This window comes from Callionymus lyra, chromosome 2 (genome assembly GCF_982586985.1).
Source record: "Callionymus lyra chromosome 2, fCalLyr1.hap1.1, whole genome shotgun sequence".
Lineage (NCBI taxonomy): Eukaryota > Metazoa > Chordata > Actinopteri > Syngnathiformes > Callionymidae > Callionymus > Callionymus lyra.
The window spans coordinates 8,320,616-8,449,798 of record NC_141819.1 but is presented as its reverse complement, the minus strand read 5'-3'; the positions used below and the strand labels follow the sequence as shown (position 1 = coordinate 8,449,798).

General features: G+C 37.4%; 8 protein-coding genes across 16 annotated transcripts; 5 read left to right on the top strand and 3 right to left on the bottom strand.

Moving 5' to 3' along the window:
- Nucleotides 1-7,915: 7,915 nt before the first annotated feature.
- On the top strand, nucleotides 7,916-21,549 carry LOC148085242 (NLR family CARD domain-containing protein 3-like). 2 transcript variants are annotated; one of them, XM_087783386.1, is made up of 13 exons: nucleotides 7,916-8,039; nucleotides 9,901-9,991; nucleotides 10,060-10,194; nucleotides 10,886-11,020; nucleotides 11,486-11,555; nucleotides 11,705-11,897; nucleotides 12,015-13,800; nucleotides 15,773-15,946; nucleotides 16,558-16,731; nucleotides 19,448-19,621; nucleotides 19,684-19,857; nucleotides 20,155-20,200; nucleotides 20,799-21,549. In XM_087783386.1, exons 1-12 carry the CDS (start codon nucleotides 8,000-8,002, stop codon nucleotides 20,195-20,197), a joined length of 3,189 nt encoding a protein of 1,062 aa, XP_087639512.1. In that variant the 5' UTR covers nucleotides 7,916-7,999; the 3' UTR covers nucleotides 20,198-20,200; nucleotides 20,799-21,549. The 2 variants fall into 2 exon arrangements, with proteins under 2 accessions (XP_087639512.1, XP_087639513.1); XM_087783387.1 differs by lacking the exons at nucleotides 7,916-8,039; nucleotides 10,060-10,194 and having other exon boundaries at nucleotides 9,913-9,991.
- A 6,658-nt stretch (nucleotides 21,550-28,207) lies between these two features.
- On the top strand, nucleotides 28,208-45,927 carry LOC148085241 (epidermal growth factor receptor kinase substrate 8-like protein 1). Of its 5 annotated transcripts, XM_087783392.1 has the most exons (19): nucleotides 28,208-28,277; nucleotides 30,532-30,629; nucleotides 30,695-30,853; nucleotides 32,685-32,834; nucleotides 32,914-32,990; nucleotides 35,569-35,675; nucleotides 37,147-37,193; nucleotides 37,286-37,415; nucleotides 38,560-38,648; nucleotides 38,720-38,794; nucleotides 40,396-40,544; nucleotides 40,597-40,741; nucleotides 40,809-40,855; nucleotides 40,944-41,046; nucleotides 42,094-42,222; nucleotides 42,286-42,424; nucleotides 42,487-42,652; nucleotides 45,507-45,639; nucleotides 45,705-45,927. In XM_087783392.1, exons 2-19 carry the CDS (start codon nucleotides 30,600-30,602, stop codon nucleotides 45,789-45,791), a joined length of 1,962 nt encoding a protein of 653 aa, XP_087639518.1. In that variant the 5' UTR covers nucleotides 28,208-28,277; nucleotides 30,532-30,599; the 3' UTR covers nucleotides 45,792-45,927. The 5 variants fall into 5 exon arrangements, with proteins under 5 accessions (XP_087639518.1, XP_087639515.1, XP_087639516.1 ...); XM_087783389.1 differs by having other exon boundaries at nucleotides 42,094-42,424; XM_087783390.1 differs by having other exon boundaries at nucleotides 28,212-28,277; nucleotides 30,577-30,629; nucleotides 42,094-42,424.
- Nucleotides 45,928-45,972: 45 nt separating this feature from the next.
- On the bottom strand, nucleotides 45,973-51,321 carry luc7l (LUC7-like (S. cerevisiae)). The gene is made up of 10 exons (XM_087783396.1): nucleotides 51,113-51,321; nucleotides 48,431-48,525; nucleotides 48,251-48,349; nucleotides 48,068-48,178; nucleotides 47,844-47,987; nucleotides 47,560-47,736; nucleotides 46,837-46,925; nucleotides 46,739-46,765; nucleotides 46,514-46,672; nucleotides 45,973-46,446 (listed from the first exon to the last, which is right to left on the bottom strand). The coding sequence occupies exons 1-10, from the start codon at nucleotides 51,171-51,173 to the stop codon at nucleotides 46,323-46,325; spliced, it is 1,086 nt and encodes a 361-aa protein (XP_087639522.1). The 5' UTR covers nucleotides 51,174-51,321; the 3' UTR covers nucleotides 45,973-46,322.
- A 1,516-nt stretch (nucleotides 51,322-52,837) lies between these two features.
- Nucleotides 52,838-63,819, top strand: fam234a (family with sequence similarity 234 member A). 2 transcript variants are annotated; one of them, XM_087783395.1, is made up of 12 exons: nucleotides 52,838-52,978; nucleotides 53,542-53,835; nucleotides 53,899-54,012; nucleotides 54,228-54,410; nucleotides 56,932-57,056; nucleotides 57,118-57,247; nucleotides 58,721-58,847; nucleotides 58,918-59,061; nucleotides 60,492-60,573; nucleotides 60,630-60,782; nucleotides 60,857-60,959; nucleotides 63,143-63,819. In XM_087783395.1, the coding sequence occupies exons 2-12, from the start codon at nucleotides 53,568-53,570 to the stop codon at nucleotides 63,340-63,342; spliced, it is 1,629 nt and encodes a 542-aa protein (XP_087639521.1). In that variant the 5' UTR covers nucleotides 52,838-52,978; nucleotides 53,542-53,567; the 3' UTR covers nucleotides 63,343-63,819. The 2 variants fall into 2 exon arrangements, with proteins under 2 accessions (XP_087639521.1, XP_087639520.1); XM_087783394.1 differs by lacking the exon at nucleotides 52,838-52,978 and adding an exon at nucleotides 53,003-53,091.
- A 2,025-nt stretch (nucleotides 63,820-65,844) lies between these two features.
- Nucleotides 65,845-68,555, top strand: cox6b1 (cytochrome c oxidase subunit 6B1). The gene is made up of 4 exons (XM_087783397.1): nucleotides 65,845-65,977; nucleotides 67,213-67,330; nucleotides 68,266-68,366; nucleotides 68,432-68,555. Exons 2-4 carry the CDS (start codon nucleotides 67,225-67,227, stop codon nucleotides 68,483-68,485), a joined length of 261 nt encoding a protein of 86 aa, XP_087639523.1. The 5' UTR covers nucleotides 65,845-65,977; nucleotides 67,213-67,224; the 3' UTR covers nucleotides 68,486-68,555.
- Nucleotides 68,556-68,645: 90 nt separating this feature from the next.
- On the bottom strand, nucleotides 68,646-100,780 carry katnip (katanin interacting protein). 2 transcript variants are annotated; one of them, XM_087783384.1, is made up of 25 exons: nucleotides 100,686-100,780; nucleotides 100,135-100,229; nucleotides 96,985-97,052; nucleotides 96,806-96,917; nucleotides 96,543-96,720; nucleotides 96,380-96,472; nucleotides 92,733-92,869; nucleotides 92,551-92,654; nucleotides 91,435-91,498; nucleotides 91,158-91,367; nucleotides 90,961-91,098; nucleotides 87,270-88,071; nucleotides 85,083-85,841; nucleotides 84,820-85,022; nucleotides 84,670-84,739; nucleotides 77,786-77,963; nucleotides 76,824-76,989; nucleotides 76,589-76,758; nucleotides 76,452-76,510; nucleotides 76,108-76,218; nucleotides 73,275-73,414; nucleotides 73,114-73,215; nucleotides 72,893-73,053; nucleotides 70,137-70,222; nucleotides 68,646-70,051 (listed from the first exon to the last, which is right to left on the bottom strand). In XM_087783384.1, exons 2-25 carry the CDS (start codon nucleotides 100,174-100,176, stop codon nucleotides 69,993-69,995), a joined length of 4,212 nt encoding a protein of 1,403 aa, XP_087639510.1. In that variant the 5' UTR covers nucleotides 100,177-100,229; nucleotides 100,686-100,780; the 3' UTR covers nucleotides 68,646-69,992. The 2 variants fall into 2 exon arrangements, with proteins under 2 accessions (XP_087639510.1, XP_087639511.1); XM_087783385.1 differs by having other exon boundaries at nucleotides 70,137-70,219.
- Nucleotides 100,781-103,118: 2,338 nt separating this feature from the next.
- Nucleotides 103,119-113,546, bottom strand: dcun1d3 (defective in cullin neddylation 1 domain containing 3). The gene is made up of 4 exons (XM_087783378.1): nucleotides 112,962-113,546; nucleotides 111,681-111,764; nucleotides 108,795-109,349; nucleotides 103,119-104,949 (listed from the first exon to the last, which is right to left on the bottom strand). The coding sequence occupies exons 3-4, from the start codon at nucleotides 109,232-109,234 to the stop codon at nucleotides 104,403-104,405; spliced, it is 987 nt and encodes a 328-aa protein (XP_087639504.1). The 5' UTR covers nucleotides 109,235-109,349; nucleotides 111,681-111,764; nucleotides 112,962-113,546; the 3' UTR covers nucleotides 103,119-104,402.
- A 1,691-nt stretch (nucleotides 113,547-115,237) lies between these two features.
- On the top strand, nucleotides 115,238-117,148 carry lyrm1 (LYR motif containing 1). 2 transcript variants are annotated; one of them, XM_087782289.1, is made up of 5 exons: nucleotides 115,238-115,302; nucleotides 115,568-115,734; nucleotides 115,795-115,855; nucleotides 116,783-116,814; nucleotides 116,890-117,148. In XM_087782289.1, exons 2-5 carry the CDS (start codon nucleotides 115,576-115,578, stop codon nucleotides 117,001-117,003), a joined length of 366 nt encoding a protein of 121 aa, XP_087638415.1. In that variant the 5' UTR covers nucleotides 115,238-115,302; nucleotides 115,568-115,575; the 3' UTR covers nucleotides 117,004-117,148. The 2 variants fall into 2 exon arrangements, with proteins under 2 accessions (XP_087638415.1, XP_087638413.1); XM_087782287.1 differs by having other exon boundaries at nucleotides 115,256-115,302; nucleotides 115,531-115,734.
- Nucleotides 117,149-129,183: the final 12,035 nt, after the last annotated feature.

Genomic DNA, 129,183 nt, shown 5'->3' with positions numbered 1-129,183 from the left:
TTCCTTCAGTAAAATGTATTTCCTTGAATCACAAACCTATGGACAAAACACATAAAAGGTTTTTATGAATTTTCAAAATCAAGTGAAGCCTAAAACTTTTCATAGTTTTGAAGAAATTAATACAGCTTATATACACAAACCAAAGGCTACTTAAAAACACTTTAATAATGAATCTTCATGAACTGGATTTCTTGAAAGGACCTGTGACCATATCATACAATCATTTGTTTTCCATTCGTCTGGAAGCACAAAACAATACGTGGAAAACAACCTGGAATAGACGGTGACACTCGTAGCAACTTTCTTTTTGTTAAGATAAATGTGAGGACTGGAAATAACTTCTGTTTGCTCTTTGTGTTCATCAGAATAATGTACATGTGAGATTTAAGTCAAACATCTTCCTCATAACCCTCGGTGGGTACGAAACAATCCAAACAGTGAAGGGATACAACAGTTTCTCATCTCAGAAAAGGCAATTTAAGAGCCTCTTACTCAGTAAAGGACAATAATCAGGACAACAAGAAGTGACTTTAGTAAATGAGATTGATTCAAAGTAGTGTTTCATAGTTAATTAAAAAGACCATCCTTCCTCTCAGCCGGTCAAAGCGGCAGGCCGTCAACAATGAGTCTGGTTCCGCTCGAGGTTTCTGCTTCTAAAAGGAAGTTTTTCCTCGCCATAGCTCACTGTACAGTGTTTCGCTTCTTGCTCTTTGTTGAATTGCTGGGATCTATTTTTCCTTAATCAACTAAAGTCTTATTTCAACTGTATAGTGTCTTGAGGTAACTTTTTTATGATAAGACACTTTAAATAAAATTGAATTGAATTGAATTGAATTGAATTAATTATTATCCACATGAATGTAATAGTTTCCTTTGGACTAAGACTCAAAGGTGGTGCTCCTTTTCTTCAGGTAATTTTACCTAGAGGCAATTTTAAAGTTAAATCTACCAGAAATGTGTTTTTCTGAAAATAAAAGTTTGTATAAGGGTTATAAACCATTTAATTTTAAACAATTTCCCAAAGGAGACCTACTGAGGGATCAATAAAGTTCTACCTAACCTATAATCTACTACAGAAGATTGGACAGAGATGTTTGGCCATGATTTCACTGTATGTATATATCTGTTCAACATCAATCCGTAGTATGCCTTCTGCATCTCTACCAAGAGTGAATTTCTTTTCAATGGAGTAAGTTATCTATACTGAAGTTACACCTAACTCAACTAATGTCACGACCAGGCATTTGCAGTGGTTTGCATTTTGGACAAAGGAGGCAGAAGAATTGTTGTCTGGACTGTGCAACCACTCTTGAGGCTTCCCCGTTACTGCAGTCAAAGTCAAAAAGTACATAATACCAAGTATCAAATGACTTTGGCTATTTTTATTTTAAATAAAACCTTCTTTCCATTTTTTTTTCCAGACAAAGCAGCCGGAATTGAACACACCAACCGTTGCTGTAAGTCAAATAATAATGTGACTCTCTGCTCATAAACTAGTCAGATTTCTGAACATGATGTGTTCTTTGTAGATCCCCTGGAAAAGAGACAGCAGTTGCTCAATACTGGAGGTATAATTTTTTGGGCGTTGACTTGATACAATGCTATATTGTGTGTTTCAATAAAATGAAATATGGTTAAGTACTGTATATTATACAGCTGCTCAGCAGGATCCTTGCAGATATTTGGAGAGAGGTGGTTCTGCTTGAAGGAGACATCGCATTCATGACATTGTTGCTGTGCCTTTAGAGACATCATACAAAGAGATGTGTTCAGAAGACATATTTTCAGTGGCTAGACAGTATTTAATAACAAGAGGAATACAACAATGTAAATGATCACTAGAATGATAAATTGTAGAGAAAAAGGAGCATAAAAACAAGCCAAACCCATGTGTTTCCCATGCATTAATCATAGGAAGATGCTAAATTGATTTGAATGCATTGATTTGAACATGGAAAGACTTCTCGGTCAACTACAGAAAGAAATTATTTTCCATGTATACAATTGACTACTGAAGTGGATGTGGGAGACAATTCAAAAACTCTCTTCCAGGTATGTAAATGTGTACTTTAATAGAAACTACAGACTGAATAAAAAACATTTAATTATTTAAACTATTTTTAAGTGGATCAGACTTGTCTTGGCTGAATTTTTTACTTTTGTGTTTTATTTCTCAAAGGATATGTTGGGACAGGGAAACGTGGGTACAAGAATCAAAACCCACAAACGTGACAAAAAATAAGTACATGGCTAAAATTCAAATTATATGAAATTGATTCTGTCCCATGTTCCTATCCCACCAGGAATGAAGGTTTTTCCTCTTACTTTAATCTTACAGATTAAATAAAAATGTTCTTTGTTCCACAAATGTTGTCTCATGTATTACAAAATGTAGTAACAACTATCAAGGCCTACATGGAGAGCGTCATGATCAGGTAACAGGGATTGTGTACAGTAGTATATAATGATATATAAGTATATAGGATACAATAAACGATTTATTTAGACTTTGTGACGATACGTTTTGTTTTCACTGTGTCGGGGTACAAGGTCTCCTGAGATTAATGAATTCACATACTTTTACGCTTGTTCAATTCAACTCTTAGAAAAAGTATTCTCTGAGGCTATAATCTCAGTGATCCAAAAAGAAGGAAAAGACAAAGAAATTTGTGGAAGTGATAGACCGATATCTGCACTAAATGTAGATTATTAAATATATACATCCATTATTTAAAAAAATAATGTCAACTCTGATTAAAACAAACCAAACTGGCTTCATTTGTCAGGTAGGTGAATGGAGAAACCCAGGCGCAGAGGTAAATTGCAAAGACTTGATTTTGTTCCGTGGGGAAGGCAAAGGCGTAGTCCAACAGTCCAGTATTCGGCAACAAAAGGCAATAGCAAGGGTAAGGCAAACTCGGTGTCAAGGGGCAGAAACAGGTCGAATACAAAAACAGGCAGGAATGAGTCTTGGTAGGGAAAAGGGTAAGAGACAAGGTACGAATACTTAGCGGCAGGATACAGGAACTAGAAAATGGTGACAACAAGACAAAGACGTAACAGAGAGTGGGGGCTTAAGAAGACAGGGGAGCAATCAGCAGCAGCTGGGGGCGGGACTAACGAGACACGGCTGGGAACAATTACTACTCAGACATGGGGGAAGTAAGACTAGCACAGACACAGAAGGGAGCTGATTTCACAATAAAACCGGAAACACAAGGAGGAACATGTAGACTCATGACAGTGATGTGTCAATGAAGCTTCATGAAACAGAGTCCACTAGATGTCACTCTCCTCTCTATCAATTCAAGATTCCTAAATACTACCTCAGTTTTAAGTATTTTCGTATTCTTCTCAGTATGTCCAGACTCTAACTAGATAAGAAATAATGCAAAGGAAAAAAATAAACAGTCGAAATATTTTTTTTAATCGAAAAAAAATGCATTACAAAAGAAAAAAATACATTAATGTTGTATCAGAGGATTATTGACAAATAAAATGTGTAATTAAGGGGATAATATACATTTAAAAAAATCATCAAGGTTTAAATGACAAGGTGGGAAAATGTGCAGGATAAAAAACATATTTATTAGATCGCATTTAAAATATATTTTTCAAAGAATCATATTGTTTACATACATATTAATTTAACAAATGATGTGTTGATGAAGCTTCATGAAACAGTATACTTTTTTAAAAGGACAGTCAGGCCCTCAGCTTAAAAATGATGTGAGGTTTCAATAGAAAAACTTTACTCAGGAAATTTCATGAAGCTTCAGCAACACATCACTAGCTTTATTTTTAAAGCTGATGAAAACATATTTATAGTTACAAATAATATTTTTAATATCGTCTCAATGAAAAAGGTGTGAGTTACTACTTTATAACGGTTAATAAGTGGCCAATTTGCTACTAAATCATATATGAAAAAATCCTATTAATAATTAATAGTAGTGATGTGTCGATGAAGCTTCATGAAACAGTGTCATTATTTCCTGAGTCCACTAGATGTCACTCTTTGCTCTATAATCTATTGCTTTGAAAAAGTTATTCTATTTGAAACTCACATAATTTTTAACTGAGGCCGCCCCCTACTGGATAAAATGACACTGTTTCATGAAGCTTCATCGACACATCACCACTAGAAGGTATTGATTTTTCAAATTAAACTTTCAACTGCAGGCGTTTATTAAAGCGACAGTACATCTGTTTCAAAATATTGTTTCTGGTGACCCCTTGTGTCACAAACGTGTTACTGCAATGCCATAAAAACCTCAATTGCCAGACAACCGCTTTCACATTTGTTTATAAAAGCAAATGTTCATTTTCTGGTTTGTTTATTCAGGTAAATTGAAAAAGAATTCCCTCACTACTTCATGTTAAAACTCTACTACACGATTCATGAAACGTTATATAATGTTGCCTCGATAAGACGATAAGTAGAAAGGGAGAAAAACAAGATTTAAAATCAAGCTTAGTAAAAAGCAGACACTAGTTTAAAAGTCATATTTCCTTAACTGGAATTGGTGAAAAGTGTGATGTTATTGTTCTCTTGAGGACACATAAACCAGAGCTAGAGAAGATCTTTATGTGACAGTAGTAGAAGTAGAAAGAAGACACAATCCAAGATTCCTGAATTCCACCTCAGTACATATTCTACACAAGTATTTCTCCAATCTCTGTCGTTTTCTGATTCCTGTGGGAGTAGAGGGCGAGGAGGGTGAAAGTAATAGTTTTAATCAATGGGTGGTCCGGGGGGCGGAGTCACTGGTCGACACACCTCTTTACCTGTGATCTCTTTTTACTGAGAGTGAGACGCTGAGGAGTGACATACCTGTTGCTACGCTGAGACTCAAAACATAACTGAACGATTAGTCAACACTGGTGAGTACTTTCGGCATTTTACACACCACTACTCCGCCTCGACAGTAACTTCATTACACCACGTGTAGCCCGAGATAATATTAGACGAACACTCCAAATAGTCAACTCTACACAAAACTATAAAAAGTTCATTTGGAAGGGAAAATAGCCGAGAATAAAATACACAACAATCCAATTACCCGAATAAATAGGTGTGATGGGGCTTGTAATCCATGCGTTTGTTTCTTCTCGTCTGGACTATTGTAACAGTTTGTTTTCATGTCTTAACAAGAAGGATCTGTCTCGCCTGCAGTTGATTCAGAACTCTGCAGCGAGAATTCTAACCCGCTCAAGTAGAAGAACTCACATTTCTCCGATCCTTAAAACTCTTCACTGGCTTCCAGTTTCTTTCAGGATCAACTTTAAAATTCTGGTTCTTACTTTCAGAGCTATTCATGGTCAGGCTCCTCCTTACATCACTGATCTGATCCAGCCTTACACCCCAGCTCGGGCTCTGAGGTCTGTGGATCAGAATCTACTTATGGTTCCTCGCACACGGTTCAGGACCAGAGGAGAGAAATCTTTTCAGGCTGTTGCTCCTAAGCTTTGGAACGATCTTCCTCTCTCTTTGCGCTTGATGGATCTACTGACTCCTTTAAGAAACATCTTAAGACGTTTCTATTTGTTCAGGCTTTTCCTTGATTTTCTGGAACTCCTTTGTTGTTCTCAGTATTATCTTGTTCTTTAAAGTGTATATACTTTTTTGAGTATTGTTTTGTTTGTTTAAGCGCTTTGTGACCCTGGTCTGGAAAAGCACTATATAAATAAATATTACTTACTTACTTACTTACTTCCCAATCTCAAGGACTAACAAATAAATATATACTGGGAGAATGTAAATAAAACAATTGGAACCATTCTTGGCTATTCTGTGCCAAACACTTAAAAAAAACAATGTACCTGGGAAATATAAACGATTGTGTTATGTCATGTAATGAGTATCTAATGCGAATAATGTTGGTTGCATGTAAAAAAGCCATAACGAGAAACTGGTGCAAAGCATAAGCTCCTGATTTGCAGCAATGGATGAACATTATGAGGGAAATACGACTCATGGAGATTTGACCTTAAAACTCGGCGATTGAAAAAATTGGACTTCATTTGACACTATCACTCCTAAATGACTTTTGGACTTTGAAGGATGGACATTTGAAACCTGTATGTTTTATTTTGTCTAGTTTATTTATTTGTCTGTTTGTTTGTTTTATCTCTCTCCTTTCAGTGGTGTTTGGAGATTTAAAATCTGTAAAGTGTGGAGAAACTTAATAAAAAGGAAAATATAAAAAAAAATAAAAGTAAGAAAACTGACCCTTGCGGTACACCACAGGAGACACTGGCTGTAGAACTTGAGGTGTATCCCATGGCGACCGCAAAGGTTCTGTTTAATAGGGAGGAAGAAAACCACCTCAGTGCAGTTTCTCTGATGCCAACCCAAGAGTTAAGACGATCTATTAAAATATTGTGGTCAACAGTGTCGAAGTTTGCAGTAAAATCTAAAATAATGAAAATCACGCTTTCTCCTTTATCAGCAGCTAAAAACAAGTCATTATTGACTTTTAAAAGTGCAGTCTCTGTACTGTGACCGGATCTTAAACCTGATCGAAATCTTTCAAATAAATTACATGAAGACATATAATAACAATAGAGATTTATCTAAAATTAGTAAAAAGTGATGGGTCCAGGCTGGGTTTCTTCAAAAGTGCTTGGACCACAGCATGTTTAAAAGAACTGGGGAAAACGCCTTCTACAAGAGAGCTGATAGAAATGTGTAAAAATGTGTTAAAAACATCCTTTGAAAATTTCGTGGGAATGACATCAAGAGCACATGAGGTGGTTTTCATCTTGGATAAAGTCTTTGCCAAAACCGGGAGGTTCAGGATTAAAGCTGTTAAAAAGCAGAAGTAAAATGCTCTGTGAAGGAGGATGTTGAGTGAGGGTTAAAAACATGTGAGCGAGTGAGTCGGAGGAGTTCGGGGGATGGAGTAACCAGGTCCATTGTAAATAGAACAGCTTTATGGTCCGACACTCAGATATCCTTCAGTGAAACTTTGGATGGGTTGAGGCCAGTGTGTATAAAACCATGTTTGTTGGTTTATCGATAATCTGTGATAAATTAAAAGAGTCGATTGTGTCAATAAAATGGATGAGTCCTGAGTCTTGAGCAGGGTCTGACTCTGACCTTGAAGCGCCGAAGAGACGACGGTGTTTGACGTGTCCATGACTAGCATGTAGCCGGGAGTCGTGATGTCCAAATAAAACAGTTTTAAGTAAGAACCAATTAAAACTGCAATAAGAACAGTCAAAAGTGACGAGAAAGGTGGATATAAAACCAGTAAAATCGGTGTTGACACGCTGACATGCTGCTGACACGACGACGTGCTGATATGCATATGTGTGTAATGGATACAAGAGTGTTTGTTCTGTGTGCAGTCATTTGCAAAAAGTGTGAAGCTGACATTGTGCTTATAGTTGTGTTCATCTGGGCTGGAGTTTTGCTCCTCGAGTATCAGGTTTTTATAATTGTTGATGACTTTTGATTTTAGTGTTTATGCAATACAAAAAACTGTAACATAGTTACTATGGGTGCAACTCCCTTTACAAGTGGTCCAGCAGACTTCAGCTTTCCTGACTCCAAAAACTTGCCTTGTTGGAGGAAAGTGAGGCCTTTTACAGACGAGGCCTACTGCCCCCTGCTGTGTGGAGAGCACATATTTTTTTTCTCGTTGTACTAGTTGCAATGACAATAAATGACTAAACGGAAAGAATCATTTGTAGAACAATGGTTATGAAGATAAAGGGGTTCATGTTGTTTTTGGACAAAGAAACTAGAGATGCTCAGAAATTATATATTTTTTTACTTTTAAATCCCTGCAGGAGAGAAATGAAAGCACGTACAGTCAATAACATCTTAAAAATGAACCAGAACACAAGGCTTGGTAACAGTCTAACAAGAAAGACCGGTTTCATGAGTCACAAGCTTTTATTCCAGTCTAACCCTTGATACCAGCGTCAGAAGGAGTTGATCAGTGTCTTGTTCCATCAGTTCTGGTTAGAAGAAGCTGAATTCTGCTCCAACATGGACCAGAGACCACAGAGGAGAAGAAAGCTGCAGACAGGTCAGTGACTCTCTGACTCTCACACAAGTCAGCAGTTGATGAAATGAAATGAATCACAACGAGACGATCCATGTTGATGTTTTTAAACAACTGCAGCTAAATCTACAAATGATGACGCAGAAAATCTGAATCTGAAGACATTCAAACATCTGACATCTGTGTTTGTGTGTCATGTGTCCTGTGTGTGTTTGTATACTGTACCTGTGAGTATTGTTTTGTGTCTACATTTGTGTCTGTGCTTTACTGTGTGTGTGTGTGTGCGTGTGTGTGGGTTTGTTTGTGTACGTGTGTGCTTGGGTGTTTTTGTGCGCGTGCATATTTGTTGAACTTCCTGATGACGCAGTTGTGAAGAATCTAGTCTTTTTAACAACTGTGACTAACTTGTCTATAAATATTCTTTATCAGCAAATAAAATACCATTATCGTGTGTCTGTGCTGTTGTAGTGACTGTGAGTGTGATCATGTGAGTGTGTATTGTTAATATAGACCAGAAGTACCTTATAGTCGGTCACAAGCTACCGGTCGAGCCGTGACATAATAATTATGAAATAAGAAAAAGAAGAGAATCATTTGGTGCAATAACCATTCATGTGACATGAACAGCAGCCAATCAGAGCTCTCTTCTCTTTCAGTGTGAGCGCAGCAAATTATATATTCATCAAGAATAATAATGGCGTGAAACTTGACTTCCTGACAGGTTTGAAGGTGTCTTATGTACATATTTACTGCTCAGATCCATGTTTATCAGAGACACATTAATATCAATATTGATTGAAACTAAACACATGTTTGTAGATACATGAGTGGATAATAAATTATTTTCAAACTTAAAAATATGTTTCTCATTCACTAAACTAATAACCTTTATTTATTAAGACAACATGATGTATATGGAGTTGTTTTCCAGGCATTTCACACAATTAAAAAAAAACGATTAGGAATTATAAGATTGTTTTTATAATGCAACAAACAAAATGGGATCCTTCAAGTCTTCTCTACGAGAGTCACAGACGTTCTTGTGAAACAACATCATGTCAGTTATATCAAAGTGAAGCTGCAGAATGAAAGCAGCTAAAGCCGGTTTTCTTCATGTGATCACGTGACGGAGCTATATCCTTAAAAACACACTTAAATAAATACACCATCACATAATAACTTCATGCAAAGAAAAAACGTTCATTTTAAAAACATAGTAAGAATAAGTGCATGTGTTGAGCAGGTGAGCCACAAATTCTAATGAAGCTCAGAGACGATCTGACTATCATCATCATCATCATCATCACTACAGTGCTTTAAGTTACTGATTTACAACAAGCAAGCAGTTTAATAGCCTGTAATGACACGTCTGTAGGGGGCGCACTGAAAAAAAACACAAGAAAGGAGAAGACTGGAGCTCCAAGCAGCCTATTGTTCTCCTTCAATAACTGCAGGCAGGTGGAGCTGATGAGATGGTCTGGTCCTTCAGGTGAGGTTGAAGAAATGGGCTGGACTTTCTTTAGGAAGATTTGTTCTAATGGCTCAAAAACAAGGACCAGAAAGCCTGAGATCTCAGTGTGGACAGAGATTTTACCGAGCAGAAAAGCTGCTAATGCTGGATAGTGGACGCCTCGTTTCATAGTTCCATCTGTGTCTGTGGATAGAAGATACCTCTGCTGAGGAGCAGATCTGTCTGACCTGACACTCGTTTAAAAAACATGCTCCATCTAACCCTGCCTGTAGAGGGCGCAGAAAGTGTGAAGTAAAATCTGTTTTCCTCTAATGAAAACAGGACATTATGAAAGGATTGATTATAGTTTTTACACTATGAGTCGAGAACAACTTTTGATGTTGACAAGAATCTCACGAGTGTGTTTGTGTGAAGGTGAAGACTCTGCTGAGACTCATGGTGAGGACAGAGACTCCTTTAAATACCCTCAGTGTGAGGAGCACGATGAACAGACCAGCACTCAGAGGTGAGACAAGGACCTCCAAGATTGTCCTCCATGTCTTCATTCTCACTCATTCTACTTCTTTGTTCAAGATCAAAGCAGCAGCAAGAACCTGCTGGACCTGGACCAAGATCTGGACCAGAACCCTGCTGCGTGTCTCTGAAGAGTGATGCATCGATGGGGATACCCATCAACTTCAGAGGAAGTGAAGAGTCTCCAGGTGTGAGGTGAGAGTGAACACGTGTGAGTCTACCAAGGTTGCCGACTGAGCCCCGTCATTAAAGTGTTTGTAAACAAGTCACCCAACAGGTAATGTTCATATATAAGGCGCACTGTCGTTTTTAAAAAAGTGAATGGATGGCAAGTTTGCTGCTGTAGCAACAATACAATAAATTAATAACAGTTATAAACATCAACACCGAGGCTCAATCCCTGAACTCCTGCTTTAAAGCTGTTGGTTCTAGTCATGATCCATTCAGGCTAGTGACGCCACTGGAGCATGAACTTGAAAAAATATCCGGGGCTTCTTAAACACAGACATTTCTTTCACGCTTCGTCACTGCTACCGTAATGTTCTGTCATTACGCGCACTACAAATCTAGCGTCTGATGGTTTGCCTCGGATAGTTTTTTGTTTTTTTTTAAGATTTCTTTATTGAATTTTCAAAGTAAAGAAAAACACACCACAAATAAAGAAGGAAAAGAAAAACAAAAGATACAAATAAAACAACAAAAGCTCAGACTAAAGTTCAGTTGACATTTCTCTTCTTTCAAGGAAGTCAAATAAACTCAAAATTTAATAAATATGTCCAGCTTGTTCTTTCTAAAAAAACATGTTCTTTCGTAAAAAATCAATCCCTTGATCCATTTTGAGCACCTCAGTGTCTTCATTCTCACTCATTCTACTTCTGTGTTCAAGATCAAAGCAGCAGCAAGAACCTGCTGGACCTGGACCAAGATCTGGACCAGAACCCAGCTGTGTGTCTCTGAAGAGTGATGCATCAATGGGGATACCCATCAACTTCAGAGGAAGTGAAGAGTCTCCAGGTGTGAGGTGAGAGTGAACAAGTGTGAGTCTACCAGGTTCATACTGACACATTAAACCAGAGAACTTTACTTCACTCTCAACACCAGCAGGGGGAGATAAAGACACAATTAAAAACCTCAAACGTTGCTTTCACAGTTGTAGTGCAGAGGTGGACATGTGCAGCAGTGTGAGGACATCTAGTGGTTCAGCTGGTGAATACCAGGATAGAAACAGATGAGAGTTGACCAGAGTTGTGTTTTCATCAAGATCCAGCAGGAGGAACCAGAATATTCTGGACTGTCTTTCAATAATAAGACCAAGAATACTCATTTTTATAAAATTATATTTAAAATAAACATCTTAGCTTGACAAAATTTAAGTTCTAATGGAGATGTATGTGGGTTTTATAAGGAACCTTCTAGTTTACTTATGATCAGAACCTTCAGCACGACAAGAGTTTATTTACAGTTTGATTTCATCTCTTCTTCTCAGAGTCGACCATCAGAACTCAGAGCTTCTCATTGGTCAGCAACATCCCTCACAACTGGAAATCAAACGACTGGTATGTTCATGAGTCAGAGTAGGTCCTCATCCTAGAGGTTCCTTCTGTTCATCATCATTCAGCTGAATCCAAGTTAAAGCTTATGGTCTTTTTGGTTCTTGAGATGATCCACTATCACTCTGACTTTCTTCCCTGTGATTCTGTTCCAGTCACTGGAGAGAAACTTCTACAACTATATGCAGAAGGAGCTGAAGAGAGTCTGGAGGTTTGTGAGTCCAGAGACTCCACAGACTGAGGAGGAAGATGAGAAGTGGAGAAGCATCAGAGAAGAATTCCTGAAGATCACAGTTCATCTCCTGAAGGACATGGAGGAGGAGGATCTGGCAGAGCGTCTGTGGAGCAGTAAGAACATGTGAACACACATGATGAAGATGAAGAACACTTGCATCAGATCTGAAGATTTTACTCCAATTTCACCTTCTACAATCTTCTGACTCGTGTGACTTATGTCTCATTCAGGAAGTCTTGCTTCAGAGTGTGGAGGACGACTGAAGAGGAGCCTGCAGAAGAAGTTCCACAGTGTGTCTGAGGGGGTCGCTAAAGCAGGAAACTATGCTCCTCTGAATGAGATCTTCACTGAGCTCTACATCACTGAGGGGGGCACAGACCAGGTCAACCAGGAGCACGAGGTCCGACAGATCGAAGCAGCCACCAGGAACCAGACCAGACCAGAAACCACCATCAGACAAGAAGACCTCTTTAAAGCCTCACCTGAACGACCAATCAGAACACTGCTGACGAAGGGCGTGGCTGGCATTGGGAAGACCCTCCTGACACAGAAGGTCACTCTAGACTGGGCTGAAGACAAAGCCCACCAGAACTTCCACTTCATATTTCCTTTCACCTTCAGAGAGCTGAACCTGCTGAAAGAGAAGAAGTTGAGTTTGATGGAACTTGTTCATCTTTTCTTTCCTGAAACCAGAGAATCCAGACTCAGCAGCTTTGAAGGACTCCAGGTTCTGTTCATCTTTGATGGTCTGGACGAGTGTCGACTCCCTCTGGACTTCCTCAACAGTCGGCGCCTGATAGAAGCTACAGAGTCCACCTCAGTAGACGTCCTGCTGACAAACCTCATCAGGGGGGATCTTCTTCCCTCAGCTCGTCTCTGGATCACCACACGACCTGCAGCAGCCAATCAGATCCCTCCTGAGTGTGTGGACATGGTGACAGAGGTCAGAGGGTTCAATGACCTCCAGAAGGAGGAGTACTTCAGGAAGAGGTTCAGAGATGAGGAGCAGACCAGCAGCATCATGTCTCACATCAGGAGGTCACGAAGCATCTACATCATGTGTCACATCCCGATCTTCTGCTGGATCACTGCCACAGTTCTGGACATGTTGAAGAGCACAGAGACAGGACAGCTTCCCAACACCCTGACTGAGATGTACATCTACTTCCTGGTGGTTCAGCTCAAAGTCAAGATGCTGAAGTATGGTGGAGGATCTGGGACTGACAAAGTTTGGGATCCTGAGAGCAGGAAGATGGTGGAGTCTCTGGGAAAACTGGCTTTTGAGCATCTGCAGAGAGGAAACTTGATCTTCTATAAGTCAGACCTCACAGAGTGTGACATCGACATCTCAGCAGCTTCAGTTTACTCAGGAATGTTCACTCAGATCTTCAGACAGGAGAGAGGACTGTACCAGGTCAAGGTGTTCTGCTTCATCCACCTGAGTGTTCAGGAGTTTCTGGCTGCTCTTCACGTCCACCAGACCTTCATCAACTCCGGAGTCAACCTGCTGGAATCAAAACCAACATCTTTACTAAGAATCCTTAGTAGAAAAAGTCAAACAGAATGGTTCTACCAGACAGCAATAAATGAAACTCTAAAAAGTCCAAATGGACATCTGGACTTGTTCCTGCGCTTCCTTCTGGGTCTTTCTCTGCAGACCAGCCAGAGTCTCCTTCCAGGTTTGTTGACACAGACAGGAAGTAGCTCCTGGACCAATCACAACACAGCAGAGCTCATCAAGAAGAAGATAAGTGAGGATGTGTCTCCAGAGAGAATCATCAACCTGTTCCACTGTCTGAATGAAGTGAAGGACACTTCTCTGGTGGAGGAGGTCCAACAGCAGATGAGATCAGGAGGTCTCTCTGATCGAATGTCTTCTTCTCAGTGGTCGGCCCTGGCCTTCATCTTACTGTCCTCAGAGGAACATCTGGACGAGTTTGACTTGAAGAAATACTCTGCTTCAGAAAAGGTTCTTGAGAGGCTTCTGCCGGTGGTTCAAGCTGCAAACAAAGTTCTGTAAGTTGTTCAAACATTTCTGATGATATGAACTAAACATGAATGTTTGATTTACTCTTTGATGATTGTTGTGTTTGTCATCGTGTTTAACAAATTGATCCTAATTTAGAAAAACCTTCCTCAAATATTCATACAAAATCTGATGGTGATTTTATGATGTATTTAGTTCATTCTTGTCAAATAGAGAATTGAAAAGTAAAGATGTTACGTAGTTTATAAAAAATATAATCTTAATAAATCATTGTAATGATAAACAAACAAGCGTCAACTTTAAATGAAAATGAATAATAATCAAAAGAACATATTTCAAAGTTGAATGTGGTCAGAATGTGGGACTATCACAGCACTAACAACTGCTTCTGTCTCAATGTTTTCTTCGCTTGTTCCCTGAGTGAACTTTTGTGTTTGTTTATCTTCAACTGAAGGACATGAAACACACAAACTTTGCTGAGTTCATCATTCTGCAGCTGTTGACCAATGAAATACTTGAAGACAGAAAGTCAACCACTGACTTATTCTGTAACATTTGCTATTGGTTCATCCTTCTTGGTCAGGGCCCTCTCATCCCTGATGCATTCAATTGATGTGAGACAGAGGATCAGTGATGAAAACATAGATTCTGAAAGACTCAGAGAAACACAACACAAATACATGTAAACATGTTTAAAGACTAAGAAGAGTTTTGATTCATGTTTTATGATCAGGAAAAAGGATGTCAGGTCAGCCTGGAATTGAACCCTCAACCTGTTGCCCACTGGTTCAGAAGACATTAGTAGAAACATGTGGCCTCATTAATTATACTGCGTATACACAAATGAATGTGTACAAAACATTTATTTATAGTAAATAAACTTAAGTTAGCATGTGTGACCTTCACAGCAGCTCTGAGCCTGATTTCTACAAAATCTTCATCTTAAATTGACATGAAGTTTCTTGAATGAAACAAAACCACGAAGGTTACATCAATAAAAATGCAGCTTTATTTAACTTTACTGTTACATACAAAAGGTCAACTCTTGCCTTTTTCCCAGGAAATGTTTCTATAAAAATAAACAATAAAATCAAAGAGGTTTGTTTTCATAGTCCTCTTTGTCCGACTGCATGTATTTAATTTAAAATATTCATGTCAGGTATTACTTTAAGCTTCTTTTAAAGCTAAATATGTTCATAATTGTCACTCACTTCCTGTTGGAGCAGTTGAACCTATTTTCAGCTCATGAACTGAATATTGAAAAACATTTGCTTTGTTTTTTATGCAAGTAGATCAGTGTCATCAGAGAATTGAAGGATTGAATTTAACATTTAATTTTATTCAAATGTTGTATTTTTAACCATAGAAATATTTTCTGAATCATTTAATTAAATCATTTGAATATATATTATATATTGGATTTTAAACACTTTCACATTTGTATATTAAATTAAAAAAGCCACTTGTCAAAATATTGAATCTTGAATTTTTTTCATTTTATTTATTACTAAAATAACAATATTAAACTATATGTGTGTAAAAAGTTTTACTCCATTAAAAAATATATTATTATTTTTCAATAAAAATGAATTCAACCTTTAATATACAAATTATTTAATTATTTAATAATCAATTATTCAAAAAAGTAATTCAGCATTTGAAAGGTTGATACCATTCAATATTGTGATGACACTGATATACTTCCATAGTTTCTCTTCATCTGGTCCATCAACATCAAATCAACCATAACATGAACACATTCAATCAAACACTTGTTGATGTTCAAAAGTCCAGCATGAATCAATGACGTGTCAATAGTTGGTATCAAAGGTTTGAAAGAAACTTTGACTGAACTTTATTAGAGAGAAAGCAGACAACAAACCACAACTGAAGATCTTATCAATGTAAATAGTTTAGTTTGTCTTTAAATAAACTCTTTCAATTCTTGACAAATAGAAAAATGAAAAAGTCACTTGTTGATGAAACTCGTCTCTTTCACAGGCTGAGCAGTTGTGAACTGTCAGAGAGAAGTTGTTCACTTCTGTCCTCAGTCCTCAGCTCTCCGTCCTCTAGTCTGACTCTACTGGACCTGAGTAACAACAAGCTGCAGGATCCAGGAGTGGAGCTGCTGTCTGCTGGACTGAAGAGTCCACACTGTCACCTGGAGACTCTCAGGTCAGAACATCATCTTCTCTCATCATGTCTGGTCCACAGTTCATCTGGTTTCTTGTCTCTCAGGAGAAATGAAGATAGAAATAAATGTCATGTTTCTAATATCTGGAGAGAAACTAGACGAGTGTCGTCTCAGCTCTTGTTTCCTGGTTGATGAAGCAACTGAGCCAGATTTCCTTGTTCGCAGACGATGTGTTGATAAATGTCACTTCCTGTTTATTATTTATTTTCAGCTCATGAACTGAATGTTGAAAAACACTTTATTTTATTTTATTTGATTAATCAAGATCAAGTTGATCACATGAAAACATTCACTGAAATTCTTGTTCATGTTCCAACAATTCAGCATAAATCAATGATGTCTCACTAGTTTGTAGGAAAGTCTGTTTTTCTAAAGTAAATATTTAACAACAAACCACAACCTCAACATTGTTGTTACTCCTTCTTCATGTTTGTGTTTCTGTCGTCATGTTCAACATTTCACCCTCATTTATACCAACCTGATAAATATTCAAACAAACATGTGACCATGATCTTGTGAAAGTAAATAGTTGATTGTTTTTAAATAAAGAATTAAAAAAGTCACTTGTTGATGAAACTCGTCTCTTTCACAGGCTGAGATGGTGTGAACTGTCAGAGAGAAGTTGTTCACTTCTGTCCTCAGTCCTCAGCTCTCCGTCCTCTAGTCTGACTCTACTGGACCTGAGTATCAACGAGCTGCAGGATCCAGGAGTGGAGCTGCTGTCTGCTGGACTGAAGAGTCCACACTGTCACCTGGAGACTCTCAGGTCAGAACATCATCTTTTCTACATCATCAAAGCTCAAATTTAAATTCAGAGGTGGAAACACGAGTCAAAGTCTTTTTTTTCCACCGTTGTTGTCTCTGTTCTTCTCTTATGGTTCATCTGTTGTTCATGAGTTCTACGACTATTTTAACAGTCGACTGGTCACCAAATATTCAACCATTAAGTCGACTAATCCCATCATTCTTACATTTTTCTTCAATTTATCATGAAGTTTTAATGAAACAAAACTACTTTACTTACTTTAAGCTTCTTTTGAATCTAAATATGTTGATAAATGTACATTGAAGCCAATAAGTTTTGTTTGTCATGTATTTTAATGAGACTCCAATTCATTCAGCAACAGTCCAAACCAACAGAGTCAAAACAACCATCAACTGTGACTTAAAACATAAACAAAAAAACAGCAGATCTTTGTTCACTTGATAAGTATTTTGTACATGTCAGTATTATTAAAGGAATCATAAATACATTTGTCTTGTGACAGAGAAAACACTGTAGTGACTTTGACTAACTGAACCACATTAACAAGTCTTTTCAAAGTCAATTGTTTACAATAAATTACTGTTTTTACTTGAATTTAATGTTGCAACTGTGTGAATAAAATCATTATTAAATAAAGATAAATAATACAATTACAAAAAACTTAATTTCACTGACACTCACGTATAGAAAGTATAGTTTTGTAAAAGCATCAGTTAACAGTCAAATCATATATTGAAGATCATTTTAAAGACGTGGTTAAAGTCATCATGTGTGGTGGATGTAAAGAGATCAATGAAAGTTGATATCATTTGCTGTAAGATTGACTTCAAATGTGAAGAAGATATTTCTGTTTGATTATTGATTCTTTCAGGTAGTAGATCCAGAAATGAACATTTTATTTTGTAACATTTAGGAAATCCATGTGTGGTGAGTTGTTTGTTTTTGTACAGTGTAGGCTGCCCTCATCGTGTACTGACACTATTGTTAACTCGTCATCTTCATCAGCCGCTGGTTACGACTTCTGCACCCTCATTTAGAGGATTAGCGCCCCCACAAACAGGACAGGAGAGATGAAGTATTGACGTGACAACCAAGTGTGTTGTAAGAAAATATCAATATTTGTGCTCAGGTTATATACGGGTGTGAAAACCAACATCTTGGTAAGAAATGTCTTTCTCCAATGATTTGTGAGGCTCATCTACAACTACTTCACTTCACACTGAACACATGTGTCTCCATTCCTTGTTGAATCCATTGTGCTGATGGTATCTGTGATCATTCTCCTGACATGTGACTGTTACAACAATCAGTCTCATCAAGTTGATCATGGGTTTCAACATTTTCAAGGTCAAACATTAAGAGAGAAAAGTGTAGATTTCCTACTTTGAATATGACGTGTTGATAAATGTCACTTCCTGTTGGAGCAGTTGAATCTATTTTCAGCTCATGAACTGAATATTGAAAAACATGTTTTTAACCATAGAATTATTTTTTGAATAATTTAATTCAATAATTTAAATATTGAAAGGTTGGTTTTGTTTTCATTGAATAATGGAAACATTTTTTAGACATAGTTTAATATATATATATTATATATTCGATTTTAAACACGTTTAAAAAATAAATTTAAAATGATACTTGTTAAAAATATTGAATCTCGATTTTTTAAATTTATAATTCCATACCAACATTTTTATAATGTCTGTGTTTTGAAGAGGTAAAAAATATTTATATTTTAACGTTGTAGATTTGAAGAGGTAAAAAAAAAAAAAAAAATTTTAATGTTAATAATATGTAAAAAAAATTATAATAAATAAAAATACAACTTTAAAATATTATTTTATTTTTATTTTCTTTTACCTCTTCAAAACTCCAACATTAAGAAGAGGTAAAAATATTTATATTTTAATGTTGTTGTTTTGAAGAGGTACAAAATATTTATATTTTACAACTTTTTCGAGCCTACAAAAAACATTTTACACATTTGGGCAACAATTTTTTAATGTTATAGTTTTGAAGAGGTACAAAAAAACTACAACATTAAAATATAAATATTTTTACCTCTTCAAATCTACAACATTAAAATATAAATATTTTTTACCTCTTCAAAACTACAACATTAAAATATAAATATTTTGTACCTCTTCAAAACTCCAGGGTAAAAATTTATATTGGATTTTAAACACTTTGACATTTTTATAATGAATTTAAAAGGATACTTGTTAGTAACAATATTAAACTATATGTGTGGAAAAAAACCTTTACTCAATTAAAAAATATTGTTTTTATTATTCAATTAAATTAATAAAACCTTTAATATACAAATCATTTAATTAATTAAAATTCAATTATTCAAAAAAGTAATTCAACATTTGAAAGGTTGAAACCATTCAATATTGTGATGACACTGATATACTTCCATAGTTTCTCTTCATCTGGTCCATCAACATCAAATCAACCATAACATGAACACATTCAATCAAACACTTGTTGATGTTCAAAAGTCCAGCATGAATCAATGACGTGTCAATAGTTGGTATCAAAGGTTTGAAAGAAACTTTGACTGAACTATATTAGAGAGGAAGCAGACAACAAACCACAACTGAAGATCTTATCAATGGAAATAGTTGAGTTTGTCTTTAAATAAACTCTTTCAATTCTTGTCAAATAGAAAATTGAAAAAGTCACTTGTTGATGAAACTCGTCTCTTTCACAGGCTGAGCTGGTGTGGACTGTCAGAGAGAAGTTGTTCACTTCTGTCCTCAGTCCTCAGCTCTCCGTCCTCTAGTCTGACTGAACTGGACCTGAGTGACAACAAGCTGCAGGATCCAGGAGTGGAGCTGCTGTCTGCTGGACTGAAGAGTCCACACTGTCACCTGGAGACTCTCTGGTCAGAACATCATCTTCTCTTGGTTCTGATAAGTTTCTAAAAGTGTTTCTCCTTCATTTCAGTCTGTCAAAGTGTCGCATCTCAGAGAGAGGTTGTTCTTCTCTGGCCTCAGCTCTGACATTGAACCCATCCTACCTGAGAGACCTGGACCTGAGCGGGAATCATCCAGGAGGACCAGGACTGGAGCTGCTGTCTGCTGGACTGAAGAGTCCAGACTGGAGACTGGAGACTCTCAGGTATGAACAGAGCAGCAGAACTCACTGACTGAACTCCAAAGATCTTCAGACTGAACATTTGATGCTCAGACTCTTCATCTGAACCGAGCACATGAATCCAAACTCTGAGTTCCTCCATGTTCTCCTGCTGGACACCAGTGGAAGCATGAAGGAGACAGTTGAGACTGAGCAGCCTGTTTATAGATCCATCTTTGTTGTCATCAACAGTCATGACTGAGTCGTCCACTGAGAATGAAACAATATTCATGAAACATCTGAATCAAATTAATCTGATCTTCTGACTCTTTCTTCATCCAGGCTGGATAACTGTGGACCACATATGTTAGACCTTCATCGATGAATGGTAAGTTTGATTCCATTGATTGACTTCAACATCAAAGCTCTTCTGCTGACACAGCAGTTGAAGGTCTTTGTGGACATGGACTTGATGAAGAAGATTCCAGAACAAACGTGCAGATGTTAAAGACTCACAGTTACAGTATCAAGTGAAGCTCTGATTCCAAATCTTCAAGTTCTTCAGCTCAAAACTCTTCAGGAGCTTCAACATCAACATTGTTTCAGTTTGACTGTCAGTGGAGAACAAAGAAATATTTCTGTCAAATATTTGAAATCAGACGTGAGTTTGATCATCAACTCACAATGTTGAGTCACTTTAAACATCATTTCACACATGAATCACTTCATATTGAATCATGTGTTCACTTGAACATCTTCATCACAACTAGACTAGACTCATGTTAGCTACATGCTAGTTTAGCTGCTGACTTCATCTTCAAATCTGACATCCAAGATTATTCTGGGATGTTTCAGTCACATGGGTCTTCTCTCAAGTTCTCAGAAGAATGTTGACAGAACATTGACTCGTCTCAGTTTGGATCAGTATATGATCGTCAAGACAACGTTCTTCCACCATCATCACCTCATGTCTCTTCTTCTCTCAGTCTTCACTCTCACTGGACTCACACACAGCAGCGCCTCCTACTGTCCAACGACAACAGGAACTTGATGGAGGATCAGGATTATCTGGATCATCCTGACAGATTTGAAAAGCTGCGTCTGGAGGTGGAGAGGAAGTGAGACTATCAGAGTGACCTGGTCTGGAAAAGCGCTATACAAATAAAAATTACTTACTTACTTACTTAATCTCAGAAGAAAATGAAGAAAATATGTTGTTAAGTAAAATGTTGCCTAACATACCTCCTGGATTTGTTTCACGTTTGTTTCTATGTTTGTGACTTTTATGATCGTTCTCTAGTTAAACCCCTTTTACTCTGAAAGTAAGTGGTTTAATGGTTATTTTTTCAAACTGTACTTCTCAACAGTAGCTAAACACGATCGTGACAGATTGGCTTCATCTCATCTGTCGCCTAGAAATGATGTCATCAGAGGAACAGAGCGAGAGAAACATGAATTAAAAACAACAAATTCAATCCTCTAGTCAAACAGCTTCAAAACATACAGTTCTTTGCACAAGCTTCTCAAAATCACACTATATTATATTTTATAAACGGGTCATTATTGTTATAAGTGAATCTACACTTTGACAAATGTATCGTGAAATAATCTTGATCCAATTTAGAGAGTTTTTCTTTTATTAACTGCAAATGAAAGTGTGTTGTTAAAGTAACAGTTGAATGTATTCAACATTATTTAATCATGTCATTTTAGGTAAAATAAAACTATTACAACAGTTCTGGAATCATGTGATGTTTTAAGTCTTTTGTTGTCTTTTTATGTCACACGTCTGAAGTAATAATTCACGCAAAATTCTAACTAATGTTCTACTCGCCCTCATGTCGCCTGTTGGGATTATTTTGAGAGTGATCTGTTCTTTTTAGAGTCATAGACAAAAATGTTTGTTCATTTTAATGTAGCGACTGGAGCTCAGTTGTCTTCGTCTTCATCTTCTTCCAAAAAGACACTTGAAAACTTCCAAATACCTGCATACTGCTTGTCTGTAACTCTTGGATTGAAGACTCCACATGAGAAGAATTATTCATAAAAACGCTTAAATGAATCTATATTTTAAATCTGTTTGTAGTGGAAGATCTCAGTCTCTCAGTGTAAATCTTGCACTTGTTCACTGACTCTTTCAATGTGTTTGATGAGGAAACAGTAGCTGGAGCTGAGCCTGAGAACATCAATAAATATATTTAATATTTAAACATTTAATAATAAACACTTGGATTAAACCTCATTTAATTTTTAAACGGGGGCGCCACCTACTGAGCATTAAAAATGATGACACTGTTAGTGAAGCTTCATCTAACCATCACTAGTTTTGGATGACCAGCATGTCAGAGTAGGAAGAACACGCCGTACAACAGTGGTGCTTATTGAAGCCTCTAATATATAACAGGATTGAAAATAATTTGTTTTCCGTTTTTACGGATCCATTATTACAAACAACAGGTATTTACTTCCTGTGATGTGTTCAAGAGTTGGATTGTAAAACATTGTAATGACTGTAATCTACAGTTGCACCACTAGATAGAGCCATTGTTAATAAATAAACACACGAGTCACTATCATCACCTGTCGTGGTTCACTCCATCCCTGCAGCGAGGAAAACTTATCTTAGTCCTTGCAGAATTATTGACAGGGCAGTGAATTATCTTAAATAACCACTAGAGGGAGCAATGTTCTCTCAGATTACAATTAGCAGCATTTTAGTCTTTCTTTATCCTTTAACAGACACATCGTCCTTTGTGTTGACATCAGGGGTGTCACACCCTGAAGATGACATGTGTTGGTGAATCATATAATACTTATATAATACTTTATTATTTGTTTACTTTGAGCACTTTATATAGCCCTGATGTTTTATTTTTTTTCATTATTTAGAAGAAACAACAGCAACATTCTTTCCTGCTGGAGGAAACTGAAGGCAACACTTGGGACTCAAATACAGCAGAATGTGGTTATTAAAGTGATTCACACGACACAACAATAATCATTAAATGTTTTTGTTTTTTTATCAAAGTCGCTTGATAATCTTGACAAAATTGCAATTGCAGAGGTGTGTGTGTAAGTAACATAGTGGGGGGGGCAGCACAGAACATATACAATGGACAGGCCAAGCACACAACATGATTCCTTCCTGAGACATTGGTGTGTGTACAGTAACGATGGTCAAGATGATGTGAAGGCGTTTTGGCATTAAGTGTATCACAGGGTGTGAGGTTGCTCTGGATCCTGCATGTTTCTAACACAGGGGACGATGCGTGAGGACAAATATCACATATGGGACCTTCACGATCCCCCGTCCAGAGGGACCACTACAATCTAGTTTTCCCCACCACGACATGACACGGACCCACATAGAGGCTTTTGAGAATCACTTGTATTAAATACAGTGTGTATGTACACCACTCTTCACATTGATCAATCTCACGAAGCTGCTACAGGAACGTCCGAGCCTGAGATGTGATCCACCTCAACACTTCCAGACTCCGTCTCTGTCTGCTACATGGCCAGAAAGCTATGCCCCGACTGGAGTGCTACTTGTTCATACCTACTGTACGTCAAAACAAAAGGGTGGGAACTGAAAAAAGGGGGGGAACCGTGAACGCCACATTCTGAACAGCCAGTGATTAGTTTAAGTGTCCAGTGTATTTAGTCGGACACAAAAACTTCCTTCAGTAAAATGTATTTCATTGAATCACAAACCTATGAACAAAACACATAAAAGGTTTTTTCTTTTCAAAATCAAGTGAAGCCTAAAACTTTTCATAGTTTTGAAGAAATTAATACAGCTTATATACACAAAGCAAAGGCTACTTAAAAACACTTTAATAATGAATCTTCATGAACTGGATTTCTTGAAAAGACCTGTGACCATATCATACAATCATTTGTTTTCCATTCGTCTGGAAGCACAAAACAATACGTGGACAACAACCTGGAATAGACGGTGACACTCGTAGCGACTTTCTTTTTGTTAAGATAAATGTGAGGACTGGAAATAACTTCTGTTTGCTCTTTGTGTTCATCAGAATAATGTACATGTGAGATTTAAGTCAAACATCTTCCTCATAACCCTCGGTGGGTACGAAACAATCCAAACAGTGAAGGGATACAACAGTTTCTCATCTCAGAAAAGGCAATTTAAGAGCCTCTTACTCAGTAAAGGACAATAATCAGGACAACAAGAAGTGACTTTAGTAAATGAGATTGATTCAAAGTAGTGTTTCATAGTTAATTAATAAGTCCATCCTTCCTCTCAGCCGGTCAAAGCGGCAGGCCGTCAACAATGAGTCTGGTTCCGCTCGAGGTTTCTGCTTCTAAAAGGAAGTTTTTCCTCGCCATTGCTCACTGTACAGTGTTTCGCTTCTTGCTCTTTGTTGAATTGCTGGGATCTATTTTTCCTTAATCAACTAAAGTCTTATTTCAACTGTATAGTGTCTTGAGATAACTGTGTTATGATAAGACACTTTAAATACAATTGAATTGAATTGAATTAAATTAATTATTATCCACATAACTGTAATAGTTTCCTTTGGACTAAGACTCAAAGGTGGTGCTCCTTTTCTTCAGGTAATTTTACCTAGAGGCAATTTTAAAGTTAAATCTACCAGAAATGTGTTTTTCTGAAAATAAAAGTTTGTATAAGGGTTATAAACCATTTAATTTTAAACAATTTCCCAAAGGAGACCTACTGAGGGATCAATAAAGTTCTACCTAACCTATAATCTACTACAGAAGATTGGACAGAGATGTTTGGCCATGATTTCACTGTATGTATATATCTGTTCAACATCAATCCGTAGTATGCCTTCTGCATCTCTACCAAGAGTGAATTTCTTTTCAATGGAGTAAGTTATCTATACTGAAGTTACACCTAACTCAACTAATGTCACGACCAGGCATTTGCAGTGGTTTGCATTTTGGACAAAGGAGGCAGAAGAATTGTTGTCTGGAACTGTGCAACCACTCTTGAGGCTTCCCCGCTACTGCAGTCAAAGTCAAAAAGTACATAATACCAAGTATCAAATGACTTTGGCTATTTTTATTTTAAATAAAACCTTCTTTCCATTTTTTTTTCCAGACAAAGCAGCCGGAATTGAACATACCAACCGTTGCTGTAAGTCAAATAATAATGTGACTCTCTGCTCATAAACTAGTCAGATTTCTGAACATGTGTTCTTTGTAGATCCCCTGGAAAAGAGACAGCAGTTGCTCAATACTGGAGGTATAATTTTTTGGGCGTTGACTTGATACAATGCTATATTGTGTGGTTCAATAAAATGAAATATGGTTAAGTACTGTATATTATACAGCTGCTCAGCAGGATCCTTGCAGATATTTGGAGAGAGGTGGTTCTGCTTGAAGGAGACATCGCATTCATGACATTGTTGCTGTGCCTTTAGAGACATCATACAAAGAGATGTGTTCAGAAGACATATTTTCAGTGGCTAGACAGTATTTAATAACAAGAGGAATACAATAATGTAAAACAATTCAAAAACTCTCTTCCAGGTATGTAATTGTGTACTGTAATAGAAACTACAGACTGAATAAAAAACATTGAATTATTTAAACTATTTTTAAGTGGATCAGACTTGTCTTGGCTGAATTTTTTACTTTTGTGTTTTATTTCTCAAAGGATATGCTGGGACAGGGAAACGTGGGTACAAGAATCAAAACCCACAAACGTGACAAAAAATAAGTACATGGCTAAAATTCAAATTATATGAAATTGATTCTGTCCCATGTTCCTATCCCACCAGGAATGAAGGTTTTTCCTCTTACTTTAATCTTACAGATTAAATAAAAATGTTCTTTGTTCCACAAATGTTGTCTCATGTATTACAAAATGTAGTAACAACTATCAAGGCCTACATGGAGAGCGACATAATCAGGTAACAGGGATTGTGTACAGTAGTATATAATGATATATATATATATAAGTATACAGGATACAATAAACAATTTATTTAGACTTTGTGACGATACGTTTTGTTTTCACTGTGTCGGGGTACAAGGTCTCCTGAGATTAATGCATTCACATACTTTTACGCTTGTTTAATTCAACTCTTAGAAAAAGTATTCTCTGAGGCTATAATCTCAGTGATCCAAAAAGAAGGAAAAGACAAAGAAATTTGTGGAAATGATAGACCGATATCTGCACTAAATGTAGATTATTAAATATATACATCCATTATTTAAAAAAATAATGTCAACTCTGATTAAAACTAACCAAACTGGCTTCATTTGTCAGGTAGGTGAATGGAGAAACCCAGGCGCAGAGGTAAATTGCAAAGACTTGATTTTATTCCGTGGGGAAGGCAAAGGCGTAGTCCAGCAGTCCAGTATTCGGCAACAAAAGGCAATAGCAAGGGTAAGGCAAACTCGGTGTCAAGGGGCAGAAACAGGTCGAATACAAAAACAGGCAGGAATGAGTCTTGGTAGGGAAAAGGGTAAGAGACAAGGTACGAATACTTAGCGGCAGGATACAGGAACTAGAAAATGGTGACAACAAGAAAAAGACGTAACAGAGAGTGGGGGCTTAAGAAGACAGGGGAGCAATCAGCAGCAGCTGGGAACAATTACTACTCAGACATGGGGGAAGTAAGACTAGCACAGACACAGAAGGGAGCTGATTTCACAATAAAACCGGAAACACAAGGAGGAACATGTAGACTCATGACAGTGATGTGTCGATGAAGCTTCATGAAACAGAGTCCACTAGATGTCACTCTCCTCTCTATCAATTCAAGATTCCTAAATACTACCTCTGTTTTAAGTCTTTTCGAATTCTTCTCAGTATGTCCAGACTAACTAGATAAGAAATAATGCAAAGGAAAAAAATAAACAGTCGAAATATTTATTTTTTAATCGAAAAAAAAATGCAGTACAAAAGAAAAAAATACATTAATGTTGTATCAGAGCATTATGGACAAATAAAATGTGTAATTAAGGGGATAATATACATTTAAAAAATCATCAAGGTTTAAATGACAAGGTGGGAAAATGTGCAGGATAAAAAACATTCTTATTAGATCGACTTTAAAATATAATTTTCAAAGAATCATATTGTTTACATACATATTGATTTAACAAATGATGTGTTGATGAAGCTTCATGAAACAGTGTACTTTTTTAAAAGGACAGTCAGGCCCTCAGCTTAAAAATGATGTGAGGTTTCAATAGAAAAACTTTACTCAGGAAATTTCATGAAGCTTCAGCAACACATCACTAGTTTTATTTTTAAAGCTGTTGAAAACATATTTATAATTACAAATAATATTTTTAATATCGTCTCAATGAAAAAGGTGTGAGTTACTATTTTATAACGTTAATAAGTAGCCAATTTGCTACTAAATCATATATGAAAAAATCCTATTAATAATTAATAGTAGTGTTGTGTCGATGAAGCTTCATGAAACAGTGTCATTATTTCCTGAGTCCACTAGATGTCACTCTTTGCTCTATAATCTTGCTTTGAAAAGTTATTCTATTTAAACCTCACATCATTTTTAACTGAGGCCGCCCCCTACTGGATAAAATGACACTGTTTCATGAAGCTTCATCTACACATCACCACTAAAAGCTATTGATTTTTCAAATTAAACTTTCAACTGCAGGCGTTTATTAAAGCGACAGTACGTCTGTTTCAAAATATTGTTTCTGGTGACCCCTTGTGTCACAAACGTGTTACTGCAATGCCATAAAAACCTCCATTGCCAGACAACCGCTTTCACATTTGTTTATAAAAGCAAGATAAATGTTCATTTTCTGGTTCGTTTTTTCGGGTAAATTGAATAAAGTCTCTCAGTACTTAATGGAAAAACTCAGTGTGTGGATTGAACAGTTGATTCTACTCCATGAGTCATGAAAGAAACGTTATATAATGTTGCCTCGATAAGAAGATAAATAGAAAGGGAGAAAAACAAGATTAAAATCAAGCTGAGTAAACAGCAGACACTAGTTTAAAAGTCATATTTACTTATTGGAATTGGTGAAAAGTGTGATGTTATTGTTTTCTTGAGGACACATAAACCAGAGCTAAAGAAGATCTTTATGTGACAGTAGTAGAAGTAGAAAGAAGACATTTTAACAAGGTGTTACTATTGCAACTTAAAGGCAGATATGTCCAAAAAATAAACAGTTTAATATTGATTAACCAAAGAAAATCATGTTCATATCAATCCAAGATTCCTGAATTCCAACTAAGTACGTATTCTACACAAGTATTTCTTCAATCTCTGACGTTTTCTGATTCCTGGTAGTACGTGGGAGTAGAGAGCTAGGAGGGTGAAAGTAATAGTTTTCATCAATGGGTGGTCCGGGGGGCGGAGTCACTGGTCGACACACCTCTTTACCTGTGATCTCTTATTACTGAGAGTGAGACGCTGAGGAGTGACATACCTGTTGCTACACTGAGACTCAAAACATAACTGAAGGATTAGTCAACACTGGTGAGTACTTTCAGCATTTTACACACCATTACTCCGCCTCGACAGCAATGGTGAACAAATATTTATACATATACACGCTCTACGAAAGTGTACTTTTGATGTTCAGTATATCTGCTTGTAGTTCCTCTTTACATGACTCTTGTTGTTGTAAGTATTTCTGCAAATATTTTAAGTGCGACAAATTGTTATAGAAGTAGTCGTAGGGAGCTGAGTAATAGTAGTATTAGTAGTAGTAGTTATTGTGGGTTTTATTTCTACAGGAAGTGTAGTCTTTCTACACAATAGCAGCAAAAGTTACATTAGTAGTGATCATACTTGTAGAATAGATATTTACTAGTAGCATGGTTGTGATAGCAGCAAAGTATTTATACACGTACTAGTGTTAGTATCAGCAGTATTTATAGAAGAAGAAGGAATAATATTGACGTTAGATTCGTAGCTCAGAAACATTGATATGGAATATGCAAGTATTGGAAGGATTTTAAAAGTAGAGTTCAAAGTACCGGCAAACTACAAATCAAACTGAAACAGTATCAGAAGTTAAATAAGTGATAAACACAGCAGAACACAAAGTAATACTTTGTCTGTAGTTCGTAGACGTGTCTTCCCAGCCGTGTTTATTTCTAAAGAAAGTATTCGGTGGAGCGTCCCATTGATACTACGATACTGATACCAGTGATTCCAAGTATTGACGGTCGTCCCGGAGCTCAGAGGCTGAATAACTGTACTGTTGTCAGACTGGTTTGGCGGCAACTGAATCACTGCCGGGTGAGAGTTGCACTTGAGCAAGACTCGAGAATGACAACAGACACTGAGCGACAACATAGTATCTTCTTCTCGTCGATCCATTACTTTTCCTGTCTGTCAGGCGTGAAAGAGACGAGCGACTCACTGAGTAATATACCATTTTTTAAAAGATTATATTTCAGTTTATGTTTGCTTTTATGTACACATATTAACTAGTGATCGGTGAAGCTTCATGAAACAGTGTCATATTCTTCAGAGGACAGTAGGGGGCGCCCTCAGCTTAAAAATGATGAGGATTCAATAGAATATCTTTTCAAAGCAATAGATTATAGAGCAAAGAGGATATTTTTTCATAGATTATTTAGTAGCAAATTAACCGTTATAAAGTTGTAACTCACACCATTTCATTGAGACGATATTCTACCTTTAATATCATGTAAAAAGACCTTAATATATATATTTTTTTAAATATAACACAACTATTTAATAGAATAACATCCTAGTTACTCAAAAATATTATTTGTAATTGTAAATATGTTTTCATCAGCTTTAAAAAAAATGTTTTACAGTCTTTTTCTACTGGGGTAAAACACTAATGTACAAGTATTAAACACAGCTTAATCACTATACATATCCACATACTTAGATTTGAGTAATTAATATGCTATTAATACTAGTATGTTTTTGCTTTTAAAAGAGACAGTGTTATTAATAGTGAACTACTTAATAATGGGTGAAAAGAGAGAAGCTAGTTTTCAATAAAGTTCAACTTTAATTGCGTCTTTATTTGCTGTTAATAACCAGTAATTAAGGTTTTGAACATCTTGAACTGCTTAACCGCCATCTTATCTCAGGGTCAAGGTGACCCAAAGCCCCCAAAAACAAACATGTTTGTGGTATCCCTTGTGTTATATCAGGGTCAAGGTGACCCGAAAACAACTCCCTGGCTTCCGTAAAAACAGTTGCAGTGGTGGAGCTCGTTCACCTTGACCTAGAGACAACGCAAAGGATACCACAAACATGTTTGTTTTCGGGGCCTTTGGGTCACTTGTGTTGTCTCTTGGTCAAGGTGATCCGAAGGCCCAAAAACAAATGTGTTTGTGGTATCCCTTGTGTTGTCTCTGGGTCAAGGTGAACGACCTCCCTGGCTTCCTTAAGCCCATATGCAGTGGAAGAGGTCGTTCATCTTGACTGAGAGACAACACAAGGGATACCACAAACACATTTGTTTTTCGGGTCTTTGAGATAACACTATTTAATAGTAAATATGTATCTAAAGTGTTATATTTTTTTAATCTGGAGAAGTGTGAATAATAAAAGCTTAATTTGAAAGTAAAAAAAAAATGAAATTATTATATAAAAAAGTTGTTTGTGTTTCACTGACACAAAGATCAACTTCCAAGAGTTTCAACACTTGTTATCTCTTAGAATCTTTTCATTTCTGCTGCCGTTGTGACTGTATATCATGAGTCATGTTCTCAACACACCCTTGATATTCCACCTCCAGATCAAACATCGGCTCATTGTTTCCTTCATGCCCGTGTTGTTCCAGCAGATAAAAGCCGTGGACGAAGGATGACCAACCCCTCGCAGTATCTGGTCAATGTAAGTGTATCGTTCGGCAGCCAAACGACTGAACCTAACCCGATGTTTTCCCGTCGTTCCTGCAGCACCTGCTGACCTTCTCCCTCCAGGACGGCGAGGTCCAGAGCGTGGAGGAGGCCCAGGCTCGCCTCTCCTACCTGGCCAACACCAAGAAGCTGTGGATCCAGCAGATGATCCTGGACGTGGGTTCGGACGCCGTTCTCCTGCGAGACGTTCAGAGCCAGGTGAAGGAAGAATAGATGTTTATTTGTCTATATCAGTAAGATCTAATCAAACACACAAGTGAACAATAACAAGTGGAATCAAAAGAAGTTTGAACAGAAAATCTAACAGTTTTGAGTGAAACGATTTCAGCTGATTAGACAAGATACTGATTGAGATTAAAAACATTTATTTTATTTTTTTCACCCTTTTCTATTTCACTTCATACTACGGTTAATGTTCTGTTTATGTTAGTTTATTATTGATATTAAAATATTATGTTTTTATCCAGTCTTTTGATCATTTATGTGATCATTATTTATGTCATTATGATTTATGTCATATTATTATGAGCATTTTTTTTTAGTGTGACACATCCCTAGAATATGGTACAATAAAACGCATAAGTAAGTAAGTAATATTTGTAGTAAAACTATGCAATTTCAAAATATAAAACAAGTTTTCTTGCAACCAATATCGATGAGTCGATGAAGCTTCATGAAGCATGTCGTATTTTTCAGAGGACAGTAGGGGGCGCCCTCAGCTTAAAAATGATGTGACGTTTCAATAGAAAGTAATAGATTATAGAGCGAAGAGTGACATCTAGTGGACTCAGGAAATAATGACACTGTTTCATGAAGCTTCATCGACACATCACTAGAGAGTTTAAACAACCATTTAAGATTTAACTGTCTATTTCTGGCTCTCTATGCATGATGGGTAATTTATGGTTTCAAAGATAGGAAGAATGTTTTCTCTTAAAGTTGTACAAGACACTTTAATCACAGAAAATATGCAAGTAATAGGTGAAAACTAATTAAGATAAAATATGATATGATTGTATACAGATTCGAAGGCGTTATACACATACATTGTTCAGTAAGTTTAGTTTGAACTCACATGTGATGTTTTTTCAAGTAGAAAAACTAAATTTTATATATGATAAGATACGTATCATGATACAGGGTCAACAATACAGTATATATTGATATTGTAGTAACAAGGATATATTTGTAGTATTGTCCAGTACTTGACTCTGGTGTTGTAGTATTTACAGACCACATGACTCTTGACGAAGTCGTAAACGGATTTGATTTGTTTTAAAACCAAAATATGTCGAAATATCAGCTTTAAAAGCTGCTGGAGTCACTGTATCCTCTCGTCCTCAGTCATATCAGGATCTTGCAGGATTTCTTTGTTCCTTTAGCTGTGAAGGACGTAATGACTGCTGCCATCTAGTGGCCTGGAAGTTTAATTGCAACACAATAAAATGAACTTTATTGAACTGAAAAATCAAGAAAGAACTATGGTAAAAGTAAATTATGATTTGTCCTTTTTTTTTCATTTTAAAGGAATTTTAATACTGTATCAGTAAAAGAAAAAAACTTAGGCATATATCGCCAAATTAATATTAATATTATATTTGATGCAAAAATAAACCTTAAAAAAAATTAATTAATTACTAATGATAACAATAGTTATTTTTGGAATAGTGGAATAAAATGTTTTACATGCTAAATACACGACTCAACCATACGCACTCATGACCACGTGATTCTTCACTACGGTGGCCTCAGGAGGACACGAGGCGAGTCCCACAACCCCAATTAAAATGTATTGCTAATGGAGGTAAAGAAACGCTTTACCAGCATGTAATTGACAAGTCAGCAAAAATAACTGCAAACATGAACATATATGAGGACGTATACCTTTATTTTCTTCTCTAAAAAGTAAAAGTTGAGTTATATATGTAGGCTAACAGTTGCTAAAGCTACTTTTGCAGTATGAAACTGCCAGCTTTCTACCCTGTGTATGTGATGTGCTATATTTTCATCTAAACCCTTGTGGTCTCAGGATGAACTGGAGAGGTACCCCCTCAAATCCATCTTCCGCTGCGAGTCCATCACCAGCGAGAAACACTTCCCTTCCCTCCTTCTGCTCGTCTGCCAGGCGGCCAATCAGAGCAAGCCGGATATTCACTTCTTCGGCTGTGAGACGGTGAAGGTGACTTGACTCCTCCTCGACTCGTGGGCTTTGAACTGTCAGGTTTAACTGCTGCTGACGCTTCCTCTGATACTCGCAGGCTCAACACGTCTGTGACGTCATCGCGAGGACGGTTTCGAGTTCCAGGACCGGCAGACAGATTCCTGATCCTCTGAGGTGAGAAGGAATGATAAGAACTTTAGAGAGACAATTGAGAGTTTCCGGTATTACATACTTTAGAATAAGTGTTTAGATATCAGCGAAAGTTTAAGAGAGAACTGGTGGAGAACTGGGTCACTTATATATGGGTTAAGGTTAGGGTTTTGGTTTTAGGGTTTTGGTTTTAGAGTTTTGGTTTTAGGGTTTTGATTTTAGGGTTTTGGTTTTAGGGTTTTGGTTTTAGGGTTTTGGTTTTAGGGTTTTGGTTTTAGGGTTTTGGTTTTAGGGTTTTGGTTTTAGGGTTTTGGTTTTAGGGTTTTGGTTTTAGGGTTTTGGTTTTAGGGTTTTGGTTTTAGGGTTAGGGTTATGGGTTTGATTTTAGCGTTAGGGTTAGGGTTAGGGTTAGGGTTAGGGTTTCTGTTTTAGGGTTAGGGTTTCGGTTTTAGGGTTAGGGTTTCGGTTTTAGGGTTAGGGTTAGGGTTATGGTTTCAATTTTAGGGTTAGGGTTAGGGTTTCGGTTTTAGGGTAAGGGTTAGGGTTATGGTTTCAATTTTAGGGTTAGGGTTAGGGTTTCGGTTTTAGGGTAAGGGTTAGGGTTATGGTTAAGGTTTCGATTTTAGGGTTAGGGATAGGGATAGGGATAGGGATAGGGTTAGGGGTTAGGGTTAGGGTTAGGGTTAGGGTTAGGGGTTAGGGTTAGGGTTAGGGTTAGGGTTAGGGTTAGGGTTAGGTATGAACAATGGTTCTTCAAATTGGAAATTCAGGGGACACCCTGGAGAGGACGCCAGTCTGTCGCAGGGCACATAAAGACAGACAACCATTCACACACACACTCATAACTACTGACAATTCCCCCAAAGTTATCATACAACCTCTTTATGTTTTTGGATTGTGGGAGGAAACCGGAGTGCCCGGAGTAAACCTTCACTTTAAATACTCCATTTATGTAATATAACATGATCTACACGTAAAACCCAAAATATATATTTATTAAATAACAAGTTTAATCTTGATTAATTCTTTGTTTTTCAAAAAAAAGTGAAATAATTTTCTGAAAATGTACATTAAATACGAGAGAATCAGATCTTTGGATCTCCGCCGGCGAGAGGTGACGTCGACTCTATGGTTGAATCACGGCAGCCGTGGAGTCAACAGACACCTGAGTGACGGAGACACAAGTCAGTGTAAACAGCTGAGAGCGACGGACCAGTTCCTCCGGTTCCCGCATAACTTGCGAAGGCGCGACAGAGATAACAAGAGCATTGTGACGGAAGCAACGCTCAGAGCCGGGATGTTGTACTCCAGCTCAGGGTTTGAAATACTTCGGTGAAGGACAGATTAATGTGGTAAGACGACAGTTTTTTGTTTGGTTTTTATATAGTTGTTGATAGCAGCCGGTCGCACATTAACTGGAAAAAAAAGGGTTTTGTTTGTTTTCTTTGAAAGAAATTTGGATGTGTCACCTTAAGGTTGACAAGTGTTTGTTGAGCTCTTATAGCGACAGGTGTGCGTTTATTTCAACATCTTTTAAACTGAATTCTTGTTACCATTGAACTCAATGATTTGCCCTTGACTTCTAACTGAAAAACCTGTTAAAAAATACATTTACAAGTGGTTTGTTTCACAGAATCAAATGTGTAGTTTCATGTATTTTTTATGATTGTGATTTTAAACGTAGTGTTCGTCGATGTGTCATCATTACGTTTTATTTATGGATCAGTCATTGAAAGGGAGGCGCCTCCAGTCAGTGGTCGGCAGACATTTTCCTTCTACTATAATAACTTTATTATTTCCTTACGACTCTTGTACTTGCTCTGATTTGTTCCCGTGAATCCATTTGTTTGTTTACTTTGTGTAATAATAACAATTGTTCATTTTAATTATAAGAGCGCCTTTGAAAACACCACACAGGTGAATTTAAAACAGTAAGACAGGAGTTTTAAAGGTTAAGAAAAGTGTTTTAAAGGGAAAATCTACAAAACATTTACAAAAACTATTAAACAAGAATTAAACCAGTTTTAAAAAAGGTGCTTTTTTTATGTGAAGGAAACACTTAATGGACTATTTCGCTCTAATATTTTGTTATACAATTATCAGATTTAACATTTATTGGCAGTGATGTGTCGATGAAGCTTCATGAAACAGTGTCATATTCTTCAGAGGACAGTAGGGGGCGCCTCATCTTAAAAATGATGTGAGGTTTCAATAGAACTTTTCAAAGCAATAGATTATAGAGCAAAGAGTGACATCTAGTGGACTCATGAAATAATAACACTGTTTCATGAAGCTTCATTGACACATCACTAATTATTGGTGTTTTAAAGCAGACACAACTTTTTAACTTGATTTTTTTTTTCCTCTTTAATCAATTATTTGACATTTGAAATTATCATTTAACTTTCAATCTCTGTCATTGTATGATCTGTTCTGTTGTAAACGTCTGTATTTCTGGACTTTGACCCACATGCGTGTCACGTGAGAATCTGGAAGTCAAATGACAGCTTGCAAATGTGTTCAACTCAACACCAGTCGGTGTTTCCAACACGTCCTCGTTCGTCTCGAGGAAGTTAAAGAAGAAAAATCTTCTCGTTCTCAGGCTCCCTCAGGCGGAGATGATGGATCCGTACGATATCCCCAGTCCGCCGATTCCACACGCCCCCAATCCTCCGCCGGTCAACCCACCGCCGTACCCCGGACTCAGAGGTGAGAACAACTGTCTCTGAATTTTTTGATGTTATTTAAAATTATTGTCACTTTAAATGACGCCCACAGCATTTTTCTTCTTCTATTTTGGTCTCTAAACCATACATCATGGCAACTTCTACTACTGTCACATAAAGCTCTGGTTTCCTCACATTTTTCACTAATTCCAGTAAGAAAATATGACTTTTAAACTAGTGTTTGGATTATATTATCGTCCTCTGCTGTTTACTCAGCTTGATTTTAAAAACTTGTTTTTCTACGTTTCTATTTATCGTCTTATCGAGGCAACATTATATAACGTTTCTTTCATGACTCATGGAGTAGAATTAACTGTTTAATCAACAGACAAGAGTTTTAACATAAAGTACTTAGAGTAATTTTTTCAATTTACCCGAATAAATGAACCAGAAAATAAACATTTATCCTGCTTTATTAAACAAATGTTCAAGCCGTTGTCCGGCAACGGAGGTTTTTATGGCATTGCAGTAACATGTTTGTGACACAAGGGGTCACCAGAAACAATACTTTGAAACAGACGTACTGTCACTTTAATAAAGCCTGCAGTTAAAATTTTAAAATCAATACCTTCTAGTAGTGATGTGTCGATGAAGCTTCATGAAACAGTGTCATATTCTTCCGCGAACAGTAGGGGGCGCCCTCAGCTTAAGAATGATGTGAGGTTTTAATAGAATAACTTTTCATATCAATAGATTAAAGAGCAAAGAGTGACATCTAGTGGACTCATGAGATAATGACACTGTTTCATGAAGCTTCATCGACACATTACTACCTTCTGGTATATGTTGCCTTCACTAAAAGTTGCTCTAATCCTCAACAAATTTGTGAACAACTTGTCGACGTTTAACTAGCGCCACACAGTGGATGAACTCAGTCATAACCACGTAATCGACATCACATTACAGACAAATTGGTAACGACACAGGTTTGAAGTGGAGCTAATGTGTCGACAAACAACTACACACACATTCAAACAGTTAAATCTTCATTAAAGCAAGTTTAAAATGACACTTTGATGATATTATCGCAAACACAGGTCATTCTGTTGGGATAAGAATGAATAAAACAGTCGAGGTTAAAATGGTTTTGGTTTCGGTGGCTTCGGCGTCTTGTTTTCACGTTGTGTTGAATGTGATTAATACCATGAATTTTCTCCTGAGAAAATAGTCAGAGTATCAACAAAATGTTTTTGATCTCGAGTGACCTGGAGATAGATTTTAGTTTTTTGAAAAGCATCAAAGAGGAGAAAAGGGATTTAAAGGTGGAAGGGGATGGAATTTAAATCTGTGTGAAGCATAGAGATTTCTTTGTGCGTACATGTGTGCTTAAGAAGGAGGGAGCAGGGGTGTGTGTGTTTGTGTGTGTGTGTGTGTGCAGGGAATCTAAACAGTGCAAACCAAAAGGCAATGAGTGAAAATGACTGACCCGAACCCTCTCGTCTCTCTCCAAACAGCCAATGGAGGACCGGACATTTCCTTCCTGCGAGCCGAGAGAGAAGTGGTGAGTTTTCAAACCTCGGGGTTCGACCGAGAATCCGAACCTCGTCCTCACGACCAAACTGTTTGTGTTGTTGTGTTTCCCGCGGGCCTCAGGGCATCCTCAACCACTGCTTCGACGACATCGAGAGCTTCATGTCCAAACTGCAGCAGACGGCCGAGGCGGCCACCGTGCTGAGCCAGAGGAAGAAGAAGAAGAAGAAGAGCAAGAAGCAGGCGGCCGAGGGTGAATATGATCGTGTGTCGATGGAAGCCAATGGTTCTTTACATCTGCTCACTTAGAAACTGTTTAGTCAGTTTATAATTCAATATATTAGGTTAAAACTCTGGAGAATTTAGATTATTTAGTCATTACAACAGTTAATAATCAATAATAATAATAATAATAGTACTTAGTTTTCTGCTTCAACTTATTTCACTGATTGTTTTTACCGGTTTAAAATGAACACACATTTAAAGTTCAAACCGAACTCTCCTGACGTGTAGTCAAGACTTCCTCTCCACCTTATTACTTTATAAAGTTGCTCTGAAATCTGGGCGAACGAGAGGTTACGAGAGTCCATTATGACATAATAATCACTTTATTTAATAATAATAATATTTATTTTTATCCCCACAACTGAGCCACAATTAAAATAATTCAACAATTCAATTAATAGTGTTGTGTCGATGAAGCTTCATGAAACAGTGTCATATTCTTCAGAGGACAGTAGGGGGCGCCCTCATGCTTAAAATGATGTGAGGTTTCAATAGAATAGCTTTTCAAAGCAAAAGATTATAGAGCAAAGAGTGACATCTAGTGAACTCAGGAGGTAATGACACTGTTTCATGAAGCTTCATCGACACATCAATACGTTTTACTTTTGTGTTAATAAATGAATTTTGTTTTTTTAAATAGAAACTTCAAACAGTTTCTGGACCATCTTTCTGTGTTAATATAACATGTAACAACTAGTGACGTGTCGATGAAGCTTCATGAAACAGTGTACAGAATACAATTCAATTTGATGCAAAATATATCCTATCACATAAACATCCTAATGAGCCATTTACCTCTAATCTCTGTCAAGTTTTCATAAGTTCTGCTCTTGTAAATCTTAACATTCAACTAGTGATGTGTCGATGAAGCTTCATGAAACAGTGTCATATTCTTCAGAGGACAGTAGGGGGCGCCCTCATGCTTAAAATGATGTGAGGTTTCAATAGAATAGCTTTTCAAAGCAAAAGATTATAGAGCAAAGAGTGACATCTAGTGAACTCAGGAGGTAATGACACTGTTTCATGAAGCTTCATCGACACATCAACAACAATTAATCCCATAATTTATAACTCAACACAATCAAAATCTTGATGTTGTTTCCTATCAACAGACGATCTTCTATCAGCGAAGGCTCGTCCTCCGCCAGAGGAGGAGTTCGTCGACATCTTCCAGAAGTTCAAGTATTGCTTCAGCCTGCTGGTCAGTACCGATCCGTGTGGGATGAACTCGCTCTTCTCTCTGCCAGTGTTTAACCGTTTCGTTCCTCGCAGGCTCGCTTGAAGTCGACCATTTCCAACCCGTCATCGGAGGAGCTCGTTCACCACGTTTTCAAACCCCTGCACATGGTGAGTTCTGGGTCCAAGCCTCCTCCACCGATCACGGTTAAAAAAAATGTACGCTTACGTTGCGATGTCAACGATTGGTCGGCTGGGCGGCAAAGCATTATAGGAGCTGTTCAAGTCAACTAGTCCGAGAGGGTTGTTAAATTGAATTTATTGCTATAATCTGCAACTATGATCCCACTGGGGAAACATCTGTATTTAAAAAAAAGTCAGATAGTGCAGGAGTAAAAAAAAAGCCGCAGTTAATTAAGTGTCCACTAGGGACTGGCGGCAGAAACAACAAATCCAGCCAAAATAAAGAGTTTTACAACATTAAAAGACATAATTACAGCCTCGATCAAACAACGACAACCGATTGCGTTTGATTTTAAAAACCGTGTCAGTAACAGACGTCCATGTGTTGCACTGAGTCAAGACTCCTCCGTCCCCCTGCAGGGTTTGTTTACTCTCAACTCTTTGTTGCTGAGATCAGCTTTGTTTGAACTGAACTGATCACTAAACATAAATATTGGCTCAAGAGCATGAAAGGCAGAAAAACGTGAGAGAGTTTTTCTTTCCAGCAGAAAGTCTCTGGAGATTGAATTATTTAAAGAAAATGATTTTTTAAATGTTAAACGAACTTATCCATCGACAGATTCAAATATTTTTCTAAACTAAAGCACCAGGCCTTGTCTGCACTCCTTAACAGCAAAAAATCGATTTCAAGTTTTGGAGTCAATTTCAGACCAGGTGGCCCTAAAACTCTTAAAATGTCTTGAAAGGTTGAGTGTCCCTTGGATCATGAGGCAAAACTCTAAACTAATATATTTATTATTTTAGGAAAACACCTAGCAAAGTTATGGAGTCCATTTCAGGGCAGGTGGCATCAAAAGTCTTAAAAATAAGTCTTAAAAGTCCTAAAAAAAAGTCTTTAAACGTTTTAAGAAGTCTTAGAAATTATTTTTTTAAAGGCTTGAGAAGTCTTAAAAGTCTTATAAAGTATTAAAAAGTCTTAAAAAAAAGTCTTAGAAAGTTGAGAAATGAGGGGAAATAAAACCTTGTCTCACCTAAAAAGAACGAAAATATTTTTGAGTGACTCTGTGACACTTTTCACTTTTCACCCTGGTGATCAAAATCTTTGTTTTTGATCTTGGAACTAAATCGCATTTTTTGCGTATCCTAACATTTTACCATATATTGAGAAGACTTTGCGACTCACCGGGCCACACTTTTTCCATTTAAAGACTTTAAATTTTTGGGCAAATTCTTGATTTTAAGAACTTTTGCATTTGATGTTTTGGCGCCAAATTTGGGCCAAAATGGCCGTAAATGAAAACAATCGTTGCGGCACAAACCGGCCTCTAATCCGTGGGAAATTTTGCGTTGATACTCTTTACACAATTTCTTAACTATTTTATTTTAAATACTTTGCCTTTTTTGGTCCAAAATGGCCACAAAAGTTACGTTTCTAAACGGTGATTCTTGGTGCAACTTTGTGCCACTTTCACGACCTTGAATGATCATGACCTGCTTGATGGACGTTGTTTTTTTTGGTATAAATAGAAACTTCCGCAGCTGAGAAACGTGTCATAGATCAAGAGTAGTTGATATACATATTTGCACAGATGGTCAACACCACGAGTGGACCTGCTCTGGGAGCCTCCGTCTCCAGTCCCGCCATGACCTCCTCGGCCGTGACGCTGCTGCAGGACAACCTGACTGACGCCGAGAGACAACTGTGGACGTCTCTGGGGCCCAACTGGACACAGCCTCGGTCAGTACTATCGATCCCTGCTTGAGTTCCGGGGTCTCACGGTTCACTGCAGCTCTCAGGTCCGAGGCCCCGTGGCCCCGTACACGCCCGTGTTCCTGGACGGATGGAAGCCGGAAGCCCTGAGGGCGGACGGGCAGGTTTGGGAGGATCCGGTCGAGTCACAGCACAAACATGAGGCTCTGCAACTAAAGCGCGAGGTGAGAATACCTGACGTCGGCTGATCCTGGATCAGGTTACATGAAGATTGTTTTTGATGGATTCCAGCAGGAGCAGCAGATGGTTTTACCTCCAGACATTCACCTAGAAGACATGTGAGTCCCTCCAAGAGTTTCCTCTGTCGTGGAACGTTTGTGACGTTTGTGTGTGACCTCGTTTGACCTGTGACCTGCGTCCTCACAGAGACGAACACAGTCCAGAGCCGGACCGACTCTACAGCTGCAGCTACGACTTCATCGCCAGGAACAGCAGCGAGTTGTCGGTTCAGCAGGGAGACACACTGGAGGTGAGACTCGTGTTGAGGCGGAGAAACATTTACAACTGGAATCAAACTATTTACAACTATATTCAAACAATTTTCAACTATAATCAAACAATTTTCAACTTAAATCAAACTATTTTAAACTAAAATTTAACAATTTTCAACTATAATCAAACAATTTTCAACTTAAATCAAACAATATTCAACTATAATCAAACAATTTCAACTATAATCAAACATTTTTCAACTATAATCAAACATTTTTCAACTATAATCAAACGTTTTCAACTGGAATCAAACAATATTCAACTTAAATCAAAACAATATTCAACTTAAATCAGTCAATTTTCAACTATAATCAAACAATATTCAACTTAAAACAAACAATTTTCAACTTTAATCAAACTATTTTCAACTATAATCAAACAATATTCAACTTAAATCAGTGGATTTTCAACACTTTTCAACTATAATCAAACATTTTTCAACTATAATCAAACAATTTTCAATTATAATCAAAACAAATTCAACTTAAATCAAACAATTTTCAACTTAAATCAATCAATATTCAACTTAAATCAAACAATATTCAACTTAAATCAAACAATATTCAACTTAAATCAAACAATATTCAACTTAAATCAGTCAATTTTCAACTATAATCAAACAATATTCAACTTAAAACAAACAATTTTCAACTTTAATCAAACTATTTTCAACTATAATCAAACAATATTCAACTTAAATCAGTGAATTTTCAACACTTTTCAACTATAATCAAACATTTTTCAACTGTAATCAAACAATTTTCAATTATAATCAAAACAAATTCAACTTAAATCAAACAATTTTCAACTTAAATCAATCAATATTCAACTTAAATCAAATAATTTTCAAACTATAATCAAACAATTTTCAACTTAAATCCAAACAATTTTCAACTTAAATCAATCAATATTCAACTTAAATCAAACAATTTTCAACTTAAATCAATCAATATTCAACTTAAATCAAACAATTTTCAACTTAAATCAAACATTTTCAACTATAATCAAACAATTCTCCTCTCAGGTGATCGAATCTTCCAAGCGCTGGTGGAAATGTCGTAACCGCTTCGACCAGGTGGGCTTCGTTCCCTTCAACATCCTGGAACCGTTGGCTCACAGCGACAGCCCCGGCACCAACAGTCTCCCCCCGAGCGTGAGACGCGACCACGACAGCTGTCACTCAAGCACGATCCCACTGACTCGTCTCCTCCCACAGGTTCCCGTCGCTCCTCCTCTGAACAAGACGCTCTCCCTGGTTCCACCCAGTCCTCCGGCGCTGCCCTTGGCTCCTTCGCCTCAACGCCCTCGCAGCTTCCCGGCCTACAACCTCAACGCCCCCGCCGCCGACGACACAGGTACCAGAGGTCAAGAGGTCAGGGTTTAGGGATGTCGTGGATTGACCTTGAGTCTGTGGCAGCCATGATGGTGAACGACGAGCTGCTGCAGAGACTCACCAACGGAAGAGCGAATCTCAACAAACCTCTGGTGATCCCGAGGTCCTCAGAGACCAGCGTCCCTCTGGACTATCACTCGCCGCCGGAGGAGGTCGCGGAGTGGCTGCGGGGGAAGGGTTTCAACGACCGGTGAGAGGATCTATCTGGGTTGAAATTAATATTTACAATATTCTTGTTCAAATGAAAAACGAATTCATTTTTTAAACCAATATTTTAAATTGCAATATGAATATTATTCTTTTAAACCAATGTTTTTTTTATATATATATTTTATTACTATTATTTTTAAATGCAATATTACTTTTTAAACTAATATTTTCATTTTTAATTTCATTATTATCTTTTCAACTAGCACTTACATTATAAATTATTTTTAACATTTTTAAATTTAAATTCCAACATTATTTTTATTTATTATTCATTTATTATTATTATGTTTTTTATGATTTATTTCCAATATTCTTCTTTCTTTTTTTACAATATTTTAATATTCAATTTCAATATTATTATTTTCTAACTAATATATTAATATTCAATTTCAATATTATTCTTATTATTTACCAATATTTTAATTTATATTTTTTAATGTTCTTTTTTCTTTTATTTTTTCCAATATATATAGTTGTTTTTTTAACCAGTATTTTAATATTTAATTTTAATATTAATCTTATTTTACCGATATTTTAATATTCAATTTCAATATTATTTTCTTTACCAATATTTTAGTTTATATTTTCAATGTTCTTTTTTTAATTTCCAATATATATAAATATTTTTTAACCAATATTTTAAAATTCAATTTCAATATTATTATTTTCTAAACAATACGTTAATATTAAATTTCAATATTATTATTTTACCTACAGTATATTTTAATACTTATGTCCTTTTTTGTTTTATTTTTTCCAATATATACAGATTTTTTTCTTTACCACTATTTTAATATTTAATTTTAATAGTAATCTTATTTTAACAATATTTTAATATTCAATTTCAATATTATTCTTATAATTTTTTTTACCAAAATTTTTATTTATATTTGCACCGTTCTTTTTTTCAAGCTTTTATTTCCACTATTATATTTCTAACCAAAGCTTCAGTTCCAACACTGTTGTGTGTCTGTAACAAGTGTTGTGTGTCTGTAACACCTGTTGTGTGTCTGTAACAACTGTTGTGTGTCTGTAACTGTAGTGTGTCTGTAACAGCTGTTGTTTGTCTGTAACAACGGTTGTGTGTCTGTAACTGTAGTGTGTCTGTAACAGCTGTTGTTTGTCTGTAACAACGGTTGTGTGTCTGTAACTGTAGTGTGTCTGTAACAGCTGTTGTTTGTCTGTAACAACGGTTGTGTGTCTGTAACAGCTGTTGTGTGTCTGTAACAACGGTTGTGTGTCTGTAACTGTAGTGTGTCTGTAACAGCTGTTGTGTGTCTGTAACAACTGTTGTGTGTCTGTAACAACGGTTGTGTGTCTGTAACTGTAGTGTGTCTGTAACAGCTGTTTTGTGTCTGTAACAAGTGTTGTGTGTAACAAGTGTTGTGTGTCTGTAACAAGTGTTGTGTGTCTGTAACAAGTGTTGTCTGTAACAAGTGTTGTGTGTCTGTAACAAGTGTTGTCTGTAACAAGTGTTGTGTGTCTGTAACAAGTGTTGTGTGTAACAAGTGTTGTGTGTCTGTAACAAGTGTTGTCTGTAACAAGTGTTGTGTGTCTGTAACAAGTGTTGTCTGTAACAAGTGTTGTGTGTAACAAGTGTTGTGTGTCTGTAACAAGTGTTGTGTGTAACAAGTGTTGTGTGTCTGTAACAAGTGTTGTGTGTCTGTAACAAGTGTTGTGTGTCTGTAACAAGTGTTGTGTGTAACAAGTGTGTGTGTCTGTAACAAGTGTGTGTGTCTGTAACAAGTGTTGTGTTTAACAAGTGTGTGTGTCTGTAACAAGTGTTGTGTGTAACAAGTGTGTGTGTCTGTAACAAGTGTTGTGTTTAACAAGTGTGTGTGTCTGTAACAAGTGTTGTGTGTAAAAAGTGTGTGTGTCTGTAACAAGTGTTGTGTGTAACAAGTGTGTGTGTCTGTAACAAGTGTTGTGTGTAACAAGTGTGTGTGTCTGTAACAAGTGTTGTGTTTAACAAGTGCGTGTGTCTGTAACAAGTGTTGTGTGTAACAAGTGTTGTGTGTCTGTAACAAGTGTTGTGTGTAACAAGTGTGTGTGTCTGTAACAAGTGTTGTGTGTAACAAGTGTGTGTGTCTGTAACAAGTGTTGTGTGTAACAAGTGTGTGTGTCTGTAACAAGTGTTGTGTTTAACAAGTGTGTGTGTCTGTAACAAGTGTTGTGTGTAACAAGTGTGTGTGTCTGTAACAAGTGTTGTGTTTAACAAGTGTGTGTGTCTGTAACAAGTGTGTGTGTCTGTAACAAGTGTTGTGTTTAACAAGTGTGTGTGTCTGTAACAAGTGTTGTGTGTAACAAGTGTGTGTGTCTGTAACAAGTGTTGTGTGTAACAAGTGTGTGTGTCTGTAACAAGTGTTGTGTGTAACAAGTGTGTGTGTGTGTAACAAGTGTTGTGTGTAACAAGTGTGTGTGTCTGTAACAAGTGTTGTGTGTAACAAGTGTGTGTGTAACAAGTGTTGTGTGTAACAAGTGTTGTGTGTAACAAGTGTGTGTGTAACAAGTGTGTGTGTGTAACAAGTGTGTGTGTCTGTAACAAGTGTTGTGTGTAACAAGTGTGTGTGTCTGTAACAAGTGTGTGTGTGTAACAAGTGTTGTGTGTAACAAGTGTGTGTGTCTGTAACAAGTGTTGTGTGTAACAAGTGTGTGTGTCTGTAACAAGTGTTGTGTGTAACAAGTGTGTGTGTGTGTAACAAGTGTTGTGTGTAACAAGTGTGTGTGTCTGTAACAAGTGTTGTGTGTAACAAGTGTGTGTGTGTGTAACAAGTGTTGTGTGTAACAAGTGTTGTGTGTAACAAGTGTTGTGTGTAACAAGTGTGTGTGTGCAGCACGGTGTCGTGCCTCGGCGTGCTGACAGGAGCTCAGCTCTTCTCGCTCAACAAGGACGAGCTGCGCGAGGTCATCAGAGACGAAGGCGCTCGAGTCTACAGTCAGCTCACCGTGCAGCGAGCGCTGCTGGAGGTAAAGTCTCGTCGGGAGCCAGGGTCAGAGACGTGACATCATAATAACCACGGTTCCACCCTCAGGACGCTCGCAGGGCCACGGAGCTGGAGGCCGTGATGGAGAAGCAGAAGATGAAGGTGGACCTGAAGCTGGAGAGCAGCACGTTATGAGACCCCAGACCAGAAGGATCTTCTCAAGAAACATATTTATCAGCGAGTGTGTGTCGAGCGTTTGTCCGCGTCTGAGACAGAACTTTATTAATATATTCAAACAGTCGTTTCATCAACTAATAAACATTTGACTACATGACCTTGAACTCGTCATTTGGTTTCAAATCAAGACAAACACATGTTCAACTCTACATTTATTTAAAACCATTGATCAGTTTGTTCTTCTGGATCCAACTGTTGCTGCACATGCTGCTGCTGCTGCTGCTGCTTCAAATCAGGAGAAACATCTTAAAGTAAGAAACTAAACCATCAGCTGATCCGAGCCACGGAAACACATTCAGTATCAAAGGAACCAAAACCAGCAGCTGACGGTACAAAAAACGGTCGTTTGTCTCAAACTTTATTCACCACGTGGAGGACGACGGACGACGCTCGCGTTGATCTATGAAACCAGACGGTCCGAGGAAAAGAATCGAGATGTTGTTTTTATAAAAAAAGAAAAAAGGAAAGAAAGGAGGCGGCGTTGGAGCTTCAATGGTCGCCCAGGTCTCTGTCGTCCCGCCGGGCGTCGGCGCGTCCGTTCACGCCGTCCCGCCGCTCGCGCTCCCTCTCGCGGGACTTCTCTCGGGGCGCGTGGTCGCGGTCTCTGGAGGACCTGGCGAGAGAGTCGTGTCAGTGTTTAAGGGTTTCGGGAGGTCGGGGGGGGGGGTCAGGGGTCGTACTTGTGTCTGGAGCCCTCGTGGCTGTGACGGTGGCTCCTGCCCCGGGACCCCGAGCGACTGCGGTGCCTCCTCCTCCGGTCCCGGGACCTGGAGCGGGAGCGTCTCTTGGTTCGCGACGAGGACCTGGAGCGCCGCCTTCTGCGGTCGCGAGAGCGAGAGCTGAGGAGCAAAAAAAACAAGTTCAGCTCCTCGTCTTGAAGCCAGAGTTCCAGACGAGGTTCTCACCGGCGCTCTCGGCTCCTGGATCTGGTCCTGAGGAGAAACGAAGACGGTTCAACTTCACTCGTTCATACGCTCGAGTCAATAAAAGGTCCGAGACTCACTTTTTCTTCATCTGTTCCTCCTTCTCCCGCTCTTCTCGCCTCTTTAGGCGCTCCTGGTTCCTCTTCTCCTGCTTGTCCACCACGGTTTTCTGTAGACGACGAGATGTTAGAACCTCCAGAACTCCGACGCACCAGAGTTTTTTCAATTATAATCAAACTATTTTCAATTATAATCAAACAATTTTCAACTTAAATCCAACAATTTTTAACTATTCTCAACTTAAATAAAACAATATTCAACTTAAATCAATCAATTTTCAACTTAAATCAAACCATTTTCAACTTAAATCAAACCATTTTCAACTATTCTCAACTTAAATCAAACCATTTTCAACTTAGATCAATCAATTTTCAACTATTCTCAACTTAAATCCAACAATTTTCAACTTAGATCAAACCATTTTCAACTTAAATCCAACAATTTTTAACTATTCTCAACTTAAATAAAACAATATTCAACTTAAATCAATCAATTTTCAACTTAAATCAAACCATTTTCAACTTAGATCAAACAATTTTCAACTTAAATCAATCAATTTTCAACTTAAATCAAACAATTTTCAACTTAAATCAAACAATTTTCAACTTAAATCAATCGATTTTCAATTTAAATCAATCGATTTTCAATTTAAATCAAACAATATTCAACTTAAATTGAACAATTTTCCACTTAAATCAAACAATATTCAACTATAATCAATTTGGAGGTGGATCCGGACCAACCTTGAGCAGGTCCAGCTTCTCTCGGATCTGAATGAAGCCCAGGTGAAGTTTCCCGCCGAAGTGGTCGGCGAGGCGTCGGTCGTTGTCGTGGAGACCCAGGTAAGCCGAGCAGACCTCGCACACTCGCAGCTTCTGCTGCTGGAAGCTGGAGGCCGGCATGGAGTTCCTGTACTCCTCCTGCGGGGGCAAAGGTCAGTCAAGGTCACCTCCTCGACTCGTTGTTGAAGATAGTTTTAATTCCACGCGATGAACGTCCGCGACATGAAGGCAGCCGAACCACTTACCTCGGCGTCCTTCTTCCTGGTCCGGACCTTCTCCACCTCCTGCAGCACCATCTGAGCCTCGTCCACGTTGCCCTCGGCTCCGAGTTGCTCGGCTTTGGCCAGCAGCTTCCCGATCTCCTCGTTCAGCTCGTGCACCTTCTCCGCCTGCGAGACGCTCGTCAATAAACACGCGAGCCTCGTCGACGCCTTCGACCCGGGAGCGAGAAAAAAAAAAAGACCCAAACCTTCGCCGAGACTTCGGCGCTGATCTCCTCCTGGGTCTCGGCCAGACGCTTCTTGGCCAGCTCGGTCCTCCGGTCGCAGTCCGCGATGAAGGACTCGAGGTGGTCCACCGCCTGCGGAGGAACGACAGGTTTAGTCGTCGACGTTCTCTCCTCCGTTTTGGAGGTTTGCTAAAAAAGACTCACGTCCAGCTCGAAGAAGAGGTCCTTCTCTTTTGAGGCGATTTCATAATCCGCTCGAAGCGCCAGATCGTGGATCTTGGCGCAGTCTCCCAGGTCCATACGCTACGAACGGAACCGAAAAAGAAGAGATTTTTAATGTGTTTCTTAAGAGTTAAAACGAAGCAGGAAAGTCGAGTCACTTACGGTCCCGGACAGGATGTCGTGCGGACAGCAGTCCAGCAGGTGACTTTTGCAGACGCGATCGTCGGAATACTTCACCCGCTGTCGCGTCTCGTCCCCTGAAAGAAGTCCAAACGAGACGGTCTATGAGAGAGACCTCGCATAGTCCTGCTTTGTCGGAGCACATGGTTCTCAACACAATTCACTGCGAGTGCTTTGTTTTGAAAGAGTCGCTCACAGGAAATAGTTTGTTTTATAAGATCGATCGTTTACTGAAGCCAATTCTCATGCAACTTTTATTTCATGTAAAAAATCTTAATCTGAAGAGTAAGAAATGTTGAATTAATTAGTCATAATATAATTAATAAGTTGGTTTCCTCTAGATGTGCAGGACAGTCTGTGACGCTGAACTTACTGCAGCCTCAAGACTGAACCCACAGGCAAGCATGTTAACTCAGGTTCATTCTTAAAAAATATATTTATTTAATTTCTACGTTTATATTAAATAGAAAGTTGCGCTACTTAATTGAATTTAACGCTACGGTCGTCGACCTCGTATCAACATTCTTTCCTACACATTTACATTGTAAAAAAAAAAAAACAGGAGAAAAATTCAAACACAAAAAAAGAAAATCAAATGAAACAAAAATCCATGAAAAGAAGGTGTATACACACTGCGATCTGCACCACATACTGTACCCTTCTGCTTCTTCAAGCCCTCAGCTGCAGAATTTTAAACCCGCTGTAGAAATGTATAAATGGGAACAGTACTCTTGCCCACACCTGTAGTAAGAAGTTGGGAGTGATACACAAGTCAGATTGAAAACGGTGTGCAAGGTTGTTTTCTTTCTTTCTTTTTTTTTTTTCTCGTCTGAAAACAAACGTCTGACGGATGGATGTAGGATTCTGCATGACCAGACGCATTAGCTTCAGCACATGTTTACAAAACGCTAACTTTAGTGGCACCGGAACAACCAACGTACGTCAGTCAAAGGCTACAGTTACGTCCGGAAAGCAAACATTTTGTTCGGATATTAATCATAACAGCTTTAAAAATTATGTGTGACTCACGGCTCGATGAACATGAGGCTTTTCTGCAACTCCCGTGCAGATTGTTGTAGGCTGGCAAAGATACACTGAACCTTAATGAATAAAATAAAGGGGCCACAATTGTTCAGTTTGTATGCAACATATGCATGGGAAGAATTTGATAAAAGACACAGACGCGCACACACACACACTCACGCCACTGAAGAATTTGCTAATGTTTATTTTTGCTTTGAGTTGATAAACAAATGAAGACGACAGGGGCAGCAACAAGATGCTAATCCTGACTGCGTGTCTTGAAATGTTTGCGTCCAAATGACAAAACTATATTTTCTAATATGTGATACTTCGTATCGTCAGCTGGAGAGAAACTGATGGGACTTGGTTTTAATCACATTTTTATACCAAGAGTTAAAAAAAGTCTCCATTTAAGGGAGAAATGTGTCAATTATATTACCATCGACGACCAGGGTGTGAACACAACGTGTTGCATGTCAGCATATATGACGCAGACCCATCAATAGAGAGTAGATGTAGGTATGTGTGTGTATTTTTCACTGCTTTTCACTTCCTGTATAACAGCATTTTTTCGTCACCTCTGCAAAACAATACTGATGACGTAGAACACACGTCCTAGTTATCAAGAAGATGTTTAGATTGATCAAGTACCACAAATCTCTGGCGACATTTTCAAGTTTTAACTTGACAAAACTCACGAGTAAGATGTTTGTCAGAAACCCTGTGATATTATAGGCTATACATTTATCTGCGCGTCTGACAAATATCTTTTCAATTGATCGACTACTTTCCATTATCTTACTGTATATTTAAATAACTTGCTGCATCTTGATTTCTCTAAGCATATTTTGAGAGACAATTTTTCTATTATCGTGAACTTACGCAAAATAATTAACAACACCATTACAAACGTATTCTGATTGAATGTTTATCAAGCTATCCAATACTACAAACAACTTTTTTTTAAATGGGGTAAATATTAAGCAAGTTATGACATTTTGAAAGCCCAATTCAACAAAAAGGTCACAGCTAAACTATTAAACTCTATTTACTTGGTATTAAGAAGGTTGAGTCACAAATGAGTTCATTTTGACTGGTTATCACTTTATGAAAGTGATACAAATATTCAAAGTATACTTGTGTCACTGGAATCATCTGTACAATAACTGATAACACTGGCTTCACAAAAACAAATGGATCTTATCTATAAACACATGCCTTTAACGTGAAGTATGGCGCATATGTTGTAATAAAACCGCGTTAAACCTACGAGCTGGTTCTTCCTAACAGTCAATATGTATTTCTGGTGTAGCATACTAGCACTTGGTTGGCATTTATAGTCAATTTAGGCAGTTTTCCATTCAGACTGTAATATAGCGAGGCTAGTGCTAATGTAGCACTTAAATATGAGCACGAATAAAACGTTTAAAAATGACGATCTATCCTCAACGTCGGTCACTATGGGCCATTGTGGACACAAACATTCCATCAACACGTTCGGTCTTCATAAGTTGTTCTTGTGCGGTTCCAATTGCTGCCTGGAGTCTTGAAGCCATTCACGCAGGCCCGAACATCACAACAGCCAGCTTTAGCAGCGGCTCCATCTTGGCTAGCTCAGCTAGCCCGGTAACGGCTACTCACCATCCCTCGCTGTTCCCATCAGCTGGTCCAGCAGAGCTTTCATTTGAGCCTGGGCGGACATGGTTCTGTGTTCTGCGTCCAAGACACTTCCAAAAAAAAAAAACGAACCCCTTCGACTTGTTTTCGATGGTTTTGTTTCGGTCAACGTTCAACTAATCATCGTCGTGCGCGTTCTTCTGTTCGCGACGGTAGCTCTTCTTTTTAGAGGCAGGAAATGACGAAGGCGTTTGATCTGACGTGACTTCCGGTAGCGCCGTACATACTGCCCCCAGGCGTACAGAACATGTATTACCGCTAATGCCTATGATTTACTTCACTTTCTCGAGTGCCTTTTCAAAAATAAAATATATAATTAAACGATAAAATCAAGCAAAATGTACCTTAATTATTATTGTATTTTTATTATATGCACTTAATTGTTTTCCAAAGGGAATACGTAATCACAAAAAAGACAAAAGTCCTTAAAACAGAAACCATATAGTCATATTAAGAGACTAGTAATGGAAAAATAATTAATTACAAAATAAAAGAGTTAGTTTTTACATGATCCATGTTATTCTCAAGCATGATCACGATTCAGGTATTTACATTTAGTTTGTGACAAAAGAGGATCACATCACACAATATATATATATAAATATATATATATAAACATGTTTAATTTGTTTTATAGTATTTATTTTTATCTTATTTTTACTGACAAGAGGATCCTTGAAAAGAAGCAAAGGAAAGAGGCTTTTCAACTTCAACCTCATCTCCTCCATGTATGATCTGTTGCCCACATAAAAGAAAAAAGAAATAAAACACTATTTTTCAGTGTGTGATAGTATGATTCTTTATGTTGAGTTGCGAGAGTTTGTGTGATTTTATTTACATGTAATTTAATTTTTGCATCTATTTATTTTTATTGTAAGTACTTGAAGTCACCCAAAAATAATTTGGTTTATTATGTTATTCATTTATTTTATTATTTTGGGGGATATATTGATGGATAACCTCTAGTCTCTCGAATTTGTTAGTGGATTGCATGAATAATAAGATGCTACTAAATAGTTTTTTTTACCAAGTACTTTTAAACAATTTCTAATATGTTTATTTTATGCTGAGTGATATGATTCTAAAGTAACGGCAATTTTACTTGAGTACAATTTACAATTACTCTACCTACCTCTGTCGTTTAAGGTAAGGTAAGGTAAGGTAGAACTGTATTGAAATTGTTTTTTTCTAATAGCCACAACAAATACAGCAATTTTTCATAAAAAACAAAACAAAACAAAATAAAATAAAATAAGAACCAGAACAAAGAGAAATAAAGAGAAAGAACAAGATGATACACGCTAAGTCTAAAGATGAAGCTAAAGAACATAGATCAAAGAAAAATAAAAAAGACAAAGGATAGTTACTATAGTTAGAAGTTTAGTTACCAAACATAGTAATGTTTGTGGTTATGTTTCCGGTACAGAATTAAATAATTAAATTAAATAACACGCAAAATAAGTGATATAAAACTGTTTATAAAATATAGGTTAATCCATATTTTATTTTTTATTCAATTATTATTTTTGTTTTATTAGTATTGTATATGTTTTATTTGTCACTTGTGCTTTCAAATGTATTTTTAACTCAAATAAATTCAATAAAAAATCCTAGAATCCATGAAATTCACAAGGCAATGAAACGGGCAAAAAATAAGAAAATAGTGATCCGGGCAAGGCTTTAAAGGTAACACCTCCTTTTGCCACAACGACAGTTCACGCTTGAGCGAGGACGACAGTGATCGCGTTTAAAAGGAAAGAAGGATAAATCAGAGGCTCTGGGATCAAACACACGAAATCATTCACCGGAGAACAAAACCCAGGGAAACCGGTAGGCAAAACCGAGGGCATAATCCGCCCCACTTCCGCCTCCTGCTCGTGTGCAGCGCCTGTCAGAAGCTAAAGTTAGCTCGTGTTGGCATTAAGTAAACAATCTGCAACTCAGTAAGTGACTTTATCTGCGTGAATATCAGCTTTAGTTCGCCGCAGGGTAAAGAATATATCCTATTATTGTCCACCTTTATTCAACAAGTGAGCCAACAAACGCAAGGAATGTTATTTTTAAAACTTGTTTCGTAAGAAACAACAGATTCTAATGTTTACGACCATTAGTTGACAATAAGAAGTAAAACATAAACTAAAAACGAGTGGACTTGTTGTCAGATGTGTAGATGGAAGGCAATGACAGGGGGTTTGTGTTGTTGTGGCTGGGAAGTCTCTGGACTGGATCCCTGGCACACCTGAATAGAAGTGGCTGTAGTAGAACCAGCTGGACTTTCACAACACCAGGACTTTCAGGACTTATTTTTTTGATCTGTCAGTGTGACGCGTGTTTTTAAAAAAAAAGCATCTTTAAAAACAGTTTTTCTTGTTCAATCTGGGCTGTTTGTTCAGGCATGTCCCCGCCTTGAGGATCCATCATGGAGAACTCGGACTGCCCCGGCGAGGGCGACCCCCTGAAGAGAGCCGGCGGGGGGGACGGGCCGGAGACGGGACCGGCTTCCGACCCGAGGACCAGGACTTGCATGGAGAGGCTGGGCTTCTCCAAACGGACGCACTGGCAGACGGCGCTCTTCTTCCTCTCGCTGTTCCTGTGCCTCATCGTCGTGTTCGCCTTCTCCTTCATCATCCCCTGCCCGGTCCGGTCCCAGTACAGCGTCACCTGGAACCGGACCTTCTCGCGAGCAGGTGAGATGGTGTGTTTGCTGTCTCAAAACACAAGGGTTTGACTCTCTCTCTGCGTCCCCCCAGCGGCTACCTTTGACTTTTTGGCCATTGAAGATGCAAACAAAGACAAGGTGATGGATGTTCTGTTTGTCTTCAAAAGCAGTGAAGGCAGTTCCAACAACACGTGCGAGGACGCAGGTGTGTAGACGTGCAACTCCTGTTGTGTTATCAGTTTTATCTTGCCCTTTAAAGTATATACTTTATTGAATATTGTTTTGATTGTTTAAGCGCTTTGTGACCCTGGTCTGGAAAAGCGCTATACAAATAAAAATGACTTACTTACTTACTTACTTACTTACAATTCCTTCTAATAAAACCGAGGTTTAGCCTTAACTCGAGTGTGTGTTTTCCAGGTCTTTCGTCGCCATGTGTCTTCATGGCGGCCGTGGACGGGACGGTCGGAGAAACCCTGTGGGAGCGTCCACTGGAACCCGAGCTCAAGTGGGTCCAGTGTGGTCTGGATCGAGACTCGGGCAGAAAATGGGATTGTCTTCTTTCCCACTCGGACCAACTGTCGGCCCTCGACAAGCATAAAGGTCGGTGTTTGGGGGCGTAAGAAAATATAGATATCGAACGATATATCGAGATATTTTTATCACGATACCGTCTCGATATTCAACAGCACTGTATCGATAATTAAAGATATATATATTTTGCGCCTGTAAAGTGGCGTCTCCGCTACATAGAAGAAGTGAGCGCAGGTGTGGTCCCCAATGTTTTTATTAACTCAGGGCCTACTTTTAAGTCTCAAATAACTATTGTCATTGTTCAATTAGCTGTGGAGGACATAATGACGGCTGCCATCTAGTGGCCGGAAGTTTAATCGCAACACAAAGATGAACAAACGTTGTGAATATTTACATTTAAAATCGTAAATAAAATCGAATTATTGTATTTTAAACGAACTTTATTGAGCTGTAAACCATGACAGAACTAAGGTTAAAAAGTAATTTATGATTTGAAAGCTAAAAATTAATCGCTTTATATCGCCAAACAAATATTTCATCTAATGCAATATATATATATATATACTGTGTATATATATATATATATATATATATATATATTTCATGATACTGAAGTATTAAGTTATGTTATGATACTAAAGTATTACTTAACTTTATCATCCTAAAGTATTACTTTATTTCATGATACTAAAGTATTACTTAACTTTATCATCCTAAAGTATAACATTATTTCATGATACTAAAGTATTACTTAACTTTATCATCCTAAAGTATAACATTATTTCATGATACTAAAGTATTACATTATTTCATGATACTAAAGTATTACTTAACTTTATCATCCTAAAGTATTACATTATTGCGGCCCACCTCCAACCCCCTTAAATACGAAGGTATTATAATGCGTTCTCATTTCCTTGTCACATGTATAATACTCGGAAGGAAAAACTATATAACGAAAAGAATATTTTTAAATGTTAAATATCCTTTTAAACTTAACGAGTTCTAACATTTAAAACATTATTATGTGTATTTGTATATAATTACATCCTCCCACAAAAAAATTATACAATTTTGGAAACAATTTTGCGGCCCACTTGCAATACCTTTGCAGTACAGGTTGGTAAATCACTGATCTACAAGATTCAATACTAGTGCTGTGTCTCAAATCACATACTTCTCTTAGTATACTACAAGTTAGTATGCATCAGGATAGTGTACGTACTAACCAGTAATAGTATGTCTCAAATCAAACTCTGCTGCTACACACTAACAGGAAATGACGCGACAGCTTCTTCTACTATTTAACGATGATTTCAACCAGCTGTAGGAACACTAGCGCCACCTGCTGGCAGCATGTTTTACAAGTTTGGAAAAAGAAATAAAGAAAAAATATGAGAATCGAAATATTTGCAAGATATTTAAGCTGGTATCAGCAGCGAAGACGTCTCATCCTTTTACTGCTGTGGAAAATACACCTGTACATATATGAATATATATATATACATATATATATATATATATATATATGACGTAACTTCCGTTTACAACATCACTAAGATGGAGCCGTTTAGTGTAGATAGTGTCCATCGAACTATACTCAGTTTTGTGGGCGTTTTGGGGACAATTTAGTGTGTATAGAGCACTACATTTCACATATTAAGAATTGAGACGCACTTATGCACTAAAAATACTAACTTTGAGTACGCTAGTATGCGATTTAAGACACAGCACAACTTTGTTAAACATCTAAAGACGCATCACGACAAAGAATACGAGCAGATCGAAGAAAAAACAAAGACGAAACAAAACAAAGCCGTTAACTTTGCTGTTCTGTAGAGACGAGAGAAACTTTCAGTCGCTGCATGAAAGTCAACGATAACAAATGTTGTTGTTGATGTTAATGTTGACTTCAGCGTTGGAATCTGCCTCGTACAATAGAGAGTTTGTGTGAAATACTGGTTAAATAAAGGCTGACGGCGTGAGTTCTGTGTGTGACGTCAGCGTTTAATTTAAATTACACAAACTTCAGGATCAATTATGACACAAAAATACATTTAACATGTTTAGTTTAGTCATAACACCGTTAAACGCTTTACTTTTAAATCTTGTCAAATCAATTGAAATTATTATTTTTTACAAAACATAAACAGAACGATGAAACTAAAAATGTTATTTCAAGGTTAAATATATATTTAACCTTAGCTTTTATTTCATTTAGTCTTTAAAACAAAGTTTAAAGTTAAATGAAACACTGACAGATACTGGATTTTACATGTTGCTCCAGGTTGTTTGTGTTAATGTACTTCATTGTTGATATATAAATATTTGTTGTATTTTGAGAAACTACAAACACTTAAACATTTGATTAGAGAAAGTATTTGTTCATTTTGTTCTTAAAGCCAGAAAAAGTGTAGTTTCTTTTAAAGAAACAATATGTTGTTGTCACTACAGTATCACAATATATCACAATATATGACAATATATCGTATCTTCACACATGTATCGACAGGTTCTTGTCAATACACAGCCCTAGTGGTGATTATTATATTCACCCACAACATCTCCATGATCTCCATGTGCTCTTCAGGCGAGGTCCAGTGGCAGCAGCCTCACCCGGCGGGTCTGCTCAGCAGGGTGCCGGTGCTGAGCCTCCCGGACCTGGACGGAGACCGGGTCGCTGACGTCGCTCTGGTGGCGTCCGACGGCGTCAAGGTCAGTCCAGGACAACGATGATGGAGTGATGACTTCCACAGGTTGACTCTTAATGTTTCAGAGTCAGATGATCTTCCTCTCGGGGGAGACAGGAGCTCAAATAGGATCATCTGGGTTCAACTCGACACTGACGGACAATCATCTGCTGCACTGTCTGAGCAGAGACTCGTGTTACCTGCTGCTGCACAGAGGTGAGCGTCCTTCAAATATATATTTATTTATTATTGTTGTGAAACAGGCGATAGGATCACGACAAAAGAGCGACAATACGATATGTTGTATCATTTTTCCCGCAACAAGGTACTGGCTTTACTGTACAAGTATATTCTGTGTACTTGAAGGACAGTTATTTAGAATAAATATACTTTTTATATTGGTGTTCTTAAAAATGTGGTAAATGTATTCTCTTCATTTTTGTACGATTAAAGGATTTAAAAAATATAGGGCTAAGATGTGTTGACAAGATATGTATCATGATAAATCATTGCTATATATAGTGATACTGTAGTAACAAGTATATATGTGTAGTATTGTCGAGTACTCGACTCTGGTGTTGTAGTATTTACAGACCAGATGACTCTTGATGAAGTCGTAACTGCTTTTGTTTTTCAAACCAAAATATGTCTAAACATCAGCTTTAAAAGATGCTGGAGTCGACTGTATCCTCTCGTCCTCAGTCATTTCATTGTTCGTTTAGCTGTGGAGGACGTAATGACTGATGCCATCTGGTGGCTGGAAGTTTAATTACAACACAAAGATGAACAAATGTCGTGAATATTTACATTTAAAATCGTAAATAACATCGAATTATTGTATTTTAAACAAACTTTATTGAGCTGTAAACCACGACAGAACTAAGGTTAAAAAGTAAATTATGAGTTGGAAGCTAAAAGAAACAATCGCTTTATATCGCAAAACAAATATTTAATCTAATGCAATATATATATATATATATATATATGTATTTCAATAAAATTTTAAATTAAAGGAAAAATAATTTCATGATACTGAAGTATTAAGTTATATTATTATACTAAAGTATTACTTAACTTTATCATCCTAAAGTATTACATTATTTCATGATACTAAAGTATTACCTTACTTTATCATGATAAAGTATTACAATATTTCATGATACTGAAGTATTACTTTACTTTATCATGATAAAGTATTACAATATTTCATGATACTGAAGTATTAAATTATTTCATCATACGAAAGTATTACATTACTTTATAATCCTAAAGTATTACATTACTTTATCATGCTAAAGTATTACATTACTTTATCATGCTAAAGTATTACCTAAATTCATGATACTAAAGAATCACTTAACCTGATACTATGTGACAAATTTGAATTATTTTAATTTATACACACTTTAAATATAAATATTTTGTTTCTTTTATACATAATCCTAAATAAATAAGTACATGTATTTTTTTAAATATATTAATACAGTGTTGAGTATCGACACAGCATCGAGGGGGGAAATAATGACAATATATATCAGTGTATCAATATCTTTTCACCTCCATATTTATTATTATTTATTATGTTTTTCATACAATATTGTGTAAGTTTTTCTCTTCAAACTAAACATCGATCATCAAAATATCTCAGGGTAGTTTATCTTCTAATGATCCATTCACTGGTCTCTGCAGACACAGGCCTGTATGCACTGGGTCTGTGGAGGTCTGTGGCTGAGGCGGGTCTGAAGGTCCAGCTCAAGAAGGACAAGAACTGGGAGAAGAGGTCCAGCAGCTCCACGGGTCTGGTTCCTGTTTACATGTAAGAAGACGCCACACTTTGACTCACGGATCCTTCGTCGAGGCCCTGAAACGTTGACTTCTGGGCGCAGGTCTGACTCCCTGAAGAAGGTGGTGAGGACGGATGCAGCCGACGAGGCCTCGGACCTGGTCCTGGTCACGGACCAGGAGGTGGCGCTGGTCGACGGGAAGAGTCTGGAGGTGACGTGGAGGTTCAACTGCACCTCAGTTCTCAGGTGGAGTTTGATGTCGTTGTGTCTGTGAATTACTTATGGTCACAAATGTTCAACATATACTCCTACATATTTGAACAGTTCAAACTTTTATCAACTCGGCTCGTTCCTGAAATGTGAGCAATGTTCTATCTTTCTTTTATCTCTTCAACTCTTTCTTCTTTTCCTCTTTTTCTACCCTTTTTCCTCCGTTCACTTGAATCTTCAACTCATGTTTCAACTCATGTTTCAACTCCTCCCACTTTGACCTTCATGTACTTTCATCGACTCACACTCATTCAACTTTAAAAACACTGTTGTCTACTTAATACTACTTTTACTACTAATTATACTACTTCTTGTACTACTAATTCCACTTTTACTTCTAATTCTACTACTGATTTTACTAATTATTCTTCTACTCCTTATTCTCCTTCTACTATTAATTCTACTATTTCTTCTACATCCACTATTAATTCTACTACTTCTACTACTCCCACTACTTCTACTATTAATTTTTAAACTATTTCTACTACTTATTCTACTACCACTACTTCTTCTTATAATTATTATACTATTTCTACTACTTATTCTACTTCTACTGCTTCTTATACTCCCACTACTACTGCTAATTCTAATATGTCTTCTACTTCGACTACTACTTCTACATCTTCTTTTAATTCTACTACTTCTACAACTACTTCTACTTCTACTAGTAATATTTCTGCTACTTCTACTTTTTCTTCTACTCCTACTACTTCTACTACTGATTCTTATACTAACTAAAACGTATTCTACTTCTACTACTAATTCTTATTCTACTTCTACTACTAATTCTAATTCTTCTACCCCCACTACTACTTATTCCACTACTTCTACTTCTTATATTGTAACGTCAATATTTCAATGAAAAGAGAGTTTTGTCCAAACACACACTGATGATACAATAGAGTCACACATCACAACAATAAACACACACTGGTGATACAATAGAGTCACATATTACACACAAACAAACACACACTGATGATACAATAGAGTCACACATCACAACAACAAACACACACTGATGATACAATAGAGTCACACACTGTCACACACACTGATGATACAATAGAGTCACATACACTGTAACACACACTGATGATACAATAGAGTCACACACACTGATGATACAATAGAGTCACACATCACTGTAACACACACTGATGATACAATAGAGTCACACATCACTGTAACACACACTGATGATACAATAGAGTCACACATCACTGTAACACACACTGGATGATACAATAGAGTCACACATCACTGTAACACACACTGATGATACAATAGAGTCACACCCACTGATGATACAATAGAGTCACACACACTGTAACACACACTGTTGATACAATAGAGTCACACACACAGTAACACACAGTAACATCTCCACACGTTCGTTCCTCCAGCGATCCGTTGCTCGGCTACTTCAACAAGGACGAAACACTGGACGTTGTGGTCGAAGAAGAAGCTGCTAATGGAACCAAGAGAGTGAGTTCAGCCTCTGACCATTGTTGAGCTCCTGAGACCAACCAGGTGTGTTCCAGGTGGTGATCCTGGACGGGAGGTCCGGCGAGGTCCTGTGGGAGGTCATGCTCTTCTCCAGCCCCAACTCCCCCGGACCCGCCTCCATACACACCACCAACCAGTACTCGGTCTTCATGATGTGGGGCTTGTTCCTGAAGGGGAGGAACTCCTCTGTGAGTGAACCACTCACAACATATAAACAACATGATATAAAGTACGTTTAATATTCTTCACCGTTGTCCCTCAGGTTCTCTCATCCGACCAGCGTCGGTCCTACATGATGCATCCTCTTCACCCCCAAGTTCTCCTCGAGTCCAACAATACCCTGGAGCACATCATCACGTTTAAAGGTAGGTGTTGCTAACGCGGCTACGCTAGCAGGTCGACTTCACTCTGACTTATGGTTGATTCAATAATCAGAGCGTTAGGAACTAGAGTAAGTTAGTTAAAGGTCACCTAATGTGCTGATTTTAGTGTGTCTTAAACTGATCTAGGACCTCTATTATACTCTTATACTTCTTTTTGCGCAAAACTCTCATCTAATAAAGATATTCACATTAGAAAATACACTTAAGCCCCGCCCACTCTGCTCTGATTGGTCACAAAAACACGAGTTGCATTCAGGGACTCACGTAAATTTTAAAACTCATCCCTAAAACTCCCGTTTTGTACGTTAAAAACGAATAATAAAAATAATGCTGCTTAATGTACACATTACAAAAACACCTAAAAGGCAGAAGTAACTCTCACCATGTTTACATAAATATTTATTTTGTTTATTAACATGTAGGATCTTAACTGATTTAGAGCTTCTAGGGGAGGAGACCTACACCAGAGTGATGTCAGAATGTTTAATTTAAAGCATAATCTCGTTTGGCGAGATTTCAGCCGAGAACTTTATTAAGTAATAACTTCAAAATGGAGCGACGTCAAGATGAATGAACTACTATTTTCATTTTAAACAAGACGACTTCAACATTTACAACATGAGAGTAAGTCAGGAGAGTTTTCACATTAGGTGCCCTTTAAGCAAAGGTTATTTCTAAAACGCTTTCTAGTAGTGATGTGTCAATGAAGCTTCATGAAACTGTGTCATTATTTCATGAGTAGGAAGGTCTGACCACGAATAGATCTGAAAGTAAGAACCAGAATTTTAAAGTTGATCCTGAAAGAAACTGGCAGCCAGTGAAAAGGTTTAAGGATGCAGGGAAATGTGAGTTCTTCTACTAGAGCGGCTCAGAATTCTGACTGCAGAGTTTTGTATGAACATATCCTTCTTGTTTAGACACCAAAATAAACTGTTACAATAGTCACTAACACATGGATTATAAGATCCAGATCGTGTCCTAAGTTTAGAGCAGAGTCTGCAACCCATGACTCCAGGAGAAAAGTATTCAGAGAACAAAACAATGAATACTGAGAACAAACTTTAACATTTAAAGTCATTAGAAGGCTGCGCTCGCAATTTCCCATATATTTCCCATAAGGAATGAATGGGACGAAGCTAAAAAAAAATCTGCAACGTTTTTTAACATCTCTTGCTCTGGCATACGTTCACGTAGAAACATCATTCAAACTTTAAAATGTAGATTAAAGTCCAAATTATCAACGAGGGATTTATCTCTTTTGTAGCTTTCAAAGTTTTTCCCGTCACGGGGCGAAGAGCAGAGTTCACTCAACTTTCTAGTATTGACTTCACTCAGTCAGTCAGTAGTTGATCGTTAATAAGTAGTTTGACATTTAAAAGACATATATTTGTTTAATCAAACGTGTTTCTGGAGATGAAATGGTTTTGAAGAACATTCTTTGAACATTATATACACAGAGTGTAACAGTAAGTATCAATAAAGAACTTTCAATACTTGTATAAAGCACAAGAAACTTGATTTGGTTCCGTCAATAAAATATTTATAAATATACAAATATATATTATAAAAAAAAGATATATATATATAATATATTTGAAGGCGTCTTTCTTCACACTCAAGGTCAAGGACAAAAAAAAACAAACGTTTTTTAAACATTAAACGACATAAAGCCGAATATATTTATATATATATAAAAAATGTAATATAAGTTTATTTTCACGTTGTGTTTTCATTTCCGTGTTTCTTTTCTATACCTTCATGATGCGTTCACTGACCGTACGGTTGTTTTTATTTCCTGAATTGACGCCTTTCACTTTATGAACAAGATAAAAAAAGATGTTCTTTAAACACTATAAACACAGGGATATGAGGAGAATATTATTTGACGAAAAATAGTGTTTTTAAATAAGGATAAACTATTATAAACGTGGGGGGAAATTAATCCGTTATTGTATTTAATAATACAAAATAAAATGAAAGAGGGAATCGAATAAACTCACACGTGTGTGAAATGAATAACAAAGTTACACAACAATAAGATCCGAATTAAAACAAAACGATGCGTCGAATAAATAAATCTATGTAAAATACTCAAATATAAAAATGTAAATTCTCCTCTCACTTCCTTATAAATCCTACAGTTGAAGGTTTTTGTTTGTCCTCAGCGACGCTGCTGGAGCGAGGACGTCACGCCGCCTACATCCTGCTGACGGAGGACGCCGGCAGGACGGTGAACCTGTGCAAGAGGAAGTGGAAGCAGGACGTCCCGGACAGCGCCGTCCTCGCCATCGACGGCCGGGCGACGCCCGAGTCTCACGAGGAGATCAAGGGCGACTTCAACAGACTTCGCTTCAGTGACCTGTGATGGCACCTTTTTTTTTCTCCAAAAACTGCGATTTCGCTCTTTCGAATATTTTGTTTTGAGGCGTATTTTCGAAGCTGCGCAGGTGAAGGTTTTTCTCGACGCTTTGTTTGGATCTGCATGGGTTTGAAACAATCATTCTGAATGTTTTATTTGCCGCACGTGTAAACTGCTGAGTTCACGATCATATGCTGGATCACATGTTTGTCTCTCCGTCCATCACTTCCTGCTGAGTCGTCATCATGTGACGTCCTTATCGGACTCTCTTGACATCAGGTGTAAAATAATCATTTCGGGTTTTTCTGTCCGTGATAAACGATCAGAGTCGACGACTGCTGTGAGATTCAGCTCTTTATGAGATGTTCTATAAATAATATATATATCGAAGCCGATGCAAATGCCTTTTTTTCCCAAGATGCCTTGTATGGATTTCTTAAGTTTTCCTTTTAAACAAAAATAAATGAACTATGTTGAATTTAAGCCTGGATGTTGATTTATTTTGAACTTAAACAGCATTAGTTTTTTATTCAATTCTAGTGATGTGTCGATGAAGCTTCATGAAACAGTGTCATTATTTCCTGAGTCCACTAGATGTCACTCTTTGCTCTATAATCTATTGCTTTGAAAAGTTATTCTATTGAAACCTCACATCATTTTTAAGCTGAGGGCGCCCCCTACTGTCCTCTGAAGAATATGACACCGTTTCATGAAGCTTCATCAACACATCACTAACAAATTCATACTGTTGATTATCTTTATGTCCAAAAAAGATTTGTAAAAATGATTTAGTATTATTAATATAAGTCATTGCATTAATGTCACACATGTGGAAAAAGTTGATTTAAAATACTGTACTATGATGACATAAAGATAATATAAGAAAAAGTAAATGTAAATAAATACAAATTATTATCAAAAGGTTAACTTTCATTGAAATATTGACGTTAGAAAATGATCTTAAGCTCCGCCCACTGAAAACACTTTGTTTTTCTGGAGATTAACTCTTGTTGACCATAACCACACGCACTCTGCTCTGATTGGTCAAACGTGTAGGTTTGTTACCGCCCGTCATCAATCCCGGAAGTCTCCCCCTCCAAGGGACTCGTTGTATAAACAAAGCGGGACATGATTACAGCTGGTTGGAGGAGGAGTGAAGCCATTATTACGTCATAATGGACTCTCGTAACCTCTCGTTCGCCCAGACTTCAGAGCAACTTTATAAAGTAATAAGTTGAAAACATGGTCATGATGAGGAACTTACTGTGTCTTGGAGAGAAAGAACATTTACTACATGTGAGTGAGTTTGACGTTAGTTGCTCTTTAAGATTCTTCGTATTTCCCCGACTATTGGATCTTTATCCTCATATAACCATTACTTACTTACTCATCAAGACCTGCATTTATTTGTAAATATGTACATTCAATGGATACATCATGATGTATGTATTGCTTCAGTCCAAAAATGCATAACGGGTTGTTTAAATATCAATAAAGACAAGTTTGTGTGTGTTTGTACAAAACTCTCTTTTCATTGAAACATTGACATAAGAAAATGATCTTAAACCCATGACCTGCAGACATGAACTATTTATGGAACATTAAAACAAATGTGCGACATTTAAAAGACACTGTTTGCACGAAGAATATTACCTTTTAAATAACATTTATTCTTATTTATGACTTCATGATACTATAGCTAACAATAAGTATCAGCATAGAACTTTCAATACGTGTAAAAAGCACAATATTGACTTGATTCTGTCAATAAAAACTTTATAAATATACAAAAATATATTATAAAATATATATAGTTTATATTCTCTAAGATTATCTACTATCCTTATAAAAACATTTTTATTTGAAGGCGTCTTTCTCCACACTCAAGGTCAAGGACAACAAAAACACAAAAATTACATTAGAAAATGAACTTAAGCCCCGCCCACTGAAAACACTGAATATATTATGTTCATAATATGAATATAATATGTTAAGTTATTTCCATAAAATGCCTTCTTAAAAAAAAAATGTATGTAGAAATTCCTTCAAAGATTTTCAACTGGAATATTTCATCATTCAATTGTGAATACGTCGTTTTATTTTATCTGTTTTTATTTTTTAATCTAAATCTTTTTTTTTTATCGCGGAATTATAAATCAATTTACTCTTGAAACAAAACTTTAAATAAACATATTTTTTTATGAAGTAAGAAAAAGTTTTCATTCTTTGTTCTGCAAATTTAATCAATTTGAATAATTGTCTTTCTATGAAATCACTTGATCCTCATAAAATAAAAGTACATAATTTTACTGTTAGTTAGTTCGTTTTGAACGAGTTAAATCTCGACTAGTTCAGTAGAAAAGAGCAGGTTAATGATTAGCAGTGACGGTAACTTCCGCGTCAGCAGATGACGTCAGAGTCAGACAGACACGTTCACGATCCACCTCGAATGAACTCCCCACGCCACGCACGCGTGCGCGATCCACGCTCTCAATGTGACCCGCGTCCGCCATACCGTTAGGATGGCGCAGCACGGACGCACCGCCGGGAGCGCGCACGCAGCCCACGCTCACGCTCACGCGTCAAACACGTCCGCGCGTTCAAGTCATATTCTAGGATCGATACCTGCAGTGACTCCCAGGTAAGTCTCACCTGATCTTTACACCTATTTGATATTATTCAGCTGAAAACATCTGGATTGTTCAGCGTGCGTGTGCGTGTGTGTGTGTGCGCGCGCGTGTGTAAGAATGCGGGCGCGCTCACACTAAACACCCAAAATATAGTTTCGATTTAATGAAACATTGTTTCGATCACGTGTTTGTCATCGATAAAGTAGATCAGGTTCAAATGTGTTTCCGGTGAGAAGAGCTTTGATTGACGGGTGATCGACCGGACGGGCCCGTCGATCAAGGTTATTGATAAACACGCGCTCATTTTTTTTAAATCCATATTTTCACATTTAAATCGGATTATTTTAAGTATTTTTGTTTTCTGGGCTCGTGTTCTGTGACGCTGACCAAATATATTTATTATTATTTTATCTTGTTAATAAAGTGAAAGGCGTCGATTCAGGAAATAAAAACAACCGTACGGTCAGTGAACGCATCATGAAGGTATAGAAATGAAACACGGAAATGAAAACACAACGTGAAAATAAACTTATATTACATTTTATATATAAATATATATATATATATATTCGTCTTTATGTGGTTTAATGTCTTTAAAAAAGGGGTTTTTTTTGTCCTTGACCTTGAGTGTGAAGAAAGACGCCTTCAAATCAAATGTATTTTTTTTAATAAATATTTTAAAATATATATCCGTATATTTCTAAATATTTTATTGACGGAACCAAATCAAGTTTCTTTTTCTCAAGTGCTTTTTACACGTGTTGAAAGTTCTATGCTGATACTTATAGTTAGCTATAGTATCATGAAGTCATAAATCAGAATAAATGTTATTTAAAAGGTAATATTCTTCGTGTAAACAGTGTCTTTTAAATGTTTGTTTTAATGTTTCCATAAATAGTTCATGTCTGCAGGTCATGGGTTTGAACGCTGAAGCTACTCATGGTTATAAATATATTCAGATCCCAGAACAACAAAGTGTTTTCAGTGGGCGGAGCTTAAGATCATTTTCTAATGTCATTGTTTCAATGAGAAGAGAGTTTTGTACAAACACACACTGATGATACAATAGAGTCACACATACACAGTAACACACACTTTAGTTGAACTTTAATGATGACAAACTATCGATTGTTGTCACTCGTGACTTCATGACGTCACAAACAAAAGGCAAATACATTCCTTGGTTCATGAATTTTGTTCAGATTATTTTTGTGTTTAAAAGTCTGTTCTGTGTTGTTCTTGACAGTGTCAAACAAAGATGGCGGAAGACATCAAGGCCAAAATAGAGAACTACCGAACCGCTCCTTTCGATGCCAGGTTCCCCAACCAGAACCAGACCCGGCACTGCTGGACCAACTACCTGGGTGAGAGCCCTGGTGGTCGGAAAGGAAATTTGCGCTTGTGACTTGATAAACTGTTCATTTGTGATGTGTCGATGAAGCTTCATGAAACAGTGTCATATTCTTCAGAGGACAGTAGGGGGCGCCCTCATCTTAAAAATTATGTGAAGTTTCAATAGAATAGTTTTTCAAAGCAACAGATTATAGAGCAAAGAGTGACATCTTGTGGAATCAGGAAATAATGACACTGTTTCATGAAGCTTCATCGAGACATAACTTACCTGAAGCCTCACTTGACTTATGCCATTTTAATTTTTTATGTAGGATTTTTGTCCTTAATAATGCCATATAGAACTTTTGCTACACACAGTTTTGATCTAATTTCTATTGATGTATCGATGAAGCTTCATGAAACATATTTTTCAGAAGACAGTAGGGGGCGCCCTCAGTTTAAAAATGATGCGAGGTTGCAATAGAATAGATTTTTAAAGCGATCGCTTTTGGGGCAAAGAGTGACATCTAGTGGCCTCAGGAGATAATGACACTGTTTCATGAAGCTTCATCGACACATCACTGGTTACAACATTAAAACAGACCCTGAAATAAAGATTTTTAACTGGAATGCAATTTTTAAAAACGACATACAAGAACCCTCCAATTAAACGATGACTATAAAAGAGAGAAAACAACTTTTTAAATTAATTTATAATATATATATTATTTGATTAATTTATTTGATAATTACTTTAGTGTTTTTCTTCCAAATTTTATTTTGAGTGTGTTTTTATAAGTTTTTTATTGTTCATGAAACAGATCAACAAATCACATGATGTGAGGTTTCAATAGAATAGTTTTTCAAAGCAATAGAGCAAAGAGTGACATCTAGTGGACTCAGGAAATAATGACACTGTTTCATGAAGCTTCATCTACACATCACTAGCGTTTCATCGTTTGCACAGACTTTCACCGCTGCCAGAAGTCTCTGGATGAGAAAGGCGTGGACACCTTGCCGTGCGACTGGTACAAGAGGGTCTACCAGTCCCTCTGCCCCATGAACTGGGTAAGAACCACATCCTGACACACCTGCACTCGGACCAGATCCAACCGGTTTCCTTCCCTGAGCAGGTGGAGAAATGGGACGACCAGCGCGAAGAAGGCAACTTCCCGGGGAAGATCTGACGAGCGACGGCTCCTCCTGGTCGTTCCTCGGCGATGTACATCGGAAGGTTCAATAAAGTATATAATATTTCGCACGTTTTCCTTTCTTCAATAACGAGTCGTCACAATGTTTACACCTTTTAATCGACATAATCATTTAATCGACAAAGGATAGAAAAAAAATAACGAGTCATTTGAGATTTAAACGTTGGACTCTCATGCGACGACAGAACATCTCGAGGAGTTTTAAGACATCGTGTGTTGTAGTCGGTCCTTAAATCTGAGGTAAGATAAGTGTCTGCATATACCTAGGTGCTCGTCATGTTTGTCAATGGCAGGTTTTTTAAGTAAAACTTTATGAATGTCAGTGTGAATTTAAGAGATGGATCAGGAAGAAAACGGCGTTTTAACTAGTGATGTGTCAATGAAGCTTCATGAAACAGTGTCATTATCTCCTGAGTCCAATAGATGTCACTCTTTGCTCTATAATCTATTGCTTTGAAAAGATATTCTATTGAAACCTCACATCATTTTTAAGCTCAGGGCACCCCCTACTGTCCTCTGAAGAATATGACACTGTTTCATGAAGCTTCATCGACACTTCACTAAAAAAAATAGATCAAAACTGTGTGTAGCTAAAGTTATATAAGACATTATAAAGGACACAAATGAAAAAAATTAAATTGGCGTAAGTCAAGTGAAGCTTCAGATAGTGATGTGTCGACGAAGCTTCATGAAGCAGTGTCATATTTTTGTCATATTTGACAGTAGGTGGCGCCCTCACCTTAAAAATAATGTGAGGTTTCAATAGCTTTTCAAATCAATAGATTATAGGGCAAAGAGTGACATCTAGTGGACTCAGGAGATAACGACACTGTTTCCTGAAGCTTCGTCGACACATCACTAGACTAAATATCTATTGATCACGTTCACATTGATCAGGGACGACGTCGGCAGCAGACGAGGTAGAAACATTACATTTTAAATACATGAAACGAAGCCATTTATTGAGATATTATTTCATTTATATATTACTTAAACTTGACAAATGACTGGTACAATATACGGAGATTCATCTGAAGTTATTACTTTCATATATATTTAATAATAATATAATTAATGAATCAATAATTACGGTTGAAAATGACCCCAAAATAAAAAGATTCCAGCTGCAGTTTAATACTCATGAGGATCATAACTGTGTCGTGTCTATAAACAAGTGCGCGGTGTCTCGAAAGTGGCGCTGAAACATCAACGTATTATGGGATGTTCAGGACCAGACGACGTGACGAGGTCATGCAGCTCCGTTGAAGGTCACTTGGAGGTCAAGTTTCCACCTGATGTTGAGCAGAGAAGGAACACCTTGAATCTGAAGCATTAGATTCCTTCCTAACGGTTCGTCGTCTGGTGCATAGAGGTGTGATTGACAGGTGTCAGTTCTCCACACGACTTAGTGTGTCGTGAAGCAGCAGCAGGTCCAGACCGAGGCGATCGATCTCAGCGACGACGTCCAACGACTTCTCCGGACTCAGAATCTCTTCTTCCCATATTTGCCGCCGTCCGTCATGCAAGTTTTGGGTCGAAGGGCTGAGAAGAAAAACAAAAATATAGAATTTTAGCTGAAAAAAACTCTAGAGCTCGAGACCAGGATGGCGTCGAGATGTTTTCTCACCGGGATCCGCCATCTGCCGGGGTTTGCTGTGATGAACGATCTGGTTCTCGTTGGTCATCTTCACGTCCTGGTCCTCCTCGTAGCTGCTGCACAAACAAAGACCTTCATTGTCTGGAGGAACGTTTGTTGAACTGGACACGACGTTGGGAATAAAGGAAGCAAACGTGAGCCTTGAGCCTTGTTCTATTCTATTGATCTATTATTTTTTAAATGCATGAATACGTTTGGGGAGAAAATTTAACAGTACAGTACATTAAAAAATCCAAGTAAAAAATATTCACTGAATTTTTCTTTTTATTGAATTGTTTACAATGTTAATGAGTGTGAACCAAGGAAAAGCATCGAACACTGATAAAATAAATAAATAAATTCAGTGTAAATAATCAGATTTAAATAAAAAATTGTAATGTCAATAAATTAATTCTTAAAAAATGTGTCGTTAAAAAAAAAAGAGTTAAAATTCCAGATCATGGTAACCAATTAATTTAATGATCTCTTTCCCAAGGAGATCTCCAGAGGGTTAATAAAGTGTGTCTAATCTAATCTAACATGTGTTTTTTGCCATGATCTGGATTTTAACACTGAATATTTTTACACTGAATTTATTACAGTTCATTTATTACATTTTCTTACATCGTTTTCACTGAATATTTTTTTTGCATTGAATTATTTTAACTGAATATTGTTTTAATTCAATTATTTACACTTCATTTTTATTGAATTTTTACATTAATTATTTCCAAACATTAAATTGTTTTCCCTAAATATTTTTTTTTACATTGAATTGTTTTCACTGAATATTGTTTTAATTGAATTATTTACACTTAATTTTTTTTAATTGAATTTCTTGCATGAATTATCCTCTAACATTAAATTATTTTAACTAAATATTTTTTTTAATTGAATTTCTTGCATGAATTATCCTCTAACATTAAATTATTTTAACTAAATATTTTTTTTAATTGAATTTCTTGCATGAATTATTCTCTAACATTACATTATTTTAACTAAATAATTGTTTTAATTGAATTTCTTGCATGAATTATTCTCTAACATTAAATTATTTTAACTAAATAATTGTTTTAATTGAATTTCTTGCATGAATTATTCTCTAACATTAAATTATTTTAACTAAATAATTTTTTTAATTGAATTTCTTGCATGAATTATTCTCTAACATTAAATTATTTTAACTAAATAATTGTTTTAATTGAATTTCTTGCATGAATTATTCTCTAACATTAAATTATTTTAACTAAATAATTTTTTTAATTGAATTTCTTGCATGAATTATTCTCTAACATTACATTATTTTAACTAAATAATTGTTTTAATTGAATTTCTTGCATGAGTTATTCTCTAACATTAAATTATTTTAACTAAATAATTGTTTTAATTGAATTTCTTGCATGAATTATTCTCTAACATTAAATTATTTTAACTAAATAATTGTTTTAATTGAATTTCTTGCATGAATTATTCTCTAACATTAAATTATTTTAACTAAATATTTTTTTTTACATTAAATTGTTTTCACTGAATATTTTTTTTATTACATTTTTTACACCGAATAAATTCATGCAATGAAAAAATAAATAAAGCAACAAAAATTCCCCGAAATGTGAGGATTTTTTCAAATTCAATGTTCAAAGCAAACGTTCACTTCCATAAAAGACTAAAAGCAGCTTCTGAGCCTCGAGAGCCCAGGAAGGGGAAGGTGCTTGGAGGTCAAAGGTCAGGGTCACAGGAGGGATGATGCTCTGACTCTCATTGGTCGACACGTTACTGGAGCCGATACTTACTGCTGAGGACGTCTGCTGGAGGAGTAGAAATCACCGTGGCAACAGAGAAACATGAGAGAGGTTCGTGTGGTCAGAGAAGAACTTTGATGGTTCTATTGTATATGAGGAGGAACTGAAGGATCAATAAAGTTCTATCTTCATACTTCACTTGTTATGACAGAGACCAGGAAGTAAGACATTAAAAACAAACTTAATGTTGACAAATGATGATGTTTATCTTTATTATTTTTGCTTAATTTTGATGGATCTTATCCTGTGAAAACTGAATCGTTGTTGATACGATTTAAATTGTGTTTTTGGTTTAAAAAATACATTGACTTTAGTCAGTTTTTGAAGCTAAAGATGAGAAATAATGAACTTCTGAGTTGCAGCATTACCTTTTTGTCTTATTGAATTATTCAAACCAACAATTTGTAGACAAAAAAAACATTTGTTTTTATTATATAATTTTATTTTTTAAATGTGTTTATTAAAATTATCCATTTGTCGTTTTTTTGAATAATTAAAAAAACTTAAAGAAATATTTACTAAATTCATTTTACACACAATTTGTCAATTATCATTTCAATAATGCAAAAATAAACATTCTAATTTAAATATTTTTTTATTTCTACAATTTCAAATTGGATATTTAATATAAACATTTAAATAATTGGCTATGATTTTGAAAAATGTATAACATTTGACTTTAGACTTTCTTTATCTTCATTGCAAAGAAGAACACAGCAGTGAAAAACTGGCAATGAAATTTTGTTGCTTGGCAACCGTTTGTAATTATTGGAAATTAATATCAAACTTATTTAGGAATTATTGGAATTTTCTATTTAAATAATTGAAATTAAAAAAATAAACTTTCATTATATATAAATTATTTAATTTAATTGCACAAAGAAAACATGACAATAAAAAGTGTCAACATTTGAAATATTTAATGTAGGATGCTTCATCACCCACCTGATGGCGCTGTTGCGCTCTCTCTGCGTGACGTAGGAGTTGTCGGTGAAGAGGATGGTGTGGTGCGGCACCTGCGGCTCACAGGTGGGCAGGATCCCGCGGGGCACGTGTCCCACACAGTCCAGGATCCCGTTGTAGACCAGCAGGTCGTCCACGAGCAGCTGGAAACAACAAACCTTCAAACCTCAGGGTCATCTGGGGGTCGGGCGTTTTGACCTCACCCCGAACTCCTTGACCCCTCGCTGCGGCGTCTTAGAGTAGTTCCACAGCTTGATCATGGACACGGTGACGGGCTGGTCGAAGACCACGTACACGCGGTTCACCTGCGGCCCAGGAGACGGTTGAGAAAAAGGACTAAAAGAAAGAAGGTCACGTGACTCACGAGTCCGGGCAGCACCGGCGTCAGCCACGTGTGGCGTCCGTCATGCGTGTCGTTGACGCCGTCGATGAGTTTGTCCGGCGTCCTCACGTCTCCGCTCACGTTGTCCAGGACGTTGACGCTGTCGGGGAAGGCGGCGATGTCTGGTGGAGACGCTGGTGAAGGACAAACTTCTCTTCGTCTGATTCAAACTGAGATTAGCTCTTGATTTGAGTTGCGTTAGCATTAGCACCAATAAGCTTAGCATGGGTTTGACATAATAATGATTTACTAGCTTTTGATTTTAGTAGTGTTAGCATTAGCACCAATAAGCTTAGCATGGGTTTGACATAATAATGATTTACTAGCTTTTGATTTTAGTAGTGTTAGCATTAGCACCAATTAGCTCAGCGTGTGTTTGACATAAATACACATTTCTTAGCTTTTGATTTTAGTTGCGTTAGCATTAGCACCAATTAGCTCAGCGTGTTTGACATAAATACACATTTCTTAGCTTTTGATTTTAGTTGTGTTAGCATTAGCACCAATAAGCTTAGCATGGGTTTGACATAATAATAATTTACTAGCTTTTGATTTTAGTAGTGTTAGCATTAGCATCAATTAGCTCAGTGTGTGTTTGACATAAATACACATTTATTAGCTTTTGATTTTAGTTGCGTTAGCATTAGCACCAATAAGCTAAGCATGGGTTTGACATAAATACTAATTTACTAGCTTTTGATTTTAGTAGTGTTAGCATTAGCACCAATTAGCTCAGCATGTGTTTGACATAAATACACATTTCTTAGCTTTTGATTTTAGTTGCGTTAGCATTAGCACCAATTAGCTCAGCGTGTCTTTGACATAAATACACATTTCTTAGCTTTTGATTTTAGTTGCTTTAGCATTAGCACCAATTAGCTCAGCGTGTTTGACATAAATACACATTTCTTAGCTTTTGATCTTAGTTGCGTTAGCATTAGCACCAATAAGCTTAGCATGGGTTTTACATAAATACTAATTTACTAGCTTTTGATTTTAGTAGTGTTAGCATTAGCACCAATTAGCTCAGCATGTTTGACATAAATACACATTTCTTAGCTTTTGATTTTAGTTGCGTTAGCATTAGCACCAATAAGCTTAGCATGGGTTTGACATAATAATAATTTACTAGCTTTTGATTTTAGTAGTGTTAGCATTAGCACCAATTAGCTCAGCGTGTGTTTGACATAAATACACATTTCTTAGCTTTTGATTTTAGTTGCGTTAGCATTAGCACCAATTAGCTCAGCGTGTTTGACATAAATACACATTTCTTAGCTTTTGATTTTAGTTGCGTTAGCATTAGCACCAATAAGCTTAGCATGGGTTTGACATAATAATAATTTACTAGCTTTTGATTTTAGTAGTGTTAGCATTAGCACCAATTAGCTCAGCGTGTGTTTGACATAAATACACATTTATTAGCTTTTGATTTTAGTTGCGTTAGCATTAGCACCAATAAGCTAAGCATGGGTTTGACATAAATACTAATTTACTAGCTTTTGATTTTAGTAGTGTTAGCATTAGCACCAATTAGCTCAGCGTGTGTTTGACATAAATACACATTTCTTAGCTTTTGATTTGAGTTGCGTTAGCATTAGCACCAATAAGCTTAGCATGGGTTTGACATAAATACTAATTTACTAGCTTTTGATTTTAGTAGTTTTAGCAATAGCACCAATTAGCTCAGCATGTTTGACATAAATACACATTTCTTAGCTTTTGATTTTAGTTGGGTTAGCATTAGCACCAATAAGCTTAGCATGGGTTTGACATAATAATAATTTACTAGCTTTTGATTTTAGTAGTGTTAGCATTAGCACCAATTAGCTCAGCGTGTGTTTGACATAAATACACATTTCTTAGCTTTTGATTTTAGTTGCGTTAGCATTAGCACCAATAAGCTAAGCATGTGATTGAGATCAATAAAAAATGATTTGCTTTTGACTTAAGTTGCGTTAGCATTAGCATGTGTTTAACGTAAATACGAATTTCTTAGCTTTTGATTTTAGTTGCGTTAGCATTAGCACCAATTAGCTTAGCATGTGTTTGACATGAATACGCATTTCTTAGCTTTTGATTTTAGTTGCGTTAGCATTAGCACCAATAAGATTAACATGCGTTTGACATAAAAACACATATCTTAGCTTTTTATTTTAGTTGTGTTAGCATTAGCACCAATTAGCTCAGCATGTTTGACATAAATACACATTTCTTAGCTTTTGACTTTAGTTGCGTTAGCATTAGCACCAATAAGATTAACATGCGTTTGACATAAATACACATATCTTAGCTTTTTATTTTAGTTGTGTTTGCATTAGCACCAATTAGCTCAGCGTGTGTTTGACATAAATACACATTTCTTAGCTTTTGACTTTAGTTGCGTTAGCATTAGCACCAATAAGATTAACATGCGTTTGACATAAATACACATATCTTAGCTTTTTATTTTAGTTGTGTTAGCATTAGCACCAATTAGCTCAGCGTGTGTTTGACATAAATACACATTTCTTAGCTTTTGACTTTAGTTGCGTTAGCATTAGCAACAACTAAAACAATGACGGTTGGATCTTTTTCACACTAAACCGAAGCTTAAAAAAATATTGTGCAATGTTCACTTTTTACCTTAACTTTTTTTTTTTTATTTCAATTAAAAGATTCTACCGTTTAAACCTTTATCATGGTTTTGGATGTTTGAGTAAATAGAAGATAACATCCTGGTTGAACAGTCAGAGACGTGGTGATGTACAGGCGAGCGATGAGGTCAACATTACAACAACAAGCGTGTCCCTGTTGTCACCGGAGAAAAGGATACTGTTCTCGCTGAGCTGGATCTGCTCGTGGCTCTGGTTGTAAAACTCCAGGCCGTTGAGGCCGATGTAGTAGGGGTCGCCCCAGGTCGTCAGGAGCTGCAGCTGGAATATGACTGTCGGACCGAGGTCAAGGAAGACGACGGGTAGGTTTGTCACCGCGCGTCATCGATCCCGGAAGTCTCCACCTCCAAGGGACTCGTTGTGTTAACAAAGCGGGGGCGTGATTACAGCTGGCTGGAGGAGGAGTGAAGCCATCATTACGTCATAATGGACTCCACTCATGTAACCTTTTGTTCGCCCAGATTCCGGACTGGGGAAAAGTTAGACATCACTAGTCGTAGGATACATCCTCGAAGCATGGATGGAGTCTCGTAGTCCATGCTGGCTTGCTCGGGTTTGATGGAACTGAAATGGAGATTGATTTGTATTTTCCAAGATGCAAGTCAGTGGTTATAAAAAAAAAAAAAAGGTTTGTTCATTTACTTGTTGATGAAGTCCTCGGCGGTCCTGGTGAGAGCCGCGGTCTGCATGAAGTCGACGAACAGGATCTCCTGAGCGAAGTCGAAGTGACAGTTGCCAGGTCCTTTTCGGATCAAGAAACCTTCATGAGGGGAGATGGCGACGTCGTCCAGGAACACATGGATCATCTTCACCTGAAGCGTAGACACGTCAACAAGTGTCGTACATCTACATCTTCTGATCCCCTGTAAGGTCTCACCCCTCTGTACGAGTCCTCGGGGGACTTGTTGTAGTTCCAGATCCGGAGTCCGGCGATGGTCTGGGCTTGGTGGAAGTTGAAGATCAGGGTGTGAGGCTCGCCGTAGTTGAACGGGATCATCCACATGTGGGTGTCGTCGGTGGTGATGTTCTGTCCGTCTATGAGTCTGTGGGACCGACAAGTGTTACGACCAGTGATGTGTCGATGAAGCTTCATGAAACAGTGTCGTTATTGATGAGTCCACTAGATGTCACTCTTTGCTCTATAATCTATTGCTTTGAAAAACTATTCTATTGAAACCTCACATCATTTTTAAGCTGAGCCCCCTACTGTCCTCTGAAGAATATGACACTGTTTCATGAAGCTTCGTCGACACATCACTAACTGAAGACTCTTATGACTCGCCAATTTCATTTTTTTCATTTGTGTCCTTTATAATGTCTTATAGAAATTTAGCTACACATAGTTTTAATCCTATTTCTAGTGTTGTGTCGACAACAATAAAAGAAACGTTAAACATTTTTTATTTAGTTTATACATTTATGTAATTTTTTGATTCTTTAAATCGATAATTACTTCAGTTTTTTTTTATCTCAATTCTATTTTCAGTGTGTTTTGGTAAGTTTTGTATTTTATTGTTTTGCCGCCAACAGTGTACGAGACAAAAATAATTTAATTTAAAAGCACTTTACAAACAATGTTGTTCTTTGACAATAAATATATTCTGTTCTATTGTATTCAATGATATCATTAAGAAATCAACTGAAGCAAAGGAAAGCATAGATTCTAAGTATCTAACCTTTGTTTTCTCATTTGTTTTTTAAAGTAATTTTATTTACACATATATGTCTGTTCATTTAAAGATCTGGACGCAGGTTAAATACTAAATATCATAAAAATACATATATATTTCTGTGTTTATCAGGGATAACAAAAAATAAATGACATTTTGTCCGACTCACTTGTCGAGCGTGCGCTGGTCACTTGCATACTCGGGCAGGTCGTTGAGGTCTCGGGGTGAGGCGGTCATGATGCTCAGGTCCAATGACACTCCCTCCCCGTCCTTGCCGACCACCTCCAGACCCGTCAGGCCCATGTAGTGCGAGTCGCCCCACGTGAGCACCAGCTCCAGTCGAAGGCCTGAGCAATACAAAAGTACTTTAACACAACAATATACGACACTACAATAACACAGTTCAACAATATTACCACACTACAATAACACAGTTCAACAATATTACGACACTACAATAACACAGTTCAACAATATTACCACACTACAATAACACAGTTCAACAATATTACGACACTACAATAACACAGTTCAACAATATTATGACACTACAATAACACAGTTCAACAATATTACCACACTACAATAACACAGTTCAACAATATTACGACACTACAATAACACAGTTCAACAATATTATGACACTACAATAACACAGTTCAACAATATTACCACACTACAATAACACAGTTCAACAATATTACCACACTACAATAACACAGTTCAACAATATTATGACACTACAATAACACAGTTCAACAATATTACGACACTACAATAACACAGTTCAACAATATTACCACACTACAATAACACAGTTCAACAATATTACGACACTACAATAACACAGTTCAACAATATTATGACACTACAATAACACAGTTCAACAATATTACCACACTACAATAACACAGTTCAACAATATTACGACACTACAATAACACAGTTCAACAATATTATGACACTACAATAACACAGTTCAACAATATTACCACACTACAATAACACAGTTCAACAATATTATGACACTACAATAACACAGTTCAACAATATTACGACACTACAATAACACAGTTCAACAATATTACATCACTACAATAACACAGTTCAACAACATTACGACACTACAATAACACAGTTCAACAACATTACGACACTACAATAACACAGTTCAACCATAAATGACACTACAATAACACAGTTCAACAATATTACGACACTACAATAACACAGTTCAACAATATTACGACACTACAATAACACAGTTCAACAATATTACCATACTACAATAACACAGTTCAACAATATTACCACACTACAATAACACAGTTCAACAATATTACGACACTACAATAACACGGTTCAACAATATTACGACACTACAATAACACGGTTCAACAATATTACCACACTACAATAACACGGTTCAACAATATTACCACACTACAATAACACGGTTCAACAATATTACCACACTACAATAACACGGTTCAACAATATTACCACACTACAATAACACGGTTCAACAATATTACGACACTACAATAACACGGTTCAACAATATTACGACACTACAATAACACGGTTCAACAATATTACGACACTACAATAACACGGTTCAACAATATTACGACACTACAATAACACGGTTCAACAATATTACGACACTACAATAACACGGTTCAACAATATTACGACACTACAATAACACGGTTCAACAATATTACGACACTACAATAACACGGTTCAACAATATTACGACACTACAATAACACGGTTCAACAATATTACGACACTACAATAACACGGTTCAACAATATTACGACACTACAATAACACGGTTCAACAATATTACGACACTACAATAACACGGTTCAACAATATTACGACACTGCAATAACACAGTTCAACAATATTACGACACTACAATAACACAGTTCAACAATATTACAACACTACAATAACACGGTTCAACAATATTACGACACTACAATAACACGGTTCAACAATATTACGACACTACAATAACACGGTTCAACAATATTACGACACTACAATAACACGGTTCAACAATATTACGACACTACAATAACACGGTTCAACAATATTACCACACTACAATAACACGGTTCAACAATATTACGACACTGCAATAACACAGTTCAACAATATTACGACACTACAATAACACGGTTCAACAATATTACGACACTACAATAACACAGTTCAACAATATTACCACACTACAATAACACAGTTCAACAATATTACGACACTACAATAACACGGTTCAACAATATTACGACACTACAATAACACGGTTCAACAATATTACGAAACTACAATAACACGGTTCAACAATATTACCACACTGCAATAACACGGTTCAACAATATTACGACACTACAATAACACGGTTCAACAATATTACGACACTACAATAACACAGTTCAACAATATTACGACACTACAATAACACAGTTCAACAATATTACCACACTACAATAACACAGTTCAACAATATTACCACACTACAATAACACAGTTCAACAATATTACGACACTACAATAACACAGTTCAACAATATTACGACACTACAATAACACAGTTCAACAATATTACGACACTACAATAACACAGTTCAACAATATTACGACTCTACAATAACACAGTTCAACAATATTACCACACTACAATAACACAGTTCAACAATATTACCACACTACAATAACACAGTTCAACAATATTACGGCACTACAATAACACAGTCCAACAATATTACGACACTACAATAACACAGTCCAACAATATTACCACACTACAATAACACAGTTCAACAATATTACCACACTACAATAACACAGTTCAACAATATTACCACACTACAATAACACAGTTCAACAATATTACCACACTACAATAACACAGTTCAACAATATTACCACACTACAATAACACAGTTCAACAATATTACGACACTACAATAACACAGTTCAACAATATTACCACACTACAATAACACGGTTCAACAATATTACCACACTACAATAACACAGTTCAACAATATTACCACACTACAATAACACAGTTCAACAATATTACCACACTACAATAACACAGTCCAACAATATTACGACACTACAATAACACAGTTCAACAATATTACCACACTACAATAACACGGTTCAACAATATTACCACACTACAATAACACAGTTCAACAATATTACCACACTACAATAACACAGTTCAACAATATTACCACACTACAATAACACAGTCCAACAATATTACGACACTACAATAACACAGTTCAACAATATTACCACACTACAATAACACAGTCCAACAATATTATGACACTACAATAACACGGTTCAACAATATTACGACACTACAATAACACAGTTCAACAATATTACCACACTACAATAACACAGTTCAACAATATTACCACACTACAATAACACAGTTCAACAATATTACCACACTACAATAACACAGTTCAACAATATTACGACACTACAATAACACAGTTCAACAATATTACGACACTACAATAACACAGTTCAACAATATTACGACACTACAATAACACAGTTCAACAATATTACGACACTACAATAACACGGTTCAACAATATTACGACACTACAATAACACGGTTCAACAATATTACCACACTACAATAACACGGTTCAACAATATTACCACACTGCAATAACACGGTTCAACAATATTACGACACTACAATAACACGGTTCAACAATATTACGACACTACAATAACACAGTTCAACAATATTACGACACTACAATAACACAGTTCAACAATATTACCACACTACAATAACACAGTTCAACAATATTACCACACTACAATAACACAGTTCAACAATATTACCACACTACAATAACACAGTTCAACAATATTACGACACTACAATAACACAGTTCAACAATATTACGACACTACAATAACACAGTTCAACAATATTACGACTCTACAATAACACAGTTCAACAATATTACCACACTACAATAACACAGTTCAACAATATTACCACACTACAATAACACAGTTCAACAATATTACGACACTACAATAACACAGTTCAACAATATTACCACACTACAATAACACAGTTCAACAATATTACCACACTACAATAACACAGTTCAACAATATTACCACACTACAATAACACAGTTCAACAATATTACCACACTACAATAACACAGTTCAACAATATTACCACACTACAATAACACAGTTCAACAATATTACCACACTACAATAACACAGTTCAACAATATTACCACACTACAATAACACAGTTCAACAATATTACCATACTACAATAACACAGTTCAACAATATTACCACACTACAATAACACAGTTCAACAATATTACCACACTACAATAACACAGTTCAACAATATTACCACACTACAATAACACAGTCCAACAATATTACGACACTACAATAACACAGTTCAACAATATTACGACACTACAATAACACAGTTCAACAATATTACGACACTACAATAACACGGTTCAACAATATTACCACACTACAATAACACAGTTCAACAATATTACCACACTACAATAACACAGTTCAACAATATTACCACACTACAATAACACAGTTCAACAATATTACCACACTACAATAACACAGTTCAACAATATTACGGCACTACAATAACACAGTCCAACAATATTACGACACTACAATAACACAGTCCAACAATATTACCACACTACAATAACACAGTTCAACAATATTACCACACTACAATAACACAGTTCAACAATATTACCACACTACAATAACACAGTTCAACAATATTACCACACTACAATAACACAGTTCAACAATATTACCACACTACAATAACACAGTTCAACAATATTACGACACTACAATAACACAGTTCAACAATATTACCACACTACAATAACACGGTTCAACAATATTACCACACTACAATAACACAGTTCAACAATATTACCACACTACAATAACACAGTTCAACAATATTACCACACTACAATAACACAGTCCAACAATATTACGACACTACAATAACACAGTTCAACAATATTACCACACTACAATAACACGGTTCAACAATATTACCACACTACAATAACACAGTTCAACAATATTACCACACTACAATAACACAGTTCAACAATATTACCACACTACAATAACACAGTCCAACAATATTACGACACTACAATAACACAGTTCAACAATATTACCACACTACAATAACACAGTCCAACAATATTATGACACTACAATAACACAGTTCAACAATATTACCACACTACAATAACACAGTCCAACAATATTACGACACTACAATAACACAGTTCAACAATATTACCACACTACAATAACACAGTCCAACAATATTACGACACTACAATAACACAGTTCAACAATATTACCACACTACAATAACACAGTTCAACAATATTACGACACTACAATAACACAGTTCAACAATATTACGGCACTACAATAACACAGTTCAACAATATTACGACACTACAATAACACAGTTCAACAATATTACGACACTACAATAACACAGTTCAACAATATTACGACACTACAATAACACAGTTCAACAATATTACGACACTACAATAACACAGTTCAACAATATTACGACACTACAATAACACAGTCCAACAATATTACGACACTTCACTCCTGCCTTGACTTTTCTTGCAGTTAGAGTTTAATGTTCACATCTTTCTGTTTATCTCAGTGTTTTATTTTCTGTCTCTGAACTTATTATATTGTGTTTATAGATTATCTTGCTTATCTTAGTGATGTTATACCTTAGATTCTATTTTAGCCTTCTATCATTTTATTTTTTGTTAATAGTTTATTTTTCATATCTTAATATTTATTAATTTTAATATTTGTTATTAGTTATACGTTATTATATATATATATTTTTTTTTTTTGCACGCCTTTGTATTCTTGCTTTTTTTTTTACCTTATTACGTGTCTGTAACCGGAGATTAATAAAAGTATCCATCCATCTATCAATCCCTCCATCCATCCCTCTAACTATCCATCCCTCTATCTATCATCCACCTATCCATCCATCCATCCATCCATTCCTCTGTCCATCCATCTATCAATCCCTCCATCCATCCATCTATCCATCCCTCCATCAATCCATTCAGCCATCCCTCTATCCATTTCTCCCTCCCTCGATCTATCCCTTCCCCATCCATCTATCCCTCTATCCATCCCTTCCTCCATCCATCCATCCCTCTCTCCATCTATCTATCCCTCCCTCCATCCATCCAATCATCCAATCATCCAATCATCCAATCATCCAATCATCCAATCAACCATCAATCAATCCATCCATCTATTCAATCATCCAATCATCCATCCATCCGTCCTATCATCCATCAATCAATCTATCCATCTATTCATCCATCCATCCATCCAATCATCCATCAATCAATCTATCCATCTATTCAATAATCCATCCATCTATTCAATAATCCATCCATCAATCCGGCCATCTATTCAATCATCCATCCATCCAATCATCCATCAATCAATCCATCCATCTATTCAATCATCCATCCATCCATCTATTCAATAATCCATCCATCAATCCATCCATCTATTCAATAATCCATCCATCAATCCATCCATCTATTCAATAATCCATCCATCAATCCATCCATCTATTCAATCATCCATCCATCAATCATCCATCCATCCATCTATTCAATAATCCATCCATCAATCCATCCATCTATTCAATAATCCATCCATCAATCCATCCATCTATTCAATAATCCATCCATCCATCCATCCATCTATTCAATCATCCATCCATCTATTCAATCATCCATCCATCCATCCATCCATCCATCCATCCATCCATCCATCCATCTATTCAATAATCCATCCATCCATCAATCTATCTATCTATTCAATCATCCATCCATCCAAAGACACACTTAAGATAAGACGGATTAAAGATGTACTTACACTTTCCGGTGAACATCCCGGGAAGATGCTGCTCTTCCTCATGAAGTGAAGGGTTGAGTTGAAGTTTCATCTACAAGGACAGTTTCACGACGATGATGTTTTTGAAACAAAAGAGGAAATAGAAAAATGAAGGATTTATCTTCGACTCACAGCGAGGTCTTCCTCTCTGAACCCAGCTTGCGTGAAGGGTCTCTCCTCGCCGTCCGCGGTGCAGGGTCGCTGCAGCTCCTCCTCGTGGACCAGACTCTCGCCCTGCTCGCCCTCGCAGAGGAAGGTCTCGTCGTAGTGAGACATGGCCTCCAGGATCTCGTCGTCCGTCGTGAACAGGATCGTGTCTCCGAACTGATCCAGTCCTGGAGCCGCAGAAGAAGAATTTAGAGACGAAACGAGCTGATGAGACGAGTAGAAAGTACCTCCAGACAAAGTGCCAGAAGCTTTAGCGATCTCTCCCTTGAAGATGACCCTCCCGTCCAGCAGCATCTCCACCTCCCTCACCCCTCGAAAAGAGTGGATGCGAGACTTGTTGTAGTTCCAAACACGAATCATGGCCACCTGGTGGAGACCTCCGAAGTCCAAGAAGATGGTGTGCGTGCGGCCGGGCGTGAACGGCGCCAACCAGAGGTGCATGTCGTCCTGAGTGCGATTCACTCCGTCGATCAAGTTGGTCACGACTCGCGGGTCTTTGCCGTAAGCGGGGAGGATGTTGATGTCCGGGGGGTCGGCGACGATGTGAGCCGGGCAGAGGGGCTCGCCGCTGGAGCTGAAGACCTCCAGGCCGTTGAGGCCCACGTAGTGTCGGTCGCCCCAGGTGGACGCGATGTTGACGATCAACCTCTGACCCCGCGGCAGCGTCGGGATCTCGAACTCGTCGTCGCGCTCGGCGAAGGAATGGTCGTCGCACGACGGGCGGGGGGTCTTCGCCGAGGAGAGCGGGCTGCGAGGACCCGAGGCGGAGGAGTTGACCGACGACGAGGCGGTGGGGGGGCCGCGACCCTGGCGCTGCAGGAACTCGTAGAAGATGTCGCCTTCGAAAGCCATGTTGGAGATGCGTCCTCGCTGGCTTTGGTTGAACTTGGTGAGGGAGTCCCAGGACTCCATGAGGGGGTCGTCGTGGGGCTTCGCTCCGAAAGAGCTGTGCTTCCTGCTGGTGTTGACCAATGACAGCGGCTCGTCTGTCGCGACAAATACAGAAGTTATTGGAGAAACAATATCTAGAGATGAGAGGTAACAGTTGGAAGGATAACAAGGGTGTGAGAAAATATCAATAATTCAATTTCAATTCAATTTTATTTAAAGTGTCTTATCATAAGAAAGTTATCTCAAGACACTATACAGTTGAAATAAGACTACAGTTGATTAAGGAAAAATATATCCCAGCAATTCAACAGAGAGCAAGAAGCGAAACACTGTACAGTGAGCTATGGCGAGGAAAAACTTCCTTTTAGAAGGCAGAAACCTCGAGCGGAACCAGACTCATTGTTGACAGCCTGCGGCTTTGACCGGCTGGAAGGAAGGATGGGGGGGTAGACAGATGGATAAGGAGAGGAGTGAGGGAAATTATAGTGAGAAAAAAAGAGGAGAGTGTAGGAGAGTCCATGGAGGTGCTGGAGAGAACTCGGGATCTGATGACGGGGTAATACCATATACACTGACAGATCGCAATGATTTTTTCTTACAATCAATATTGTACACTGTACTGAAGCTTTAGATTAAAAAGCATATACTGTATATATACTGTATATATATATATATTTCTTATTTATATATTTGAAATATTTTGGGGGGATTTTAAATCATATTACATTTTTATCATAGTTCTTTTATGGCTTATAGTTCAATAAAATGTTTGTAATATGAACTAAGTTGATTTAAAAACAATTATATTCATCATTAAAATGCAAATATTCACTGCATTTGTTCGTTTGTTTTGCAATCAAACGCCCGGCTACTACATGGCAGCAGCCATTACGTTCTCCACAGCCAAAGAAACAATGAAATCTCATGGTGATGACTGAGGACAAGAGGATACAGTGGACTCTCCAGCAGCTTTTAAAAGCGGATGTTTGGACATATTTTGGTTTGAAAAACAAATTAAAGCAGTTACTACTTCGTCATGTGGTCTGTAAATTCTGCAACACCAGAGTCAAGTACTCAACAATATTACACATATATACTTGTTCCTACAGTATTACTATGTGTTACTATTATTATTATGTGTCTGTTCTAATTAGGGTTAACATAGGAAAATAATAACTTATTTAATGATGTATTAATAAAGTTATAGAAAGAAAAGACTAAGTACGAAGAGGAAATACTCAGTTGAATTAAAAAAAATATATAAAAAGATCTAATAAATCCCTTTAAAATGAGTTCATAGAATTCATCTCCACACATCGTTGTCACACCACCTTTAACACGATACGAAACATCACACGTTTCTATTTCAAGCTGTCGGAACTTGCCGCTGAGGAATGTAAACCAGGAAGAAGATGAAAAAAAACAAGGAGAATGTTGACGAACACAGAGGAGGAAATGAAAAGCAACACAAGCTAAATAAGAAATATTTAAAAGTGAAGAATTGTGTTGGAAACCATTTTGACCTGAGTTTGGTGGAGCTGGACCTCTCAGCTCATCCGCTCTACCGTGGACGGGAGTGTTTCTGAAAGAGCTCCTGCGCCCACTTACGGGCCGGTGTTCGTGCTCCTCCAGGAGGTCGCAGGTCTTGTCTAGAGAGTCAGACTTCTGAGGGGCTCCTGGTCGGGACCCCCTGCACACCTGACCCGGGTTACACGACAGTTCGGGCAGCATCGATGAAGACGAGGAGGGCTTCGGCTCCGTGGATTGCTGAGGAACCAGCCATAGAGGCTTCTCCCTGCTGGCCTCGCTGCCATCCGGGGCCCCTCGGTTCAGGGGCTGCAGCCACTGCGGGGCCACGCGGGACGAGGAAGGCTGCATGGTGACGGTCCGCTCCTCCTGCTGCCGGACAGAGCTGTACTCCATCGTGGACGACAGGTCGAACGAGTTCCTTTGACTGAGATAGTGGCGGTTTGACGCCGGCACCGGTGAGGAGGCGATCGGTGGAAGAGGAACAGTAGAGTTCTCCTGCATGTCTAGCATCACCACGCCGGTTTTGTCGGGGTCCCTCAGTAGAGAGCTGGGTTTTCGCTGGAGATCGTTATTTTCGTGCGTCCTGTCGTCGGCGGGCTGCGGGCTGGCTCCTCGGAGGTTATATCCAGAAGACACGGGGCTTGAAAACACCGACTCCGGAACCTGGAAATCCTGCAGGTCGATGGCGGTGCGACAGTCGGAGACATTGTTGCCGCAGCCTTTCTTCAGTTCGCCTTCGAAGACCAGAGTGCTGTTGAGGTAGAGCTTCACATGTCGAGCACCGATGTCCAGCTCCTGCAGACACGAGGCACCATAAGACCCTCAATAAAGCCAAATATGAAGTGAGACAGGGTGGAACTGTAGATCACAACAGAAGCATGTTCAGGAAACACAAGACTCAACAAGACATGATTAAAAACCGGCAAAATAAAGTCTAGAGGAGGAGATTTGGTAGGAATTGTTTAATTATTGACGACAACAAAGAGTCGTTCGATTCTATGGTTTATTTTTAGGTTTATTTTGTGAAGAGTTTATGTTGATTTGGGAACTAATAAAGGTTTGATTTTATGGTTTATAGTTAGGTTTATTTTGTGAAGAGTTCATGTTGATTTGGGAACTAATAAAGGTTTGATTCTATGGTTTATATTTAGGTTTATTTTGTTAAGGGTTTGTGTTGATTTGGGAACTAATAAAAGTTAGATTCTATGGTTTATATTTAGGTTTATATTGTAAAGAGTTTGTGTTGATCTGGGGACTAATAAAAGTTTGATTCTTTGGTTTATATTTAGGTTTATATTGTTAAGGGTTTATGTTGATCTGGGAACTAAAAAAAAGTTTGATTATATGGTTTTTATTTAGGTTTATTTTTTTAAGAGTTTGTGTTGATCTGGGAACTAATAAAAGTTTGAATCTATGGTTTATATTTATGTTTATTTTGTTAAGGGTATATGTTGATTTGGGAACTAATAAAAGTTTGATTCTATGGTTTATATTTAGGTTTATTTTGTTAAGGGTATGTGTTGATTTGGGAACTAATAAAAGTTTGAATCTATGGTTTATATTGAGGTTTATTACGTTAAAGAGTTTATGTTGATTTGGGAACTAATAAAAGTTTGATACTATGGTTTATATTTAAGTTTATCAGGTTAAGAGTTTATGTTGATTTGGGAACTAATAAAAGTTTGATTTTATGGTTTATTTTTAGGTTTATTTTGTTAAGGGTTTGTGTTGATTTGGGAACTAATAAAAGTTTGATTTTATGGTTTATATTTAGGTTTATTTTGTTAAGGGTTTGTGTTGATTTGGGAACTAATTAAAGTTAGATTCTATGGTTTATATTTAGGTTTATTTTGTTAAGACTTTATGTTGATTTGGGAACTAATAAAAGTTGAATTCTATGGTTTATATTTAGGTTTATATTTTTAAGAGTTTATGTTGATTTGGGAACAAATAAAAGTTTGATTCTATGGTTTTATTTAGGTTTATTTTGTTAAGGGTTTGTGTTGATTTGGGAACTCATTAAAGTTAGATTCTATGGTTTATATTTAGGTTTATTTTGTTAAGGGTTTGTGTTGATTTGGGAACTAATAAAAGTTTGATTTTATGGTCTATATTTAGGTTTATTTTGTTAAGGGTTTGTGTTGATTTGGGAACTAATGAAAGTTTGATTCTATGGTTTATATTTAGGTTTATTTTGTTAAGACTTTATGTTGATTTGGGAACTAATAAAAGTTGAATTCTATGGTTTATATTTAGGTTTATATTTTTAGGAGTTTATGTTGATTTGGTAACTAATAAGAAGTTCGAATCTATGGTTTATATTGAGGTTTATTATGTTAAGAGTTTATGTTGATTTGGGAACTAATAAAAGTTTGATTCTATGGTTTTATTTAGGTTTATTTTGTTAAGACTTTATGTTGATTTGGGAACTAATAAAAGTAGTCCTTTACATGACAAAATAATAATAATAAAGATACAAGCTGAGAACTGTAGTCAGGTAAAAAACAATGTCTTAAGTAGAGGGTTTAATACTATTAGTGTACACATGTCTTTTCAAAGACGGGCCACATCACCTGAAGTTAAAACAATCATTGGGACGAATGTAAATTTTGACTTAAGAGTTATTTCAGCTTCAACCAGTTAGAGCAACATTTCATTTGACATGATTTGGTTAATTTATGATCAAGGATTTAGCATCAAAAACCCTCTATTTGTCTCATGAACATATGATAAAAATCCAGTGCGCCTCTGAAAAGGTTTATTCTTTTTAATTTCCAAACCGTGCATTTTTGAAAATTGTTCATAACAGTGACCGCAAGCTGCGTTACATTTGGAACTTGTTTCTATATCTTTAAGGAAACATTAAAAGCGCTAAACAATAGTAAGATTTAAAAAAAATGTAAGATCTCGGAACACTATGTTTATATCTGTCAACACGGATTATAGTTGTTACACTTTAACTGTTTTAAAAGCAAAACAAAACGATGTTGATTGTTGAACATTTGTGGTCCTAGTTCAAAACTAAACGGGTGACTTGGCGCTCGGTTCTGTTTTTTTCCTTATTATTTGTGTGTAATCGACGAAATAAATCCTACAATAGTGAATGAAACCAGGGGTGTGAAGCACAGAAAGGAAGGAATTGGAATTTAGACGAGAGTTTTTACTGAAGACATCTCTCTTCGTCACGTCGTAGCAACTTCAATGGACGACGTTTTTTGCATCAGCAACAAGTAAACACGGGTGACAAATAACCATCAACAAAAGATCAAGTATGAACGTTATTAAAGGTTGACGTCAGCTCCCTAAACCTTTTAAACTCAGATGTAACAAAGCGTGTGTAGCTATAATTAGCAGTCCTTGGCTGCATCAACGTGTTCGTCACAAATCCTCAGACCTCAGACCAGCACCTGCGACTCACCTCTCAATCCAAAAGTCCCTTCAGATAAAAGCCAGTCAGTAGAATCACATACGATGCAACGCATTTGGTTCCCAACCCACTCTGACCAGCAACATGGACGCCGACCACGCTTCCCTCGACACTAATCCTGTGGCGGTAATCTCTCCGTGCTCCACATTTGAGGAGAGACCGACATGTGGCTCGGGCCACTACTTAACCGGGACCACACCCTGAAGGCATCACGTCATCGCCCCCAAACACACACACACACCATCATCTCGACTCACATCAAGGCTTCTGTTGTAGTTCCAGATATTGATGTGGGATATTCCAAAGTCCTCGCAGCGCTCCATGTTCTTGATGATGAAGTAGAGCTGGACGGGAGGATGGAAGGGACAAGTCCACATGTTCCATCCGTTGGTGGTCTGGACGACATATCAAGACAATGAACAGAAGGTTCCATTTGTTTTTAATTCGATCGTACCTTCTCTTTCCCGTTAACAAGAGCCCCCAAGTTCCCTGGACAGTCCGTGTTCCTGATGTCGATGTCGTGAGGAGAGACGTACAGTTCTTTGTTTTGGCGGCTGAAGAACTGCAGCTCGGTGAGTCCCACTTGTACGGGGTCCCCCCAGTTGGACAGGATCTCCATGGTGACATACAGGGCAGGGGTGATGTCGGAGGAGGATTTCTTTCTCTGCAGGAATAAACAAGTGATTTTAATCCCACTGAGGGAGAAACTCGTGAGATCGTTCACGGCTCACCAACTGTTTGCTTTGGTTCTTGTTGACTGGTTTCTCCGGGACCTTCTGTGACCTCTTCTGGTGCCTGTCAAGCAGATTCACACACTCAGCAATTCTTTGTTCCTTAATTTGAGCCTTTATCTATTGCTATAATATTTGGCAATATCTATTGCAAAATCCATTTAAAAAAACATCCGGTTCCTAAATATTTTCAACCTGATACTATAAGACACAAGTGTGAAACCAAAGGCTTTTATTTTTTTTTAATGATTTTAATATTTTTGGCCCCAAATTCAAGTGTGTGTCAAGTGTTCGTCTTCATATGGTGACCTATAAAGACGGGATTGTTTAAGATAAGATAAGAAAAGACTATCGTTAACCCTCTTGTTGTCTCAGGGTTCAGGTTACCCAGGAAAACAAATGTGTTGTAAGGTATGCATTGTGTTTTCTTAGGGGTCAAGTTGACCCGAAAGCAACGACTTCCCTGGCTTCCATAAATACAAATGCAGTGGTGGAGGTTGTTAACCTTGACCCAGAGATAACACAAGGGATAGAAGGAATACATTTGTTTTCGGGCCTTTGGGTCACCTGGACCCAGAGACAACACAAGCGATACCAAAAAACACATTTGTTTTTTGGTGTTCTGGTCACCTTGACCCTAAGATGACACAGGGGTTACCACAAACAAATTTGTTTTCGGGGATTCTGGTCACCTTGACCCAAAGACAACACAAGGGATACCACAAACACATTTGTTTCCGGGCCTTCGGGTCGCCTTAACCAAGAGACAACATAAGGGATAACAAACACATTTGTTTTCTGGGTCACATTGACTCACTGAAATAACACTAGGGTTGATAAGATGGTGACCAAGTCTCTAGAGATATATTTAGATCTACACAGAAACTAATGGATATAAATGGAAAATTACATTTTTACATTTTGTTGTTGTTCATATCATGTAAAAAGAGTCATTTGAGCCTGAAAACTAAGCCTGATCTTAACATTTATGTAAACTTTTCAAACATGTATTGATGGAAAGAAGCATCAGCGATATATCATCATCACTGTTGATCGAGGAATGTCTGACTTTTGTTTCCATCCCAGAAACACAGTCAGAAGTTGTGCAACAATCACCTGGAGTTGACGTGTGTGATTCTCTGCATGGCCAACGTGATTCCATTCTCATCTCTGTTGTTGTTGTTGTGATGGAAGTCATCCACCGCCGGATACTCCCGGTCCTGGAAGACGACGAGCAGTGAAGCGAGTGACCAAACAAACGAGTGGGAGAGGAAAGAAAGAACGAGTCTCGGACGAACCCGTTTGATGCCGAAGGTGTCGGCGTTCTGGAAGACGAAGTTGTCTCTGGCCTGACGCACCTTGAACATCCTCTCCTGTGAACTCGGCTCATCCAGTGAAGCTCTTCTGACGACCGGCAGCTCTCGCCTCCTCTGACCTGAACAAACAAATGAACAAACAATAGGAAGCTTGAATATATGAACATCGCACCATTAGAAGAAGACACACACTAATGTTTGGCTTATTATTTAGATAGAAGCGAAGAACCAAAGAGGAAACTAGAAAGAGTGCATTTCCAATTGGAAATTAAGTGTGAACGCTGACCCTGCTGTGCTGTAGAAGTAGTGGAATTAGTATTAAAAGGAGAATAGGGGGAATTACTAGTAAAAATTAAAGTAGTAGAAAAGTAAAAGTAGTAGGAGAATTAGAATCAAAAGTATAATTAGTAGTAGAAGTAGTTGTGGAAGTATTAGTGGAATTAGTAGTTAAAGGATAAGTAGTAGAGAAGTAAAAGTAGTAGTAGAATTAGTAGTAAAATTACAAGAAGTAGTGGTATTGGTAGTAAAAGTTGTAGTAGAATTAGAAGTAAAAGTAGAATTAGTAGTAGAAGTAGTTGTGGAAGTATTAGTGGAATAAGAAGTTAAAGGATAAGTAGTAGAAAAGTAAAAGTAGTAGTAGAATTAGTAGTAAAATTACAAGAAGTAGTGGTATTGGTAGTAAAAGTTGTAGTAGAATTAGAAGTAAAAGTAGAATTAGTTGTGGAAGTATTAGTGGAATTAGTAGTTAAAGGATAAGTAGTAGAGAAGTAAAAGTAGTAGTAGAATTAGTAGTAAAATTACAAGAAGTAGTGGTATTGGTAGTAAAAGTTGTAGTAGAATTAGAAGTAAAAGTAGAATTAGTAGTAGAAGTAGTTGTGGAAGTATTAGTGGAATAAGAAGTTAAAGGATAAGTAGTAGAAAAGTAAAAGTAGTAGTAGAATTAGTAGTAAAATTACAAGAAGTAGTGGTATTGGTAGTAAAAGTTGTAGTAGAATTAGAAGTAAAAGTAGAATTAGTTGTGGAAGTATTAGTGGAATTAGTAGTTAAAGGATAAGTAGTAGAGAAGTAAAAGTAGTAGTAGAATTAGTAGTAAAATTACAAGAAGTAGTGGTATTGGTAGTAAAAGTTGTAGTAGAATTAGAAGTAAAAGTAGAATTAGTAGTAGAAGTAGTTGTGGAAGTATTAGTGGAATAAGAAGTTAAAGGATAAGTAGTAGAAAAGTAAAAGTAGTAGTAGAATTAGTAGTAAAATTACAAGAAGTAGTGGTATTGGTAGTAAAAGTTGTAGTAGAATTAGAAGTAAAAGTAGAATTAGTAGAAGTAGTAGTTGTGAATGTATTAGTGGAATTAGTAGTTAAAGTAGAAGTAGTAGAAAAGTAAAAGTAGTAGTAGAATCCGTAGTAAAAGTAGAAGTAGAAGTAGTAGTGGTATTGGTAGTAAAAGTAGTAGGAGAATTAGAAGTAGAATTAGTAGTAGAAGTAGTTGTGGAAGTATTAGTGGAATTAGTAGTTAAAGTAGAAGTAGTAGTCGTATTAGTAGTAGTGGAAGTATTAGTGGAATTAGTAGTTAAAGTAGAAGTAGTAGAAAAGTAAAAGTAGTAGAATTAGTAGTAAAATTAGAAGTAGTGGTTGGTATTGGTAGTAAAAGTAGTAATAGAATTAGTATTAAAAGTATTAGTGCTATTGGTAGTAGAAGTAGTAGTGGAATTAGCAGTAAACGTAGTTAGTAAGTCAAAGTGGAAGGATATGAACTATGAGTTGGGGTGGAAAAAGAGGAATAAAAGAAAGAGTTGAAGAGATAAAAGAAAGCTAGAACGTAGCCCGCATTTCAGAAATTAACTGAATTGATAAAAGTTTCAAACGGTTCAAATCGGATAAAATTTGTGGGAGAAGAAGCTGCACAAAGTTTAGATCAGAAGAAAACAGGATCTCAATTGCGTGAATGCTGGGAATTATTCATTCTTCCCAGCATTCGCACAACTTGTTCAATAAATAGAAAAATAGACGTAAGAATATTCAATAAATCAGTACTTTAGTACTAATTTGACAATCTGAGTGACACTTAACTGTTACAGTTTTATTGTTTTGCTTTCAATTTTAAAAGTTATAAATGTATTTATTCCACTGCTTCATTCGTTGGAAAGACGATGATGATGATGATGATGATGATGATGATGATGATGATGATGATGATGATGATGATGATGATGATGATGATGATGATGATGACCAGTGATAAATGTAATAGAATCTTGAGGCTAATGAGTCTTCCTGAGTCTTCAGTCTCCCACATTATAACGTCATGTACAGGATACATTAAGGAAGTCTGACGCTGAGATGTTTACTCACCCGACAACATCCTGGTTACTGGGAGAAGAACACAAAACTGTACGTTTGAGCAAAGTTTTAAATATGTGACAGTGAAAGATCAACTAATGTGTTGTTTAAGTGTGTGTTGTTGTGATGTGTGACTCCATTGTATCATCAGTGTCTGTTTGTACAAAACTCTCTTTTCATTGAAATATTCACTTCTATGACTACTGGTCAAACGTGGAGGTTTGTCACTGCGCATCATCAACCACGGACGTCTCCACCTCCAAAGAGACTCGTTGTATAAACAAAGCGGGGGCGTGATTACAGCTGGCTGAAAGAGGGGGGTGAAGCCATTATTACGTCATAATGGCCCAGAGATAACAGAAGCGATACCACAAACACATTTGTTTCGGGGATTCTGGTCACCTGGACCCAGAAACAACACAAGGGATACCACAAACACATTTGTTTTCGGGTGTTCTGGTCACCTTGACCCTGAGATGACACAGGGGATACCACAAACACATTTGTTTTAGGGGATTCTGGTCACCTGGACCCAGAGATAACAAAAGGATACCACACACACATTTGTTTTCTGGGATTCTGGTCACCTTGACCAAGAGACAACACAAGGGATACCACAAACACATTTGTTTTCAGGAGTTTTGGTCACCTGGACCCAGAGATAACACAAGGGATACCACAAACACATTTGTTTTCGGGTGTTCTGGTCACCTTGACCCTGAGATGACACAGGGGATACCACAAACACATTTGTTTTAGGGGATTCTGGTCACCTGGACCCAGAGATAACAAAGGGATACCACACACACATTTGTTTTCTGGGATTCTGGTCACCTTGACCCAGAAACAACACAAGGGATACCACAAACACATTTGTTTTCGGGTGTTCTGGTCACCTTGACCCTGAGATGACACAGGGGATACCACAAACACATTTGTTTTAGGGGATTCTGGTCACCTGGACCCAGAGATAACAAAGGGATACCACACACACATTTGTTTTCTGGGATTCTGGTCACCTTGACCAAGAGACAACACAAGGGATACCACGAACACATTTGTTTTCAGGAGTTTTGGTCACCTGGACCCAGAGATAACACAAGGGATACCACAAACACATTTGTTTTCGGGCCTTCTGGTCACCTTGACCCAGAGATAACACAGGGGATACCACAAACACATTTGTTTTCACATATAAGCAAAAACAAACACCGTACTACAACAATAGCTGGTAAAATAACGCATCATTAACTAGGAGAGACAGTCGATCTTCAACACTGATGCTACGACTCACCTCTCTTGCTCTTCACCAAGGTCGGCATCCTGGGTTTGAAAGAACCTCGACTCTCTCTGCTCCTCGAGGAAACACACAGATCGAAGGCCGGGCCTTGAACGAGAGAACGAACGTGGTCAGAACAGGATCCTAAACGATGAAGAGATGTTAAAGTGAGCGACACCTGAGGCGGGCGCAGACTTGGGGGACACGAAAGGCAGCCCCAGTTCATCGAGACCCTCGATGTTCTGCTCCTCCTCAAAATGCTCCTCCGGCCACTCGTCGTCCGACTCCTTCGCCTCCTGCCTGAAGCTCCACGACGGCAAACAGTCTCCGTCTTCCATTGGGATTCTGGGATATTCCTGCAGTTACAAGAAGATCTTTCAGCTTCATCTGGTGATGAATTATAACTGGACACGGTTAAGTTCTTGGATCACGAAAACTCACCCATCGCTTCCTCTGGACCCTGCCCGGGGCGGTCTGGCTCCTCTCCGTCACGTGAAGATCGAGGTCGTGGTCTTGGTTCAGCTGGTGAGCGCTTTGACAGACGTCTGAGCTTCTGTGGAAAATGAGGAGAATATAATATTCAGCCGTTATGTCGCTGAACATAAATGGTTGAATCTCACCTGTTTCTTTGAAGCACGGAAACGAAATTTTCCTCGACAACATCGTCTCCAAGACTCTCCTTCTGCTCCTTCAACACAAGCAGGTCGTCAGTGTTATGATGGTGTGAAGTAAGTGATGTGTCGACGAAGCTTCATGAAACAGTGTCATATTCTTCAGAGGACAGTAGGGGGCGCCCTCAGCTTAAAAATGATGTGAGGTTTCAATAGAATAGATTTTCAAAGCAATAGATTATAGCGCAAAGAGTGACATCTAGTGGACTCAGGAGATAAAGACACTGTTTCATGAAGCTTCATCGACACATCACTAGTGTAAAGATTACCTTAGACTAGTGTAGTACTACACCAAATAAGTTAATGTGGACCTCAATCAAATTGTTTTCAAGAAGAATACTATATTATGATTTGTATTATAATGTATATTATGATGTATATTATAATGAATATTATGATACCTTACCTTACCTTATATATATTATAATGTATACTATGATGTATATAATGATGTATATTATAATGTATATTATGATGTATATTATAATTAATATTATCATTTATATTATAATGTATATTATGATGTATATTATAATGAATATTATGATGTATATTATGATGTATATTATAATGTACATTATAATGTATATTATAACGTACATTATGATGTATATTATAATGTACATTATAATGTACATTATAACGCAGACATTCCTAATATTATGAATTAATTTATTAAAAATAAATTAAATATACACATTGAGTAAGGAATCTTTAAATGATAATTAAGGTGTATTGACTCCATTACAATGTAGTTAGAGAAACAAATTTTAATCTTTATATCTTCCTTTGGGATTGACTCTAAAAGTACTATTACTGTCCTGAAGTGAAATTCTAAATAATAACATCGGAATGTAACAGTTTTATTGTCGGTTTTGTGGGAGTTTTTTTTGTGGCGTCATTACAGAATTAAACAATGACATACAATAACAGATAATAATAATATACTATCAATACATGAAGTAGATTATAAACCAAAACAATTTGGGTAAACCGGTCCCTGACAAGGTTGCTGGTAGATTGGTTTGCAGTAGGGCTGCACGATACTGCAAACAAGTGCGATATTTCAATATTAGTATCTTGAATATCTATATTAATGCAATGCTTTTTTCTTCCACCCTAACAAAGTCAAACTAAACACAAACAACAAATACACAAATTAATGTGAATACATTGAAATGTAAAAAGGTCCAAATATTTCCTGTCTTTTCCATTATTCTGCAACGAAAATGACTCAAAAGCTTCAAATATTGCATTTATTTACATGTTGAACATTCAGGTTTTGGACCTGCAGACATTTTTTATTTTTATTTAACTTTAAGTAAAAAAGCAATTCTGCTTTTACAGTCTTAACCCAAGTTTCAAAGGTCTGTAGAATTGGAATTTGGGTGGAACATGTGCGAGAAGGCGGTTGATATTTTCGGTCGAACTCTTTTAAAATAGACTTAATTGACTAAAAAGGTGCATTTTTGCGATATAACACGTTACGGCTGTGGTTAGAGCTTCGTATCGCTTTGAGTTTCTTTCATACGGAACGAAGCGATCGATTCTTTCATAGTGGTTTGTGAGGTTTTCCTTTTCGCTTTCTCATCTTTACCAGAGTCTTCTGTGCAGTTGTCGACTGATGTGACGCGTAAAGGTCAAAGGTTGAGTTGCATTGTTGCCACTGTTTTTCTTCAAGACTTGCAGAGAACATGTTTTTGGGGATTCGTTGTCTGTATTGACACCAAAAAATAATTGGTACCATGTCTTCTTCATCGGCATTTTCCTCGTCATCTTCCTCCGTGATTATTTACTACATACGCTGAAGCTGAGCATGTGTTGGTTCCGGCTAATAGCGGCAATATAGGGACCAGAACGCAATTTAAAGTCGCGTCCGATTGGTCGTAGTGCGCATTTTAAGAAATGCTTGATTTATACAATAAATAATTATGAATTATTGCATATCGCACGTGCCAGAATTGCGATATGAATATTTTTCGATATATCGTGCAGCCCTAGTTTGCTGTCTTTTATTTCTTTTTCTAGTAATAAATAGCTGCAGTGCATGGAATATTCTGTTTATGAAGCTACACAACTACTGGATAACAACATATACAGAACAAGCCAAAGGGTGAAAGCCTCTTGAATCGATCAGGAAAAAGATAAAAGTCTGCAAAGCAGTCATTAGAAAAAAGAAACTACACTATAAGACATGTTATTTCAAATGTGTTGGTTAAGTAAATAACTCCATATTTATTCATGTATAGTTGTGATGCCTTTGGTGATAATCTACAATATGCTCTAGTAGAAGAACTCACATTTCCCCCGATCCTTAAAACTCTTCACTGGCTGCCAGTTTCTTTCAGGATCCATTTTTAAAATTCTGGTTCTTACTTTCAGATCTATTCATGGTCAGACCTTCCATCAGTAGATTCTGATCCAGACTTACACCCCCAGCTCGGGCTCTGAGGTCTGTGGATCAGAATCTACTGATGGTTCCTGAACACGCTTCAGGACCAGAGGAGAGAAATCCTTCCAGACTGTTGCTCCTAAGCTTTGGAACCATCTCTGTGTTTGATGATCTACTGACTCCTTCAAGAAACATCTGTGTTTGATGATCTACTGACTCCTTCAAGAAACATCTGTGTTTGATTATCTACTGACTCCTTCAAGAAACATCTGTGTTTGATGATCTACTGACTCCTTCAAGAAACATCTGTGTTTGATGATCTACTGACTCCTTCAAGAAACATCTGTGTTTGATGATCTACTGACTCCTTCAAGAAACATCTGTGTTTGATGATCTACTGACTCCTTCAAGAAAAATCTGAAGAAGCTTTTATTCGTGCAGACTTTTACTTTGATGATCTGAGACTCCTGTGTTTGTCTCGGTGTTATCTTGATCTTTTAAAGTATATATTTTATTGAGTATTGTTTTGTTATGAAATTAATCGTGTGCACAACGAGCAGAAAAGTCCAAGATCAACTCACGCTACGAGTCAAGGTGACGAGAGCATCAGCACAGGACGGCAGAAAAGAAACTGAAGGAAGAAAAGGGTTTGAAAAAAAGCGACATGTTGTGTTAAAGACAAGATGGTGAGGACGACGACCTCTCACCTCCACGTCCATGGTGTCGCTGCAGATGATGTTGGTTCTCATGACACACGTGCACGGGCCTGAGTCGTGCACGGACAGCTTGTGTGTTCAGCCTTGCAGGATGACATGCATTTATAAGGCTCAAGGTTAACATGTGACAGCAAATAAAAAAAACCTCAATGTACTTTGTCATGACATGAACAGTTGCAGGACACGCTTGTTATTATTATTATCACTTTTGTCACCATTTGAACGTTCTTTAAATCAACAAAAACTGATGACTCATCTCAAGTCAACATTATAACTGTTATGCTAGCTTGTAGCTTATGCTAGTTGTTTTTTTTAATGACACCACGAACATGTCTGACACATACATGCAGTTTACATGATTCATATGCTCGTTTAAAGAACCATGTGACGTCAAAACACATCACAGGATCCAAACTAAACGTTATTTATTTAGTGTCCACCCATCGTAGCCATATTAGCATCGATGCTAATAACAAACTCCGGTGCTAACGAGTTAGCTTCACGTGTATTCTTTAAAAGGCAACAAAAATGGAGTCTTACTTTAAAGTTCATCGTTTCGATGTCAAGTGTCAAATATGTTCCGTTCGTGGAGAGAATCGCTGGATATCAGCGACTTGTGTCGTTTCCTCGTGTGCCTCGGAGGTTGCGTTGGTAACCAGCGGTTCAGCCAATGGATGGAGAGCAGCTGCTGGAGAAGAAGTCACTCCCAGGTGAGGATCCTCTGGAGGTACAGTAGATCTGACACTTTATTTAAAGGTCTTTAAATCAAACGATAAAAGAAGAAGAATCATTTAAACAATGAGGTTAAGAGATATTAAGGGTAAGGGCTTGTCTTGTTTGTCTGTGTGTAAAAACTATACTTTAGTTTTTAACAAATATTTATTTACACTGAACAAAATACAAAACATAGAACATTTGTGTTTTTGCTCCCATTTTTATGAGATGAACTCAAATAACCTAAAACCTTTTCTACATACTCAAAATAATCATTTCTCTTTTAAATTTTGTTCACAAATCTGCTTCCTGTTGTATTATCAGTTTTATCTTGACCTTTAAAGTATATATTTTATTGAATATTGTTTTGATTGTTTAAGCGCTTTGTGACTCTGGTCTGGAAAAGCGCTATACAAATATAAATGACTTACTTACTTACTTAATATACACAAACCATGATTCAGTACTTTGTGTCAGAATATTTTTGATTTTGAAGTGATTTTCAGTAGGAAATGTCATTTTTCAGCTTGTATTATTAAAGTGCTCATGAAAGTTGAAGAAATAAAAACAGTCCTATTATAAGTTAATATACGAACATTTGGGAATTAATAGCAACACCGATTTCTGTTAGTGATGTGTCGATGAAGCTTCATGAAACAGTGTCATATTCTTCAGAGGACAGTAGGGGGCGCCCTCAGCCTAAAAATGAGGTGAGGTTTCAATAGAATAGTTTTTCAAAGCAATAGATTACAGAGCAAAGAGTGACATCTAGTGGACTCAGGAGATAATGACACTGTTTCGTGAAGCTTCATCGGCACATCACTAACAACCAGCCTCACAGCCCGTAGACCTTGTGTCTGCAACCAAGGACCTCCACATCCAGCATGTTCACCTCCAGGATCATCTGAGACCGGACACTCAGACTAGATGCTGCAACAATAGGTTTGCAAAACCAAACTGTCAGAAAAACGTCTAATAAAAAACTGTCAAAAAACTGTCTCAAAAATGGAAGCAAAAACAAAAGTGTTTATATACGTGTTCAGTGTATTGAAATGACGAAATGTTAATGTTATTTACAAAACCAGTTGCCGTGTTATATACTACATGTGATATTACACTTAAAAAGTCATTAAAAAAAATCGAATTTGACTAAACTTAAAATAAAATTGAAATCAACTGTGTTTTAACCTTTTCTGCATATAATGACCCAGTTTGTTAAAGATTGCTCAACAACAACTGATGTGGAAATCCAACTCTCATGACTCACATGTGGTGAATGTTCTTCTTCTCCAAGACACAGTAAGTTCCTCATCATGACCATGTTTTTCAACTTATTACTTTATAAAGTTGCTCTAAAATCTGGGCGAATGAGAGGTTACGAGAGTAAAATTATAATAATGGCTAAGCTCTTAATCACGCCCAACTTTGTTTATACAATGAGTCCCATGGAGCTGGAGACTTTCGGGATTGATCACACGCGATGACCTACCTCCATGCTTGACCAATCATAGTAGGGTGGGTGTGGTTATGGTCAACACTCACATATGTACACACGCACACATATGTTCACAAACATATATACAAACAAACACACACTCATATGTGCACACATGTATACAAGCACACATACATATGTACACAGGCACACATATGTACACACAATACTCTTTGCGCTTGATGGATCTACTGACTCCTTTAAGAAACACCTTAAGACGTTTCTATTTGTTCAGGCTTTTCCTTGATTTTCTGGAACTCCTGTGTTGTTCTCAGTATTATCTTGTTCTTTAAAGTATATACTTTTTTGAATATTGTTTTGATTTTTAAAGCGCTTTGTGACCCTGGTCTGGAAAAGCGCTATATAAATAAATATTACTTACTTACAAATATATACAAACACACACTCTTAATGTAAACACGCACAGTTATGTACAAACACCTGTACACATATGTACACACATGCACACACACATATGTACACACACCTGTACACACATGCACACACGCACAAACACATGCATATGTACACACACACCTGTACACATACAGTATGTACACACACTTTGTGACCCTGGTCTGGAAAAACGCTATATAAATAAAAATTACTTACTTACACATGTGTACACACACGCACACATGTACACACACGCATACATATACATATTCACACACACAGAGAACTCAGTCCATTATGACGTAATAATGGCTAAACTCCCGCTTTGTTTATACAAAGAGGTTTAAAATAAAAAAAATCCTGGTCAGCAAATGTTCAACACTGTTTTATTTATAATAAATCAATACATTTTATATAAAAAAGGATAGCGGGGTCTGAAATAAAACCACTGTTTCGATGTAAACTCAAGATGGACCGCTCAATGATTCCAGACCCATATCACTGTTTTTTTTTTTCAATCCCACGTCCTTGACCAGGCTCTTCCACTCAGTGTACAGTTAGGACATTCAATTGATGCACATCTGTCTGCAAAATATAGTGGCCCTTGCATGCCTCTGCTCTGTGCAATCTCTCACAACATGGTCTTGCGAGTGTGTGTGAGTGTGTGTGAGTGTGTATGTGTGTGTGTGTGTGTGTGTGTCCACGTTTTCACAAGTATCAGGAGGTAAACAAAAGTGATGCTTAGCTAGAAGCTCAGTGTAGCGATCCTGAATGGAAGTTCTTTATTCTTTTTCTTCTTCCGTCCTGAAATGACCCTTGACTTGACAGTTGTTTCCTCCCAAAAAAAAAAATGAAAATAAATAAATACAAATCAAGGAGTGAATGTTATGTTTTCTCACGTATAACCTTGACAACATTTGGACATTTAAAAACGATGAGTAGTGGTCACACTGTAGCCGATAGTAGTACAAGCTGCTCGCCGCATTGTTAGCTTTACAAATCCAAACGTGTATCGGGATGAAGTCGGGTTGAATATAACCTCTCGGAATAGAGAACGATACACGCGTTAATGCATTATCGCACGAGATTAAATGCCCGTCGGACAGGATAGCAGTACATGTTGCCGTTACGACCGCAGGCCATCGACGGTGAAGGCAATTGAAGTGAACAAAAACAAAACTCATCACCACAGCCTTGAAATTCATTTTCCAATCAGTCGACTCTTATCTGCAGTTTAGTGAGAAGTACATAGTTTTAAAAAACGAATTCCCTTTTTTATTCAGAAGCTTAAATCGGTAGAAAAAAAACTCCTCTCAGCATTGTTTTTATTCCTAATAACCTTTACAATTTTAATGGAGAAAATGTTATGGCTTTTCTGGTATTTGTCAGGTTGTCCTGGATTATTACGGTAAGTAGGCGTCACGACATGTCCAATCACCAAAGACGAGGAGAGAAAATAAAACAATAACTTAAATAAAAAGTGCTTAAAACAGGAGTTTTAAGAGCCCTTTCGAAAACATTGCAAAGCATAATCCTATCTAAAAAAAAAAATAAAAAAAAGAGAGAGAGAAACGATCTGCTTTCATCCGAATACTCAAATCCATCATTCACAGTTCACGTTAAAGCAGCCTCTCCCTCGTGTCCAAGCAACTGGTCAGTGCCCCCCCCACGTCTGTGACCCCCTGCTCCCCTCCGTTCCCCGTCGGTCCGTGGGCGGCGAACACTCCGTCTCCGGGCACTTCCCGTCCTCCTCCTCCGTGGGCCTGGTGGCCTCCAGATCCTCCCTCTTCCGGCGCGCCAGCTCCCACTCCACGAAGGTGTCGAAGAGGCTGGGCCAGGCCTCGTCCTCGCTGTAGTTGCTCAGGTCCGGCCCGATAGTCTGGGTGAAGTTCAGAAACATGTTCCACGTGTCCCTGGAGATCCCCCTGATCCCCGAGGGGTTCTCCGACAAGAAGTCCAGCCAGTGCTCCAGGACGGCGGGCGAGTCTTGGGTGAACACCAGACGCCAGAGGGCGATGGCGATGTCGCGCTGCAGCGAGCGCTGGCCTTCGTCGGCGTCCAGGCCGAACTGGAAGGTGAAGCGATAAAGGTCCTTGAAGTTCTCCTCGCCCTGGGCCTCCAGCAGCATGTAGGGGAAGCGGGAGCAGATGCCTTCCAGGCTGTCGGCCTGGATGGCCTTGCAGCCGTCGACAAACTCCTTCCTGAGGACAAAGAAACCGAAGTTAAACCAACAGACCATTGACCTGCTTATGACCAAGTATAGATAATTATTGGAACAACAAAATGTCTTTCAAATTCGTATCGTTGGAGCAATAAGTACATCTTTAAGCTACCATTTGGTTTACTAGCTTTCTTGAAGCCTTCATGCCTGAAGATTTTAACAGTCACAGACTTATGACAAAGTCTGACAAGAAACAACGGACAAAGGCTTCTTGAGTTTATCAATTACCCTTACAGTCATTGTTGGAATAGGTAATACTAGCTGAAGTACACGCAGTTGACCGGAAGATACCAAATTGGGAAGAATCCGAAAAATTACGCAGAAACTGCTAAGGGCTAAAAAAAAAAAAAAAAAAAAGTTTAGTTCAACACCTTCGATGGGATGAGAAAAATGTGCTTATTTACAATGTTTTGGCTCTAATATTAAGGGAGTGAACAAAAATTTTCTTTCTTTTTGACCCAAAAAAAAAAAAAATCAGGTTTAGTCCAGACACATGGAAGTCCATGAAGGTCTTTTTGAGCCTAGACTGTAGGACCCCTGGAGCGCCCGTAAGAGAACCAAGCTCACCTGGAGCTTATAATCCATTTGTTGGCATCTTCTCGTTTAGACTATTGTAACAGTTTATGTTGATGACTCCAGTTGATACCAAATTCTGAGCCGCTCTAGTAGGAGAACACACATTTCCCTGATCCTTAAAACTCTTCACTGGCTGACAGTTTCTTTCAGGATCCATCAATTCTTACTTTCAGATCCATTCATTGTGACCCTGGTCTGTGAAGGCGCTTTACAAATAATTACTTACTTACTCACTACATAGATAAAGATGTTATTTTGGTTCTGGGTTCAAGCCCAGCTCCAGACAAGTTTGTGTCCCCGAGCAAGACACTTTACCCCGATTGCTCCTGATGGCAGAGCTGGCGCTCCGCGTCGCAGCCTACTCCAATCAGATTGCGTTTGTGAATGGTGGGGAATGCGTGACTGTTGCGCTTTGTGACCCTGGTCTAGAAAGGCACTATACAAATAACCGTTATTCTTCTAACTGCAAATAGGGGTTCATATGTTCCATTATTAAGTTATGGACATGTAATAATAAAGGTTATTTGTAAAGATCTTTCTAGACCAGGATCACAAAACAATAAAAAAACAATACACAGTTAAAATATATACTTTAAAAGGCCAAGGCACAACAATAAACAAAGATGTTTCTTGATTTATAACAAAGGAATTGTTAAATATTGAACTTAATCCATGTACTTTTAGAACAGAAAGATGCTCCGGAATCAAAGGACTCGATCAAAAACAGATGGTAAGCCTAGTCCAGATCTCGTATCAGTTCAACTACCTTATAGTCTCTTGTTCAAAAGTGGGGATCATAACATGCAAGTCCATTGATGCGTGATGGGTGTGGGAAAATATTAATATATTGCAATATTTATTTCCAATACTGTATCAATATTCAACAGCACTGTATCCATCTCCTTTCAATTTTGTTTCAAAGCTCTCACTTCAAGATTTCCTTTATAGGAGATATATTGTAGATCAACCTCAAAAATAAAGAAGAAGTCGAGATAGTTTACAGTAAAAAAAACTTTGCATTTATTCACTCGTTTCCATGACGTTTAAAATCCAGAAGCTGAATATGGAGCTCAGTCAACAATGGAGTCTGTTTGTCACCAGAGTGAGGTTCAGTTTAAAGCCTCTGGTTGGAAAAAAAAGTGCTGAGTTAAATATCAGAGAGGGTGTTCAGTGACAATTGACAGAGCCAGGAGGCTCTGCTCCATTATCTATGCACATCAGACTCTGGGTGAACTCAACGTGACAGCGTTGACTCTAGAAACATGCTTTGAGAGTTCGTGCTCTTTACACGACTGTATGCGAATCAAACCCATCGATGTTATTTAACTTTAAACTATTATAGAAGTCACGGGAAAAGCTTTCTTTTTAAGGCATCACGGCCGGTGTCGGTAATGGATGAGCAGACGTGGTCACGTCGGGTGCAGCTGAGAATCAGAGAAGGCCGTTGACTCACACAGGAAGAGAGTCGTGTTGCAGTGTGGTGTTCCAACTGTCAAGTACAAGTGTGTCAGTAGAACGTGCACGGCTGCAACCTCCTTGCTAAAAGAGCATCGGGGATCATTCGGTGACGCTCACGGGGCTGGCAAGAACGAGTCGAAATCACCTTCCAATAACGTGAAAGAAGATTTATTCAGGCCCGAGTGTCAATGGACACTAAAAAAAAAAACACTGTAAAAATGCTTCTATATATGTAATGATGATGGTACTACTGTTTGGGGGGAGCAGGCAGAAACAGCTGGTTATAGTTTTGAACCTATTTTTACAAATCTTTTAGATAAACGTCATTCATACAAAGCATTCAACTTCTTTGGATCTAGAGAAAAGTCAATCGACGTCTTTTTATGATCCAACTAGGGGTGTTGGAAAACACTCACAAATCGCGATACGGTTTCCCACTACACAAGTAGATATTCAGCAGTACTGCATCGAATATTTAAAATAATAATTTTCTTTCCATTTTTGGCTACTCCTCATGGTTCCGTTATGGTTAGGAGATCAAAAAATGTGTAAAAAAAAAAAGTTTTTTTAAATTTACAGTCAACATGAACATTCACGCCGTCCTCCGTCGCTAAATGACATTGAAATCCCACGAGATCCTAGGATGACTGAGGATGAGAGGATACAGTGGACTCCAGCTACTTTTAAAGCTGATGTTTGGACATATTTTGGATTTCAAAACAAATAAAAGCAGTTACGACTTCGTCAAGAGTCATGTGGTCTGTAAATTCTGTAACACCAGAGTCAAGTACTGGACAATACTAGTTACTACACCAGAGTCAAGTACTGGACAATACTACACATATATACTTGTTACTACACTATCACAACACCAGAGTCAAGTACTGGACAATACTACACATATATACTTGTTACTACACTATCACAACACTAGAGTCCAAGTACTGGACAATACTACACATATATACTTGTTACTACACTATCACAACACCAGAGTCAAGTACTGGACAAAACTACACATATATACTTGTTACTACACCAGAGTCAAGTACTGGACAATACTACACATATATACTTGTTACTACACTATCACAACACCAGAGTCAAGTACTAGACAATACTACACATATATCCTTGTTACTACAGTATCACAACACCAGAGTCAAGTACTGGACAATACTACACATATATACTTGTTACTACACTATCACAACACCAGAGTCAAGTACTAGACAATACTACACATATATCCTTGTTACTACAGTATCACAACACCAGAGTCAAGTACTGGACAATACTACACATATATACATGTTACTACATTATCACAAAACCAGAGTCAAGTACCGGACAATACTACACATATATCCTTGTTACTACAGTATCACAACACCAGAGTCAAGTACTGGACAATACTACACATATATCCTTGTTACTACACTATCACAAAACCAGAGTCAAGTACCGGACAATACTACATATATATACACTTGTTACTACACTATCACAACACCAGAGTAAAGTACTGGACAGTAATACAAATATATCCTTGTTACTACAGTTTCCCTATACATCGTACCCGTTGCTCCTTGTATACGCATGTATGGCCAGTGTCTTGACAACATACACACCTAATCCCAACAGACGGTTTCGATCAGCTGAGACTTGTTCTGAAGGACAGACTGGGGTCCACTTACACTCCCCCAGACATGGCCCGAGGAAGACGATGTGCACCAGAGCAGGAAACATTTAGCGACCGTCTCAACCACCAGCGAAGCTCTTGGGGCTTACCTTGTAAACTTGCACATGGTGGCCGCCTGAAACTTCCAGGCGAGGACCAGCACACGAAACTCCGCCGGGTCGACGCACAGGTCGATGCAGAAGCGCTCCATGCCCTCCTCCAGAATGGCGTCCTCCTGCTCATCCTTGTAGCAGCAGAACAGCGACTCCACGTGCTTCAGCGACAAGCCGTCTCCGACCTGGCACTCCTCTTTGCATGGTTCTCCGATCGCCGCCGGGATGACGGGCGTCTCCACCGTCACCTCCGGGGCCTTGGTGCCGTTGGACAGCTCATTTGGAGTTTTCCCGTACAGGCCGCCGGGCTCTTCTCTGTGGCCGACACCTGTGCTGGAGCTTTTCTTGTGGTGAGACTTGGAGCCGCCGTCCTTGTCTCCACTCTTGCTGCCGAGTGAAGACGTCGGATTCTTACACTTGGTGACGCACTGGCCCATGTCTTTCAACGTGGTCCCCTGTAGTCCCGGGTCCTCCTCCCCCTTTCAGTCGCCGTCTGAAACTCCAAAACAGCCCTGCTCTAGTCCGCCCGGACGTCTCAACATACCCTCGGCACTGTGGGGAGAAAAAACAGAAATGTTTAAGAATGTTCTGCTGTCACATCACGTGTAGATATTGTGACGAAAAGTACTAGATAATTATCTCAGAATTATCTGTGACAAGTTTCCCTCAATGAGTTATCGCCACCACTTTCAAGAACACACTTCACAGGGTAATAAAATAATAATTACCCTCTGTTCAAATTACTGGAAATGTTTTTTTACGCACGTTTCTGAATAAATTGTAGATATCCTTGATCAGACAAGTCATTCATGTTATGAAAACATCAATGTTTATTCACTGAACAATCCTAAATAGAATAACCAGTCAGTGTGTATATACTTTGTTTGTTTGAAAAAAACATAAACAACCATTAAACGAGTTATTATTTACAGAGGAAAATACTGCGAATGAAAGTACAAACAGTCCATTATTTGTCTCAATTTCCGTGTAAATAGTCAATGAATCATCTGTGGTCATGACTTTTATTTTTCCCTTTACTTGATTAAAGTTGAATTTGATTCCACTGCCAATCAAATACAATTCAATTTGATGCAAAACATATTGTATCACATCAACATCCTAATAAGCCATTTACCTCTAATCTCTGTCAAGTTTTCATAATTTCTGCTCTTGTAATTCTTCAGAGGACAGTAGGGGGCGCAGTCAGCTTAAAAATGATGTGAGGTTTCAATAGCTTTTCAAAGCAATAGATTATAGAGCAACAGTGGACTCAGGAAATAGTGACACTGTTTCATGAAGCTTCATCGGAACATACCGTCATAGGATGACGACATGTTAAGTCCGGCTTGTGTAAAAAAGAAAGGAAAGTAATTACATTAAGACCGAGTATAGATTGAAAATATTTAATACTGGTACTAATACCGATACCTTGACTTTGATACGAGTTCCTGAACGAGGGTTGCACGATATTGGAAATATGTGCGATATTTGATATTGGTGTCTTGAATTGCGATAACGATATTATTGCGACATTCTTTTTAAATTGACCTAAAAATGTGACCGTGAGAGGAGCGAGTACAGTAGTAGAGGTCCGGGGGTTTAGAGAAGGAAAACTATGCAATATTCCCCTTTCGTTTATTTCTGCACTTCGGTGCCGACATTATCGTAGAAAAATATCACTTATAACGCTCAGTTTCGCGAGACATGCATTGGTTTCTCGGAAAACTGAGAGACATCAGAGAGGAGCCGCCGGAGCGTCGTTATATCACCAAATCAATAATAAATCCACCTCCTTTTACACACAAATAACACTTTATAAATGACGCTAACAACTTAGCTCGTTAGCATACGGTGAAGACGGACAGGTTTGTTTGGAAGTTCACGATCTTATAAGAAAACAACTAAGATGAGATGAAAAGTTCTTATAATATGTTGCTTTAACAAAGGAGGTTGAAAGAGACGAGTGACTGGATCACTAGTGTTTGACTAGATCGTAAGTTTTACTTCCGTATATATACTGAGCTGAGCGCTGGCAAGACGCGTCGCCATAGCAACCGAGCCTAACAAGTTGCGCCGCACAGTTCACAGACAGACGGAGACGTGAACAACAACAAGACATAGAAGTACAAATTGACAACTTTACAGAACGTGACACTGATTGGTCGAAGTGTGCATTTAAGAAATGCTTGATTTATACAACACAATTTTTTATAAATTATCGCACATGTTTTCGATATGAATATGGCACGCACAAATATCGCGATATCTATATTTTTCCTATATATCGTGCAGCCTATTTATTATTTTAGCTTCAGTAAATTTCCACTCAGACGTTTTCTCAAAGAATAAATGGATTAGAAATAATTTTCAGTTTAAAAGAACACTTGCTAACAAATCAATCTGATGTACATTGTTAAGTTTTCCATGGGTATCCAAGTACTCGGAACCAGTATATTGGTCGATGCCACAACAGAACCAAAGTTCAATAAAGAGTCGTATATTACATGGTTAAAAAATAATTTGGACGTTGTTTTGTACTATTCTCCTGCACTGGACCGATGTCTGTTGATATTTTGATGCATTTCCCAAACAAGCACTAATATAATAAGGGATTGACGCCATTTTTCCTCATGATTCATGATAAATAACAACTACTTATCATTCGACCTGAAAACAGAAAGTGCTGCCACGGAGGTCGAGGCTGAGAAAGTGATCCCTAGGATTTCAATATGATCCAAAAAAGGAACTTAAAATCAGGAGGGTGGGACCCATTCAAGAGTTGTCATTAATGTCTTCAATACCTTCACGAGTCTATTAAATCCCTCCATCATTATTGATCGACACGAGATAAGGTGAGAAATATCACAAGGGTGTTGTACTCACAGAAAGCCCTCCCGGTTGACATTGGCCAAAGACTAAAGTGTTCCTCTATTCAGCTCCGTCATCGTGACCTTGACATCCAGAGACCTGGAACAGGAACAATATATTCATGAGGGGAAAGTGATCGCTCGTCCCGAACAGAAGAGCATGTCTCTAAAAATATGCAATGTCAAACACCAGTTACATCACAGTTAAAACAGAAGAGGTTTTCAAAAGCATACATTGTATTTAGACTGTAAACATACTCCGGTTATCTACGCATCTCTTTTCCATTCACTTCACCTTTTACGGCAAAGAAGAATTCAGAAAACTATTTTAATATGTTGATATAAGTAGGATCAGATGTGAGGTATTGTTTTTTCTTTATGACAGTGACACGCATGTTTAAATGTGTACATATGAAATGTGTAAGAGAAGACTGGAGAGTATATGTACAAAAAAAAAAACAGTCTGGGATATTATAATAAAACCTTTATAAACCAAAACACAAATAAGTAATGAATGTAAAATAGTGTAAAAGGGACAGATCACCACGTAAAACACATCAGATATTTAGTTTAAAGAAGATGATCGCTTTGAATGAGAGAACAACAGTTTAAAAATAATCTATAATAACTTTGATTCATTGTGTGTGAATCGGTGACATTTAAACAACCGAATATATTTGATAAGAGTAAATAAATCTTGAATTAAAGCACGACCATCTTAATAGTAGATGACAGACTGTAACATGTCGAGACAAGTTCTATCAGTCAACTTGACTTCGTTTTGACGTTTAATCTAATAAACAGTCAGCATTTATAGCAGATATTTCACATTAAATTGTATTTAATTAATTAAAAACAATGTTAAAATCCCCCAAATTACAAGAGATCATATACGATTAAAATGATATCTATTTTATTCACTCAAAACGCTGAAGTATTTTAAACAAGTGGACGTTATTACACACACACACACAGAATTAAATAACATTATTATCAATAAACATGACTTGTTTAAACTGCAGCCTTTACTTTCCACGAGACATGATGATGTTTAACGATGGCCTTCAGTCCAGTGGATTAAAGTAATGGCTTTAACTGGATTAAAGTGTGTTTTTACGTGGTTGTTCCGAGATGAAACTGATAGAAACCGAGGAAGTGTGTGGCCCTGGTGGAGTCACCACAGCTAGCAGCTAGCAGCTAGCATCAGATCGCTGCACTAAAAGTTAGCTCACGGCTAAGCTAACACTGGGGATTTCACCGAGTTCTTATATTGTCAGTTAAAATAAAAAAGACTTACCATATTGGAAGTATGTGTCACGGAGATGGTGAGATCCATTGTGCGGGTCTAACACCGGTGGTCGTTCGGGAAGAAGAAAACAAAATCCCTGTCGATTTCCAGCGAATTGAAGTGAAACAAACTCGTCGCCTGAACTCGGATGATAGCTTCGCTAGCTAGCATCGGCTAGAAAAACTTCCACAGCGATGTGTTCTGGTTCCGACCCACTAAACCAGTGGAGGGTGAGTGATGTCCGAAGGTGTGTCCGCGGAGATCCACGGCCGGTTCTGTCCGCGCGGGTTTAAAGAGCAGCAAAGACAACAGCAGCCCATTTCTTTGTGCTTCCCCTTTTAGTCACTGAGAGCAGCTTCATTATGAACCTGCATCACTTCCTCCCAGAGACCCACAGCTGATCCCGGACCCAGGGACCAGACCCCCTCAGACCCCCCAGACCTGGATCATTATTGTTTATTTTTTTTATTTTTATAATGACAAATAATACAGACACAGCACCAAATACACTATGACGTCAGATTAGATTTTTTTTTTTTGGGTTAATGACACAGATACAAGGAGGATCCAATCAGAACACTTTATTTTGGGTTTTTAATCCTATAAATGGATTTTTTTTCTTTTCATTTTTCAGTATTTAAGCAGCACTATTTAGCAATGTTTTTAATATTTAACCAACATTTCTCACATTTATTAATGTATATTTAAATGTTAAATCTTTTTTTAAAACGTTTTTTAATAGAATACTTCGGAACTTATTCGTATTTATATAATAATCAACGTTTTTTTTTCGTACCACATATTTATTGATAGTAATAAAGTATTAGTAATTCATGTGAGACGATTAAACCCAAACCATACATTAAAATCTAAATCATAAATCAACCGCTGGATTTTAAATATTTATTTAAATGTTGAATCTAAATGTTAAATCTATATATGCATATGAATGTTAAATAAAAATGTTAATGTTTACGTTTTCTGAAATCGGTCAACATTTAATTTATATTTTAAATATAGCGATATTTAATTTTAAATATAGCAGTATTTAATTTTAGATGACGTGGTATTTCATTTTAAGTATAGCGATATTTAATTTGAAATATAGCAGTATTTAATTTTAGATAAAGTGGTATTTAATTTTAAGTATAGCAGTATTTAATTTGAGATAAAGTGATATTTAATTTTAAGTATAGCGATATTTAACTTGAAACATAGCTGTATTTCATTTGAGATTAAGTGGTATTTAATTTTAAGTATAGCGATATTTAATTTGAAAAATAGCAGTATTTAATTTAAGATAAAGTGGTATTTAATTTTAAGTATAGTGATATTTAATTTGAAATATAACAATATTGAATTTTAGATAAAGTGGTATTTAATTTTAAATATAGAGATACTTAATTTTAAACATTGCAGTATTTAATTTGAGATAAAGTGGTATTTAATTTTTAATATAGCAATATTTAATTTTAAATATAGCAGTATTTAATTTGAGATAAAGTTGTATTTAATTTTAAATAAAGCGATATTTAATTTTAAATATAGCAGTATTTCATTTTAAATAAAGTGGTATTTAATTTGAAATATAGCGATATTTAATATGAAATATAGCGGTACTTAATTTTAAATATAGCAGTATTTAATTTGAGATAAAGTGGTATTTAATTTGAAATATAGGGATATATAATATGACATTAAATTATTGTCTGCTACGTATTGTGCGCGACTTTAACCTCCCTCTCCTTTTTTCTCCATCCCTCTCTCTATCCTCCCTCCCAGCCGGATAATGGATTCTGGTTCTGCTCGAGGTTTCTGCCTTCTTAAAGTTTTTCCTCACCACTGTCACACTGTGATTCACTTTATCTTTCCACCCGTGTACTTTAACTGTAAAGTGTTGTGAGATAAATTTGTTATAATTTGATACTTTAAATTGAACAACATTAAATTACATTCACCAAATAACTCAAAAACGGAGACTTTGTATTATTGGTGTGCGATGTGTTATGTCTTTAAATAGGAAACAATGTGTTTTAAATCAATTAATTGTTGTTGTTTTTTTTAGCACCATGTATTTATTAATAATGATTAAGGAATAATAACTAACGTGTCACCATTTAACGACAAACCTTTTGTTATTATTATTATTCGTATTTTAGGATTCGATTTTAATGCATTTAACTTATATATAGAAACGCACCTGAATTAAAAAACAAACTCAAGCAAAGGTCTAAACGTCTGTTTATTGGTCCGGGACTCGCCGAACACGTCTGACGTCACTATCATGCGACGCATGCGCCGCAGTCGTTCTTCGTATGCGCTCGATGACATCTAAACCAGAATACTTTGAGTAGGTGAAATACTTCAAGTTTATTAATGTATCAACGTTTGCTTTCCTCGTCAACTAAAAATAATGTCTTTTTAAATCGCGTTTAGACTCTGTGAACATGTCAATATTTGCATTAATCCATGGATTTCCTCTGATATTATTATGAAAGTTGAACTAAAAATATAGATACATTTTAATTTGTTTCTTTCTTTTGCTGGTTTGGATTAAAAATGTGTTTCCTTCTCATAGTTAATTCCATTTGAATGGACCTGGTGTTCTGTCACAGGATCCTCAATGACGGCCCAGACTCGCAGGGCGGTGCTGTGGCTCTACAGGCGGGTGTTCCGAGTGGCCCGCTCCTGGAGGGCCCTCAGCGGCCTGGAGGCTGACACTCAGTCTGAAAGAACTTTTATTATTCAAGAGGCACAGACTCTCTTTAGACAGAACCAGCAGGTAGACATCATGATGTGTGTTTTTACGACTCGAATCAAAGTGTTTCTCTTGTGTTGACAGTTGACGGACGAGGCGTCGATAAAAAGGTGTTTAGAAGAATGTGAAGCCAGGATAGAAATGGGTAAAGTGGAATATTAATGATTATTATTATCACTGGTGGTTGAGTAATCTAGAGGCATTTTAGTAACTTACTAACTAAACTTCTACTAGGTACTACTACTTCTACTATTTATTCTACGTCTACTATTTCTTCTACTCCCACTACTACTGTTACTACTACTTCGACCTCTACTACTTCTACTACTGATTCTACTGCTTTTACTTCTACTTATTTTGATACTTCTTCTACTCCCACTACTACTTCTTCTACTACTACTACTAATTATTCTTCTACTCCCACTACTACTACTAAACAATTTCCCAAAGGAGACCTCCTGAGGGATCAATAAAGTTTTACCTTACCTTACCTTACCTTACTGTTACTACTACTTCTACTTCTACTACTTATTTTACTACTTATTCTGCTTCCACTATTACTTATTTTCCTACTTCTTCTACTCCCACTACTACTGTTACTACTACTTATTCTACTACTTCTACTACTTATTCTACTCCCACTATTACTTATTTCCCTACTTCTACTAATACTTCTTCTACTTCTACTACTTATTCTACTCCCACTACTACTGTTACTACTACTTTGACTAATACTTCTACTACTTCTACTCCTACTACTACTACTTATTCTACTTCTACTTTTACTTATTTTACTTCTACTACAAATTCTACTTTTTTCTTCTTCCATTTCTTATTTTTTCTTCTTCTCAACCTTTTTTTTGTACTAAATTTCAACGTTTTCACATCAGTCTTTTTTTTTATGCCATCATTTCAACTGTTTCCACACATTTTTACGTTGAATACTAATGTATAGTTTAACTTGATTCAGGGGGTAAAACTAAATACATTTAATTGAAATGTACTGTGGTCTTTGACTCATGAACATATGTTGCTGATTGAAATTACTTGATTAATTGTTTGTCTTTTGCAGGTATTCACTATAAGAATCCATATCCAAGAGCTGTAAGTTAATACCAGACGATCCTCTGATGTTGACACGTTTGTTTATATGTGTCTTGTTTGTTTACCTCCGGGCAGACCTACCTTCCTCCTCTGGGACTGGCCACTCAGAAGGGACGGAAACTGCGAACTCAGCAGCGTCTAAGGAAACAAGCGAAGCCGGTTTACCTGCAGTCTCAGGATGACACTTGACCCCGGATGACCGTCAGAAGCGACAGTACATGTAACGAGTGATAGAATCTACGTCCGGCGTCACCTACTCACGCCACCAATCCGTCAGGAAACAATAATTCCATTTGCTCATGTTAAGCTTTACATTTTGCTTCTGTGTACAAATGTCTCTGTAAATAAATACTGTAAATATGCATTAAAACACCGTCATCATCTATTCATTTGACACTGCTATGTCGAGGGTCCGGTCGTGGGGGCAGCAGCCTAAGCAAAGAGGCCTGTACTTTCTTCTCCCTAGGGAATATTTTCCAGCTCGTCTGGGACAACAACTAGTACTTCCAGGCCAGATAATAGACATGGACTCTCCAACCTCCATACCTGGAGTACTTTACCTCCAAACTTGGAGTACTTAACCTTCATACCTGGAGTACTTTACCTCCATACCTGGAGTACTTTACCTCCATACCTGGAGTAATTAACCTCCATACCTGGAGTACTTTACCTCCATACCTGGAGTACTTTACCTCCATACCTGGAGTAATTAACCTCCATACCTGGAGTACTTTACCTCCATACCTGGAGTACTTTACCTTCATACATGGAGTAATTTACCTTCATACCTGGAGTACTTTACCTCCATACCTGGAGTACTTTACCTCCATACCTGGAGTAATTAACCTCCATACCTGGAGTACTTTACCTCCATACTTGGAGTACTTAACCTTCATAACTGGAGTACTTTACCTCCATACCTGGAGTACTTTACCTCCATACCTGGAGTAATTAACCTCCATACCTGGAGTACTTTACCTCCATACCTGGAGTACTTTACCTTCATACCTGGAGTAATTTACCTTCATACCTGGAGTACTTTACCTCCATACCTGCAGTAATTTACCTCCATACCTGGAGTACTTTACCTCCATACCTGGAGTACTTTATCTCCATACCTGGAGTAATTTACCTCCATACCCGGAGTACTTTACCTTCATACCTGGAGTACTTTACCTCCATACCTGGAGTACTTTACCTTCATACCTGGAGTAATTTACCTTCATACCTGGAGCACTTTACCTTCATACCTGGAGTACTTAACCTTCATACCTGGAGTACTTTACCTCCATACCTGGAGTACTTTACCTTCATACCTGGAGTAATTTACCTCCATACCTGGAGTACTTAACCTTCATACCTGGAGTACTTTACCTCCATACCTGGAGTACTTTACCTCCATACCTGTAGTACTTAACCTTCATACCTGGAGTACTTTACCTCCATACCTGGAGTACTTAACCTTCATGACTGGAGTACTTTACCTCCATACCTGGAGTACTTTACGAACCAGGAGTCATTTAAAAAATGTGTCAAAACCACCAAAACTTATTTTTTTAAATGCACAAAACTCTCTTTTCATTGAAATATTGACATTAGAAAATGATCTTAAGCTCCGCCCACTGAAAACCCTTTGTTGTTCTGGAGATTAAATCTTGTTTACCGTACCTGGAGTAATTAACCTCCATACCTGGAGTACTTTACCTCCATACTTGGAGTACTTAACCTTCATAACTGGAGTACTTTACCTCCATACCTGGAGTACTTTACCTCCATACCTGGAGTAATTAACCTCCATACCTGGAGTACTTTACCTCCATACCTGGAGTACTTTACCTTCATACCTGGAGTAATTTACCTTCATACCTGGAGTACTTTACCTCCATACCTGCAGTAATTTACCTCCATACCTGGAGTACTTTACCTCCATACCTGGAGTACTTTATCTCCATACCTGGAGTAATTTACCTCCATACCCGGAGTACTTTACCTTCATACCTGGAGTACTTTACCTCCATACCTGGAGTACTTTACCTTCATACCTGGAGTAATTTACCTTCATACCTGGAGCACTTTACCTTCATACCTGGAGTACTTAACCTTCATACCTGGAGTACTTTACCTCCATACCTGGAGTACTTTACCTTCATACCTGGAGTAATTTACCTCCATACCTGGAGTACTTAACCTTCATACCTGGAGTACTTTACCTCCATACCTGGAGTACTTTACCTCCATACCTGTAGTACTTAACCTTCATACCTGGAGTACTTTACCTCCATACCTGGAGTACTTAACCTTCATGACTGGAGTACTTTACCTCCATACCTGGAGTACTTTACGAACCAGGAGTCATTTAAAAAATGTGTCAAAACCACCAAAACTTATTTTTTTAAATGCACAAAACTCTCTTTTCATTGAAATATTGACATTAGAAAATGATCTTAAGCTCCGCCCACTGAAAACCCTTTGTTGTTCTGGAGATTAAATCTTGTTTACCGTAACCACACCCACTCTGCTGTGATTGGTCAAACAACAAGGTTTGTCACTGAGCGTCATTTATCCTCTTTAAGAGATGTGTGTGAATCAGTTGGAGTTCAGTTGCCCTTTAAATCCTGTTTAAGCTTGAAATATTCGTACTTTACAAATAATATTCATGCTTATAAACCGTGTATGTTGAACATACTTACATATCAAAGAGGGTGTGGTAGAAAAGCTGATGAAAAACGATGACGAAGGCAGTGTTTTGACTCAATAAACTTTCTTATTTTGGGGTTTTTACTCGCTTTGTTCTGTTTTAAGTGACGTGTTTGTTAAGATCTCGATGAACGAGTCGTTGTTTAGTTTTTAACTGTACTCTTGTCAACTCTGGTTATTAATCCACAGGCCTGTTTTTTTCCTGGAGTTGGAAGTCTGGACCCATCAGTGTCACCTCGTCCTTCACTCAAACCCATGACGGACCCTGAAGCGCTCGCGCAGTGACGTCACAGCAGAAGCTGGGTCAGGCGTCACACAGAGTCGCAGCCAAAGTGTTCTTGAAAACCTCCACAGAGAGATATTTGACTTTACAAATAACTATCACTTACTTACCTACTTATCAACATGGAAATCACGTCCCTGAAATAAAGGTTGTAAAACCGATTTTTTTAAAACAACAAAACATCACCGGGATATTTCAATAATTAAAAAAAGAATGATATGTTAAACTTTGAAACATCACATATTGTTGTCTATGAGATGGTTCACTCCTCACATTTATTCTTATTTCTCTCTAACACTCGTGATAGATGAACGTTTACTGAACCTAAAAAAGTGACGCTTACATGTTTGACGACGCCAGAGGGCGCTAGAACCCTCTCGCAATGTCGGATCCAGTGTCATTTAAAATAAGTTACAGGTAGATTATAATTCTAGTCACAATTGTTTCAAAAATGAAATAGTAAAATATATATTTACTTGTGTGTATTCACAATACTTTTGGTTACAAGATCAAAACACTCCCAGAGACAAGAGTAACTTAGTGTCCAAAGTTATTATTTTATGCTTTTATTTGCGACCCATTTCTGTCCCTCATGAAACAACACTTTTATTTTTATCTCATCATCATCATTATTTTATCATTACATTATCACAGGTCATTACAGGTATATCAACAGCTTTTCTCAGTGTCTATTATTTATTTAGAGATCTCAAACAACTTGTCCAGAAGGAGATATACAGAAGAACCATATAACAAGATCTGAGTTTGTTGTGTTCAAATTGCAACTGATGTGTAGATGTAAGTGTGTGTCAAATAGATGTGTGACTTTATCGTATCATCAGTGTGTGTTTGTACAAAGCTCTCTTTTAATTAAAATATTGACATAAAAAAAAAACACTTTCTGGAGATTAAATCTTGTTGACCATAACCACACCCACTCAACTGTGATTGGTCAAACATGGAGTTTTGTCACCGCGCGTCATCAATCCCAGAAGTCTCCACCTCCAAGGGACTCATTGTATCAACAAAGCAGGGCGTGATTACAGCTGGCTGAAGGGGGAGTGAATCCATTATTACGTCATAATGGAGTCTCGTAACCTCTCGTTCGCCCAGATTTCAGAGCCACTTTATAAAGTAATAAGTTCAAAATTGTCAGGTCAAGAATATGACTTGAGGCTGTGAACTTGTGAACAAAGAAGAGACACTATAGATCAGAAAACAACTATTTTACTTGCAAGGAGAGTTTAATACAGAACCTTCTCATAGAGTGTTGCATTTCCACTCTGGAGTAAGAACTGTTCCAGTCACAATTTATAGTCCATCGTAAATTAGTGATTATCCGAGAGTCACAAAGTTAAAACTGGAGACGGACTGGATTAATTTACAGATGGACTACAATTAAAAAAGTGTGTTTTTTTACAAGCTATAATGAAAGTGTGGTGAAGCCAATTTTGAGAACACTCAACACACTAGCTCAGTATTTTTCATGTTGAATTGTGTGTATTTGTGTAGATTGTGACACATGAGGAAGGAACCTGGTGTTTGACTCTAGATCTCAGGGATAATGTCGTCGCTCTTCATGTGCTGGATGAGGATGTTCATCAATAGTTTGTAGTTTCCTTCACAACTTTACTTTAAAAAAAGATGATTTTTCTCAGAGACGAGGAAACCCGAGGCAGGCCGGAGACGTGCGGGGAACACCCCTGGTTCACTGAGTGCTGACCGCTGCCATGTCCACGACCGTCCGCCGGGACGTGACACCAAAAGTGTGCAAAGTGTTGGAGTACGCCCTCGAGTCAAGGGGAGGTTAGGACGGACGTGTCTCGCTCCAGAAGACGTTTTCACTGCAGTTTTGATTTACACGAGTGCAGATGGCGATCTCGGGACACATGTGACCCGGAGATGTTGTTGTTTAAACAATGACCGAATGTTCCGACTTCAGTGTTGGGTCACAGCGCGGCTGTTCCTGGGTAACACGAAGAAGCTATCAAATATTTAGCCGGCCTCCTTTTCATGATCGGGCGTATGTAAGCAAACGTGTCGTCCTCGTGATTGACACCGGATCCCTTGTCACGATCAAAACCAGCGAAAAACAGCAGAAATGGTCAACGATGAGAAAATTGCGTTTATTTTTCACCGTCACTAAACAAAACAGCAGCTCAGTGACGGTTGCAGGTAGAACTGCAGGTGGTGTCAGTTATGTCTCACTTCCTTCCCGCTATATTATAGTATAGTAGTAAAGTTACATTTTAATTTATTTGTATTTTTCTCACATGAAGAAATGACAGATATTTTAAGGGGAATATATAATATTATATATTAGTGATGTGTCGCTGAAGCTTCATGAAACAGTGTCATTATCTCCTGAGTCCACTAGATATCACTCTTTCTCTATAATCTATTGCTTTGAAAAGTTATTCTATTGAAACCTCACATCATTTTTAAGCTGAGGGCGCCCCCTACTGTCCTCTGAAGAATATGACACTGTTTCACGAAGCTTCATCGACACATCACTAGTAAATATACCAAATTAACAGAATTAATTGAGTTAAATCATAATATATTCAGTCAAGTATGTGAATCCATTGTTTTTATTCATTAATTTAATATATTTTCAAGCAAATATGTCACACAAATAACATCAAAAACTTGGGTCATAATGACCGGAATCCATGGATTCTCTTCTTGGGATTGTATTTGTCAAATCATTGAAAAAAAAAAAAAATACAATTTTAAATGTCAAAAAAGATTAAAACCTACATGGACCCTTGCATTCCCCAACATGATAGCAACAGGAAATGTATATTCTAAAAGTCTGAGCTGAAATGTATAAGAAGTCCTGAAGTAATCTTTCCTATTAGTCTTCGATTAACCAGATGCATACTCATTATTTATTAGTGCTGTCAATGTTTTTTAATTAATTATCATTTGTAGTTCATTGAGTTTGTAACCCTTTCTACTTTAGAATAGAGAACAGATATTAACTATTAAAAAACCAAGTATGTCTATAAACACCAAATCAGCCACTTCTTAACCATTATAAAGTACTAACTCACACCTTGTCCATTTTAGAGTAAAGTAAAGTAAGGTAAAGTAAAGGTAATTTGTAAAGATCTTTCTAGACCAGGGTCACAAGGTTCTTCAACAATCAAAAACAATACATAGTTAAAATATATACTATAAAAGATCGAGACACATAAGACAAACACAGGAGTCCCAGAAAATAAATAAAAAACTCAAATAAAAGTTTCTTCAGATGTTTCTTGAAGGAGTCAGTAGATCATCAAACACAGATGTTTCTTGAAGGAGTCAGTAGATCATCAAACACAGAGATGGTTCCAAAGCTTAGGAGCAACAGTCTGGAAGGATTTCTCTCCTCTGGTCCTGAAGCGTGTTCAGGAACCATCAGTAGATTCTGATCCACAGACCTCAGAGCCCGAGCTGGGGTGTAAGTCTGGATCAGATCACTGATGGAAGGTCTGACCATGAAAAGATCTTATTTAGATACTTATTTTTGAGTGATTAGGAAGCTATTAATACTAGTGTATGGAAGTAAATCAATGCCATCAGAATATTGAATGGTTGAATTATTTTTTTTCAAATATTGAAAGGTTGAATTCAATTCAATTATTCAATATTTGTCAGTTTTTCGACCTCTTTATATCAGTTAAAGATTAGATGAGCTCATCGGCAGGATCACAAAGTGATGATGTGTGTTGTTGTTGTTGTTGTTGTTGTGGTCTGGAGGAGCAGGAGTAGAGAGCATCTCCTGGTACCTGTGGAGGAAGTGGAGATGTTGGATGTGTCTCCAGCGTCAGCAGATGTTCAGCCAGAGACTCTCTGAGGCGTCAACATGATCCACGTGTGTTTGGATGAATCTTTCTTTGACTGTTTGTAATCATTGTGACTCTTGTTTCCTCTTCAGTGTCAATAAAGTTCAACCATTTACCTCCAATAAAAGACTCCAATTTTCTTTCTGTAGAGATGAAGTCGATGAATCAAGTGGACGTCAGATATTATTCTGCCTTTTACTAAACCTTTAACTTGGAGTTGTTGCTGAGGGTCGAGAGGTAGAAAAGGTTACGTTTACGAGCGGAAACACTTGGTAACATGAGGTGAGAGACAAAGATGTTCCAGAGAATCCAGTGTCGACGCTTGATAAGGAGACCAGAGTGATTCTTTAATGTGTGTTTGTAACATCTTTACCTTTTTTGCTAATGTTGTTTATTCTCTCCAAAATCAATTCTGCTTCAGTAAACATCAGTAAAAAGTCTGCTGAGTGTGTTAAATAAGTGGCATAAAAAAACACTATGGTGCAGATTAATGGAAGTAAATCAATGCCATCAGAATATTGAATGGTTGAATTTTATTTTTTAAATAATGAATAGTTGAATTCATTTCAATTATTCAATTTTTGTTATTTTTTATTTCAATTATTCAATATTTATTACATTTAAATTTCAAGTATTCAATATTTTTTAATTCGTAGCATTTAAAATTCAATATAAAACGATTCAAAGCATTTAAAATTCAATATAACATTTTTTGAAGCATTTAAATTCAATATTTAAAAAAATACAAAGCATTTTTAAATCCATCATAACAGAGCCACCAGACAAAACCAAACGAATACCGAGTTACTGGATCATACTTGCATAAACGATTAGGTGACGTCATCCAATCTCTACTAGTAGAGTCCGGAACTCTTCTAGTCTCTTTCAACCCTTCAATATTTAAAAAAAAAAAATTCAACCATTCAATATTCCGATGGCACTGATTTACTTCCATTCTTGTGTATATATTAAATAATAAATAAAAAAAGGTCTTCATCAAACTTTTTAAAAGATGAATTTAGATTCTGCTGTATTTCACTTATGTTGCAGTTACTAGTTTCCACCACTAGGGCTGAATCTTCATGTCTTCTTTTGTCTAAATCGTCAGAAAATAAAATAATATTTCATATACAAATATAAATTGTTATAAGTTTACACCTCAAAAAAATTCAAACATATTTTCTACTCACTCTCATGTCGACTAAGGGTTGGGATTATTTTCAGAATAATCCGTTCCTTTCTGGAGTTATAGTCAAAAATGTATGTCGCAATATTTTCCTGTCTGTGAAGCATGTTAGCTATTTAGCTTTAAGCTACAAACAACCTTAAAATATAGACTTGTTTAATTAAAAAAAAAAACATTTCTCATGTCGAGGCTCCAATACACATGGGACGTTACAGTCGAGCAGTATCTAGTTACTTGGATGTTTTTCAGTGTCTTTTTGGACGAAGATGAAGACGAAGACAACCAAGCCACATTAGCATTAGCATACATTTTTGTTTACAGCTCTTTGTCTATTATCCAAAAATTCAGACCTCACCCATTTTCTACTCACCCTCATGTTGACTAAGGGTTGGGAATATTTTTAGAGTAATCTGTTATTTTTTCCATTATAGACAAAAATGTTTGTTCATTTTAATGTAGCGACTGGAGCTCAGTTGTCTTCGTCTTCATCTTCGTCCAAAAAGACACTTAAAAACATCCAAAAACCTTCATACTGCTCGTCTGTAAAGTCCTTCTTGTGTTGAAGCCTCGACATGAGAAGAATTGTTCAGAAATAACTTAAATAAGTTTATATTCTAAGCTTGTCTGTAGTGGAAGCTAACATGCTAAGATGCTACACAGACAGGAAACACTAAAGTGAAGACTGGAAACACTCGTGATATTTCCCTCTAAGTTTAAGATTCAAAATGAGATAAATTCCATTTAAAATGGTCACGTTTGTTTCTGTCTATGAATATAACGAGAGATAAACTTCAGATGAATAAAACTTTAATATTCATCTCAAGATATTGTTGTTGTTCTGGCATCTCTTAGGGTTTTACATCAGAGTTATGATGCATTTAGAGCAGTTTGAACCCACATTGACATCTAAGGCTTACAAATAAATCACAATTATTATTATTAACTGTAAATTTAAAAACGTCTCTTCTTTTGACAAAAACAAACAACAACTATTCAAATCTAGCTTCTATTATAGTGATATAACTAAGTTTCTACCAAATCTTCAGGCTTTTTACAGACTTTACAACTTCCTGAGGTCTTTCTGTGCTTGTGCATCAAAAGGGAGAAGCTAAATATTTATTTTTTTAACAGCATATACTGAACTATAGATGAACCTAATTTAAAAAATGTTTTTGATTATTTTTAGTTTTCTTTAGGTCTGATCGTGTGAATGATCGTCTGAGGTCGTTCAGCCTGAAACACCGTTGGTAGAAATGAATAAATGATCATTTAAACATTATTTACTGACCTGATTTTGAACATGAATAACGATTAAATTGAAATTAATTAAATATAAATTGTTAACATTTGAGTGGCTTTAAAAATAATTTAAAATTTATTTTTAAAGAGTCAAGAAATATAAGTGTTTGAAGAGGTTTATCATGCGCGGTGTCAGTTAACTAGTCGAGCTAACGGTCGGTTTCGGTGCAAAAGGTGATGATCGTCTGAAAGTCTCATAAATGAATGAAATGAAAGTAATCAAACACAATCATTGTTTCTTTTAATTGTCGGCTGCACGGAGGCGGATGGAAAACTCATTAAAGGCGGCGGATGAATAATGAAGGAGGGAGTGTGAGCTAGCTTGGTTTACATCTACGTCTCTTCAGGTGTGATGGACTGCGGGTGAGAGAGGCGGGGGGGTGGAGGAGGTGGTAATGGGCCTGGGGGAGACAAAAAAAAGAGGGGGAGGAGGCGGCAGGTGCGAGGAGAAGGCTGGCGGAGGGCAGACGGCCAGAGCGTCTCAGCATCTCCGGTGAAAGTGAGGAGGCCAATCAGGTAAAAATGGAAAAAGATTCCACGGGCCAGACGGAGAGCCGCCGGTCGAGGCAGGAAATAGAACCTGCCTGAGGTAACGAAAGCAGGTGAAGCTTCCATTTAAATCACTTTCTTTCATTCAGTCATTCTTTACAAACTCTATGCAAAAAAGGTCACAATTTGACCTTCCTGACCTGGAAGCGAACCGGCAACCTTCGTGCTGTGAGGCGATCGGACAAACCACTGCGCTTGTTTCTTTCTATTTGTATAACTAGAGATAAACTTCATAAGAAAATAGATTTAAAATATTCATCTCATCCTTTTGTTGTTCTGGCATCTATCAGGGATTTTTTTTATCAAGTGATAGTTACTGTATCTTTTTTATTCATTCCCATATTATTTATTACAGTCTGTGTTTATTTCAATTTTAATTTACACTGGACTATAAGTTGTGACTGGAACAGTTTTTACTCCAGAGTGAAAATGGAACATTCTCAGAGAAGGTTCTGTATTAAACTCTCCTTGCAAGTAAAATGATTGTGACTTTAAACCAATTCTGATCAATAGTGTCTCGTCTTTGTCTTGAGTTCACAACCTTAAGTCATATTCTTAACCTAAAATAAGAGATTATTTTATAAAGTTGCTCTGAAATCTGGGCGAACAAGAGGTTACCAGAGTCCATTATGAGGTAATAATGGCTTCACTCCTCCTCCACGCCCACTTTGTTTATACAACAAGTTCCTTGGAGGTGGACACTTCCGGGATTGATTACGGTTGTTGACAAACCTCCATGTTTGACCAATCACAGCAGAGTGGGCGTGGTTATGGTCAACAAGATTTCATCTCCAGAAAGTCTTATCCGTGGGCGGAGCTTAAGATCATTTTCTAATGTCATGATGATACAATAGAGTCACACATCACAACCACACACACACACACACACACTGATGATACAATACTTACCTACTTACTTACAATAGAGTCACACATCACAACCACACACACTCACTGATGTTACAATAGTCACACATCACAACCACACACACACTGATGATACAATACTTACTTATTTACTTACAATAGAGTCACACATCACAAACACACACACACACACACTGATGATACAATAGAGTCACACATCACAACCACACACACCCACACACACACACTGATGATACAATAGAGTCACACATCACAACAACACACACGCACACACACACACCGATGATACAATAGAGTCACACATCACAACCACACACACACACCGATGATACAATAGAGTCACACATCACAACCACACACACGCACACACTGATGATACAATAGAGTCACACATCACAACCACACACACGCACACACACACTGATGATACAATAGAGTCACACATCACAACCACACACACACACACACACACTGATGATACAATAGAGTCACACATCACAACCACACACACGCACACACACACACACCCTGATGATATAATAGAGTCACACATCACAACCACACACACACACAACCACTGATGATACAATAGAGTCACAAATCAAGATTTAAATCAACAGATTAGTTGAATTTTAAAGTGTATCATACTATATCGTACTATATATTTATATACATATATATTAACACAAAATAGACACTGACTTATAAATCATTTTAATTTCCACGTACAGATTCTCTTCTCCTGCCTCCTCGTCTGGAAGTGAAGATGAAGGATCACAGGTCTGAGAGTGTGATTCTCTGCACATCCTCTCCAGACTCCTTGTTACAAGCGACAAGGCATCGACGCGTCTAATTATAGATCTGTTTGTAAATCTTTGTAAAGGCGTTTTTTTTGTAACGAGGGGGAGTTTTTATCTGTGTTTTCATTGTCACTCTTTTTTTCGAAAGGCCATGTGAGGCTTTATGTCGCGCATCACCCGTGGAGAACGAGCGGGTGTGGGAGCAACATGTGCCACGAGAAGAGAAAGAATGACGGCAGGTAATCGGGTCAGAAACAAGAGTGGAAAATGAGTCATTTCTGCGGCGCGAGCGAGGCCGGACAAAGAGAGACGAGCTGTCCAAACACAGCCGTTTAAAAAAATACTAAAACACGCTGACGACACCTGAAAGAAACACCAGCGAATCTTGGACAGAATTTCGGTCTCAGGTTGGAAAATGAACGTATTTATTGATAAATATGGTCTTACTTCAATCTCACCTGGTTCTGATCGACCTCGCGACTCAAATCTTTTTAGGAACAACGAGAGCCACGATTCCAGGACGAGGCTTTAAATAGACTTTGATGGAATATCTGCTCGTTCTTTAAATACGTCTGTAATTCTTCTAGTCTGGCAGCGAAGACCCTTGAAGGGCGGAGGGTGACGTCAGGAGAGGATCTCGTGGATCTCTGGGACTCTCACCTCCTTCACACACTTCTGAACCAACAACACTTTTGTATTGCTCGGGGGGGGGGGGGGGGGAAGGCTGGAATTATTTTTTTTTTAAAACTGCGAAAGTGACACTTGTTAGATTAAAAATGATTATACACTATACGTATACGCCATACTTAAATTAATGCTAAAAGATAATCAACA

What these genes read in the sequence shown, in the direction of transcription:
- LOC148085242 (XM_087783386.1), top strand. Translation starts at nt 8,000, where the DNA reads ATGGACCAGAGACCACAGAGGAGAAGAAAGCTGCAGACAG. An exon ending in GAGAAGAAAGCTGCAGACAG is followed by an intron (nt 8,040 to 9,900) that starts GTCAGTGACTCT and finishes GTTTGTGTGAAG; the next exon opens with GTGAAGACTCTGCTGAGACT. An exon ending in GAAGAGTCTCCAGGTGTGAG is followed by an intron (nt 10,195 to 10,885) that starts GTGAGAGTGAAC and finishes TCTGTGTTCAAG; the next exon opens with ATCAAAGCAGCAGCAAGAAC.
- LOC148085241 (XM_087783389.1), top strand. Translation starts at nt 30,600, where the DNA reads ATGACCAACCCCTCGCAGTATCTGGTCAAT. An exon ending in CCTCGCAGTATCTGGTCAAT is followed by an intron (nt 30,630 to 30,694) that starts GTAAGTGTATCG and finishes TCGTTCCTGCAG; the next exon opens with CACCTGCTGACCTTCTCCCT. An exon ending in CCCCGCCGCCGACGACACAG is followed by an intron (nt 42,425 to 42,486) that starts GTACCAGAGGTC and finishes AGTCTGTGGCAG; the next exon opens with CCATGATGGTGAACGACGAG.
- luc7l (XM_087783396.1), bottom strand. Translation starts at nt 51,173, where the DNA reads ATGTCCGCCCAGGCTCAAATGAAAGCTCTGCTGGACCAGCTGATGGGA. An exon ending in ACCTCTTCTTCGAGCTGGAC is followed by an intron (nt 48,179 to 48,250) that starts GTGAGTCTTTTT and finishes GTTCCTCCGCAG; the next exon opens with GCGGTGGACCACCTCGAGTC. An exon ending in GAGGAACAGATGAAGAAAAA is followed by an intron (nt 46,766 to 46,836) that starts GTGAGTCTCGGA and finishes GTTTCTCCTCAG; the next exon opens with GACCAGATCCAGGAGCCGAG.
- fam234a (XM_087783395.1), top strand. Translation starts at nt 53,568, where the DNA reads ATGGAGAACTCGGACTGCCCCGGCGAGGGCGACCCCCTGAAGAGAGCC. An exon ending in CAACACGTGCGAGGACGCAG is followed by an intron (nt 54,013 to 54,227) that starts GTGTGTAGACGT and finishes TGTGTTTTCCAG; the next exon opens with GTCTTTCGTCGCCATGTGTC. An exon ending in TTACCTGCTGCTGCACAGAG is followed by an intron (nt 57,248 to 58,720) that starts GTGAGCGTCCTT and finishes TGGTCTCTGCAG; the next exon opens with ACACAGGCCTGTATGCACTG.
- cox6b1 (XM_087783397.1), top strand. Translation starts at nt 67,225, where the DNA reads ATGGCGGAAGACATCAAGGCCAAAATAGAGAACTACCGAACCGCTCCT. An exon ending in CTGCTGGACCAACTACCTGG is followed by an intron (nt 67,331 to 68,265) that starts GTGAGAGCCCTG and finishes TCGTTTGCACAG; the next exon opens with ACTTTCACCGCTGCCAGAAG. An exon ending in CCCTCTGCCCCATGAACTGG is followed by an intron (nt 68,367 to 68,431) that starts GTAAGAACCACA and finishes TTCCCTGAGCAG; the next exon opens with GTGGAGAAATGGGACGACCA.
- katnip (XM_087783384.1), bottom strand. Translation starts at nt 100,176, where the DNA reads ATGAGAACCAACATCATCTGCAGCGACACCATGGACGTGGAG. An exon ending in ACACCTTCGGCATCAAACGG is followed by an intron (nt 92,655 to 92,732) that starts GTTCGTCCGAGA and finishes GTCGTCTTCCAG; the next exon opens with GACCGGGAGTATCCGGCGGT. An exon ending in ACTACAACAGAAGCCTTGAT is followed by an intron (nt 88,072 to 90,960) that starts GTGAGTCGAGAT and finishes TCGTGTCTGCAG; the next exon opens with GAGCTGGACATCGGTGCTCG.
- dcun1d3 (XM_087783378.1), bottom strand. Translation starts at nt 109,234, where the DNA reads ATGGGCCAGTGCGTCACCAAGTGTAAGAATCCGACGTCTTCACTCGGC. An exon ending in ACCATGTGCAAGTTTACAAG is followed by an intron (nt 104,950 to 108,794) that starts GTAAGCCCCAAG and finishes CTTTGTCCTCAG; the next exon opens with GAAGGAGTTTGTCGACGGCT.
- lyrm1 (XM_087782289.1), top strand. Translation starts at nt 115,576, where the DNA reads ATGACGGCCCAGACTCGCAGGGCGGTGCTGTGGCTCTACAGGCGGGTG. An exon ending in TGAAGCCAGGATAGAAATGG is followed by an intron (nt 115,856 to 116,782) that starts GTAAAGTGGAAT and finishes TGTCTTTTGCAG; the next exon opens with GTATTCACTATAAGAATCCA. An exon ending in AGAATCCATATCCAAGAGCT is followed by an intron (nt 116,815 to 116,889) that starts GTAAGTTAATAC and finishes ACCTCCGGGCAG; the next exon opens with ACCTACCTTCCTCCTCTGGG.